This window comes from Leopardus geoffroyi, chromosome B4 (assembly GCF_018350155.1).
Source record: "Leopardus geoffroyi isolate Oge1 chromosome B4, O.geoffroyi_Oge1_pat1.0, whole genome shotgun sequence".
In the NCBI taxonomy this organism is placed as follows: Eukaryota; Metazoa; Chordata; class Mammalia; order Carnivora; family Felidae; genus Leopardus; species Leopardus geoffroyi.
Window position 1 is genome coordinate 24,854,144 of NC_059341.1, and position 116,382 is coordinate 24,970,525.

Below are 116,382 nucleotides of genomic sequence, written 5' to 3' on the forward strand. Positions count from 1 at the left end.
TCCCTGAGCTACAGGTCAGGCTCTGTGCAGGCAGTGTAGAGCCTGCTTGGGATTCTTTCTCTCCTTCTCTCTATGCCCCTCCCCTGCTCTCTCTCTCTTTCAAAATAAATAAATAAACCTTAAAAAATTCTTAAAAACAAACGGCTGCCCGCAGCCACCCAGTGCACCCTTAATCAGCCATCTTAAATACACACAGTTGGTCTTTGGTGGAATATGATGAAAAGATTTTGCATTGTGACTTGTACAGATAGTGATAAAAGTGATGTTAGCTATTTGTATCATTTAAGAGATCAGTGTTCTGCATGTCATAGAAAGTTCACTGCAGTGACTTGACCAAGTAAGTTTTGGGGTCTTTTTTTTCATTTTCAAGAAGTCCAGAGGTAGGGAGTCTAGGGCTGGTGAGTTGCTTCCAGAATGCAGTTAGGGACACAGGTTCCTTCTTTCTGTTCCACCCCCTTTGATATGTGGCTTTGGTCGTTATGCTTGCCAGATGGCTGCTGCACATCTAGGTCTAAATGTCTATTTTACAGGCAGACAATGATCTTATCTGATCAGGAAACACTAACTTTCTTGGAACTCTCACACAGGACACTCCCTCTCCCTATTATTGGCTATAGCTGGTTTCCCAGAGTTACATCTTTGTCTATAAAAATATTAAATAGGCAGCTTTTTCTGCACATAGGTCCTGTCTCTGTGCTTTAATAAAACCACCTTTTTGCACCCCTGAAAAATACATATATTATCTAAAGAATAAAATTATTCCAGTTTATATAGATATAATTTTACAAATTCAATTTTGCCCACATATAGTAGGAAAGACCATGTCCTTGGCGCTTAAATGCCTCCTTCTTAAGTTCTCTTTCTTCTCTATTTGTTTTTCTTTTCTGCTTCTCAACCCTTGTCTTCTCACTGATCTTCTCTCCATTAATCCTTTTTGTAAAAGTTTTACTTATTTAATCTCTACACCCAATGTGGGGCTTGACCTCATGACCTCCGCGATCAAGAGTCACATGCTCCTCCAACTGAGCCAGCCCTTATTAATCCTCTTTTGAAATGGTACCACATCTTATAAACTAGAAAGTGATAAATGCTCTTTTCCTTTTAAAAAAACAATTAAAAGAGAACTTTTAAATACATCCGTAATACAGGCAGTAGCCATTGTTTTCTTATTCTACCTACCATCCTTTCCTCCTCATAACAGCACTGCTCTCCTCTGTCCCTGCCCCCTTTGGAGAGCTCCTCCTCTTCCACTTTCCTCAAGTGATTCTGGGGAGGCTGCTGAATGGAACACCCAGCCGTGTAAGCCCTGCCCCTCCCCAAGCCACGGTAGTGGGCCTGTGGCTCTAACCCGGCCAGTGTATATACCATTCTGCTGACCGCGGTGACAGTCTCAGGGATGGGCATATGACCATAAGTAGGGCAAGCGGTGTTATTCTCTGGATTTATTTCAGGAAACCAGGAGAGCATTTTGCTTTTTGCAGATTATTACATAGTTGGGGTCATGCAGTATGTAGTTTTGTCAGATTGGTTTCTTTCACTTAGCAAGATGCATTTGAGGTTCCTTCAGGTAATTTTGTAGCTTCATACCTAATTTCTTTTTATAATTTTATAAATTTTATGTTTCTATAGAGCCTTATAAAACAGGCAGGGGACCAGATTTGGCTCATAGGTTGTAGTTTGCTGACTTCTGATTTAAATAGCTTATTTCTTTTTAGCAGTGGATCATATTTGATTGTATGGATGTACAATAGTTTATTTATCTCGCCACCTATTAAGTGACACCTTGGTTGCTTCTGAATTTTAGTAGTTATGAATACAACTGATAGAAACATCTGTGTGCAGGTTTTATGTGGTCATAACTCATTTGCGTAACTACCAAGGAGCATGATTACTGAATCACATGGTAAAGGTATATTTGGTTTTATTAGAAACTGCCAAAATGTCTTCCAGAGTGGCTGCACCATTTTGTATTCCCACCAGTAATGAACGAGAGTTCTTGTTTCACATCTTTGCCAGCATTTGATGGATGTGTGGTGGTTTATCATGGTGTTTGCATTCTCTTTCTCTTTGAATTATAGCCTGTAAGATGAGTCCTCTAGAGATTCTGGGCCATCTCTCCTGAGACGTGGAGGAGGCTGACATAATAAAGCCAACATGTAGCCCTAAGAACTTAGACCCAAGTCAGAAACAGTGAATTCAAGTTAACTCTGAAAACACTACCCTACCCCCACATTTATACAGTTTGTTTACATGGATTTATAAATTTCCTTTTTCCTTAAGGTAGTTTAAGTTAGGTTTCTGACAATTGCAGCCAGAGTCCTGACTAGCATAGGTACCTCTTGATTCTCAGGACTGATGGGGAGTGCAGAGTCTGGAGCCAGACAGTCTAGGACAGAATTGTGAGCAGTTATGGGAAAGTCACTTAAAACTTGCATTTCAGTTTCCTCATCTATAAAATTAGGATAATAATATCATAGGGTTAATAAATGTTAGTTTACATAGAACAGTGCTCAGGATACAGTAAGTACTTAGTAAATTGATAGCTATTGTGATGTCAATATCACTTTATTTCACCAACAGTCCTTTTACAGAAGTAGGACAAGAAGACATAAAATCCAAATCCCTTTCAAAGCTTTTGAAAGTGCTATAAAAAAGATACACACTGGGGCATCTGGGTGGCTTGGTCAGTTAAACATCTGACTGTTGATTTCGGCTCAGATCATACATGATCTCACAGTTCATGAGTCAGCCCTGTGTCAGGCTCTGGGCCCACAGTGCAGAGCCGGCTTGGGATTCTCTCTCTCCCTACCTCTTTCTCTCAAAAAAACCAAACCAAAACAAAACAAAAAACATACACTGGAATTGTCAGTGCAAAGGTACAGATTTAAAAAAAATTTTTTTTTTTTTAACGAGCTAATATCTTCCACTTATCCTCTGGATATTATCCCTTTCCTCAAAGATTTTCCCATATTGTTCTTTTCCAGAAGCAACTATTTAACATCACTTTGGGTTGGTTTTTTGGTACTTACCTCCAAGGTGGTTGTTTTTTTTTTTTTAATTAAAAAAAGTTTTTGAGGGTGGCTCAGTTGGTTAACTGTCTGACTTTGGCTCAGGTCATGATCTCACAGTTCATGGGTTAGAGCCCTGTGTCAGGCTTTGGGCTGATGGCTCAGAACCTGAAGCCTACTTCAGATTCTGTGTCTCCCTCTCTCTCTGCCCCTGCCCTGTTTGTGCTCTCTCTCCCTCAAAAATAAATAAAAACATTTAAAAATAAATTAACATTAAAAATAATTAACATTAAAAAAATTTTAAAGGGGCACCTGGGTAGCTCAGTCAGTTAAGGGTCTTACTTTCGCTTAGGTCATGATCTCATGGTTTGTGAGTTCAAGCACTGCATCAGGTTCTGTGCTGACAGCTCAAAGCCTGGAGCCTGCTTCAGATTCTGTATGTCCCCTTGTCACTGCCCCTCCCCCACTCACGCACGTGTGCTTGTGCTCGCTCTCTCAAAAATAAGCATTAAAATTTCTTTTAATTAAAAAAACATTAAATTTTTTTTTCTATTACCTCTTGATTTTATTTATTTATTTTTTCTTTTTCAATATAATTATTGTCAAGATAGCTAACATACATTGTATAGACTGTGCTCTTGGTTTCAGGGGTAGATTCCCGTGATTCATCACTTACTACAACATCCAGTGCTCACCCCAACAAGTGCCCTCTTCAATGCCCATCACCCATTTTCCCCTCTCCCCCACCTCCCACATCAACCATCAGTTTGTTCTCTGTATTTAAGTCTCTAATGGGTTTGCCTCCCTCTCTGTTTGAAACTAGTTTCACCCTTTTGTTCCCCCATGATCTTGTTAAATTTCTCAAGTTCCACATATGAGTGAAACCATATGTTAGATGTCTTTTTCTGACTAACTTATTTCACTTAGCATAACACCCTCCTGTTCCATCCACATTGTTGCAAATGGCAGGATTTCATTCTTTTTCATTGCCCAGTAGTATTCCATTATATATATATAAACCACATCTTCATCCATTCAGCAGTTGATGGACATTTGGGCTCTTTCCTTGATTTGGCTATTGTTGATAGTGCTGCTATAAACATCAGGGTACATATTCCCCTATGAATCAGTACTCCTGTATCCTATGGATAAATTCTTAGCAGTACAATTGCTGGGTCATAGCATAATTCTATTTTTAATTTTTTAAGGAACCTCCACACTGTTTCCACAGTGGCTGCACCAGTTTGTATTCCCACTAACAGTGCAAGAGGGTTCCTGTTTCTCCACATCCTCACCAACATCTGTCGTTTTCTGAGTTGTTTATTTTAGCCACTCTGACCAGTGTGAGGTGGTATCTCAATGTGGTTTTGATTTGTAGTTCCCTGATGATGAGCGATGTTGAGCATCTTTTCATGTGTCTGTTGGCCATTTGGATGTCTTCTTTGGAAAACTGTCTATTCATGTCTTCTGCCCATTTCTTCACTGGATTATTTGTTTTTTTGATGTTGAGTTCTTTATAGATTTTTTTTTAGATTTATACAGATTTATTTAGACTAAATTATGGACTTTGGAATTTAATCTGTTAAAATCTGATAGTTTAAAATTTTTTTAAAGTATTTATTTTTAATTTTATTTTTTAATTTTTAAAATTTACATCCAAATTACCATATAGTGAAACAATGATTTCAGGAGTAGATTCCTTAATGCCCCTTACCCATTTAGTCCATCCCCCTTCCCACAACTCCTTCCGTAACCCTCAGTTTGTTCTCCATATTTATGAGTCTCTTCTGTTTTGTCCCCCTCCCTGTTTTTATATTATTTTTGTTTCCCTTCCCTTATGTTCATGTTTTGTCTCTTAAAGTCCTCATATGAGTGAAGTCATATGATTTTTGTCTTTCCCTGACTAACTTCACTTAGCATAATACCCTCTAGTTCCATCCACGTAGTTGCAAATGGCAAGATTTCATTCTTTTTGATTGCTGAGTAATACTCCATTGTATATGTATGCCACTTCTTCTTTATCCATTCATCCATCAATGGACATTTGGGCTCTTTCCATACTTTGGCTATTGTTGATAGTACTGCTATAGACATGGGGGTGCATGTTTACCTTCAAAACAGCACACCTGTATCCCATGGATAAATGCCTAGTAGTGCAATTGCTGGGTCGTAGGGTAGTTCTATTTTTAGTTTTTTGAGGAACCTCCATACTGTTTTCCAGAGTGGCTGCAACAGCTTGCATTGCCACCAGCAATGCAAAAGAGATCCTCTTTCTCCACATCCTCGTTAACATCTGTTGTTGCCTGAGATGGTAATGTTAGCCATTCTGACAGGTGTAAGGTGGTATCTCATTGTGGTTTTGATTTGTATTTCCCTGATGATGAGTGATGTGGAGCATTTTTTCATGTGTTGGTTGGCTGTCTGAATGTCTTCTTTGGAGAAGTGTCTATTCATGTCTTTTGCCCATTTCTTCACTGGATTATTTGTTTTCTGGGTGTTGAGTTTGATAAGTTGTTTGTAGATTTTGGATACTAACCCTTTATCTGACATGTCATTTGCAAATATCTTCTCCCATTCTGTCGATTCCCTTTTAGTTTTGCTGATTGTTTCCTTCTCTGTGCAGAAGCTTTTTATTTTGATGAAATAGTTCATTTTTGCTTCTGTTTCCCTTGCCTTCAGAGACGTGTTGAGTAAAAAGTTGATGCAGGCAAGATCAAGGAGGTTTTTGCCTGCTTTCTCCTCGAGGATTTTGATGGCTTCCTGTCTAACATTTATGTCTTTCATCTATGTTCAGTTTATTTTTGTGTATGGTGTAAGAAAGTGGTCCAGGTTCATTCTTCTGCATGTTGCTGTCCAGTTTTCCTGGCACCACTTGCTGAAGAGACTGTCTTTATTCCTCTGGATATTCTTTCCTGCTTTGTCAAAGATTAGTTGGCCATATGTTTGTGGGTCCATTTCTGGGTTCTCTATGCTGTTCCATTGATCTGAGTGTCTGTTCTTGTGCTAGTACCATATCGTCTTGATGATTACAGCTTTGTAGTATAGCTTGAAGTCTGGGATTGTGATGCCTCCTGCTTTGGTTTTCTTTTTCAAGATTGCTTTGGCTATTCGGGGTCTTTACTGGTTCCATACAGATTTTAGGATTATTTGTTCTAGCTCTGTGAAGAATGCTGGTGTTACTTTGATAGGGATTGCATTGAATATGTAGATTGCTTTGGGTAGTATCAACATTTTAACAATATTTGTTCTTCCTATCCAGGAGCATGGAATCTTTTTACATTTTTTTGTGTCTTCTTCAATTTCTTTCTTAAGCTTTCTATAGTTTGCAGTGTGTAGATTTTTCACCTCTTTGGTTAGATTTATTCCTAGGTATTTTATGGTTTTTTGTGCAACTGTAAGTGGGATTAATTCCTTGATTTCTCTTTCTATTGCTTCATTGTTGGTGTATAGGAATGCAACCGATTTCTGTGCATTGATTTTATATCCTGCCACTTTGCTGCATTCATGAATCAATTCTAGCAGTTTTTTGGTGGAATCTTTTGCGTTTTCCATATAGAGTATCATGTCATCTGTGAAGAGTGAAAGTTTGACCTCCTCCTGCCAATTTGGATGCCTTTTATTTCTTTGTGTTGTCTGATTGCAGAGGCTAAGACTTCCAATACTATGTTGAATAACAGTGGTGAGAGTGGACATCACTGTCTTGTTCCTGACCTTAGGGGAAAAGTTCTCCATTTTTCCCCATTGAGGATGATATTAGTGTTGGGTCGTTCATATATGGTTTTTATGATCTCGAGGTATGCTCCTTCTATCCCTACTTTCTTGAGGGTTTTTATCAAGAAAGGATGCTGTATTTTGTCAAATGTTTTCTCTGCATCTATTGAGAAGATCATATGGTTCTTGTCCTTTCTTTTATTGATGTGATGAATCACATTAGTTGTTTTACAGATATTGAACCAGCCCTGCATCCCAGGTATAAATCCCACTTGATCGTGGTGAATAATTTTTTTAATGTATTGTTGGATCCGGTTGGCTAATATCTTGTTGAGGATTTTTGCATCCATGTTCATCAGGGAAGTTGGTCTATAATTCTCCTTTTTAGTGGGGTCTCTGTCTGGTTTTGGAAACAAGGTAATGCTGGCTTCATAGAAAGAGTTTGGAAGTTTTCCTTCTATTTCTATTTTTTGGAACAGCTTCAAGAGAACAGGTGTTAACTCTTCCTTAAATGTCTGGTAGAATTCCCCTGGAAATCCATCTGGTCCTGGACTCCTGGTTTTTGGCAAATTTTTGATTACTAATTCTATTTCCTTACTGGTTATGGGTCTGTTCAAATTTTCTATTTCTTCCTGTCTCAGTTTTCGTAGTGTGTATGTTTCTAGGAATTTGTCAATTTCTTCCAGATTACCCATTTTATTGGCATATAATTGCTCATAATATTCCCCTCCTCTTTCATTCTTGACTTTATTCATTTGGGTCCTTTCCTTTTTCGTTTTGATCAAGCTGGCTAGTGGTTTATCAATTTTGTTAATTCTTTCAAAGCACCAGCTTCTGGTTTCATTGATCTGTTCTACTGTATTTTTTGGTTTTTATAGCATTAATTTCTGCTCTAAAGTTTATTATTTCCTGTCTTCTGCTGGTTTTGGGTTTTATTTGCTGTTGTTTTTTCCAGCTCCTTAAGGCGTAAGGTTAAGTTGTGTATCTGTGATCTTCCTTCCTTCTTTAGGAGGGCCTGGATTGCTATATACTTAACTCTTATGACCACCTTTGCTGCATCCCAGAGGATTTGGGTTGTGGTGTTTTCATTCTTCACCCATTCATTCTTTAGTAGGATGTTCTTCAGTCTCCAAGGATTTGTTACCTTTCCAATTTGTTTCTTGTGGTTGATTTCGAGTTTCATAGCGTTGTGGTCTGAAAGTATACAAGGTATGATCTCGATCTTTTTGTACTTACTTAGAGCTGATTTGTGTCCCAGTATATGGTATATTCTGGAGAATGTTCCATGTGCATGGAAAAGAATGTATATTCTGCTGCTTTAGGATGAAATGTTCCAAACATATCTGTTAAGTCCATCTTGTCCGGTGTGTCATTCAAAGCCATTGTTTCCTTGTTGATTTTTTGATTAGATGATGTGTCCATTGTTGTGAGTGGGGTGTTGAAGTCTCCTACTATTATGGTATTACTATCAGTGAGTTACTTTATGTTTGTGATTAATTGATTTATATATTTGGGTGCTACCACATTTAGCACATAAATGTTTACAATTGTTAGGTGTTCTTGGTGGATAGACCCCTTGATTATGATATAATGCCCTTCTGCATCTCTTGATACAGTCTTTATTTTAAAGTCTAGATTGTCTGATATAATTATGGCCACTCCAGCTTTCTTTTGTTGACCATTAGCATGATAGATGGTTCTCCATCCCCTTATTTTCCGTCTGAAGGTGTCTTTAGGTCTAAACTGGGTCTCTTGTAAACAGCATATAGATGGATCTTGTTTTCTTATCCATTCTGTTACCCTATGTCTTTTGATTGGGGCATTGAGTCCATTGACGTTTAGAGTGAGTACTGAAAGATATAAATTTATTGCCATTATGATGCTTGTAGAGTTGGAGTTTCTGGTGGTGTTCTCTGGTCCTTTCTAATCTTTGTTGCTTTTGGTATTTATTTTTATATATATTTTTTCATCTTTTCTCCCCTCAGAAAGTCCCCCTTAAAATTTCTTGCAGGACTGGGTTAGTGGTCACAAACTCCTTTAATTTTTGTTTGTCTGGGAAACTTTTTCTCTTTCCTTCTATTTTGAATGACAACCTTGCTGGATAAAGAATTCTTGGCTGCATATTTTTCTGGTTCAGCACACTGAATATATCCAGCCACTCCTTTCTGGCCTGCCAAGTTTCTGTGGATAGGTCTGATGCAAACCTGATCTGTCTTCCCTTGTAGGTTAAGGACTTTTTTCCCCTTGCTGCTTTCATGATTCTCTCCTTGCCTGAGTATTTTGTGAATTTGACTATGATATGCCTTGTTGAAGGTCGGTTTTTGTTGAATCTAATGGGGGTCCTCTGTGCTTCCTGGATTTTGATGTCAGTGTCTTTCCCCAGGTTAGGAAAGTTTTCCACTCTGATTTGCTCACATAACCCTTCTACCCTTATTTCTCTCTCTTCCGCTTCTGGGACCCCTATGATTCTGATGTTCCTTTTTAATGAGTCACTGATTTCTCTAATTCTTAAATCATGCTCTTTTGCCTTAATCTCCCTCTTTTTTTCTGCTTCATTATTCTCTAGAAGTTTGTCCTCTATATTGCTGATTCTCTGTTCTGCCTCGTCCATCCTTGCCGCTGCTGCATCCATCTGTGATTGTAGCTCAGTTATAGCATTTTTAATTTCATTCTGGCTATTTTTTACTTCTTTTATCTCTGCAGAATGGGATTCTAATCTATTTTTGACTCCAGCTAGCATTCTTATTATCGTGATTCTAAATTCTGGTCCAGACATCTTGCTTGTATCTGTGTTGGTTAAATCCCTGGCTGTCATTTCTTCATGCTCTTTCTTTTGGGGTGAATTCCTTCGTTTTGTCATTTTGAAGGGAGAAAAGGAATTAATGAGGTAGAAAAATTAAAAAATTAAAATTAAAGATTAATATATTAAAATTAAAAATTAAACACACACACAGACACATACACATCAAATAGATGATGCTAGATCCTAGGTGTATTTTGGTCTGGGTGTTGAAATTTGTTTGACAGATTAGAGAAAAAAGGAGGGGGGAAGGAAATTGAGAATTTGAAAAAATGAATACACTGAAATAGACTAAAATGAGATGATGGGGGTAAAATAGAATTTGAAAAAATAAACACAAAAGTAAAGAATATAGTAGAAAAAATTAAAGACAAATATTTTTTAAACAAATTAAAAATAAATATTAATTTTTCCTTTTCTGTATTTAAGAAAAAGAAATGAAAAAGAGAAAAAATTTTAAAAAAGAAAAGAAGAAATCGTTTGAAAATATGAAAAGGTGAATACACTAGTAGACTAAAATAAATTGATGGAAGTAAAATAGAATTTGAAAAAATTTACCTAAAAGCAAAAAATATAGTAATAAAAATTAAATGAAAATATTTTTAATAGAAATTGAGAGTACACGTGAAGTTTTTCTGCATTCAAGAAAAAGAAAATAAATGAAAAAGAGAAAAAAAAGAAAGAAAAAAAGGAAATTGAAAATTTGAAAAGGTGAAAACACTAAAGTAGACTAAAATAAAATGATGGAAGTAAAGTAGAATTCGAAAAAATTTACACAAAAGTAAAAGATATAGTAATAAAAATTAAAGGAAAATATTTTTAATAAAAATTGAAAATAAAAATGAATTTTGTCTCTGTATTTACGAAAAAGAAAAGAATTGTAAAAGAGAAAAAAAAAAGAAAGAAAATTGAATAGATGAACCTAACAGATTGAAGAAGGACTGAAATTGCTTCGTTTTCCCCTAGAAGTCAGTCTATGTAGCGCTTTATAGTCCATAAATTAAGCTGGCAGTAAGACTTGTGTTGTTGAAGAGCGAAGTTGGCCCAGGTGGGCAGGGCTCAATGTAACAGCTCTGCTCTCCACTAGATGGCACTGCTAGCCTACTGGGGTGGATTGTTGTGGTGCTCGTAGGTGCTTATGTGCACGTGAGGGAGCAGTGAAAATGGTGCCACCCAGCCACCCAGTCTGTTCTCCCAGATCAGCAATCGTGCACTCGTCCTCTGTCTTCAGCGCTCGTCCACTTCATGCTTTTTCACTCTCCCTGACCAGGCCCCAGGCAGTACCTCTCTCCTGAGTTTTGTCTCAGATGCGGCTGTTTTCCCTGGCCCCTTACTTCCGAAGGACTGCGGCTTTGACCCGTTCAGCCCCTCTGCGGGAGGGTCTCACTGAGCAATGGCCGAATGAGCAATGGCCGAATATCAGCTACACCCAGGAATGCACTCTGGACCCTGCTGCTGCCAGTGACCCGAGACTGCAGCCAGGTGCCAGCCCACCCCAGAAAAAGTTCATGAGACAATGTAGCAGCAGTGTTTCAGGGATTATGGAAAATCACAACACACATCTGGCACCAGGCTTCACCCTTAACGACCTTGCCCCAGCACCAGCAAATGTGGCCGCCTTCCAGGATCTGTTGGGACCAGATGGCTTCAACAGTCTCTACCAAATGTCCTTCCAGCAGTGGAACCGCATTGCCCCATGTGGCCCGAGAACCTCCCGGACCCCACTCTGTTCCTGGGAATTCGCCCTTCCCACCAGAGCACCGCCCGGTATTGAGCTGCAGAGTTGCAGCCTTTGCACTCCCCTTGTTTACATTCTTTTTTAAAAAAATTTTTTTAATGTTTATTTATTTCAGAGACAGAGCATGAGTGGGGGAGGGGCAGAGAGAGAAGGAGACACAGAATCAGAAGCAGGTTCCAGGCTCTGAGTTGTCCGCACAGAGCCCGACATGGGGCTCAAACTCACAAACCATGAGATCATGACCTGAGCCGAAGTCAGTCGCTCAACCGACTGAGCCACCCAGGCGCCCCCCTTATTTACATTCTCAATGGAATTTAAACCCTTTCCTTTCTCCCTTTTTAGTCCCTGCAGTGGTTCCCTACCTTTCACGGCTTCTTGGTCCCCAAGTTCACCTCTCTGCGCCACCTACCTGTTGAATTCTGTGGTTCAGGTTGTGCAGATTGTTGTGTTAACCCTCCAGTTTTCTAGGTGGGTAGGATGGTTTAATGTTGGTCTGGCTGTATTTCATGGACACAAGACACACAAAAAACTTCCATGCTGTTCTGCCATCTTGGCTCCTTCCTGCTTTTGTTGATTTTGATGGGAGTTCTCTGCCTCCTAGATCTAGATGTATGTTTCCTTCTCCAGATTAGGGAATTTTTCAAATATTATTCTTTGAAATAAAATTTATGCCCCTTTTCTCTCTTCTGGGGTTCCTATAATACAAATATTATTATGTTTGATGAAGTCACTGAGTTCCCTAAGTGTATTCTCATTTTGTGTAATTCTCCTTTCTCTTTTTCATTCAGCTTCATTGCTTTGTTACTTTGTCTTCTAGGTCATTAATTCTTTCCTTTGCTTCTTCTAGCCTTCTGTTCATTGTATCGTGTGTTTTTAATCTCATTTATTGCACTCATCATCTCTGATTTCTTTTTAACTCTTATCTCTGTGGTAAGGACCTCACTGATGTCTTTTATTCTTTTCTCAAGCCCAGTGAGTGTCCTTATGATTGTTGCTTTAAATTCTATCAGGCATTTTACTTTTGGCTATTTCATTTAGATCTCTGGCCTTATCATGTTCTTTCATTTGGGATAAATTCCTATCTTCTCATTTTGTCTAAGTCTCTGCCTTGTGTGTGTGTGTGTGTGTGTGTGTGTGTGTGTGTCAGAAAAGCCACTTATGTCTCCTCATGACAGTCATAGCCTTATAAACAAGTCCTATATTGCCCAGGGCTGGTACTTCAGGGAGTGCCTTTAATGTGTTGTATGTACTCTGCTGTTGTGTTCTGGCTGCTCTATCCTTCAGGGAAGTCGTCTGCAGAGGCTCTCCTTGCCTGCTGTGGACAGTGTCTGGTACCTGGCCTGAATGTGGCAAGTTTTAACTAGGTGTGCTTTGTTCTGCTTGTGAAATGAGTCCTGTCACTACCTCCACTGGAAAAGAGGCCCTGCAAAACTCCCTTGTTGGGACATATGGTGTGGGCAGGTGTTTGTTCTCATCTTCTTGGGGAGAGGCCTGCTGCACTGAGACTGAGGCAAATGTGACTGAAAAGGGCAGCTCCACTGGGACACAGGGGGATGGTTCTTGGTGTGAGCAAGTTAGTAGTTAGTATAGGCACAGCGCTACTTCCCATAGGTGGCTCTGTCTTTATGCTGATGGTTGGGGGAGGGAAATGGCACCAGCTGGTACCTTTATCCCCAGAGAGGTGTCTCTGTGAATGCTGTCAGGGACACACTCTGAGAAAAGTGAGTAATCTCCTGTGTCCCAGGCACTCTTCAGATCGCTGTTTCCCTGCTGTCTGTCCCTGGGTTTTTTGCCTGCCTTCTTTCTAGGAGCAGAGTAGTGCCCTCTGGGTTCTATCCTAGCCAACCCCACTGACCTTTAAAACTTCAGGATGTAAGCTCCCCTAGTTGCAAGAATTCATGAAATTCAGCCCCTCTTGTTTCCCAAGCCAATGGCTATTGGGAAACCTTCTCCTTGTGTGTTCCCCTGTGTGCTCCTCTCTTGCCCTCTGTGACCATAGCTCCCTGCCCTCTGCAGCAACCAGGATCCATTTTTCTCCTAAAGCATGTCACCGTACTTCCTACGTTCTTTGATGTAGCCTCTTCTCTCCCTTTAGTTGTGGAGTTTGTTCTGTCAGTCTTCAGGTCTATTTCTGGGGTATTCAGGATGATCTCATAGTTATCTAGTTGGCAGGAGGTGGGTGCAGGGTCCTCTGCCACCATCTTCTTTGACTACTCATCATTTACCACTGGGTAACAAACTATTATAGTGAAGTTGAATCTTAGTGTGTATATATACTTAACAGAAGGATGTTGACAGTATACTTGAAGTGTTATATTTATTAAGCAAAAATAAATTATTATTTATTTTTAGGGATCAGGTTGTTTCACATAACGTATGTTTTATTTATACAAATTCTTTTAAGTTGCAAACCTACACATTTTTCATTAAAATTGAACAAGCTGTTAAAATTGCTATAGCATATCACACCTAAGCCCTCCAGTACAATTTTAAGCAAATATGTATTGTTGAGAAAGTACCAGAAGCAGTCGAGGCAGCAAGACTGTATTCCTAGTAAGGTAAACAAAAACCTCTGCCCTTTTCATTCTTCATTCCCTAAAGGAGTTACACTACCAAGTGAAGGAATTTCTCAGCTACGGGTTTGAGGCCACAATTGCAACCTTAAATGATTGCTCTTGAGATTGCAGTTTTTGCAGGCAATCATGTCCAGCTAAATTACATTACAATAAAATTGTTATTTTAACACCAAACTGAATGAGGGACTGAAACCTACATGTGAAAGGAAAGCTAGGCTTGAGGCTTGCTCCTCTTTTAAAGGAGTAGTGTTATTCTAGTTTTACTGACACATTAGTTTTCATAAAGTGCAGACACAAAATAAATAAGGTGAAAAAGGTCTTGAAGCTCTATATACAACTATGAGATTAAGTAAGTTACTGGTTATGTTCTTGATAGCCTTTTAACTCTGTGGAAGCTGTAATATACATTAAAAGCTCATTGATCCAAGGAACATAATGATTCTTTTTCCCCTTAGATCAGTCTACTATGAAGGAATATATAATTATGCTAGTTTATTCTATAAAACAAGATTAGATTAAAGACAAAATTTATGTGCTATAGGCTAAATCCAGATACAGTCAGGTGCTGAGCATTATTCCTGGCTTCAAAATAGGATGTATCTGTTTCACCATCTGGTTGGGGTATGAAAGGCATAGTTTGATGCTGCAGATTTTCCCAGTCCACATCACTGAAGAGAGGATGACATTTTAGCTCTTAGGGAAAATATAAAACAAAACATAGTATTATGACACCATTGCCTAAGTAAGTACTGTTTTACAGGAATCAAGAGAAGGTCTCACATGTATCTTGCCCTTGTTTTGCTTCTCACGTATGTGTTTAATTTCTGTGCAACTACATACTTCACAGTGGCACATACTGTGTTATTTTGTATAACACCTGACATATGACAGGTGCTTGGCCTGTATTTGTCAAATAAGCGAATGAAAGATTTGCCTTAAAAGAAGCCTATCATTCTCATGCCTCCATCTTCTCACATAATCCCTGCCTTGATGAGATAAGAGCTTGGCCTACTTCCTGTTCTGGGATACAGTTTCCACACCACTGATCTTCAGGATTAATGCCCACTTCTCATTCCAAAACAATGCTGCCGGTTTCTATCTCTGCAGTCCGTAGCACCATCTTTTGTCCCATGTAACTTTGCTAAGAACCCCATCCTCCACTACCTTACTTTCTTCCATATGCTCCATCCTTATCCTTCATGGTAATTTTAACACATACATTGATGACACTTGTGAAACCTTCTCTTCTCTTCATGGTTCTTTGACTTTGATTTCATCGACTTGTATCTCCATTGTATGCTTCTTTAGCAGTATGGGTACATCCGGAATCTCTACTGACTGCTTCACTTACAAGATCTCAACTTTGTTCCTCTTTTGAACTACATTTCCAGTACCTGTCTTCTTTGCTAATTCCTTTTACCTACTGAAATGAAATTATGGTCTTTTGATCACACTTGTGATACTTAGTTGCTAGACACAACCTTCCCTCTCCTCAACCCTTCACTTTGTAAGACAACAATAAAGATGTTGGCAAAAAATTAAGTGACCGGGCACCCAAGCGGCTCAGTCAGTTAAGTGTCCGACTTTAGCTCAGGTCATGATCTCACAGTTTGTGGGTTCAAGCCCTGCATCAGGTTCTGTACCAACAGCTCAGATCCTGGAGCCTGCTTTGGATTCTGTGTCTCCCTGTCTTCCTGCCCCTCCCCAGCTTGTGCTCTCTCTCTCAAAAATGAATGAACATTAAAAAATATAAAAAAAAAAATCAAGTGATAATTAAGGCATTACTTCAAAAAAAAAAAAAAAACAGCAACCAATTTAAGGAAAATACTGTGAGAAGACCACACAGACAAGAAATAATTATGTGTCTATATTGGGAGTGATGAGTTGGGAAATCAGTATGTCTACAAGTTGGTTTTTCCCTAAACTAAAAGATTGGTAGGAAAACAATAAAATAGCAAAAATAATTCACATTTAGAGAATTTGTCTCTCAATTGTTCAAAATAAATGCCTGAGCATGGATTACTTTAGAGTTACTTAGCAGTAACTCTTAAACTGTATCTGGATGTGACAGGATGCTTTATGGCTCTCTCATCAACTGAACTCACTAAGGAATTCTAAGCCAGTTTAAGATGAACTCAACAAACAGTTACTGAAACAACTGTTTCTAATCAAAGACTACTCCTGTCATCTGCTTCACTATGTAAATTGTTCATTAAACAAATGAACAAAAATCTGAGGTCATTGGTGCTGAGGATGCTGTTCTTCTGTCTCCACTTATTTTCACTTACTTTGTCCTTTGGGAAGCAAAATTACCCCAGTTGAGAACTGTTCTAAAGTAATTTTCAGAACTGAGGTTTCAAATGTCTGCACCCTCAGTTTACATAGGATTTTTCTCAAATCTCACTCTTCACAGAAGTCTTTCTGACCACTCTATCTAGAAAATCTCTTGTCAACACTTTGTATCTACTCACTTGCTTTATTTTTCTTTCCAGGACTCACTGCTAGATGGCATTATGTCATGGCTATATCTGTTTACTTTTTGTCTTTCCACTAGAGAGTAAGTTCTACAAGCACATGAATTTTAGTCTGGTTCATCCCTGGGTGCAGCATTGCCTGGCACCTGAAAGTCACTCTATAGGATTTGTTAAATAAGTGAATAAACTGTTGATCTTATTTGAGGGAGCACCTAGAAGCTGTTGCAAATGACATATTACCAAAGCTCGTTTTTCTAAATACCTTACATCACATGGAAATGCATCTGAGGACATAACTGAAGACATAACAAACATATATACTTTGTTACAAAAAAGATTTTAAGGCAGGTGACATTAAATCTAATTTGAATCTCAAGTGAAGCCAATGGGTTTTTGGTTTCAAAATTGGAATTTAATAACCCCTGCACTGGAAAAAACCATTGAATGGGTCACAAATGTATCAATTTTTTTTATTGGAGACAACCTGGCACCTAATACATTTGCCAGTCAATAATGATATCAGAAATGAAGCAGTATGAAATTACAGAAGATAATTTTGATAAAAAAATATTTTCTGTATTTGTTGATAATTAACTTTATCAGGCTTTAAAAAAATCCTAAGACATTGACAAGATTGTTTTAAGATAATTGTTTGAGATTAATAAAATTCAGTGAGTGGACATCCTAACCTAATGCATTGAATTTTAATGTAGAACAAGGATCAATATATCAATGTATATCTAGCAGGCAAAAATAAACTGAAGACATTTTTTAAACCCAGTTAGCAGTCATATTATTTGTAGTGTTGTACTAGAACTTGATATCATTACTACCATTCACCTGAAACAAATCAAGGCTAAGAGTTTATTAACATAAGACCTTACCTTTCATTCCAGCTCTCTTTGTATTATCAATAGTTAGAAGTATTTCTACTGCATTTTGAGCATTATCAGATAACTTTTCTTCACCTTCAGGCCATGGGATATCTACAAATACAAACAGCTTGTTGATCATTGTTCAAATAATACAGAGAGATAAATGTGTCTACCTTAACAGAAACAGAATCACCTCTTTTCAGAATATTCTGGAATACTTGTTGTGGTGTTTCATCATTGAAAGGAGGAATTCCTGTTAGAAATTCAAACAAGCAAACTCCAAGTGCCCACCAGTCTACTGCAGGACCTGGAATTTAGGAGGGATTAGTTGAACTTGCAAGCATTTTGTACAAATGTTTCATCAACTAAAACATCAATACATGGATATTTGGAAGAAATCAAGGCATTCATTTCCCTAAGGCTTTCTTCTAGCTTCATAAGGTGCAAAAACTCAAATTACTTTCATTTCAGTAACATGGCAATTACTTTACTTCTCTGTTTTCCAGGAAGTTTAGATTAGCAATTAACACAGCTCATTAAAGAAAAGTTAAAGCTATCTTTTGTCACTTACTAATAACTTCTGATATTCTGAATACTTAACATGTTCTAAATCTAAAGATTACTCTCAAAAATAGAGTACTTGTCAATTTCAAATTGGGGGACAATAACATTTAGATGATTCTGTACTCCACTTACTTCACATGGGGGTGAGATGAAGTAGCAACATTTATACTAATTGGAGGACAGCCTGGTTAACAAGGGAAAGCCTTCGTGTTTTAATGTAACCTTACTCCTTTGAAGAACTTAGAGGAACAAATTAGTTTAACAAAAAGTATTCACTTAAACTATGGCTTGCAGTGGTAATTAGGAGATAAGGTTTAATAAATAGGTAAAGCTGATTTTTAAATGAGATCTTTACTGGAAGCATCATTCATATACAAAGATTTTTTTTTAATTTTATTTTTTATTTTTTAAAATTTACATCCAAATTAGTTATCATATAGTGCAACAATGATTTCAGGAGTAGATTCTTTAGTGCCCCTTACCCATTTAGCCTATCCCCCCTCCACAACCCCTCCAGCAACCCTCAGTTTGTTCTCCGTATTTATGAGTCTCTTCTGTTTTGTCCCCCTCCCTGTTTTTATATTATTTTATATACAAAAATGTTTTAAATGATTATTATAAATATGACCTTATAATCTGGTTTATACTTTTGTTTAGTCCTCTCTATGAAAAAGTGTTTCCTAAGCAAAGGTTCATTTCAGTCAAGAAATGACTATCTTCAATATAAATTTAAAATAGGAATTCTAATCTAGTACTAAATTTGCTTGGAAATTGCTCTTTAAATCCATTTCTCAAAATTCATTATTATGGTTAAGCAACTGCCACCATCCCATTTTCAAACAAGTAGGAAAGCACTGGGGAATCTGCCATTATTTATTATCTGGAAAATAATTACATGCATTTAGAGTGCCTTTTTATTGCAAGCCACATAATCCTGTCTTCCCTAAGGAAAAAGTGATGAGAACCATCTATAGGCTTCCATTTCTATAATAATCACTATAAAAACATACAAACCACCTCAGTTAGTAGCTCTTTTAAGCACTGCTGAAAAATAATTATTCCAACAGGTAGACAGTATAACCAAATAACAGAAAAGTAGGGGAGAAGTCAGGGGAAAAAACATATGTTTTCATTATTTTACTTAGGTTAGAAATTAGAACCCTTTTCCCAGCTCAGCCAAAATGTACTCATGTCAAAAACATACATGATTTCTCCATGGATATGTCACACATACCCATATATTTGAGTCAAAGTCTAATAAGATCACATATTATGATAGATATAGCAATTATAATATATACTGCTAGCCAGAGAAATAGAACAAACTTGTTTTACGCTATTGGTTTTCTAATTCGAAACCCACATCTGTAATTTGTACATTTGATATGGTTATACCTTTTTGTTTTCTAATAATAATGGAATTAAATAGTTAAGAAAATTCATGCCCTTTTGGAGGTGCTAATTTTCATATTTTTTATGAAGCCTATTTCCTGGGTGCAATAAGAAAGTCTGCATCTTCACACTCTGCTACTTTACAAGTTACTTTAAAAATGCATCATGCCTATATTTGCTTTCACAGAGAAGAGCAGTCTCTCTGGATGTCTTACTGCTCAGAAGACAGAATGCAGTTTATTTTTATATTTACTAAGTGAGGTGAAAGGAAAAAAAAATTTTCTCTGCAGTGTGATCTAGTTATACTTTGACTGTTCAGTTTAATTTGCTTTGCCATATTACTTTACAGAGAAGTTCACTCACCAGAAGTCTGAAATCCTGCACCAAAGAAAAGAGTAATTAGGTACACTGTATTAAAACTGAGTTCATTCTCACATCATTCATTGGACTAGATATAAGTATTGTGCCAGATACAAGGGACACAAAGATGAATAAGAAAGATAACTTTTCCCAAGAAAACCTACTCTGGGGAGAGACGAAAATAGATACATTTGACACGATGTTAAGAGACGTGAAACAAAAATATGCACAAGAAGCTATGGGAAACTCAGCCAGGAGTTCCAAAGTCCTTGGTGGAAGGAGAAGACCATGGAGGACATCAGAGGAGTCTCAGCTGTCCTCAGCACAATGTTTAGAAACAGAGAGGTCAATATAAGAAACAGAATTGCTGTAGTGACTGCTCTTGGGGCCTGCGATTTGGGAAAGAGATATAGTCATTTTTTTTTAAAATTATAAATTGCTTTGTATTATTTGCTATTTTAAAAACTGTGGACCAAATTACCTTTATAGGAAATGAAAATCTTAAAATCACTAGATAGCTGAGGTAACTAGATCCTCCCACTAAAGCAGTGGCAGGATCCTATAAAGCAAACCTTTAAATTTGAAGCTTACCTTCATACCGGATCCTAGACAGAGAAAATGCAGATTACAGGAAATGAGCTGGCAAACCTGTGACTTAGCAATACGGGCACTGTACAAAGTCAGTTAAATGCCCAGAGGAACTTAGTTGCTCTGGCCAGTAATGGGGAATACGGAAGGTCTCTCCTTTCAACATCACAGAGATTGTTAACAGTGTTAGTTGAGTGCTAACCCAGGAATCCTTCTGAAGTGCTATGTAGAAGGAAAACACAGACTCAAGTGTTAAGAAATTTTCATAAGCTTTTGCAGTGGAGACAAATATAATAACATAGGTAAACTGACATAAGCTGACATTAAACAGTGTATAAAAAAGTGATATAAAAGTGAACAGCTACTTCCCCATAATTGACCAAGGATGCTTTGTGGAAGAGGTAACATTTGAACAGATGATGAGATGAGACGAAATTTGATGGGAAGATGATGGGGTTCTGGCTTTTCTCAACTAAGGGAAAATACTTGTGCAAGATAAGGAAAAGCTGAAGAAAGATGAGTCTAAGAAGCAGAATGAGAACATAAGGCTTATAATGAGATTCTTTTGAATCTGCTGGCACCTCGATCTTGAACTTCCCACACTCTGGAACTGTGTGTGAGGAATACATTTTTGTTGTTTATAGAAGAAAAAGAAACAGAGAGAGATTCTTTGAGAGATGAGGCTACTACAAGAGCTGAGAGCCTCCAATGCCATGATCAATAATCTGGATTTTACTTTGCAGGTGGGAAGGAGCCACCATGGTTTTTGAAGGAGAGAAGTAGTCTGACCATTTTATGTCTTAAGAGGGAAAATCTGGTGGCAGTGATTATAGACAACAGAATGAAGTTGATGGTCCAGGAAGAGAGCTAGTAAATTAAGGAAAAGGGAAAGAGGAGTTTCTTACAGAGGATAGTGACAGAGATGGAAAAGTGAGAAGAAATTCTGCAGGGACAGTATTGGCTGAATTTACCTGCCTGAATGTAGGGGCAAGGTCTGTGCTATCACGAAGGTGGTGGAATTGAGAGAGGGAACAGAGGAAGAGCAAGCTGGACAAGTCCCATTCTCACATACAGCATGGCCAGTGGAAAGCTGAGTAGGTACTTTGTCCATGTGTCTGCTGCCTAAAGAAAGTCGGGATTAGAGCTGGATATTTAGGAAGCATCAGCAAGGACATGAGCACTGAAGTCATGGGAGATAGGAGATTAACAGGAAGTAGGTGTAGGGAAAAAAGGGTAAGTAAAGGGCAGGATTGTGAAGAAGAATCTCCATGTTTGGAAGAGCTGAAGAGCAGAGGAGTAGCAACAAAGTAGTGAGAATGAGAAGAAGCTGGTATATCTGACAAGAACAACATCACTGAGGACTGTTAACAACAAAGTGTCAGTGACAGGCGCCTGACTGGATCAGTCCATAGAGTATGCAACTCTTGACCTCGAGGTTGTAAGTTCAAGCCCCACGTTGGGTGCACAGTTTATTTAAAAATTAAAATCTTAAAAAAAAAAAAGAAACAGTGTCAGTTAAATGGAGGGATAACAGTCAGATTGCCAGAGCAAAAAAATATCAGGCAAAGAAAAGAGGCAACCTTTGAGAAGGGAGATGGTGAGGGGAACAAGGATGGAAATTATTTTCATGCTAAGGAGAAAGGCAACACAGGAATAAAAATAGAAGGGGTGGAGGGGGTGTGAGGAAGATGAGACAGTTGATCACCAAAGGAACCCAAAGAAAAGGGAAGAAACTGATAATATCAAGAAGGTGCTCACATTATGGACTGAATTATTTCACTCCGAGAAAAGACATGTTGAAGTCTTAGTCCTGAGGTCCTTGGAACGTGCCATTTGGAAATATGGTACTGGCACTTATAATTAGGTAGGTTAAGATGAGCTCATACTGGAGTAGGGTGGGCGCCTAAGCCAATGTGACTAGTGTCCTTATAAAAACACAGCCATGTGACCATGGAGAAACAGGGAGAGCAGCATATGAAGAGGGATGGTTTCAGTGTAGCACCTGCAAGCCAAGGACTGCAGGCAAACCCCCGGAAGATAGAAGGGGTGGGATAGTTCCTTCACACCTCTCGGAGGGCGCATGGTCCTGCCCACACCTTGATTTCACACTTCCAGCTTCCAGAACTGTCAGACAAGAAGTTCCTGTCATTTTGAACCATCAGTTTGTGGCACTTTGTTACAATGGTCCTAGGAAACCAATATAGTTGGTTCCAGAATGCAGGAAGGGAACGTTCTTCAGAGAGCAAAGGGGAAAAAGAGAGGCTAAGTAAATATGCCATCCTGTCTTCCTAGGCTGCATCCAGAAGACAGCTCATTTCTGGCTTGACCCTTGTGGTAAGGGGGGAATAAGTGAAGGTAAGCTCTAATCAGGCTGCCGACTGAAGTTTAGGCCCGACTTTGTATTCCTGAGCCAAAACTGGAACAGACCTTAAGAAGACATTTAGAGCAAAGATAATAGAGCAGGTGGAAGGTAGGGTTTCTCTGGATCACTGAGACTGAAACGGAAGGCAAAGAACAAATGGCTGCATGTCTTCTTTTACCATAATAAATAAATGCCATATTTATGAGAAAAGAGCATCACATGAGTTCATTTTCTTTTAACTCTCGGCAATCCAAGTACCAAAGAAATTTAAAACAATTTTTCCTCAAAAGAAAACGTAAAGATAGAGAACACTTCAAAAACTCAAGATATGGAAGCCTTACCATGGGCCCTGCCCAGTAACAGCTCAGGTGCAAGGTAGTCTGGGGTTCCAAGAATTCGTCCATCATCCACTGGGGCTGCCCCTCGCCTCACACTCTTTGGAGTTCGGTATGGAGTTCCTGATTTGATCTGATTTGGGGTATGCTAATTTAAAAAGAGTTTAATAGACAATAAATATCTCCATTCCTTTTACAGCGAACAGAATTGCTAAAACAAAAGCAAAGCTAGGCTGTTTGGCATAAGAGATATACTCAAATTCTTGATCAGTTTTGAACAGTCCTGAAAGCTGGTGAAATTCAATAGTTTAGATAACACCAATTATTTCAGTAAGATCAGGATATGCAAGACAGAATGAAAAAATCCACAAGAAAAAAAATTTTTTAATATATATTTATTTTTGAGAGAGACAGACAGTGTGAGCAGGGAAGGGGCACAGAGAGAGGGAGACACAGAATCTGAAACAGGCTCCAGGATCTGAGCTGTCAGCACAGAGCCCGATGCGGGGCTTGAACTTACAAGCCATGAGATCATGACCTGACCTGAAGTCGGATGCCCAAATGACTGAGCCACCCAGGGGCCCCAAGAAAAATTTCTTGATAGCATGGATTAATACAAACTTAAGAACAGTCACTGAGGGACAGTGCAACAAATAGGTCATGATCTCACAGTTTGTGGGTTTGAGCCCCATGTCGGGTTCTGTGCTGACAGTTTGGAGGCTGACAGCCTACTTCTGGTTCTGTGAGTCGTCTTCTCTCTCTGCCCCTCCCCTGCTCACACACTCTCTCTCTGTCTCAAAAATAAATCAAAAATTAAAAAAGAAAAAAAGATATTGTTATCTCACAAGGACTCTGTGAGACCAGCGGGACAGGTTATCAGCGTATTCTACAGACAGATAAACACACTCTGAGGGAAAGGGATTGCTAAGTCACTAAGTTCTGAATAGGCAACCTGAGTCTTGTGACCCTAATTCAGGGTTTGCACTTTCTATTTTATGATCTCTCTCCAAAGGAAGAAAAAAAAATGAAACTTTGGGTTTAAGATAAAAGTTTAGAAAACACAAACAACATAAGATTGGTAATATATATTTTCAAATTGTTTCTATAAAGAAAAGAGATCGTCTATGAAGATCCTTAGAAGGCAGCAAGGTGGAGTGGACTCTATATTGTACCTCAGAGTTGCTGTCATCAGGTGAAAATATGTGACTGTAAATATGTAAACATGTGATTGGAAATATGTGAAAGTATAGAGAGCAGATGGAGGAGCTGTATTTAAGAATAATAAAATTACTACCAGCTTTACCTTTATGCATCAAAACCTCCAACCATCAATCCATAGATTCCCAACAAGCAGAACAGAATTCTATGGTAAATCTCATACAATCCAGGTGAGAGGCAAGTATCTGGCTTTAATAGTTTGTTATAAAGTCTAAACACAAAGTGTTAAAAAGTTATAACATACCTGATATGGCATATAGGATGTTCCTTTTTGAGTAGGGGTTATAGCCATGGGATATGAATCACTATAAACACAGGAAATATCCATTGTGTCTAAAGAGGTAATGCTCATTTTGGATGGTTCTGAGTTACTGGATGCATTAATAGGACTGTTAAAACTTCGAAAAGCTACAGCATTTCTTTTAGATACGGTTAATGTTTTCAACACTTCCGAAGATGGAGCTAACATTTTTTGGCTACTGCCTTGGACAGCAGGATTCTCATCACTTTTTGGCAAGGTACTTTCTTGCCAGCTGGGTGATACCGTAAGTAGACCTTCAATGTTTGATTCTTCAAAAGAGGATTCTTTGATGCTTTTATCTGGATCTAAGGACTGCCTTTCTAACGAACTTTCCATTATAGAAATTCCTGGAAAAGATGAATCGGAGTCCATACAAATACTTTTAGAAGCTCTCTCATCATCAGAACATAGAAAACTAGAATTTAAGTGGTCCTTCTTACTATTCTTGTCACAATCTTCATCTAGTTCACACATAAGGTTTTTTGCTATCATTGGGATAGGTGATTTTTCTGGTGTTTGTTGTTTATCAATGAAAGAATTGACCACGTTCTCCTTATTAGCACAGTCATTTTGCTGACCTCCACGTACTGATAGCTTAAGGTCTTGGACTTCAGTTGTTAAGCCTGTCCTTTGATTTATACAACCATCACTCATTTCATTACTCCCCTTAAGCTCTATACAATTTTTTTTATTCTGTATAATATTCTGACAAGGACTAGAGTCAACTAACTCAAAATTTCTTTTAAAACCTCTCTTCCCAAGGTGCTCTTCAGTCATATCACCAGAATCCACAGCCCATGGATCTGACTGATGAAAAGCAGGCTGTGTTTTGTCAGTGGCCATGTTAATGTTATTTATATCCAGTTCTCTTGCTTCCCAAGAAACTTCCCCAGGGAAGCATTTTTTAGCAGGGTTTACACAAGAGTTTCCAGTCGCAGGGATGGTACCACTGTTATGAATGGGAGAAAGGGCTAACTCAAGATCCTTTTTATTGAAACCTTTGGTCTCGATGGCATTGGTAGATTTTGTACACAAAGGCTTTTCTATTATATTCCAACTCATCATTGTAGAGCCCAGTGCATCATCACTTTCCTGAGAGGGAGGAAAAAACACCGTTTTAGTTGTATAAAACTGAGATTCTTGAACCTTTTAAACCTGTTGACTTAGGTGGAGTAAATGACCCCATAAACTATTATGCTACCTATTCCCACTTTCCAATGGAACCAAAAAACAATGATAAAAGAAAATTAGAAAATATAAACAATTATAGCATGTATTTATATATATTTTGAGTAAAACACTAGTCTAAAATTCAAATTAACTACAGTGTGTATTTATATAATTTAACATGTATTTGTATATTATTCTGGTCTTCTGTAACACATATTTGATACAAATTATTTAAGTAGGACAAATTAATAGGCAACATTTTCAGGCAAAATTAAGGGAAATTTGAGGCAAAACTGAGGGTAAGATTACATTATGTATATATCTGCTTGGCAACAGCGGATATATAGATGATTCTGTTTTGAATTATAAAATGCACAGGACTTAAGACATAGTTAATGGAAAATCATAGGCAAAGATTTTGTTAATGTAAACATATATCATTTTGTACAAGTATAATAAAACCAAGCTGACAAAGATGAAGCTAAACTAATAATTTCTAATTAAAACCCCAAAATAACAGGAATTAGAATTCACTGTCAACAAGATGAAATGATCTTTCATTAATAACAAAATACTTTTCGTAAAATCTGTTTGAATTCCAACTATCTGCAAGTGCTCTTGTATGATCAGAGCTTTGTACAAAATATTATAAACTGGTACATTGTATTCAGGAGTTTTACAAGATTACTCAATTACAGTGTATCTTTAGTAAAAAGTACTGCCTGCTTTTGGTATGTGAAAATCAAACTTTATTAACTTACTTAGTAATAATGAGTGCATGATCATGAACAAAAATAACAAAAATCCCTAAATTACAACTCATAGATCTGCAAGATCATCCAAAGATTAGCACAGGGTTTATCAGGATTCCCTTGTGGTCCATGGTCACTCTTCTGTTTATAACTTTTTTTTTTTTTTTTTTTTTTTGAGAGATCAATCAAGGCTGGTGGGGGCAGAGTAAGAAGCAGAAAGGGAATCCCAAGCATGCTCCATGCCCAGTGCAAAGCCTGATGCAGGGATAGATCTCATGACTGGTGAGATCACAACCTAAGCCAAAATCAAGAGTCAGATGCTTAACCAACTGAGCCACTCAGATACCCCTCTCTGTTCATAACTTGAGAAAGACTGCTATAATCTAATCACTGCATTCCCCAAGTATGCAGAAGTGGGAGGAAGAAAGTAAACCTGTGTATAGTTTGAAATATTATACAATATACTTTTTTGAATAGGAAGAGGTGAATTAACAGTATTAGGAATGGAAATCTGTTTATCCTGTAGCATATATTACCTATAGAGCAGCCTATAAGAGGAGATTGAGAAAAATAATTTGACCTTACTTCTAGAATACAAATATCCAATAATGAAGAAAACTATATTACTGAGAATAAGGGACAAATACAATCTAAATTATTTACTCAAATTGAAGGTTTATTCTTTGTTTATTATCATTATTCTAATCTAACATTACTTCATCTGTACTCTATGAAGGATACTTTATTATAATTTAAAACTTTAGGATCTCTCAGCTTTAATACTTATTGGCTTTAATGGCTTAAAAAAGGCAAGAACCGAAATATATACATGAAGTAAAATAATTTTAAGTGACTCCATTCACTTAGCAAGCAATTTCCTTAGAATAAAAACTTTTTTTTTTTTTTTTTTTTTTTTGAGAGAGAGAGCACGAGCAGGGGAGAGGGGCAGAGGGAGACAGAGAATTCTAAGCAGGTTCCACGCTCAGTATGGAGCTAGATATGGGGCTTGATCCCACGACCCTGGGATCATGATCTGAGCTGAAATCAAGAGTGAGATGCTCAGCAGACTGAGCCAACCAGGTGCCCCTAAAATAAATACTCTTTTTTTTTTTTCAATATATGAAATTTATTGTCAAGTTGGTTTCCACACAACACCCAGTGCTCATCCCAAAAGGTGCCCTCCTCAATACCCAAATAAATACTCTTAAAGGCACACCTGCATTACCTTTGTGGTCTAAAAGTTATTTCTGATCCAGAAGAGTTACCATTCCACTAAATGAGAAACTGGCAGAAAACAGTGTAGAAGGAAGTAATATAAGTTTCAAAATAAGACTTAAAAAAAAAAAAGTGCAACAAGCTAGTCATGGTAGGGAATTAGAAAAAGAAGCCCATCTAGATGCCTATGAGCCAAACATTTACTATCAATTGTCTACAAGTTTGTTATATATTATTAATCATGAATAATTCCATACTTGAATGAGAAGTGAAATATTTAAAAATAATTTGACAGAATATACAGGAAAATGAAGACTACTTTGACTGCTGTTCATGTAACAGTTTCATTTCCTTACAGAATTTACATGAAAAAGTGTAAGGTGTCTCTATCATCAATGGGACGTACAAAACTGGCTTGGGTTCAGATAAATGGCACTCTCACCTGGCAATCCTTTTCCCATGTGGGACTGCTGTGGCACTCAGACTCCACACTGGACGCAAAGGTGTGAGACTGGCTGCTGGCACTTGACGTAGCCAGCCTTCTCCTGGATTGCAGGAGATTGGAAGTTAGGCACTTCACAGGCATCCCAGGATTGGCAGCAACTATTTCAAGACCTATAGGGAAGAGAAAATATTGAATCTTATGTCACAGCTTTCTGAGTTCCTCACTGAACTTGAAACTTTGCAGAAAATTAGGCAGAGTATTAAGTACGGCACACCAGAACTCTTTTTGTATAAACATTATCCAAACCACAAGGATGGCTCAGGTGTTTTTGGCACACAAGTACCAATCAATGTTTAGGGGGAAAAAACCCCTCAATATTCACAAGTGAAAATCAGGACAAAAGAATTAAGTTGTAATTAGGAGGAAATCCATTTTGAATATCCATTATCCAATTTGAAACTCTTCTTAATAAAGGAGCATTACTGATGTTCTATATCCAGGTATGATTTAAGATTGGAATGTGACTAAATTTACTCAGTTCAATTTGTATTTAATTAAATGAGGTTTATGTGCGTACAAGTATGAATTACACACATCCATAAGGGATTTTCTTTTAATACTACTGGGTACAACAAGTAACAGTGAACTAGCTGACAGCAAACCAGTACAAGAAAGCAGCATCCTCTACATGACACGTGCTCCTTATTTATATAATGATGCTAAATTTGTGGTTCCTTAATTTATAATGAGACATGATAAGCAATTATGCTTTTATTATATGTGCATACACAGATTTTCTATGTATATAAAAAGATATATATTATATATACATGTGTACATACACACACACACACACACATATATCTTGTTTTCTCTTTCCCAAAGAGGGTGAACATGACAAGTAAATTCTTACAGTTTTTTGATTTAACAAATCTTGGCACCTTAAAACTAGAAGTTGAATTTCAATGTCCATCTAAAACAACGGTATTTTTGGTACAATAAACCCTCTCAATGAAACTCCTGAAACTCCTTGGACCCTGACCTTGATATTTGACTAAACTGCTCAGCTGCCTTTCCTCAGTAATGTGGGAATTTGTGTCTACCCCAATGCCAAGTGCATACTGTGTATTTGCTAATGAGTTCTTTCTGGATCACTGATATGATCAGACCATTCCTTTCTTTGGAACTCTTGATGACTCCCTGTTTCTACAGCTTAAATTCTAGGTCCCCTGTAATGATACTTGATCCTTCCCATCTATCTGCTAAGTTTCCTTTCCCATTGCACGTGCTTCTGCATTCTCACATAGCGCATTTAGTCCCCATTATCTGAAGATGGAATACTTCCAAGTGTCCGTGCCTTTGCTCATGCCTCTATCTGAAATGCCCTTTTCCAATATACTTGGAGCTATTGCTATATCTTTATTGAAAACCCATTCCTGATTTTTCCGGTTAGCACTTAACACTTTCTGTGTTGCATCACAGTATCCTTCTTACGGATTTTATTTTATAGGATTGCTATTGTTATCCCTTTGTATCTATAATCAACCAAACTTACAAGTTCTTTTGAGGCAAGGAATTCTCTTACTCATCTTGATATCCACTCAGTGACCAGCACAGTGCCTTGCCCCGATCTACTTCTGACTAGAGTAAGAAACCACTAAGGGAGAAGCAATTATTTTCACTTCAAAATAAGGCTATAATGGGGCGCCTGGGTGGCGCAGTCGGTTAAGCGTCCGACTTCAGCCAGGTCACGATCTCGCGGTCCGTTGAGTTCGAGCCCCGCGTCGGGCTCTGGGCTGATGGCTCAGAGCCTGGAGCCTGTTTCCGATTCTGTGTCTCCCTCTCTCTCTGCCCCTCCCCCGTTCATGCTCTGTCTCTCTCTGTCCCAAAAATAAATAAACGTTGGAAAAAAAAAAAAAAAATAAGGCTATAGTAACATTGGCATATTCTGTATTTTAGTAGTTTTGCGCTTATCAAAGCTATAAATATATATTTTCAGCCATTTTGATTTCCACAGAAGTGATTTTGACAGAAGAAACAAGATTCCATGAATTTGGAAGAAAGGGTCAGTGGACAGAAAATTGTATTTGCAATCAGGACTTGGCTAACCCACTTACTAGTATGTAATTAAACATTTTCAAACAGCTTTCTCATTTGTAAGTGAGATATCCTAGATATGTAAAGATTTGAGGACCAAATTCAAAATGAGGCAACATCCATGAAAACATGTATTCCGAAGATGAAGAACATGAGTGCAGAGAACTAAAACATCCAGTGTTGCTAAGTTATAGAAGGTAAAGTTAAGTGCAACAAAATGCCCCATTCTCTTCCTCTACTACTTTTGTTTTTTATTGTGTGCTAATGAAAAAATTTTATCTTTGCTTCAACTATTTTATTTCAAAATCTTTTGAAAATCATTTTATAAAGACACACAATATTACAGGTACTACATCTTGTTTATATAAGATTTCCAATGACCCAGTACAGTGAAATTTACCTGATAATCATTCTAATACTATGCTAATTGATGAATATCTCGTTAGCTAGATAATTTATCCTGTTGACTTAAAGATCTGCAATAGGGGCGCCTGGCTGGCTCAGTCAGTAGAGCATGTGACTCTTGATCTCAGTGTTAAGTTCCAGCCCTATGTTGGGTGTAGAGATTACTTAAAATATTCTTTAAAAAAAAAAATATATATATATATATACATATATATAAATATATATGTGTATATATATATATATATATATGCATATGACAATCTGTGTCAGAAATGGCATGAACATGAGGAAATATAGGAATGCCCCAGCCTGTTCAAGAATTTGCATTTCAAACTCATATTGGAAATTAAAAAATTTAAAAACATGTTTTTCCTCAAAAGACACACTTAATGGAATAAACTACCTTTTATACTCACATGAGTTTAGTAGTTTGCTACAATAAGGAGTAGTATCCTTGTGATCTACAGACATAGGACAAATTAGTCCTTGAGAAAGCTGTGATGTTTCAGATACATGGGTTGAAAGAATATTTGCAGAGTCTTTGTTGTTTTCTGCAACTGGTGTGTACTATTAAAGAGAGAAAAACAAAAACAAATGCTAAGATTTATCTCCACAAAAACACCACCTAAATACATAGACTGTTATACCACCTAAGTAGATAATGTGAAAGTAACTCAATATGCTTAATATTTAAATTTATTTTGATCAGGGGCACCTGGGTGGCTCAGTTGGTACAGCATCTGACTTCGGCTCAGGTCATGATCTCATAGCACATGAGTTCCAGCCCCACGTCTGTCTGTGTGCCAACAGCTCAGGGCCTGGAGCCTGCTTCGGATTCTGTGTCTCCCTCTCTGCCCCTCTCCCACTCATGCTCTGTCTCCCTCTCTCTCAGAAATCAATAATAAACATTAAAAAAATAAAAGAAATAAATTTATTTTGATCATTTATTAAAAAAAAAAAAGATTTAAAACTTTAAATGGGCATGTTATGTGAGTTTTTTCTAATTAAGTACTTACAAATCCCAAAGAGCTGATGAGAGATAACACCTGTCCTGGGGTTCTTGAATAATCTTGTCTAGGTTTAGCCATTGATGGTGTTGTAAGGATATCCATCATATTGATATCTATGTATGGAAAAAAAAGTATATGAAATTCTTTAAAAACTTCAAGGTCACTGACTTACTAGTCAATAATCATCTCTTCTGAACTTTGTTGCCCTTTCCACATTAACGTTATCTATAAAATTAGCTTGAGTAAGATGAACATATCCAGTGAAGCCACCATGCCGTAAACATATACAACCAAGCAGACAGAAAAAGACTAATACTGTATGATCTCTCTTATATATGGAATCTTAAGAAAACAAAACAAAACCAAGCTCACAGATACAGAGAACAGATTGGTGGATGCCACAGGCAGGGGCAGGGGGTAGAAGAAATGGATGAAGGGGGTCAAATACAAAATTTTAAGAGATAAATATTTATTTAAAAAAAAAAAAAAGTGGGGCACCTGGGTGGCTCAGTTGGTTAAGCAACTGACTTTTGATTTCAGCTCAGGTCATGATCTCACTATTTTTGAGATCGAGCCCTATGGTCAGGCTCCATGACACTGCAGAGCCTGCTTGGGATTCTCTCTCCTTCTCTCTGCCCCTCTCCCCGCTCACTTTCTTTCTCTCAAAAATATAACACTAAAAAAAAAAAAAAAAAAAAAAAAAGCAAGTGCTTGAAATCATTACAATTTGATAGAACAGAGTCTTGTGCCGAAATGAATAGAACACCCAAATTAGGAGTCACCGAGGTGCCTGGGTGGCTCAGTCAGTTAAACATCCTATTATGGCTCAGGTCTTGATCTCACAGCTTGGGGTGAGTTTGAGCCCTGCATTGGGCTCTCTGCTGTCAGCACAGAGCCTGCTTCAGATCCTCTGTCCCCCTCACTCTCTGCCCCTCCCTTCATTCTCATTCTCTCTCTCAAAAACAAACATAAAAAAAAAAGGAGTACTCAGTCACTAAACAAGAGTATTATCTAACTGGCAACAGGCACTCTTCTATGAGACTTTTTTCTTTTTTTTGAGAGAGAGAGAGAGAGAGAGAGAGAGAGAGAGAGAGAGAGAGAGAGAGAATCTCAAGCAGGCTCCATGCTTAGCACGGAGTCTGATGCGGGGGTTGATCCATGATGCTGGTATCATGACATGAGTTGAAATCAAGAGTCAGATGCCCAGCTGACTAACCCACCCAGGCGCCCCTGTGATATCAGACTTTTAAAGGTAAACTGAAAGTTTGAACCTAACAAATTTTATTGATTCTACACACTGATGAAGCAATAAGGACTAACAGGTAACAACAAACATCTTGAAGAATATTTTATAAATTAAATGTTAAAAATGTTATGGCAGTGATTTATTGGATATAACTCCAAAAGCACAGGCAAAAAGCAAAAATAGACAAATGGGGCTATATCAAACTTAAACACTTTCGCACATCAAAGGAAATAGTCAAAAGAATGAAAAGAACCTACAGAATGGGAGAAAACATCTTCAAACCAGTTATCTGGTAAGGGGTTAATGTACAGAATATATAAAGAAGTATAACTCAACAACAATAAAAAAATTCAACACTTATATAATTAAAAAGTGGATAAAGAACTTGGACAGACATTTCTCCAAAGAAGATATACAAATTGCCAACATGATTATGAAAAGAGGCTCAACATTAGTAATCAACGGAAAATGCAAATCAAAACTATAATGAAATATTACCTCATACCCATTAGGATGGTTAGTATCAAAAACAGAAAATAAGTAGTGTTGGCAAAGATGTGGAGAAATTGAAACCCTTGTACATTGCTGGTAGGTATGATAAATAGTGCAGCCACTATGAAAAACAAATGGAGTTGCCACAAAAAATTAAAAATAGAATTACTATGTGACACAGGCATTCCACTACTAGGTAAGTACACAAAAGAATTGAGAGCAGGGGATCTACAATATTTACATCCTCATGTCCATTGCATTATTCACAATAGCCAGGAGGTAGAAGCAACCTAAATGTCTACTGACACATGAATGGATTAAAAAAAATAGCATATATATGTATAATGGAATGTTATTCAGTCTTTAAAAAGAAGGAAATTCTGCTACATTCTGCAACAAGTATGAACCTTGAGGACATTATGCTAAGTGATATGGCAGTCACCAAATGACAAATGCTCTGTGATTCTACTTATGAGGCATCTAAAGTAATCAAACTCACAGATACAGAAAATACAATTGTGGTTGCTAGGGCTGAGGGGATAGGAAAACGGGGTATAATGCTTCAGTTTTATAAGATAAAAAATTTCTAGAGATCTGGTGCAGAGCAATGTGAACATGGTTAACACTACCCAACTGTACACTTCAAAATGGTTTTATATTATGTTTTTTACCACTATCAAAAAAAAAAAAAAAAAAAAACCACCACCAACAACAACCAAATTCAGAATCTGTATACTTAAAGGATGTTTGTTGTATTACTATTTATGCTAATACAAATGTAGGATTACTTGGGATCCATTTTATTTTATTTTATCTTTATAACTTTTATTTTTTATGTAAGCTCTACACTCAATGTGGGGATTGAACTCATGACACTGAGATCAAGAGTTCAATGCTTTATAAACTGAGCCAGCCAGGTGCCCTATGGGAGCCAAATTTTAAATAAATCATGAGATATGAAAAAAATAAAAAATATTAAAAGGCTATAGTACTTAACACAACATTTTTATAATTTGTGACTTTTCTCAATATCTTATCTGAAACCCAGGGAACTAGATTTGCCTCACAATTAAAAAATGTTTAGATTTTAGGTAATATGATAGGGGTGCCTGGGTGGCTCTATCAGTTGAGTCTCTGACTCTTGGTTTTAGCTCAGGTCATGATCCCAGGGTTGTGGGTTTGAGCCCCACATTGGGCTCTGTGCTGAGTGTGGAGCCTGCTTAAGATCCCCCTTAAGATTCTTGCTGTCTCTCTCTCTCAAAAAATAAGAAGAAAAAAAAAAGGAAGAAGAAAATGGGAAAAAAAAAAAAAAAGAAAGGTAATGTGATAAATTACAGTGGTTTTTTTGCTTTTTTTTAATTGAAGTATGACACACAATGTTACATTAGTTTCAGGTGTACAACATAGTGATTCAACAACTCTACACATTATGATATACTCACCACAAGTGTAGCTATCATCTGTCACCACACAGTGCTATTACGATACCACTGACTATATTCCTTATGCTATACTTTCCATCCCCATGACTTATTCATTCCGTAATTGGAAACATGTACCTTCCACCTCTCTTTCACCCATTTTGCCCTTTTGCCCCTCCCCACCAAGAAACCATCAGTTTGTTCTCTGTATTAATGGGTCTGACTCCACTTTTTTTGGTTTGGTTTGTTTTTTAGATTCTGTGTATAAGTGAATCTACTGGTCTTTCTGTTTGACTTATCTCACTTAGCATAACACCCTCTAGTTTCATCCATGTTGTCACAAAAGGTAAGATCTCATTCTTTTTTATGGCTAAGTTAATACTCCATTGTGTGTGTGTGTGTCTGTATGTGAGTGTGTGTGTGTGTGCACACGCCACATCTTCTTTATCCATTCATCTTTCGATGTACACGTGGGTTGCTTCCATATCTTGGCTATTGTAAATACTGCTGAAATCAACATAAGGATGCACATTATCTTTTCAAATTAGTATTTTTGTTTCTTTGGGTAAACATCCAGTATACTGTATAGTTAGGAACATCCTTAGTGGCATCTCATCTAGCAGCCTGGTACTCAAATATTATTATTACTGTTATAAAGAGTATGAGTAGTTATGTGAAATTGGATTAATAAAAACTATAAATAGCCCACATCAGTTCAGATCAAATTTTATTATCAGCTGAAAAACGTTTAGGTATTCAAAACTTTTTGAAATTTTACTCCTAAAGAATTATAGATTTATATTTAATTTCAAATAATTATAATCTCATGCTTTATAATTTATAAGCCCAATTTTCTAATGTTCATTTATTTCTACCTGCTACCAATTTAATAGATGATACCATATGCTACAAAGTCAATAAACTCTCAAGTATCCATACTTTTTTTTTTAGACTTTTTAATTAATTAATTTTTTGATTTACATCCAAGTTAGTTAACATATAGTGCAACAATGATTTCAGGAGTAGATTACTTAATGCCCCTTACCCACTTAGCCCATCTCCCTGTCCACAACCCCTTCCAGCAACTCTGTTTGTTCTCTATATAAAAAGAGTCTCTTATGTTTTGTCCCCCTTCCTGTTTTTATATTCTTTTTGCTTCCCTTTGCTTATGTTCATTTAACGCTTTTTCCAGTTTCTCTCTTTTAGAAACAATGCTGCTACAAAGTTATGTTCATATTATTTTGTTTTCTAGAACCATTTCCTCAGAATAAATTCCAAGATGGGGCACCTGGGTAGCTGAGCATCTGACTCTTAATTTTGGCTCAGGTAATGATCTCAGAGTTGTGAGGTTGAGACCTGCATTGGGCTCTGCGCTGACTGCGTGGAGTCTGCTTGGGATTCTCGGTCTCCCTCTCTCTCTGCCCTTCTCCTGCCCATGTGTACACTCTCAAAATAAATAAACATTAAAAAAAATAAATAAATTCCAAGACATAATCAGTCACTAGGTCAGAAAGAATGAAAACTTCTGTTTCTTAAAACACATTGTTAGACATACGTTGGAAAGCACTGTGCTAATTACAATGTGTAACTGTGCTTTTACAGTCTCATTAATTCTGGATCTTCAGTTCACCTCTCTCTCTCTCTCTTTTTTTTTTTTTTGCCTAGCTTACTAGTGTGAAATGATTCATTTGTTATTTTTTAAGTTAGCATTTCTTTCATTACTAGTAGTGAAATTAACATACTCCCATAAAAATGTGTGAGTTTGTGTGTGTGAATCTTGTGTGTAGTTTCTTTGCCCCTAGTTTATCAAGGTGGTCCTGTCCGTGTGAGTAAGTTCTGTAGGTATTACTTCATTCTAATCACTCAACTGATGTTTAATTGGTCAAACTAGTTTCAGTAGAGACAAAAAGTCAGAAGAACAGAAATGGTGAGTTCTTCTTTGAAGATCCAAAGATCTTTGAGGGCCCTTAAGGATTTAGGAATAATTATTACCATTTTTCATCTTTAATAGAAAGGAAATACCAATATACCTTTCTAGTCTTTTTTGAAACAAATAATCAAATTTTAGTCATTATAAGCTAACAAAACAGTGTAAGTTAATAACATGTAGTGCGTAAAATTTGTTGGATTTTTAAAAAGGTACTTACCTCCTATTTTTCTTACCTCTATTCAAAGTAACTTTGGAAAGGCCAAAATCTGTTAGCTTAATATGACCTTCATTAGAAATAAGCATATTGTCTGGTTTCAAATCCCTGCATACACAAAAGACAAGTATCAGATAACTAAAAAAGAGCTAGTGTTGATGTTAGAATTAGCAGGGGAAAAAGCCAGAAAGTTACAGAGAAGATTCAAACCCCATATATTTTTTCTCTAAAATAAGGCACTTATTGCTGGCTTTGAAAATGTGGGAAACAACTCTCAAAAGTAAATGATCTTTTGTATATTTGAACCTATGAGAAAGTTAACTGATGTAATGCTTTATTAGCTTTGGCATTATTCATTAGATTTTTCCATTAAAACAATTAAACTTCATTAGACAAAATAAACTTCAGGCCAAGTCAAAATCATATTTACCTCTCTCAAGGAGGGTAAGATTAAGCCTTAATAGAGGAGAGCCACTTAGAACATGACAATTTAGAACATGACCGTGCATAGAGCAAAACACTGTAAGTCAGCTGGAATTATAAGATATAGCACTTTTGTGTGACAATAAAGGAGTAGAAAAAAGATTCAATATTCTTCACAGCAAAATGGCATACTGATGCTCAAAGCAACAGATTAAAAAAACAAAGGGAGGGGAGATGAAAGAAGAGTTGATGGAGCTTCTAAACATACACAATATGTTTACCTGGGTTAGCTACCAAACTTTAGATAACCCAGATACATAGGCAAATGATTATGCAAATATTTCAGACTCAAATATTTAATACATAATTTGATTACTTGTGCTTTTAAGTAATAGTTTGTACAACAGTCTCTACCTGTGGATGATTCCATGTCTGTGAAGATAGTCTAGAGCCAAGGCTACTTCAGAAATATATTTGACAGCCATCTCTTCATCAAAATAACCATATATATGTAAGAGAGACTTGACATCTCCACCAATAAGATATTCCATTACCTATCAAAAAGGAATATAAATATTATAAAATACAAACAAGATGATTAACTTTAAAAATGTTATTTGAGTGTTACAGTTATATATTTTTAGCATGGTTCTATAACAGACACATTTAAAAAATTTTTTTTTAACATTTTTATTCACTTTTAGAGAGACAAAGAAACACAGCATGAGCGGAAGGGCCAGAGAGAGAGAGGGAAACACAAAATCTAAAGCAGGCTCCGGGCTCTGAGGTGTCAGCGCAGAGCCTGACGTGGGGCTTGAACTCACGCACCAAGAGATCATGACCTGAGCTGAAGTGGGCCGCTTAACCAACTGAGCCACCCAAGAGCCCCCAGACACATTTTCTTAAAATTTATTTTGAAAGAGAGGGGGGAGGGAGAGTGCAAGCAGGGGAAAAGCAGAGAGAGGGAGAAAGAATCCCAAGCAGGCTCTGCACTGACAGAGCCTCAGCCTCAGCCCCAGTGGGGGGCTTGAACTCATGAACCATGAGATCATGACCTGAGCCGAAATCAAGAGTCAGATGCTTAACTGACTGAGCCACTCAGGCACCCCAGCACAGACACATTTTCTTGATATCACTCAGTATACATTAAAACCAAGTTTGCTCATGTTGCCATATATTTTTTTTAATTTAAATTAAAATGTTTAATCTAAATAAAAATTCAGACTTATACAAAAGGTATAAGGACAGTCCCATATACTCTTTACCTAGATTTACCTATTGTGAGCATTTTGCCACATTTGCTTTCTTCCTCTCCCCATATACGAATATAAAATAAACCTTTGTTAATAATTAACAAACATGTTATTATTATGTTACATAATAAAATAATAGGATTATTAACATTATTGATACAAATATCTTTTTTTTTTTTAATGTTTATTCATCTTAGAGAGACAGAGCATGAGCAGGGAAGGGGCAGAGAGAGGGAGACACAGAATCTGAAGCAGGCTCCAGGCTCTGAGCGGTCAGCACAGAGCCCAATGCAGGACACGAACTCATGAATTGTGAGATCATGACCTGAGCTTCAGATGCTCAACTGACTCAGCCGCCCAGGCGCCCTGACACAAATATCTTAAATGCATGTATTTCTATTCAGACTAAAGAAATTAATTTAAAAATATGGTGATGTGCCTGGGTGGCTCAGTTAAGTGTCTGACTCTTGCTTTCAGCTCAGGTCATGATCTCATGGTTTGTGAATTCGAGCCCCACATCAGGCTCTGCACTGGCAGCATGGAGCCTGCTTGGGATTCTTCCTCCCTCTCTCTCTGCACCTGCACTGCTCACACTCTCTGTCTCTCAAAATAAATAAATAAAGATTAAAACTTTTTTAAAAACATGGCAACATTAACAACTGATATTTATAGCTTTAAAGCTTTTGCTAAATAATTGGAGAATACAGTTGAAGAGGTCACGATACAAAATTCTTCATCATGTATCTAACAAGGATATTCTTACATAACTACAGCATAATAAAATTCAAGGAGCTTAACACTACTATAATGTATTATCTAATCTATAGCCCATATTCAAATTTCTCTGAGTATCTAAATAAACATCCCAGATAGCACTTCCCCTCATCCCCTTGCCCATGCATGGGATTTAGTTGTCATGTCTCTTTAGTCTCCTTTAATCGGGGACAGTCCTGGGGTGCCTGGGTGGCTCAGTCGGTTAAGCGTCCGACTTCGGCTCAAGTCACCATCTGCGGTCCGTGAGTTTGAGCCCCGCATCAGGCTCTGGGCTGATGGCTCAGAGCCTGGAGCCTGCTTCCGATTCTGTGTCTCCCTCTCTCTCTGCCCCTCCCCCGTTCATGCTCTGTCTCTCTCTGTCCCAAAAATAAACAAACGTTAAAAAAAAAAATTAAATCTGGGACAGTCCTTTGCCTTTTTTGAGGGGGGTAGTCTTTCCTGACATCTGATTATTTCCTCACGATTTAATTCAGGCTATGTATTTTTGGCAGGAATACTAAATAAGTCAACTAAATAAGATGTTGACTCTTTCCTAGAGACTCTCACCAGATGGGACACCTAATGTCAGCATGTTCCATTACTGGTGATGTTGACTTTGATCACTTAGTTAAGGTGGTAACTTCCAGATTTCTCCATTGAAGAAGCACTTTTTTTTATCCCTTGCTCATTAATAAGTAATGGGGGAAATACTTTGAGAGTATGTAAATAACCTGTTTCCCAACAAATTTTCAAGCACTGATTTTAGCATCATGTGACTATAGGTGATTCTTGTCTGAATCCACTATTGCTATGTGGTTGCAATACTATTCCTTCCACATGCACTAGTCATTACTCTCAAAAATTTGTATCGTTTTAAGGTAAAAGATACTGCCTACTAAGAACTTAATAAAACAAAGTCCTTTCTTTCCCTTTTAGGCCAGTAATTTCCCTGGTAGAGACTAGTCAATGTTTGTTGGTGATATCAATCATTAAAACATTTACTAAGCACAAAATCTGTGTTATACACTGTGCTAGCACTGGGAATATAAGCATGAATAAAATGTCTCTGCCAGTGAAAGTTTAAAGTAGTTTACAGTAGTAGAAAAATAAGTAAATAGATCCTGTATTTGAGTTCATGAGAGTGTTTATTTTCTTACATTCTCATCGATTGTTATTGATCCTTTTTATCTTTGTCAATCTAAAAAAAATGGACTTGTTTAAACATTCACTTTATTTACCGTTAGGGAGATATAGGACCTTTACACAATTTTTGGTCTTTTATGTATCTTCTGTGAATCACTTCTGTGCCCATTTTTCTTTTGGGTATTATTTCTTATTGATGTGTAAAACCTGTTACACAGTAGTAAAATTAGCCCTTTGTGTGTCTTTTGAACAATATTTTCTCCAAACTTGTTATTCGACTATGTAAATGGTATTTTGTATAAAAATGTTTTACTTTGTACTTAGTAAGACCTACACCAACTTATGATTATAAAAGTTTTCTTCTAGTACTTTTATGGATTCACTTTTTAAAGTAGAAATCTATGATATGAAAGGGGAACAAGTGACTCTAGCACTAAGTCATGTTTCATAACTGTTCAGAAAATTATTTCAAGTAACTTCAAAAAACAGAATTTTATTTTTATCATTATTATTTTTTACAACTGCAGGAAATTATAATTTTTTTTATGTTTATTTTTATTTTTGAGAGACAGAGCGCCAGCAGGGGTGGGATAGAGAGAGAGGGAGACACGGAATCTGAAGCAGGCTCCAGGCTCTGAGATGTCAGCACAGGGCCCGATGCAGGGCTTGAACTCACGACAGTGAGATCATGACCTGAGCTGAAGTTGGACGCTTAACCAACTGAGTCACCCAGATGCCCCCAAAAAACAGAATTTAAAAAAAGTTTATTGGGGTGCCTGGGTGGCTCAGTCACTTAGGCTTCTGACTTTGGCTCAGGTCATGAATCACAGTTTGTGAGTCTGAGCTCCGAGTTGGGCTCTGTGCTGATAGCTCGGAGCCCAGAGCCTGGCTCAGATTCTGTGTCTTCCTCTCTCTCTGCCCCTCCCCTGCTCGTGCTCTCTTTCAAAAAAAAAAAAAAAAAAAAAAAATTTTTTTTTTAAGTTTATTTATGTATTTGAGAGAGAGAGAGACAGAGACAGAGACAGAGAGAGGGGGTGGGGAGAGGGGCAGAGAGAGCGAGGAAAGAATCATAAGCCGGCTCTGCAATGTCAGTGCAGAGCCCAATGTGGGGCTCCATCTCACCAACCATGAGATCATGACCTGAGTCAAAATCAAGAGTCGGATGGACACCTAACCAACTGAGCCACCCCCAGAATTATGATAGTATATCCCAAGGGGAAAAAGAACTGCAAAAAAAATCCTAAATTGAATCCAGTTGTTTTAGTGTTAGTAAAACAATATTGGTATTGTTGTTTTGAAAATACCAGATATACATAATGTTGTAAGTTAAAGCAAACGAATAATTACGTTAATGTTGTTAGGAACCTGCACGGTCAGGGTAAAAGAATACATATTTTTTTCAAAGTATTTTTGCATGTCATATATTTTTCAAAGATGTTGAGTAAAAATTCTATAATTTTCCATTGAATTGGAAATGGAAGCATGAACTCGTGATATATTTTTCTCTTTCTACAAAAATGTTTTAAAATGCATAAGTCATGGGGATGAAAGTACAGCACAGGAAATATACTCAATAACATTGCAATTAAATTTGGTGACCAATGGTAACTAGACTCATTGTGAGGATCATTTTGTAATGTATGAAAATATGGACTCGCTATGATTTACACCTGAAACTAATAGGATATTGTTTTTAATCTTTTAATTTTTCCTGATGCTCTGTAAGGTCTTACCACATACTGTTTCATAAGCAGTGTCTGATTAAACAGTTAGTCCCCTATTGTCTTTGTGAATGGAATACATCAGTGTTTCCTTCTTTTTCTGTAAAGAGCCAGATAGTAAGTATTTTAGGCTTTGTGAGCCATGTGTGGTTCTATGTGGCAACTACCTCACTCTTCTGTTGTTGCAAAAGAGCAGCCATAGATAATAAGTAAACAAAAGGATGTAGTTGTATTCCAATAAAATGTATTTATTCGTCAAAATTCAAATTTCATATAATTTTCATATATCACAAAATATTATTCTTCCTTTGATTTTTTTCAACATTCTAAAAATGCAAAAACTATTCTCAGCTCACAGGCTGTATAGAAACAGTGGACCAGATTTGGCTCACCACAGACGTAAAAGATGTAAAGTCAATTACTCTTTTTTTTTCTTTTTTAAATTTAATGCTTATTTTTGTGAGACAGAGCGAGAGAGAGAGACAGAGACAGACAGAGTGTGAGTGGTGGAAGGACAGACAGAGAGGGAGACACAGTATCCAAAGCAGGCTCCAGGCTCTGAGCTGTCAGCACAGAGCCCAATGTGGGGCTCGAACTGACAGACTGAGAGATCATGACCTGAGCTGAAGTCGGAGGCCTAACTGACTGAGCCACCCAGGTGCCCCAAAAGTCAATTATTCTTACAGTATTTTTCACCTTCTTACTGATACTCTATATATTTTTTGACTCAGTGAATTATCCTATATATTAGACCCATATCTCTGGCTTTCTCAGAGCAAAGGTGTCTCCAGAGGGGCTGTCTTTAATACTGATTTAGGGTGAACTCCAATACAGATTTATATCTTTTCTCCAAAATCCAACTTCACAGCTTCTCACAGAGAAGGTCATTACAACAGGAACTGCAATTCATGCTAAGGTATTCACTGGAGTGTTTTTTAGAACAGTAAAAAAACCCAAAGCAACTCATCAATAGGATATTTGTTATAAAAATTATGTAATTCCTAAATAAATCTATGGAATTCTGTGTAGCCATTAAAAAGGATGAGGTCTGGTGCACCTAGGGGGCTCAGTTGGTTGAGCATCCAACTCTTAGTTTCAGCTAAGGTTATGATCTCACGGTCTGGTTGTGGGATTGAGCCCGCAGGTCCGTGGAGCTGGCTTAAGATTCTCTATCACTTCTCGGCCTTTTGGCTAAGATCAAGTGAAGATTCTCTCTCTCTGTCCCTCCTCCACTTGCACGAGTGTACTTTCTCTCTCCCTCAAAAAAAAAAATAAATAAAACCTACTTAAAAAAAAAAAAGGATGAGGTCACCAGTAAGTGGAAAAAAAATAAGAACAGTACTTACAATATGATCACATTTCATGTACTTATTTAAACTGTACAAAAAACATTTATTTATTTATTTATGTTTATTTATTTTTGAGAGAGACAGTGCAAGTGGGGGAGGGGCAGAGAGAGAGACAGACAGACACACACACACACACACACACACACACACACACACACAGAATCTGAAGCAGGCTCCAGGCTCTAAGCTGTCAGCACAGAGCCCAACACGGGGCTCGAACCCATGAATCAGGAGATCATGACCTGAGCCAAAGTTGGACGCTTAACCGACTGAGCCACGCAGGCACACCTAAAAATCTTTTACCCATCCTGAATTAGTCCCAATGCAGAAAAGGTGCTCACCACTGTCCTAGAAAAACTTTTTACTTTCCAAAATTTTCTGGCCTTCCCATTAAATCTGTGTAACCACATTAAAAAAAAAAAAGAGAGAGAGAAAAAGTGTGAGCAGGCAGAAAGGGAGAGAATCCCAAGCAGGTTCTGCGCCCTCAGGGCAAAGGATATTTCCACCGTCTAGATTTTCTCTTGCATTTATATATCTAACCATTAAGGATGGTTTACTGAGTGTGTAATACAAGGAACAAGACAAAAGCATGAGATCATGAACCATGAGATCACAACCTGAGGTGAAATCAAGAGTCAGATGCTTAACAGACTGAGCCACTGAGGCGTCCCTGTAACCACATTTAATGTCAGTCTAAATATACTCACAGATTTACTGAAAGACTAGAAATGGATTTAAAACCGTCAGGTACCAAAAGAGTTTTAGATTTGACTATGTTTATAACCTTTCCTGAACATTCAGTTCTACAACTTGAAGTTGAATATCATGTTCTTCCACACGAGAGTTCTGTTCAGACTCAAACTTTTATAATTTTTTTTAAGTTTATTTATTTTGAGAGAGGGAATGTGTGTGTACTCACACACGTGCAAGCAGGGGAGGGGCAGAGAGAGAGGGAGAGACAGAATCCCAAGTAGGTTCCGTGCTGTCAGATCTCACGATCAGTGAGATCATGACCTGAGCCAAGATCTTAATCTTAACTGACTGAGCCACCCAGGCACCCTTCAAGTTTTTGACATAGAAAAAAGTTGAAGTGTGGCACAATTAAGTTCCACAGAGGGCTTCAGCATATCGAGGATAAAGGGTTTCCACTACTGAAGGCAATCAAATTATGAAAGAAATCAGCATTCCATTGGTAAACTATGAATCTGGCGTCTAAAATCTACATCCTAAGACCCATTCATTCATAGAAAACCATTTGTGCATACCAAACAGAAGCTATTGGAGTCACCAAACATTTAATCCATAGATCATCTCAGAAATCAAAAGAATCTCTAAAATATGTAGTCAAGGTATCCTCACCAATTCCTGCCCCCTCAAATTCTTCCTTAGAAATGAAAAGCAAGCAATTGTCGAAGTCCACACACCCAATATCCACCATCTCCCCAAATCTTTCTTTATTACATACCAAACTTTGTATAGTATTCCCATTTTATGTCCTTTACTTGCCAAATATTTTTAGCACCATGTGCCAGACACTGTTCTACATGCTTTATATTAACCTATTAAAATTTCACAATAACCTCTGAAGTAAGTACTATTATTATCTCCATTTTGCAGGTGAGGAAACTGAGGTGTGAAAGTTAATTTTATGTGTCATTTTGGCTAAGCCATGGTACTCAGAGATTTGGTGAAACATGAACCTAAATGTTGCTATGAAGGTGTGTTAGATGATATAAACATCTAGGTAGACTTTGAGTTAAAGCTGATGACCCTCCATATTCTCGGTGGGACCAATCCAGTCAGTTGAAGGCCTTAAAAGAAAAAAGACTGTCCTCCATGCCTCCCACCTCTACCCTACTCACCCCAAGAAAAAGGAATTATGCTTCTACACTGCTTTTTGGATCTGAGTTGTAACACCAACTCTTCAGGTCTGCAGCCTGCTGGCCTACCCAGCAGTTTTCAAACTTGAAAGCCCCAACAATCACAAAGAACAATTCCTTAAATCCCCACCCTCTACACACACCACATACACCCTATTCTTTTTCTCTGGTGAATCCTGGTTCAAACAACAGGTAAGGGTACTTGGTCAAAGTCATAAAGCTAGAAAGTGCAAAAGTTGGAATTCAAACGCAAGTGCTCTAAACTCAGAGACTGTATTCTTCTTGAGTCACTGAATTCAGTGATTGCTAAATGAATAAAAAAATGGAAAATTACTCACCAAGTAGACATTATTTGCTGACTGTAGTGAATAGTACAAATGGACAATGAAAGGACTTTTGCTTAGTGCTAGTGCGTCCCTCTCGGCTTGCACCTGATGTGTCATATTTTTGTTGATCATATCTGCTTTTTTGACAACCTATGGTAGACAACATGATAACACATTCATTTTATTTTTTATTACAAAGTGTTCTCAAGTTTCAGAGTTGCCTTTTGTGAAAACAACCAGATGAAAGAAAAAGATGAAGAGAAAACACAGATGTCATTTGTACTCCACATTGCCATCAGGAAACTGTCAGAAAAACAGCAAATATGGTGAAAACAAATCAAACCTTTTTTCAAGAGAACTGCTTATTTTGGCGTCAAGTGGCAAAAGTATCACATCCTTTTTGAGAAGGAAAAAGAAGTAAACAAATGTTCCCTTAGTGCCCTGCATATTGGTAGAAAAAAAGTTCCATTCTACTGTTCTTTTAACAAAGTCAAAGGATAGTGATCTCCCTCCTAATAAGCCCCCATAATCAGGAACCTACGCACAGAGAATTAGCAGCTAGTAAATTTTTTTAACTTCTGATTCTTTGATGGATGGGAATTAGAAAGAGGAAGAACATAAGAAGTTTGTTTGCCTAGGAAAAAAAAAATCTTAAGAATGGTTAGAACTACTCAAAGTTAATAGTCTCAAATGTTGTCTTACAGAAAATAACTCTTTTCAAGTTTCTTACAGAAAATTACTCTTTTCAAGTTTCAAGGTAATTGGTGTGGAAGCAAAACTATGATATAATCTACATTAAAATTGGAGCACTAACCTGAATAGTCAGCAACACTGAGATCAATTCTCAGGATGATTAAAAGTCATATTTCTTCCAAAGATTCATTAGAATATTTAACAAAATTATTAATACACTATAAATTCCAGCCTTATAACCTTTCCATAAGAAAACAAGGAAATTGGCAAAGCCAGTCCGTAACATGATTTCACCTATGACTCCACTACATTGGAAGCTCTGTGAGGGCATGTTTGTTTTGTTCACCATTGTACCCTAGATCCTACACACAAAGGGGACACTCAACAAATATCGAAAACATGAATTGATGTTTTCATTTAAAATTTTTTTTTTCAAATTTTTTTAAATTTTTTTTTCAACGTTTATTTATTTTTGGGACAGAGAGAGACAGAACATGAACGGGGGAGGGGCAGAGAGAGAGAGGGAGACACAGAATCGGAAACAGGCTCCAGGCTCTGAGCCATCAGCCCTGAGCCCGACGCGGGGCTCGAACTCACGGACCGCGAGATCGTGACCTGGCTGAAGTCGGACGCTTAACCGACTGCGCCACCCAGGCGCCCCAATGTTTTCATTTTAATAAGTGATAATGACTGATCAGCAAGTACAGCAGAAGGAAAAGCAACCTATGAAGCAAGGAAGAATTAAATTCAATGGGGTGTGTCTGAGAGGTCAGGGAAGGTTTGAAGAGGGGCTAAGATGAACCTTAATACATAAATAACACAGGTGGAGATGAGCAGAGAAGGGTGGAAGAAAAGCACTTAAGGAGGAACCAGCACAAACGTAAGTTCAGAAGCACAGCACTACACAGCATTCACGGACTAGTCAATTGTCTGGAGTGGCTAGAACATAGGATTTGTGGAAGTTACAGTCGATGTTTAGGGCCAGGACTTGGACCATGATTGCTTTTCTAAGGAGTTTGTTAGGTTGCATGTCACAGCCTAAGGAATGGATGAAAAAATAGCGATTCCAGTTAGGAGCCTATTCCTGGAAATGAAGGCCTGATGAATCTCAAAAACACTGTCAGGTAAAAAAAACAAAACAAAAAACACACAAAAAACAAAACAGATGCAAAAGACCATGCATTGTATGATTCCATTTACATGCAATGTGGAGAAAGGGCAAACCTGCAGAGACAGAAAATAGATTGGTGGTTACCTGGGGCTAAGGGTGTTAAGGGGGAGGTACTGCAGATGGGCAGGAAGTCTTTTTGGGGTGATGGAAATGTTCTAAAATTGGATTGTGGTAACAGTTACCCAATTTTTAATCTACTAAAAACTGACTTGTACTTTATTTATTTTTTTCAACGTTTATTTATTTTTGGGACAGAGAGAGACAGAGCATGAACGGGGGAGGGTCAGAGAGAGAGGGAGACACAGAATCGGAAACAGGCTCCAGGCTCTGAGCCATCAGCCCAGAGCCCGACGCGGGGCTCGAACTCACGGACCGCGAGATCGTGACCTGGCTGAAGTCGGAGGCTTAACCGACTGCGCCACCCAGGCGCCCCACTGACTTGTACTTTAAAAAGGAAGGAAGGGAGACAGGGAGGGAGGAAGAAAAGACAAAAGAAAAAGAAAAAGTGAAGTCCGGTGCTTGGGCAGACTTGGGAACGTAATAGAATGGAAGAGATAATAAGAAGGAATACCAGACGGGGTGCCTGGGTGGCTCAGTCGGTTGAGCTTCTGACTCTTGGTTTTATCTCAAGTCAAGGCTCTCACATTCCGTGAGTCCGAGCCCCTCATCAGGCTCACACTGGCAGTACGAAGCCTGCTTGGGATTCTCTCTCTGTCCCTCCCCGCTCACTCTCTCTTGAAACGAATATATAAACTTTAAACATTTTTTAAAAAGAGAAGGAATATGAGACAAAATTGACAGGACTAGTTGAGACGTATGTTATACAGATGGAGTAGAGGGAAATTAAAATGACTCACGTTTCTAGCCTGAATGACAGGGACGAAGGTGGTTTTATTAAGCGGAGAGAGGGAGTACAGAAAGTTCAGTGTTTAAGCAGTTAGGTGGAGAGGATTGTTCAAAGTCAGGAAAGTACAATTTCAAGGCACTTGGTAGATATTCACATAGCAACGTCCAACACGAAGTTGAAACTGCATTAGCGGTAAAACTGGTTTCTTTACCATGTTCATTCAGTGCTTAAATACGAGTAATCCGAAATTATGGGAGTGGGGAGTGAGGACCAAGAGTGGCCAGGAAAGCTTCAAATACATTGAAAGCTCTTGAATGCTTTTGGAATGATATGTACTGCTGCAAGGATAAAGGAGTGGTATGTTCTAACATGTTTCAGTTTAGTCTTTAAATAGTTGTTTCACATTTAATGTTTCAAACGTAATTCTGGTAAAGGTCAAGGCGGTAAAAAGGACTCAGAAATCCTGATGTCTCCTAAGCATTGTTGGTGTGAAAAGGGCGTGGCAGAGGCGAGCCACTCGGCCTGACTGCGCTCAGGTCATACCAAGTAAGAAGTCATAGGGCTGTGGAGGCCCCTACCGCCCTGGAGCCTGCCCAGTTCAGGGGGGAGGGCCGGCTCTCCCCTGAAAAGAGGGCCGAAGGTCCGAACTCTTTCCCTCTCTTTACTCCCCGCCTTCTTACCTTCACCGCATACAACTTGCCGCCTTTCTGCCCGAGATACACCTTCCCGAAGGCGCCACGGCTAATAGGTTTCACTATGGTGAATTCCTCAATGGAAGGAGGTCTTGGCACCGGGATCCTATTCACGCACTCCACTGTCACTGCGTCTCCTCCACTCTCCTTCTCGCTCCCCGCAGTGCGCTCCATAGCAGGCCAGCCCAGAAGGAAGCCTGTAGCATCAGCTAAGGCCCCTTCCCAAGCCACAACTCCCGCCAACTAGGTTCAAAGTAAGGCCCCGCCCACGCAATGCGCAGGCAGTGACGTCACCGCGTTGCCGTGCTCGCGCCGAGCCCAGCGCAGCCCCGCCCCTGTCACCTCTTGCTCGTAAGCGCGGAAGTACCCAATGGAGCTGAGGGCTGGGACGCTGGGAAATTCTCCAGCCAACCACACACTCTTCGAGGGCGGTGACCGCGGCCCAATTACCTCATTTAGTAATAACTGGGGAGGCACTGACTGTCTTTTGCTTACAAGAAATCTCGGGATTGACTAGGTTTCTCCTGACCTCCAAACGAGGTTGATGGGACCCGCCCTCACCCTACTTTTGCTTGGTTTTGTTTGTTTTTTACCCCTCGCGACCTCGCACCCCTGGGCGAAATGTAAGCCAGTTTGGTTTGGCTCCCCGAAATCATACAATGTGGAGAAACTGGATGAGCAGGAAGCAGGTGGCTGGCCCTGTCATCTGACAATGTTAACAGGATGTAACTTGCCTGACTGAAGCAGATGAGGACCAATAGGAACAATTTTCGATTTATTGTGGGGAAGATAAAAAGCACTAAACTGTAGCGAAAGAGTTTATCATAACTCAAGGCCCAGTCGGAAAAGGAGGCTATGTTGGAAGATTTCGTAAGGAAGATGCAAAAAGATTTAACAGGGTCAATGCCATCCCCTCTTAAGGGGGAAATATATACATATATACATATATATACATGTATATATATGTATATATGTGTGTGTGTGTGTGTGTATCGGCGCCAGAGAGCTTGGGGATCCAGCACCTGTATTATTCCCGTGAACATCAAGCCTGGGGGCCAGGGTTGCTCAGCTACTTACTATCTGACGTAGTAGATACAAACGTCAGACCCAGAAAGGTGGAGCTCTAGCGCTGGCGTTCACCCGCGGGTGATGCAGCCCACCTGTCCCGGAAGTAGTGTTGCGTTGGATGCTTGCCTTCCGGGGCAGATTGTATGTCGTTGCAGCAGCTGTAACAAGGGGAGGCCATTTTCTGTTTCTAGGAAGAGTGAGGGCTAAGGGAGAGGGAAAAAGAAAGGGAAAAAAGGGCTCAGCGCCTCCCCGCCGAGCCGTGGACAGAGGGGCACTTTCGGCAGGCGGGTGAGGTCGCTGAGGGCCCAGAGGAGATGTTTTCCCTCTCGAGTACGGTGCAGCCCCAGGTGAGTCTGGCATCCGGTCCTTTTTTTTCTCTCCTGCCCGCGGCTCTTTGCCGTTTGCGTTTCGTGGAAGCGATTTCGCGTTTGGGATCGTAGGAGGGGGGCGATCAGCGCAAATCAAGTCCTAGTCTTGAGAAGGGATCAGCGATCACGCTGAGAGTAAAAGGCTGACGTTGAAGCAGAGGCATGAGATGATGAGGACTTTGGTTTATCGAGTTGATAGCGTGGAATTTTTACTAGAGAATCCATTAGGCATTGTTCAGTGCCGGACATTCTGGGGTGGGGGAAGCAGAGTGAGGCTGGGGGAAACGCCTTTGCCTTAGATATGATGAAAGCAAATAATGTTTCTTTCCATCTGATCACCTCTCCAGTGATTTTACTGTTCACAACCCTGATACCCAACTCTTTCTTTCCTTTTTAAATGGAATTTAACCCAAACATGTTATAATTATTTGAATACTACGAATGCTTTCTTTTTTGGCCAGAAATGACTAATAAACACGTATTTTAAAGCTATTGACTGCTTGCAGTTACTATTTTTATTCATATTCTCCCATTTTTTCATCAAGCAAAAGGGCAGAGAAGAGTCGTTCCTAGGGTTTTTAATTGTCTTCTTTTGGGAGTAACCACTTGTGACAGTGTCTTGTCCTTGTTTCATATAAAAATCTTTTTTGATGGCAACATTCTGATAATTTCTTGCTGGGGCGGGGGTGGGGTGACTTCTCAGTTTTGCTAATAGTTTTTGAACACATTCAGATTTAAAAATAATTTTTTAACACTCTTTAGTTTCAGCATATAATTACGTTCCTTTTGTAACCCCCACTCTTGGTTTTTTGTTTTTTGTTTTTGTTTTGCTAGTACTGGCTGGATAATCGAAAATGAAGTGATTAGTTATTTATTGGACATCAGTAATGGGCCAGGTGGACAAAGCAAATGTGGAATCTTTATAGTGATATGAAGAAAAGTTGAATAGGAGTTAATCAAGTGAAGAGTTAATAGAAGTGAACCAGTATCCCAGGTATATGCAAGGATATCTGGAGGTCCTGAGATTGGGAAGAGTTTAGCTGATTGGAGGAACAAAAATAATGTCAGTGTGGCTACAATGTAGTGATTAAAGGGCATAATAACAGAATTAAGGTTAGGGTGAAGCCTTGAGGCAGATCATACAGGAAATTATAAGGGACTTTGGATTTCATTTGAAGTGTAAGCATAGGATAACCTGATCAGAAGTGTTTTCAGTTAAGGATGCTATTGCAGTAACCCAGGAGAGGGATAATGCACCACTAATGTGGTGGCAGTGGTTATGGAAAGAAGAGGATGAGTTTGTTTGTTTTGAACAAAGAGTAGAATTTAATGAGGGATGATGGAAAGAAGTGTTTCTGTTTTGGTCAGCTGGATGGGTGAAAATGTTATTTTCGGAGTTGTGTGATCAAACTCAAGGGGTTCACCACTTGAGATACATCAGATTGGACACAACCCAAGAAAATGTTGAAAACAAAGAACTTTATTACTTGTTACAAGTAAGGAAACAGATGACTCTCAAAGCCCTGTCTCTCTGTGGGGTTAGTACAGGAAGGTTTTATTCAGTGTATTAGGGGGCAGGGCAGGGAGCTCGCATAAGCACTTCAGTTCAGTTACTCATTCCTAGCATGTCAACATGCTAGTGCATACGTTGTATTTAAAAAAAAAAAAAAAAATGGTGAGGGGAGCCTGGGTGGCCCAGTTGGTTGAGCGTCTGGCTTCGGCTCAGGTCACGATCTCACGGTTTGTAAGTTCGAGCCCCGTGTCGGGCTCTGTGCTGACAGCTCAGAGCCTGGAGCCTGTTTCGGATTCTGTGTCTCCCGTTCTCTGCTCCTCCCCCACTCGTGCTCTGTCTCTCTCTCTCAAAAATAAATAAACATTAAAAAAAGTTGTTTTTTTTTTTTTTTAAAAAGCCAGCTCATACTGGCTCACATAGGGTGGCTGTCAGGTGAGACACACCCAGCAAGGGGCTCTCACGTGAAACAGCTAGTCTCCTTGGCTGAAGTGTGGGTTCTACGAAACAAAACCTATTCCTTGCTTGCTTTTGTCCCTCCCCTTCCTCTCTTCTGCTGATCGCTTTCAGCCCTGGAGGGGTCCTACCAGTTGTTTGAAAAACAAGTCTGACTTGGCCTGTTGTATTAAACCTTTTAAAGCTGAAGTTCAAGAAGTTTATATCAAGAAGACCAAATTTTAGGAGAGTTTGTCATCATCTGGATGGAGAGTTAGTGGTACGTGATGTTGGTAGAGATGGTGAAGGCATTTTGTGTACTGCCGGCAGGCTTAATTGGGATCATATATGTGTTTTATGCTCTTATGTGTTTTATGCTCTGAAGAAGGATAGTACACATATTTCTAATTCCTGGTTGCTTAATCATTGAATACACTTGAATATAAACTGTGAAGCCAGGAAAGATATGGAAGGTGAACTTTTTCATTGAGATCAAACCATTTTTTAGCAATTTAAATCCTTTTTTGAATAAGAGATATAACTAATTAGAATGAAGCCTTTCAGGGGTGTCTGGGTGGCTCGTTCCGTTGAGCATCTGACTTTTAATTTCATCTCAGGTCATGATAGCAGGGTTTTGGGATCGAGCCCTGTGTCTGGCTCTGCACTGAGCGTGGGGCCTGCTTGGGATTCTCTCTCTCTCTCTCTCTCTCTCTCTCTCTTTCTCTCTTTCTCTTTCTCTCTCTCCCCCCCTCGCCTTCCTCCCTTCCCCTTCCTCCCCCTCTGCTCCTGTCCCCTGCTTACGCTCTCTTTCTCTAAAATAAAAATATAAAAAATTGATTCCTGTAGTTTTTTTTAAATGTTTATCTATTTTTGAGAGAGGCACAGAGCATGAGTGGGGGAGGGGCAGAGAGAGAGAGAGAGAGAGGGAGACACAGACTCTGAAACAGGCTCCAGGCTCTGAGCTGTCAGCTCAGACGTGGGGCTCGAACCCGAACCGGTGAACCATGAGATCGTGACCTGAGCTGAAGTTGTATGCTTAACCGACTGAGCCACCTAGGCGCCCCATGATTCCTGTAGCTTTAAAAGAGCTTATTGTTTCTACTCTGAAAAGAACACGTGCTCATTGCCAAAAATGCCAAAAAGAAAAATACAAATAAGAAAATGAGGGGCGCCTGGGTGGCGCAGTCGGTTAAGCGTCCGACTTCAGCCAGGTCACGATCTTGCGGTCCGTGAGTTCGAGCCCCGCGTCAGGCTCTGGGCTGATGGCTCAGAGCCTGGAGCCTGTTTCCGATTCTGTGTCTCCCTCTCTCTCTGCCCCTCACCGGTTCATGCTCTGTCTCTCTCTGTCCCAAAAATAAATAAAAACGTTGAAAAAAAAAATTAAAAAATAAAAAAGAAAATGAAAAACCTTCATAATCTCATTGTGCAAAGACATATTTTAGAATACATTCTTTCGTACTTTTTACCTCTACACAAATACATGTGTATGCATGCTTTTTAAAAAGTACGTTGTAGTTTTTTAATTTTTTAACTTTTTTTTACTTTAGAGAGAGTGTATGAGCAAGAAACAGGGGCTGAGGGAGAGAGAGAGAGAGAGAGAGAGAGAGAGAGAGAGAGAGAGAGAATCTTAAACAGGTTCCACGCTCAGCACAGAGTCTGACAAGGGCTGAGTGGCATGACCCTGGGATCATGACCTGAGCCAAGATCAAGAGTTGGATGCTCAACCGACTGAGCCACCGAGGCATCCCAAGATGTAGTTTTACATTTAACAATTTTTTTCATTTAACATATTATTAATTCATTTCTGTATCAGTAACTATGGGATAAAGAGTCTAACAAGAATCTAGAGTCAAATTATCTTGGTTAGAGTATTTGCTCATATACTTGCTGAGTGACTTGAACATGCCACTGAACCTATCTAAATTCTGGATGTCTTTATCAGTTAAATAGGAAGTATAATAATAGTGTTTATATCTGTTAAAGGATTAAATGAGATTGAACATACTGAGGGTTTGGTTCAATACTATCACAGTAAAGGGAGTACCACAATAACACAAGTCAAATGAATTTTTGGGTTTCCCAGTGCATGTAAAAGTTATTTTTTTTTTTAATTTAAATTTTTTAAAATTTACATCCAAATTAGTTAGCATATAGTGCAACAGTGATTTCAGGAATAGATTCTTTAGTGCCCCTTACCCATTTAGCCCATCCCCCCCCCCACACTCCCTCCAATAACCCTCTGTTTGTTCTCCATATTTATGAGTTTCTTATGTTTTGTCCCCCTCCCTGTTTTTATATTATTTTTGTCTCCCTTCCCTTATGTTCATCTGTTTTGTCTCTTGAAATCCTCATGTGAGTGAAGTCATATGATATTTGTCTTTCTCAGACTAATTTCACTTAGCATAATACCTTCCAGTTCCATCCATGTAGTTGCAAATGGCAAGATTTCATAAAAGTTATGTTTACACTATAACCTGTTAGTTGTGCAATAATAGTATTATGTCTAAAAGCAGTGTAATACCTTAATTAAAAATACTTTATTGTTAAAAAATGCTAACCATCATCTGTGCTTTCGATGAGTCATAATCGTTTTGCTGGCTGGAGGGTCTTGCTTCACTGTTGATTGCTGCTGACTAATCACAGTAGTGGCTGCTGAAGGTGGAGATGGCTGTGGCAAATCTTAAAATGAGACACAAGGAGTGTTTGCTATATCGATGGACTCTTTCATGAATGATTTTTCTGTAACATGATACTATTTGATAGCATTTGACCCACTTAGAACTTCTTTCAGTATTGGACTGAATCCTCTCAAACCCTGCTGCTGCTTTATCAACTGAGTGTATCTTCATAGCATCTTCACCAGGTGTAGATTTCCATCTCAAGAAACCACTTTCTTTGGTCATGCATAAGAAGCAGCTCATTTATGTCAGTTTGATCGTGAGATTGCAGCCCTTCACTGCCATCTTCAGGGTCCACTTCTAGTTCTCTTGTTATTTCCACCACATCTACACTTCCTCCGGTGAAGTCTTAAACGCCTCAAAGTCAGCCATGAAGCTTGGAATCAATTTCTTCCAAACTCCGGTTAATGTTGATATTTTGACCTCTTCCTATGAAAATGTTCTGAGTGGCATCTAAAATGGTGAAGGTTTTCAGTTTACTTTGCCCAGGTCTGTAAGAGGAGTCGTGATCTATAAGCTATATAGTCTTCACAAAATGCATTTCTTAAATAATAAGACTTGAAAGTCCCAAATTGTTCCTGACCCATGGGCCACAGAATGGATGTTATATTAGCAGACATGAAAGCAGCATTAATCTAAATGGTATACTTCCAGCAGAGCTCTTGGGTCACCAAGTACATTACCTGAGCAGTAATATTTTTAAAGGAATCATGTTTTATGAACAGTAGGTCTCTTAACAGGGGGCTTAGAGTATTCAGTAAACCCTACTGTAAATAGATGTACTGTCAAACAGGCTTCCTTCCATTCATAGAGCCCAGGCAGCATGAGTTTAGCACTATTCTTAAGGGCCTAGGATTTTCAGAATGGTAAGTAAGCACAGGCTTCAACTTAAAGTCCGCTACGTTAGTTCCTAACAAGAGAGTCAGCCTGTCCTTCAAAGCTTTGAACCCAGGTGTTGACTTCCCCCCCAGCTGTGAAAGTCCTAAATGGCATCTTAGAATAGAAGGCTGTTTCCTGTATGTTTAAAATCTATTTAGTGTAGCCACCTTCATTAGTTATCTGTCTTATTTAGATTTTCTGGATAATTTGCTGCAGCTTTTACTCAGTGTTTGCTGCTTCACCCTGCACTTTCGTGTTAACAAAAATGGCTTCTTAAACCTCATGAACCAACCTCTGCTAGCTTCAGACTTTTCTTCTGCAGCTTCCTCACCTGTTTCAGCCTTCATACAAATAAGTACATTTAGGGCCTTACTCTGGATTAGGCTTTGGCTGAAGGGGGAGTGTTGTGGTTGGTTTGATTTTATATCTAGACCACTGAAACTTTCAGCAATGGGCTGTTTGGGTTTTTTATCATTTGTGTGTTCACTTGAATAGCACTCAACTTTATTTTGCTTGCACAACTTGGCAAACTGATGCAAAAGGCTTATCTTTTAGGCTATCTTGGCTTTCAACATGCTTTCCTTACCAAGCTTAATCATGTCTAGATTTTGATTGAAAGTGAAAGGTATGTGACTTTTCCTTTCACTTGAACACTAAGATGCCATTATAGGGTTATTAATTGTCCTAATTTCAATATTGTTGTGTCTCAGGGAATGGGGAAGCCCAAGGAGAGAGAAATGGGAAGGTCCCATTGGTGGAGTAATCAGAACACACACAACAGTTATTGATTAAGCTCAGTGTCTTATGTAAGTAGGATTTGTGATATCCCAAAACCATTACGGCATTAACATCAAAGATTACTAATCATAGATCACCATAACAAATATAATGAAAAAGTTTGAAGTATTGTGAGAATTACCAAAATGTGACACAGACATGAAACAAGCAAATGCTGTTGGAAAAATGGCACCAAAAGACTTGCTTGATGCAGTGCTGTCACAAACCTTAATTTATAAAAAATACAATGTTTGCGAAGTATGTTAAGTTAAAGCACAATAAAATGAGATATGCCTATATGGCATATGACATCAGCTGGGTGTCCAAGAATTCAATTCTGAAACTACTTACCCAGTGTTAGTGCAGACCCCCAAAGTTAAAGGCTCAGCCCCACAAGACTGGTCCCATTTCAGATACCAGTCACAAGTCCCAGGCCATTCATACTTCTGATCTCCCAGCTATAAATCAGGGTTTCCCAACCCCCTCCTCAGGTTTGATAATCTGCTAAAATAGCTCACAGAACTAAGAAACATACTTCACGTTTACTGGTCCATTATGAAAGAGAAATGAACAGCCAGTTGATTAAGTACACAAGGGTACAGCCAGAAGGGTCCCAAGCAAAAGATGTGGAGTGGATTACTCTTCTTCAGGGTGAATCTCTGCACTCCTTCTCACTGTTCAAGAGCTTTTATAGAGATCAATCCCCAGCCCTCCCCTCCCAGAAGCTAGGGGGGTGGGGCTAAGAGTTCCCACCTTCTACTAATTACTAGGTCTTTCAAGTGGCCAGCCCAGCCCTGAAGCTATTTAAAGACCCTAGCCTAAATCACCTCATTAGCATAAATCCAGGAGTGATCCAAAGGGTTACCTTATGAATAGTAAGACACTATACCACACATGAAATTCCAAGGGTTTTAGGAGCTCCAGGCCAAGAAATGGGAACAAAGGCCACTGCAAACTAAAATGTAAGTTCAAAGTGGCAAGCGATTTTTTCCTCTATTTTATTCTTTGACTTTTCTCTATTTTACTTTATTTATATAATTATTTAATGTAAAATTGTAAACAGAAGGAATTAGGGGTCCCTGGAAAAAGACAGACAAAGCTTTCTTCACGTAAGGCTTCCTGGCCATCTTGTGAAAGAATTTAAGAATAGCCACTATCAGGCCAGGAGATAGCCTAATCATATCAGGGACGATAAGTCGGTGTCAAAACTCCCAGTGTTCGTTCAAAAGTGAAGGCTGACCTGACTTATTTTTGAGGATCTCAACTCCTTTGAGCACTCAGATACTGGACCAACTGGAGCGAGAGAATTGATGATGCTGATCCCTTGCTGGCCCTTGTAACTCTGACCTGGACTCAGTCACCTCAAGATGACTACTGCCCCAGTTCCATGATGTATTCCCCACTGCACAAGCCTTGTCATGAATATGTATGAAACCCCAGCATAAAACTGCCCCGATTTTGTTATTCAGGGAGACACTGCTTTGGGAAGGATCCCTGGTGTGCTCCTTTGCTTGTTCCAAGTAAAACCTTTCCTTTTCCTATTCTTTGGCATGGCTGTGTATTTTGGCTTGACATTACCAAGAGGCAAACCCAGTTCTGGCTAACAAAATGTTTACACAGTACTTAGTATACATACTTTATATTTTTTCTCTATTTTATTCATATTGTATCCCAGTGCAACAATAATGCACACAGATGCCAAATAAAGATTTCTTGAGTGAATGAATAAATTAAATGGGTTCTTACCATATTGTCAGAATTGGTTGGAGAGAAACAGAGGAATAACATACAGATAAGTAAGTAGATTGTGTGTAAAGTGTGTTAGATACTAAAAGTGTCAAGAAGAGAAAATGGAGCAGTGAAAGAGAATAAGGAATATTTTTTAGGGCAGGGTTCTTGAAATTTTAAGTAGGTTGGCTGTGGAAAAGACTCAAGAAAAGATGACTTTTGGGTTAAGAACTGAAGGAAGTCAGAGAGCAAGGTAGACAGAATAAAAGCAATGCAAAGTCCTTGAAGTGAGGGCTTTGCTAGGTGTGTTCCAGAAACAGCAAGGAGGCCAGTATGTCTTGAGTAGAGAAGACGAAGGAGAACACTGTGGTAGATAAATTTCGAGAGGTAATAAAGAACAACAGAGGCTTTCTACATCCTAGTGCTTAGGACTTCTACTTGTATTGTAAGTGAGAAGAGAAGCCATTGGAGGGTTTGAGCAGAGGAGTGATGAGATCTAACTTTGTTTTTAATAGAGCAGATTCAGGGAGAGTAGGAGGGCTTTTGAAAAATCCACATATAGATGATGGTGACTTAGAACAGGATGAGAACGGGATGGTGCAGTGAGGAAGTTAAGAATAAAATTCTGCTATAGGTTTACTTTTTTCTAAGTCTGAAACATTTCATTATTTCATTTAATGGTGGTGTCATTTATTTAGCCCATTCCCTTAATGCTGGACAATTCTACCTTTCCACTGCTTTTTAAACATTTTGATGAAAATTGTCATCTGTGCACAAACAAGCACTTTTCACATTATTTCCTTAGAATAAATTATTAGAAATTAGATTGATGGGAAATTATATGTGTTTGTTTTTTAAATATTTTTGATTCATATAGCCAGAATGCTGTCTTGGAAGAATTACCAGTTTTCTTTCCACCAGCAATAAATCTGAGTATTTACATCTTTTAATATATTGTTCTGATCTACAGTGTATATTTAACTTTTTACAAATCCCAGATCCTGACAATAAGGAGAATTTTTCTTGTTTCATTTTAAAAAGCACACTACTCAATTTCAACTTTTATCTTCTCTTAGGTTACAGTTCCTCTGAGTCATCTCATCAATGCCTTCCATTCACCAAAAAACACACCTATTTCTGTCAGTGCATCAGCTTCACAAAACCAGCATCGAGATGTAGTTCCTGAGCATGAGTCTCCTGGCAATGAGGTAATAGTTTTACCCTGATTGTATGAGAAACAGCTTTTTTGATTTAGTATGTTGTAAACATGCCTGAAATGTCTACGTTTAGGCATTTGTAACAAGGTGATTTCTGTCTTCAGCTTAATCTCCTTTATGAATAAAGATGTCTAATTCTGGTTTTATTGTACATATGGAAAAGTTATGTTGTCCTATTCTTTACCATTTAATTTATTAAAAATTTCATGTGGCAGGGGTACCTACCTTGCTTAGTTGGAAGAGCATGTGATTCTTAATCTTAGGGTTGTAAGTTCGAGTCCCGCGTTGGCCATGGAGCCTACTTTAAAAAAACCAAAATCATGGGGCACCTGGGTGGCTCCGTCAGTTAAGGGTCCAACTTCAGCTCAGGTCATGATCTCAGGGTTCGTGGGTTTGGGCCCCACATTGGACTCTGTGCTGACAGCTGAGCCTGGAGCCTGCTTTGAAATCTCTCTCTCTCTTTCTCTTTCTCTCTCTCTTTCTCTCTCTCTTTCTCTCTCTCTTTCTCTCTCTCTCTCTCTCTCTCTGTCTTTCAAAAATAAAATAAAACATTAAAAAAAAATTCATGTGGAAGTGTATTTGGTATTCACTTCCTAGATTGCTAATTGTGTGATACCATTTAGATATTTTGTGTTGCTCCAGCAGTAGTAGTGAACCCACAATTAACTGACTGTAATTGCCTCCCAAGTCTCAACGAAGGTAGAATAGTAAGAAGTTACCATCTGCTGCCTTACAGGAGATTTCAGTGTAATTGAACGGTTAGAATACAGGGACCTGAAAGTGCAATGTATAAGCTACGAAACTACTTTCAGTGTTCAGAGAATTATAAAATCAGTGTTTCCTAGGATACAGGGAATTCCCAGCCGAGAAACCTTTGTGTTTACAAGGTTTATTAATTAGGTAGGTGCATGTAGTTCTGAATACATTTTTCACAGAAAACATTATACTCTGTAGTTAAATTTCCTAAAAACCTTTTTAATCCGTAAATAACTTATGTTCTTAGTCCTGATATCAGAGGCTTTGGCAAAGGGCAGATAAAATGTTCACTCTTGGAAGGGGCGGGGGGGGGGGGGGAATCAGTCTTAAGATAAAATTCTAATTAGATGAAAAATTTGTCTTCAACATCTTTATGCTTTCCTTTTATAATATTTACCTAATTCCTATTGCTTCTTCTAGGGAGTCCATTGTCTTTTCTACTGTGGTGATACCCTTCTCCTAAATTACAGTCCCAGAGAGCCTGCCTGATGAAAATACCACATGTATCAAAATTGCTGCATATAGCAATATTATGTTCATTTTAGAAATTTTGGAAAATACTGTGTAGGTAGAAGAAATAAAATTCACCTATGATCCTGTTCCCCAGAGATAATGCTGTTAACATTTTGTATTTATATCTCATGTCTCTTCTCTTGTACTTTTTTATTTTATAATTGGATCATACTGCATATGCTGATTTAGATACTGCTTTGTTAATAGTCATTATGAACTTGTTATGCCATACATTTTTTGTATTTTTAAATGACTTCAGAACATTAATTGTATGATATCCCATTATTGGATATTGTTCCCAATTTTTTGTTGCTATAAACATTACAACTTTTACTGTTTGTGTTGCTAAATCTTTGACGATTTCATTAAGTGAAATTGCTAGGTCAGGGGCTTAAAAAGTAGCTAAATTCTGGAAGCCAAGTTGAGGTTATGAGTAATGGTCTCAGATATAGAATTGGCTTCTTAATCTCTGATACGCCCTCATTAATCCTATTGTTCATCTTTAGTGAGCTTTATTACTGTATAGAACCCGTTTTCTTTCTCCTTAAGCATCCTACCTCATCTCTAATTTCATCTCTACCTTTGCTGTGCAATTGGCTTTGCTTTCATCAAGTCTTGCTCATCCAAATATACACTCTACAATACAGGTATTAGAACCTTCCTTTCAACTTCCTTCAAGCTACTGACTTACTTTCCCTTTGCTTTCAGACCTCTTGAAATAGCAGTCTGAACATGTAACTACTTGCTAAACTTCTATTCACACTGTATCTCATCATAGTTTGGCTACTACTTGTACCATTTTACAGACTTTGCTAAAGTCAGTTGATTTCCTTTGTGCTAAATGTAGGCCTCTAAAAAAAATCTGTATCTTATTCAACTTTTCCTGAGCATTTGATCTTACTGAACACTTACTGCTTTCAAAATACTCCTGGGGCGCCTGGGTGGCTCAGTCAGTTAAGTCTCCCGACTGTTGATTTCCACTCAGGTCATGATCTCAGGATTCATGAGATTGAGTCATCAGAGGCTGGTTGGGATTCTCCTTCCCTCAAAGATTCGAAATACTCCCTTGAATTGAGTGATGTTGCATTGATGATGGTGTTTTCGCTTTCTGTTTTGCTGGCTTGTCTTTTTTTGCCAGCCCCTTAAATATTTGGCGTGCATTTATCCTTGATCTAATTTTTGTTATGCACGTTCTTCTAAGTTATGTTACCCATTTTCATATCTTCACCTAACATCTAGATCTATATACTTATATATATGCTGATGACTCCCAAATATATCTCCAACCCCAAATTCTCTTTAAATCTTTGAAGTAATTTATTTAGTGCTTTGTTAAAATAACCTCCCCTCCCCCCCCCCCCCCGGAGAATTTCAGGGATCTCAAAATTAAGATGTCCAGAGCTCAGCTACTCTCAAATTCTAGTTTATTTGAGATTACAGTGGATTTAGTGCCTTTTTGTCAGGGATTCCAACCAGGAAAGAGAAACCACATAGTCAATTGAGCAGTAAAAGTTTAATGTAAAAAATTAGTGTAATTTTGTAGTTTAATATTTTTAAAACCCTATTTTTATATGGGATGGGAGTAACTAGGGGTTGGCTAATAATAAGTAAACTCTAAAATATACAGGACAAGCAGATTTAAGGTGTGGCTAATACTCCTAGGACTGAGATAGAGCATCATGGGAAGAGTTCTCCACCCACAGGCTGCTGTCCTGACCTTGTTGGAAGAGGGCATGGCCTTGGCTCACTGAATGGCAGAGGAAGTCACTGGTGTCATGCTAGCTGCACTTGATGGAAGTTGCCATCTAGGCAGGGAAAGCTGTTCATGGGGATGTCTCTTACTGAAAAAGCTGCAAGGTACTGTACTGCTGGCCACTGTTTACTGTAGGAGCCAAGTTTTGGAGAAGCTATACAAGTGGCCGCCAGATCCTAGAGAAACAATGGGTGTTACAGACAGGAGCCTGCTGAATGAGCACACTGGATCCAGGGACAAAAACACTCCTACAGTGTCTCCAGTGGTCTCCACTGACAAAGCTTCACATTGTCCCAGATGGCAAAGAAAAAATATTTAAAGAGCCCAGGTCATTGTTCATGGAGCCGAAAAAGGATGAAGAGGAGTTAGGAGACAGTAAAATGATAACTAGCACATCCATCCAGAACCCTTCTCCCTCTCAATCATTATACTTCATTGGTTTCTCCAAGTATCTATTATTTATGATTGTTATTTCCATCTTTAGTTAGAGCTTGGTTCAGGCACATACCATTTTTCTCTTGTTCCATCAGCCTTTCTTCAATTCTTTTCTCCATCAGCCTTTTCTTACCCAGTTTATTATCTTTATCTTCTATTTTCTTGGTATAAAACAAAATTAATCATATTAGCTATAGAATTAAATTCAGACAAGGCTCTTTACAACTTGACCATAACCTGTCTGTCTTCCTTCCTTCCTTCCTCTCTTTCTTTCTCTTTCTCTTTTTTCTTTTTCTTTTTCTTTTTTTTTTTTTTTTCTTAAAAAGATTTTAAGTACAGCCCTGAGATCAACAGTTACATGCTCCACCAACTGAGCCAGCCAGGTGCCCCATAGCCCATCTTTCTAGTTCATTCTTCCATCACTGATCTTTGGACTACACCTCAAACATCCAGGCCCTTTTATGGTAGTTTGTTTGCCCTTTACCCCAAGACTCACCATCATTTTGCAAATTAGGTGTTAACCTCAGTGAAGCTTATGTGACTTAGGAAATTGGTACTCTGTGTTTTCTTACTACTTTTTGTTTTAAAAGTCTCTGTAAAGCAGTTACTATGTTGTATGATAATTGCTATGTTTATATGCATCTTATTTCTCTTTACATTCCAGGGACCTGACAGCCAATAAGTAAGGGAAATAATTTTAAGTTAAGAATCTCCACTTCCCTTTTGAAGTTTTTGTATTGTAAATAGACTTTTTGGCTTCCCGTTTTTTAAAAGGTGACTTTTGAAAAGTAGCTTTTGAGTATTGTAGTCCTTTTGTTTTCATTGTAATAATATCCTTTATGTTGTATAGCTTTTAGTAGTTTAAAGAGCACTTTTTTTTAAGTTAATTTTTGAGAGAGCAAGCGTGGGCATGTGAGCAGGGAAGGGGCAGAGAGAGAGAATTGCAAGCAGACTGCATGCTGTCAGTGCAAAGCCTGATGCAGGGCTCGATCTCATGAACTATGAGATCATGACCTGAGCTGAAATCAAGAGTTGGATGCTTAACAGATGGAGAACAGACACATAAGAAAATGCTCAACATCACTCATCATCAGGGAAATACAAATCAAAACCACAATGAGATACCACCTTACACCTGTCAGAATGGCTAACATTAACAACTCAGGCAACAACAGATGTTGGCAAGGGTGTGGCGAAAAAGGATCTCTTTTGCCCTGCTGGTGGGAATGCAAACTGTTGCAGCCACTCTGGAAAACAGTATGGAGGTTCCTCAAAAAATTAAAAATAGAACTACTCTACGACCCAGAAATTGCACTACTAGGTATTTAACCAAGAGATACAGGTGTGCTGTTTCAAAGGGGCACACACACCCTAATGTTTATAGCTGTGCTGTTGACAATAGCCAAACTATGGAAAGAGCTCAAATGTTCATTAACGGATGAATGGATAAAGAAGATGAAGAAGATGTGGTATATGGTATACACACACTGGAGTATTGGCAATCAAAAAGAATGAAATCTTGCCATTTGCAACTATGTGGATAGAACTGGAGGGTTATTATGCTAAGCAAAATTAGAGACAAATATATGACTTCACCCATATGAGGAATTTAAGATACTAAAGAGATGAACATAAGGGAAGGGAAGCAAAAAGAATATAAAAACAGGGAGGGGGACAAAACCTAAGAGACTCTTAAATATAGAGAGCAAACAGAGGGTTGCTGGCTGGCTTGTGGGAGGGGGGATGAGCTAAATGGGTAAGGGGCACTAAGGAATCTACTCCTGAAATCGTTGTTGCCCTGTATGCTAACTAACTTGGATGTAAATTAAACAATTAAAAAAAAAAAAGAGTTGGATGCTGAACTGGCTGAGCCACCCAGGGGCCCCAGTAGTTTAAAGAGCACGTTTAAATATTTTCCTTCATCATGCCTTTGACTATCTTCCTATGTATGTTAGGATATGTCAGATGACCAAGGCATGATCTTTTTCTGTTCATCCATACCATCTTGTGAAGTAGGCATATTTCGTCGTCATTTTACTAATGAGGAAATGGATTCTAAGAATATGAATGACTTGTCAGGGCGCCTGGGTGGCTCAGTTGGTTAAGCATCCAACCTTGGCTCAGGTCATGATCTTTCAGTTCGTGAGTTCAAGCCCCGACTTGGGCTCTGTGACAGCTCAGAGCCTGAAGCCTGCTTCAGATTCTGTGTCTTCCTCTCTCTTTGCCGCTCCCCTGCTCGTGTGCTGTATGTCTCTCTCTCAAAAATATGAAAAAAAGGGGCGCCTGGGTGGTGCAGTCGGTTAAGCGTCCGACTTCAGCCAGGTCACGATCTCGCGGTCCGTGAGTTTGAGCCCCACGTCAGGCTCTGGGTTGATGGCTCAGAGCCTGGAGCCTGTTTCCGATTCTGTGTCTCCCTCTCTCTCTGACCCTCCCCTGTTCATGCTCTGTCTCTCTCTGTCCCAAAAATAAATAAACATTGAAAAAAAAATTAAAAAAAAATATGAAAAAAATTAAAAAGGAATATGAATGACTTGTTACACAGCTAGTAAGTGACAAACCCCTGGACATCAATCCAGAGCTATATAATCCATCGGTCTAACTTTATTTTTTGTGCATGCAACTTTATGTATCTAACTTCACCTCAGTCATCAGAAGCTGATACTTGGGCTATTTATTTTTGCTTTCCTTGCTTGAACTTTCAGGTGTCTGAGGCTTGTAATTGTTACTTGTCTTTAATGTCTGCTTGACAGTTTCCATGGACAAGAAAATAACTCCTATCCAATCTGTAGTTAGTTTAGAACTGTTGTAATGTGACTTTATTTTCTTGCCTGGTTTTCATACATTTTTCACTTTGTTCATTGTCCCTCCTTATTAGAAGTTAGATATGGGTAACTATAGAACTTCTCAGTTCGAAGAAGGATCTCGGCAATGAGGCCAGAGGAGTGAGATGTCCTCTGGTAACGGCATACTCTTTTTTTTTTTTTTTTTTTAAATCAAATGGGCTTTTGTTTATTAGAGACTGGAGGAGGCTTTAAATGTCCATAACTTCACAATACTATTGGAAATGTGATATTTTTAACCTTTGTCAAACTTCATGTGACTGACCTCCATAAAGCTAGAACTATAAAAATATTTGTACCAATATAGTTTTTAAATATGAGAAAAGAGGAATCAATATATTTGTTACATTTAAAAAATTCATATTATTTCAACTGATAAGAACTCTTTGGTTAAATATCTTGATGATAATGCAGTCTTGGTTGACTCAATCCTTTACAGCCTGTACTGAATTTAAGAGACCTTGGATTATCTGAATTAAAAATTGGACAGATTGATCAACTGGTAGACAATCTACTTCCTGGATTTTGTAAAGGCAAGAGCGTTTCTTCCCATTGGCATACATCTCATGTCTCTGCACAGTCCTTCTTTGAAAATAAATATGGTAAGTTAGTCTGTTTCTTGTTCCAATTTAAGTAAGTGGTCGTAGTTATTAATAATTTAACAGGTAGCATGTATTCATTTTTAAAGTTGTTTGTTTATTTATTTATTTTGAGAGAGAGTGTGAACAGGGGAGGGGCGGGGGAGAGAATACCAAGCAGACTCCACGCTGTTAGTGCAGAGTCCTATGCAGGGCTCCAACCCACGAAACCGTGAGATCATGACCTGAGCAGAAACCGAGAGTAGGACACTTAACTGACTAAGCCACCCAAGCGCCCAACAGATAGCATTTGTTAATGTTTACTGTGTGTCAAGTTCTTTCCTGAGTTCATTTGTTCTTTCTTTTATAACTTTTCATACTGGAATAATTTTAGATTTATAGAAAATCTGCAAAACAGTACTGAGTTTCTATGTATCCTTCAACTGCCTTCCCCTAATGTTAACTGCTTACTTAACCATGGTGCATTTGTCAAAACTGAGAAATGAACATTGGTACGGTACTTTTAACTATAGACTGTATTTAGACTTTACCAAATAAAGTTTAATTTTACTAAATGACTGGTTTTTCCATTAGGGTTCTTTATTTGTCCCAAGATGTAATATAGCATACAAAACAGATTTTAGAATAGTGGAGTATTGTTTTAATATTAGGTGACAAACCTTTACTGGATTCCAGGTACTGTACTAATTTCTGAAAATACATTGAAGAAATAGTCCTGGTCCCCTTGTTTTATAGAATGTCTGTATATTTTCTTATTTAAATCTTGTAACAATCTGTTATTATAATGAGTGGGTAGTTTGTTAAAAGGATTTCCACTTCATAAATTTCTTTTTGGTTGATACTTGAACAGTGAATGTTAGACCTTATCAAAATACTTGTTTTAGGGTCACCTGGATGGCTCAATTGGTTAAGCATCTGACTCTTGACTTCAGCTCAGGTCATGATCTCAGTGTTCATGAGATTGAGCCCCATGTCGGGCTCTGTGCTGACAACGTGGAGCCTACTTGGTATTCATAGTCTCCTTCTCTCTCTCTCTCTCTCTCTCTCTCTCTCTCTCTCTCCCTCCTTCCCTCCCTCCCTCCCCACCCGCCCCTCTCTGCCCGTCCCTTCTCTGTTCCCTCTTTCTATCAAAATAAATTTTAAAAACTTGAAAAAAATACTTGTTTTATATTGATGAAAGAACATATTTTTAAAAATCAGTACAAATTATAACACAAAAGAGCAGGTTTAAATAGTTTTGTGATAAAGGATTGATTTGAAGCTGTACATTGTATACACTTAATTCATTTACTAATTTTTCATTGTTTTGCCTTTATTTCATATAAGAGTTGTGAGAAAAAGGTGACGTTTTGGAGCCTGGGGGCTTGGACTAACAATCTATCCTACCTCCTTCCTGAGAGAAGTCTTGAAGCTTAGTGGTTAAGGGTGAGGAGTAGACCAGGATCAAACTCAGTCCTGAGACTGAGGAGCTGTGGCATTTCCCTTATTCCTCTAAATTGCTGTTTTCTCATGTGAAGCCTGGGGAAAAACTCCTTATCTCACTGTGTAGGATCAAATGAAATAATGAAAGTAGTTTACTTAGCCCAAACTACTTTATTCCTTGGCCCATAGTAAGTGTCCAGTAGAGTTAAATTTTTGTTACTATCATTGATGTATAGTAGTAGTATTATTACTATTGCTCTTTTGGCCTGTGTATTTACATTTCCTTTTAAAGTTGTGCCTCTTCCTGCCAGCTGTTTCTTGGCTTAGGCAGACAGAGGTATTAAGAAGGAGTTTGTTGATGTGACTATAGGATTCCTAGAAAAATCCCTGAACTCTTAATTGGGATATTGGGATAGATAAGAATCTGTTTCAATCGATGCTGTTTACTTTTTCCCTAGGCTCATGGATGTTAAGTAGGATGGGGCCCATTAGTCAACAGTAGGAGTTCCAAGGATCGCCAGAGTTTATGGCTTCCAGCTGTGGAAGGAACTGTCTTTGTACCCAGTGACCTGAAGCTTTGAGAGAGAAAGAGTACCGTGCTTCTGGTTTACAGTGTTTACTCATCACATTATTCATCTGAGTGTTTGAAATTGTCTCTAGGAAATAGCAGTTCTTTTCTCTACGTGCTTTTGACTAACAGTAACTTTAGCTAAACATACATACCTTTTCCCTTTTGGTTTGAGTTTAATTTTATTGGCAGCCAGGGTCATCTACCAGATAAAAAAGATAACCTAAGGGACAAGTGATAGACAGGATAGTGATGAAGAACTGTAATTAGATTAGTAGTGCTCTTAGAAACTCATACAAGCAGAGCCATATGAACAAATAAAAGGCTAAACTCATATTTTTATATTTCTAATATTTGGTAAAATTACTATAGTTCATGACTTCTTTTAGCTTGGTAACTAGAAAATTTGCTTTTTTCAATTTTCCTCCAGGTTACTTAGATATGTTTAGTACTTTACGTTCCTCTTGCCTGTATAGACAACATTCAAGAACTCTTAAAAGTATTTGTTCAGATCTTCAGTACTGGCCAGGTATGAAGCACCTGTATTTATTTTGAAAAACATAGTAGATTTATTCAATGGATTCTGATTTGTCTTTCTTAATCATATTAATGTTTATAAGCATTCATTTGTAGCTCACAATAAACTGATAGAGTATTTGGAATCAGTTAATTTGGGTATGTCCAGTATTTTTAATCTGGAAAATACATAATAGCTGAATTTTTAATGTGAGTGATAAGTGCCACAATAAATCAACCTCTAGGGAACTTATCTACAGCTTTAAAATAATTAATAAGCACATTTGTTTACTTCCATATTTTTAAAATTTCATTTTCAAAATTGTTTCAATCCATTACAATGACAAAAAACAAATTTAATGAGGAAAAAGGGCAGCAGCAGAGGGGTTTCGTCCGTGGACCAGAAATTTGAGGACTTTCCATAGGGTATAAAATAGATGACCTCACATTGATAGCAAAATCAAATATGCATGTATTTATATTGATTTAATACCAGACACTAGTGGTTAAGTGTCAGGTGACAGTGATAATTATAAATGAAAACAACATATGTTACCTACCTTCATGGAACTTAGAATAGAGTGACACGAAATAGGTGTGTGCTGTTATTTCTAGTAGAATTTAGGAAAAACCCCAATTTCCAAGTCAATAATTGTGGGCTCTGGGATGATTCATAAACAGTTGAATCGAAAGATTCCCCAAAATGGGCCAGTCCCAGAAAGGGCTTGCAACTTTTAGGCTATAATTGGCAAAAGACACTTTTGTAATAAAGGGTGTGTGTGTGTGTGTGTGTGTGTGTGTGTGTGTGTGTGTGTGTAGAGAAGTCTGTCTCTGAAGATTGTGTTTGAGCATTGATGCCAAGGAGAGAAATAATGGACTTGAGTCATGCACTAAGGGTATCCTGCTCATTCATTAAAAGTCCATGTTTCATAGTATAAAGGCATTTACTACCTTGGTAGTTTTAAGAAAACCTCTATTTACAATCAGTACCAATCACTGTATTCCCTTTACAATTACAAATGGATCAGCAAGAATCTCCACATGTTTGAGGAAAACTTATAGCATGAAAGAGATACCAAGTAGGGCACAGAGACCAGTAATCCTCTGAAGAAATGGTTAATGCAAAAGACAGAAGAATACTTAAGAAGGATGATACATTTTTAAATATTCATGGAAGACTTCTAAAAACTGAGCATGTATTAAAGTATGAAAAAATATCTTAATAAATTTTCAAAAAGTTAGTAACTCACAGGTCAGGTTCTCTGATCATATGATAAAATGGAAATCATATAACAGGATACCTTAAAAGTTCCTAAAACAAAATTTCCTAACTATGGAAATTTAAAAATACTTTTCTAAATGTCTTGTGGCTAAAGGGAAAGAAAAACAAATTATAGACAATTAGTAATGAACCACAAGAAAAATCAACATATCAAAATCTTTGAAGACCTGTTGATGCTGAGTGCATCGTATAATTTATTAGGAAATAAGAAAGATGGAAGCTAAATTGATGAAACAATCATTCTGAGAATTTCTTTAAACGAATGTGAGAAATTGAAAAGTATAAAACATGAAATGAATACAACATCCAGGGGGTTTTAATTAAATGAAGAACAAATTTGAGAAAAAAAAAAAGAATGGTCTGATTAAAAACAATGAGAAAATAATGTTAGAAGTGAAAAGTGGTAACAGCCACAGATAATGAAGATTTTAAACTTTTAAGAGTGTGTATAAATAAAAATATGTTGAAAAAATATCCAAGTTATAAATTAGCAGTATTGACCCAAGAAAAAAGATAAGACAATAACTATAAAATTTGAAAGAGTATTTTTCAAATATAATCCCACTGCCCCAGAGGAGGTAGGCTCAGATGGTTTTATGGTTGTGTTCTGTTTTCCAGGATCACCAGTTTCCTATTCTTTATAACTTTCTTAATAAAGAAAAAGGTAGAATAGGCTTCCCTGTTTATTCCACAAGATTGCAGATACTAAAATGTTAGCATAAAAAAGAATCCAATAGATCGATTTCACTTAATAATGTAAATACAGAAATCCTAAATAAAATCTGAAAAAGCAAGTACAGAAATTGCTATCAATATGATTGAGGAATACAAAAGTGATTCAATATTAGGAAGTATGTTAATTTATCATGTTAATTGATTAGAGAAGAAAAACTATTATTTTAGTGTATGAAAAAGACATGTAATATATTTTAATTGTTACACTTCTAGAATGTTGTAGAAAGCTAGAATAGAAAGTAAGTTTAAGGGAAGGGCAAAATTTGATTGTTTTTGCTTACCAGGTAAGATGCTTGCTTACTAGGAAACTTAAGAAAATCACCTGAAAAGCTACTCTGGTATCATATGAGATAAATGTCTCAAAATCAAGATCTTATATTCTAGCAGTAGGTTTTATTTATAGTTTTCTTCAAACCCAGTAAATCTTTTATCCTGACAGAAATATTCAACATAATGTACACATGCATATGTATATACGTTGCCTGTGAAACTTTACTGAAGGAATCAAAGAGCTGAGTAAAATAAAATGAAAGAATGCCACAATCCTCTTTGAAAGGATTTTGTACTGTGACAGTTTTAATGTATGCCCAAATTTATTAATTCAGTGCAACCCCAATCAAAACCCTAAACACTTGCTATGAAAACCGAGAAGTTGATTTTAAACTTGGGCTTAGTAAAATGGGGTGCCTGGCTGGCTCAATCAGTAGAACATCCAACTCTTGATCTTGGGGTCATGAGTTCAAGAGATCACTTATAAATAAATAAAATAAACAAATGTGGGCCTAAACAAAAGGGGAATCGGATCCCCCCCTGCTTTTTTTTAAAATAAGTTCCAAATAGGCAAAGGTCTGAACAAAAGAATTTAAAAGTCAGTAGATTCCTTTTAAAATCATAGTTCAGGGATGAGGCTCTCCAATCAAAACACAGTAACACAGTGCAGAAAACAAAAAATTAAAAGATAAGACTACATTAACTTTATAAAGTGTTACATCAAAAGACAAAGACATTAAAATAAATATTTCAAATATACATGACCTCAAGTTACTAAATATAACATGCATTCTTTTACAAATGAAAATGGGAAGGGTCATGAGTGATCAATTTGCTAAAGAAATAAAATATTCAATGAAAGAAAAAAATTGTTTCTAAGTTTCCCCCATAATCTTAAATGCAGATTGAAACAAGACCCTACTTTTTGCTTATCACACTTGTACAAATTAAAAACATTTATATTAACCTGGGTTGCACAGGATGTGGAGAAAAGGATACTCCTATTCATTGGTGGGTATATAAATCCATAACAGCCTTCTAGAGAGCAATTTCTTAGTGTTAAATAATTCACACCTCACAGCTTCACATTAAGAATTTAGCCTACATTTGCTGAAAGATGATATGTACAAGAATTATAACTGCACCATTTTTAGCAATAAGAAAACAGGAAACAACTGTCCATAGTAGAAAAGTAGTAGAATATTCAAATTGCTATACACTGAAAATTAGAAGAATGTTAACAGCCATTAAATTGAATGCATTGTCTGACCTGTTCTGAAAAATGTCCATGATACAGTGTTAAGTGAAAGAAGACAAAAAATTATACACTATTTTTATAGAAAGAGCATGTGTTAAAATACATACAAGCGTAGTCATGAAATTGTTGAGTGGTTACTTCTGGGAAGTGGGATTGGGGTTTGAGGAATTAGACATTGACTTGTGTTTGATACTCATCAGTGGGTTTGTTTTTTTTTTTTTTAACATTTTAAAACTCTCAAGAAATTGTAAACTTAACTTACAGATTAAACCCATTTTGATGACCTTAATTACTAGTATAGTGAAGCGTCAGGCAAAGAACTATGTTAAAAAATGAGATAGTAAACTAAGATATATAGGCTTGGTGTTAGTTTCAAATCTTAGGCATTTTCCTTATAAAAATTTACAATGAGATACTATTTAAAAATTTAAATGTAGTACTATTCTGTTCAGTTTTCTTACAGTCTCGGGGTTTTAAAACTTTGAAATCAAGAACACGGCGTCTACAGTCCACCTCTGAAAGATTGGCAGAAACACAGCATATAGCGCCATCATTTGTAAAGGTAATTAGAACTCTTTTTGTTGTTTGAAAAAGCAATACATTTCAAATTATTAAAATGAGAACCTTCATTATCTGATTTCTTTTATTGGCCAACTGATTTTCTAAAGGATTAATAACCTGTGTTAAGTCATTATACTTACATCTTTTCTCAGGGCCAGTCATGTCTCTCCATTGGCCTGTTAGACATCTCCCTTTGTCCTTTTTCCTACCAACCTACACCTGCTTGTGTGTTCTCTGTGTTCATGAATAGCATCCACCCAAGCTAGAAACCTGATGATCAACTTTGATTTATTCATCTCTCTCCTCTCACGCCCATTAATCACTAAAGTCCAATTGATCCAGCCTCTTAAATACTTCTTAGGTCTGTTTCTTTTCATCCCCAATTCCACTGCATAGATAGACTTTAACAATTTTTGCCCAAGTGACTCAAATATACATGTATTTAATCGCCTTGTCTTTAGTTTTGCTACCTTCAGTTTAGACTCCAGACTGCCACCCTCCCACCAATCTGTCTAAAATGTATTAATATAATAATTGTATTCCTCTGCTTTATTGTCAGATTCTTGCCATAGTACACAGGGCATTTCATCTTTTGGCCCCTGCCTACTACTTTTCTGTTCTCATCTTTCATTATGGCATCCCCTCTGAACCTCTATCCTGCTCCTCTCATGCATTTTTAAGTCCTGTTACACAAGGTTGCATGTAGTTCTTGAGCACTGAAGGCTGTTATTTAATGACTCTGTCAACTTATTTATGCTTTGTGTTGCCTGTGGTTTAGAAATCCCTTTGTAGGGGTGCTGGGTGGCTTAGTTGGTCAAGCACCCAACTTTGGCTTGGGTCATGATCTCTTGGTTCGTGAGCTTGAGCCCTGCATCGGGCTCATTGCCCTCAGGGCAGAGCCCACTTCAGATCCTCTGTTCCTCTTTCTCTGTACTCCCCACCCCCAGTTTCTCAAAAGTAAAAATAAAATGTTAAAAATTTAGAAATCCTGTTCTCTGTAATGCCTTTCCTGACTTCCTGAGGTAACATTTATTTTACCAGACCTAGAACTTCTAACATAATAACAGAATGATTTAAAAAATTGATTATTTGTGTATCTCTCCTCACTAGTCTGAGAACATTCAGATCATTCGTTATTTATCTTTACATTTTCAGAACTTCTATAAGGCCAAGTATATAAAAGATGCTCAGTAAACATTTAATAAATTGATGAGGTTTTTCCTCTACTAGAGATAAAGGAGTGTGAACATCAAACCATTAGAACCCTAAGTCCACCTGTGACCTGTTTGTTGTTTTCACTATAGTGTCCTTTTTTGTTTGTTTGTTTGTTCGTTTGTTTTTGGGAGTGAAGAGAGTGTGAGCAGGGGCAGAGAGAAAAGGAGACACAGAATCCGAAGCAGGCTCCAGGCTCCAAGCTGTCAGCACCAAGCCTGATGCTGGGTTTGAACCCACAAACCGTGAGATCATGACCTGGGCCAAAGTTGAACGTTTAACTGACTGAGCCACCCAGGTGCCCCTCAGTATAGTGTTCTTACAGAGAGTTTCTTGACCTGAATTGATTGATGCAAGTGTAAGGTCCAAAGTTAGTTTTCTAGCCATTGATGAAGTAATTTATTGTTGAGTATTACTGTAATTCTTCACACAGACAGTAAAAATTAGAATTTCTAGACTCTTTGAATATTTTTGTGAGTTGTGATTATATTTTGGGAGTGTGTTATCTATATAGTCAATCAATACTGATGTGTTGTTTGTGTACTTAGGGGTTCCTTTTGCGGGACAGAGGATCAGATGTTGAGAGTTTGGACAAACTCATGAAGACCAAAAATATACCCGAAGCTCACCAAGATGCGTTTAAAACTGGTTTTGCAGAGGGTTTTCTGAAAGCGCAAGCACTAACACAAAAAACCAATGGTAAGTTGATTTGACCCCATTCATATTTGGGTAGATACCTAAAAGGAAGTCATAGTCCTGTATTTAAGTGATTATAAATCTTTTTTCTAACAATTACCACTTTTTCACTGCTTATATTCTGTTATATTTGTAATGTAAGCTGTGTCAAAATGGAAATATCTGTGGACTCTTTGCCTTGTTTTGAGAACCTATGTCAAGGACAGAAGCCTGAGTGGCTTCGTGAGGTTTTGCTGACAGGGTGCTGAAAGGAAATCATGGCAGTTATACAAAAGCATGCCACGTTCCAAAACCTTATGTGATGAAATATGGTTTCCATCAGTAACCTAATATTTGCCTTTTGTCAAGCTGTCCTTTCTCATTGATGTCATTTAAGGCTTTTTTTTTTTTTCTCCTTGCAGATTCTCTAAGACGAACTCGTCTGATTCTCTTCGTTCTGTTGCTGTTTGGCATTTATGGACTCTTAAAAAACCCATTTTTATCTGGTAATGGCTCTTTGAATTTTTCTGACTTTTTTTTAATCTTTTAAATACTTGATTTTTTTTTTTTTTTTTTTTTTGTAGTTAATATGCCTAAGACTTAGGAGTGAGAAAACATGTATAGTTCTAGTGTCTAGGCCCCTCGTTCCTACGAGTCAACACTTTACAGATTGGGTCAATTTGAGATTGTTTCTTTTGTGTTGAAGTAGAAAAGTTTTAATCTGTTATGATTATATGCCATTTGCATTGTCAGAGGGCCTACCATATTTACATTGCTTTGTGGATTACAGGAAAAGTTCCTTCAGACACTGTACAAATTTCAACTTTGACTTGTTTTGGGTAAAGAACATTTTGTTAAAATTTTAAGGTTTATGTTATATCAAAAATGTTAGATTAACTTCTATTAGTGGTTAGTTTTCCACATTTTTAGAAAATTATACCTGTCCAATTATAAAATTTAAAAAACATGTATTAGAATTTTATAATCACAATACAAATGAAATAGTTCTTTATTTCAAAGACAATAAATTTATGAAAAATTACATATTACTAAACATCAGTTTAAATGAGTGCCATATTTTCTGGGGTTGCCAAGTCTAAAATGAAATGTCAGTTGTAGGTGCTTCCGCTTGCTTTTTCAACTATTCAGTTTTTACCCTGTGTTCTCTGTGTTCTTTATGTTTGATTACCTTGAGAGAAAAAAACTGATGTACAGTTAAGAATATTAGTTGACCTGGATCAGGAATTCATCCCAGGACTTGCATGTAACCCCAGATATTTTAAGTTTTTTGTGGCATCAAACCTGAGATGAGATTTTAAGATCCAGGAATATTCTTTTTATATCTAGAGTCACCTTCTCTTATCTCCTTATTTTCAAAACAGAACCATTACAGGGACACTAGGTGATAACGGAAGAGTAGGAAAAGGTCTGATTATTCCTTTATGTTTCTTAATTTCTTTTTTTCCCTTAATTTCTTATGTTAAATAAAACATATATTAAAATATGAAGTGCATTGCCGTTGAGTAATTAATTTCTTATAAGGTTCAAGTGGGTTCAACTACAAATTTATTTGCCTTATTTATTAAGTCCATCTATATAGATTCTTTTTTTAAAAAACTGTATTTACTTAGAGAGCATGCATGCACGGGCGTGCGGATGTGGGGGAGAGGCAGAGAGAGTGAAAGAGAATCCCAAGCAGGTCCTGTGCTGTCAGCACAGAGCCAGACCCAGTGCTCGAACCAGTGAACCTTGAGATTATGACCTAAGTTGAAACCAGGAGTTGGATGCTGAAGTGACTGGGCCACCCAGACACCCCATAGATTTTTTATTTCAATGTTTATGTTTTAATTTTAGAGAGAGAGAGAGTGTGAGTGAGTGGGGGAGGGGCAGAGAGAGAGGGAGAGAGAATCCGAAGCAGGCTCCTTAGTGTCATCACAGAGCCCAACGTGGGGCTTGAACTCAGAAACTGTGAGATCATGGCCTGAGGCAAAGTCAGACGCTTAACCAACTGAGCCACCCAGGCGCCCCGGACCCCACAGATTCTTAAATAAACAATTTAGTGGCTAAAACTATTAGTGTCCATTCTAGAATTTCTATATTATATTTACTCTCCCGACTCGTATATTCTTGATATGTTAAGTGTTTTCTCGTTAACTGTATTTTTACCTACTGACTTTTTTGCATCTAAATTTGTCTTTTTTAAATTTTTTTTTTTTAATGTTTATTTATTTTTGAGACAGAGAGAGACAGAGCATGAACAGGGGAGGGTCAGAGAGAGGGAGACACAGAATCTGAAACAGGCTCCAGGCTCCGAGCTGTCAGCACAGAGCCCGACACGGGGCTCGAACTCGCGGACCGCAAGATCACAACCTGAGCCGAAGTCGGACGCTTAACCGACTGAGCCACCCACGCGCCCTTAAATTTCTGTCTTAAAGACAATATTTTTGTCTTCTTCTGAGGAAATTAGAAATTACCTTTTACTCATTTATATGTTTAGTATGAAAGCTTAACCAAGGGGGAGAGGTTTAAGAAAGCTTTGTAATAAATAGTTCCTTATAGTTGATCTTACGTATTTTACTGTTCTTCCAAACTTTCACTGTTTTTTTAAAATTATTAGTAGTATTTTTAAAGTTTATTTCAAGAGAGAGAGAGAATCAGCAGAGAAGGGTTGGGGGAGGGTTGGACAGAGGATCCGAAGCTCTGCACTGACAGCAGAGAGCCTGAAGTGGGGCTCAAACCCATGAACTGTGAGATCATGACCTGGGCAAAAGTCCGACGCTTAACTGACTGAGCCGCCCAGGCACACCTCACTGTGTTTCTTATACTTGATGATGTCATTAATGATCTATCATCCGAGGGCAAGTAACAGTTGCCAGAGGAAGGAGGCTACATCAAAAGTGAAATAATCTCTTTTAAGGTTCGCCTTCTTAAAAAAAATGCTAGTGCCAGTTTTTAATGCTAGGTTTAAGGCAGTGTATTCATGGTGTACATCTCTGACCAGTTGTAGCAGGATAATTTAATGTTAAAAATGCAAACTCTTGGGCCTTTTACTAAATCTGCAAATCAGAAGTTCTGGGCCATGGTCTGGGAACTTGCATTAACACCTTTCTCAAGTGACTTTTATGCACAGTAGAGTTTGAAAATGATTGGTTTAAATCTCTGTTATGAGATATTATAGGAGAAGAGGGAAATACTATTTCATTTTAATTGGAAGGTACAAAGATAGTTTAATGAGGGTCATTGATTCCTTGAACACGGCCTAGAAATCCAGTAGACCTAGTTTCTGTACTTCACTGTGAATTAATGAATGTGAATTTAGATGTAATTTTTCTGGGCTTTCTTAAATCTGAAAAACAAGGTGGTTGGAATTTTATAAATCTATCAGAGATATAAGCATTTCTTTTCTTCTCTTTAGTCCGCTTCCGGACAACAACAGGGCTTGATTCTGCAGTAGATCCTGTCCAGATGAAAAATGTCACCTTTGAACACGTTAAAGGAGTAAGTTAAGAAGTTTACTTTGCTTTCTTCGAATATTATCTAATTATGTAGGGCCAAATTTTGAGTTTAAAGGTGTAAAATAGAAAATACATATACATTGGTCTCTACCTCCAGTTCCAAGCACTAAAACTGTTGCAATTTCCGACGTGACAAGAGTACTAGGTGCATTTTGGGTTCTACAGTTTGATCTTTGACCCCGATTTCTGACACAGGGCTTCTCAATCCCTAGGAATTTCTTGGGTGATAGCACTGTTTTTTTGTACTGAGGCAACTCTGGGTGGGCTCCTGGGTGGGGACTGGCTATTAGAAAAGACCAAGCCATGATTAGAACTTAGATATTGGGATAAAAGAAATAAAACAGATCTTTCCCTTTATGGATTTTAATTCTAACAGAAATTGGACAATGATATGGCATATAAGGAAATTATAATAGAGTATGTTCAAAAGTGAAGTGTTGGGGCGCCTGGGTGGCGCAGTCGGTTAAGCGTCCGACTTCAGCCAGGTCACGATCTCGCGGTCCGTGAGTTCGAGCCCCGCGTCGGGCTCTGGGCTGATGGCTCAGAGCCTGGAGCCTGTTTCCGATTCTGTGTCTCCCTCTCTCTCTGCCCCTCCCCCGTTCATGCTCTGTCTCTCTCTGTCCCAAAAATAAATAAACGTTAAAAAAAAAAAAAAAAAAAAAAAAAAAAAAAAGTGAAGTGTTATGGGAAAATATAGAGCAGGGTAAAGGAGATCGGGAGTTCTGAGAGAAAAGTTACAATTTTAAATGGTGATATTCAGTGTATGAGAAGTTGACACTTGAGTGAACATTTAAGGAAGATAAAGTAAACCATGGATTTTTTTTTTTTTTTTAAGATATTAAGTAATCTTTACACCCAATGTGGGGCTTGAACTAAGAACCCTGAGATCAGGAGTCTCATCCTCAGGGGCTCCTGAGTGGCTCAGTTGGTTGAGCATCTGACTCTTGAGTTTGGCTCAGGTCATGATGTCACAGGCTCATGGGATTGAGTCCTGTGTCAGGCTCCGTACTGAGCGTGGAGCCTGCTTATGATTCTCTCCCTCTGCCCGTCTTGTGTTCTCTCTCTGTTTCCAAAATAAAATAAAAATAAAAATACAACATAAATTCATTAAGCCCCTCTAGTGATATTTGGAATATTCTTTATTAACAACATAACAAAAAAGAGTCGCATGCTCTACCAACTGAGCCACCCAGGTGGCTCTAAACCATGCATATATTTGGGCAAAGAACGTTTCTAGCCAGAGGAACATAGAGAGCAAGGACCCTGAAGAGCTAATGTGCCTGGCTTGGTTGTTGACCAATGAAAAAGCCACTTGTAATATGCAATAGAATAAGAGCTCTTCCCCTTTCCATACTCTGTTCCCCATTTAAGCATAAATATTTTTCACCTACTCAAATATTAGGGAATAAAGTATCAGAAGTCACTATGCTGCCTTTATACCAAGTAGTCCTTCCCTTCCCTTTGCAATTTAAACAGCTGTGAACTCTGCTGGAATTGTGGAAAGGGAATAATTGAGGAGGAGGCTGGGGCAGTGAGTATTTGAAAACTTGACTCCTTAGTGCAGAGGGCCCTTCTCATTTTGTTTAAGGTGTGCAGAGAGCTGAAAGCCTGCATGACATTGAACCTATGTTGAGGTTATGGTCAGCAAGGCATTTAGTATATGAATAACTTTGAATATTTAAAAATTTTATTTTAATAAAGAACCAAATCTCTTTTTATACATATACCAAATCTTTTTATACATACTTCATTACTTAATATACCACACTTCTTTTGAATAACTTTGAATATTTTAAAATTTTATTTTAATAAAGAACCAAATCTCTTTTTATACATATACCAAATCTCTTTTTATACATACTTCGTTACTTAATATACCACACTTCTTTTGGAATGAGTCCATTTCTGATTACAAAGCTAAAGAAGACATGCTGATAGTATTAGAAATGGAACATCACAAGGGGCTCCTGAGAGGCTCAGTCCGTTGAGCATCCAACTGTGATGTCAGCTGAGGTCATGATCTCACGGGTTCATGGGCTCAAGCCCCACACTGGGCCCTGTGCTGACAGTGTGAAGCCTTCTTGAGACACTCTCTGTCTCTCTGTCTCTCTCTCTCTCTCTCTCTCTCTCTCTGTCTCTCTCTCTCTGCCTCTCCCCCTGCTCTTATGCTCACACTTTCTCCCAAAATAAATAACATTAAAAAAAAAAATGGCGACATCATAGAGTTTTCAGATTGTCACAGAGTTTTCCGTGGTAATATTAACAAATACTGTAATTATTGCTATAATGTTATATTGCTATCATTGCTATCAAATCTAAATTTATATGTAGATATATAAATGTTTAAAGATATCTATAAATGTTATATATATACATTATATATTATTGCTATTGTTATATATTACATATATGTTATTGCTATGATGTTATATTGCTGTTATTGCTATCAAATCTAAATTTATATGTAGATACATATAACTGTTTATAGATATCTATAAATGTTGTGTGTGTGTGTGTATATATATATATATGTTATAATTTATACCATTTACCGTAATAGGTATACCATTAGGTGGTACCTGTGGTCAGTTTTACAAAGTCTTTTAGTTTTGTTTTTTACATTGATTTACGTATTTATTTCGAGAGAGAGAAAGAGAGGGTGAGTGTGCGAGCTGGGGAGGAGCAGAGAGAGAGAGAATCCCTAGCAGGCTCCACACTGCCAGCACATTGCCCAAGATGAGGGTCTCAAACCCACGAACCGTGAGATCATGACCTGAGCTGAAACAAGAGTTGGACGCTTAACTGACTGAGCCACCTAGGTGCCCCAGTTTTACCAAGTCTTAAAGACCTAGTATAGGAATATCATTTCCTTGCTTAGATTTGTTTGTGTAGGAATAATATTATATATAGCTGCCATAAAAATACTAATAACAGCTTTTATAACTTCATTCATTGTCTTGATCCCCCTAAACTCTATTTTCCCATATAGATTTTATATATCTCAGTTGAGAATTCTCTTGCCACAGAGTCTGGGGAGAGAAATTTTAATTTGAGTAGTAGGTGACATCTAATCTGTTTTCTTTTTTCCTACAATTCAAAGTTATCCATTACCTTGACCAAATGTATTTTGGTCTTGTTTTAGTATATGAATAACTTTGAATATTTAAAAATTTTATTTTAGTAAAGAACCAAATCTCTTTTTAAACATAAATTTTATTGAAGCTTAGCATTCACACAGACCTACACAAATCATAAATCTATACCTTAATAAATTCCCATACAGTGAACTCATAATTATCAGCACCCAGCTCAAGAAATAGAATATCAGGGGCGCCTGGGTGCCTCAGTAGGTTAGAGCGTCTGACTTCAGCTCAGGTCACGATCTCGCGGTCCGTGAGTTCGAGCCCCGCTTCGGGCTCTGGGCTGATGGCTCGGAGCCTGGAGCCTGCTTCCGATTCTGTGTCTCCCTCTCTCTCTGCCCCTCCCCGCTCATGCTCTGTCTCTCTCTGTCTCAAAAATAAATAAAATGTTTAAAAAAAAAAAAAAAAAGAAATAGAATATTAGCAGAAAGTTCCTAGTGTTCCTTTCTTACCACTCCAAGGATAATCATTGCTCTGTTTAATAACATATATTAGTTTCCCCTGCTTTTGAATTTCATATGGACATGTATAATACATGTAGTGTATATGGCTTTTTTCACCCACCATGATGTTTATGAGATCCATCCATGTTTTTTTGTTTTTTTTTTTTTAATTTTTTTTTTTTTCAACGTTTATTCATTTTTGGGACAGAGAGAGACAGAGCATGAACGGGGGAGGGGCAGAGAGAGAGGGAGACACAGAATCGGAAACAGGCTCCAGGCTCTGAGCCATCAGCCCAGAGCCCGACGCAGGGCTCGAACTCACGGACCGCGAGATCGTGACCTGGCCGAAGTCAGATGCCTAACCAACTGCGCCACCCAGGCGCCCCTCCATCCATGTTTTTAAATGGAGTTGTAGTTCATTTCATCCCCATTGCATAGTATCCTGTGAATATCACAGTACTGTTTATTTATTCAACATTAGGTGGACATTGAGTTGTGCCTAGTTTTCACCTAAATAGTGCCATTGTGAATATTCTCTGCATGTTTCTTGGTGAGCATATATAACACATGTTTCCTGGGCTTAGGAGTGGACAGAGCTTTGCTTTTAACCGTTAACTTTATAAACAGTACATTTTCATAATTTAATTGAAATAACTTTTAAAGACCATTTTTAGCCTAAAAAAAAAAAAACAAACCTCTTTGCTCTTTATTTCTTCCTAGAAACAGTCCTAGGAAAGTGTGTAGAAATCTAAGATAATCACGAGTTTAATTCTAGATTTTCATAATGCCCTTTGGCCCAGAGATATTTCATGTTTTAGTACACTTTTTTTCAGGTAGTTTCTTTTATTTTATTTATTTATTTTTTTTATTGTTCCTTTGCTGGTTTTTTTTTTAATATATGAAATTTTTTGTCAAATTGGTTTCCATACAACACCCAGTGCTCATCCCAAAAGGTGCCCTCCTCAATGCCCATCACCCATTCTCCCCTCCCTCCCACCACCCATCAACCCTCAGTTTGTTCTCAGTTCATAAGAGTCTCTTATGCTTTGGTTCCCTCCCACTCTCACCTCTCTCTCTCTTTTTTTTTTTCTTCCCCTCCCCCATGGGTTTCTGTCAAGTTTCTCAGGATCCACATAAGAGTGAAAACATATGGTATCTGTCTTTCTCTGTATGGCTTATTTCACTTAGCATCACACTTTCCAGTTCCATCCACGTTGCTACAGAGGGCCATATTTCATTCTTTCTCATTGCCACGTAGTACTCCATTGGGTATATAAACCACAATTTCTCCATTCATCAGTTTGATGGACATTTAGGCTTTTTCCACAATTTGGCTATTGTTGAGAGTGCTGCTATAAACATTGGGGTACAAATGCCCCTATGCATCAGCACTCCTGTATCCCTTGGGTAAATTCCTAGCAGTGCTACTGCTGGCTCATAGGGTAGGTCTATTTTTAATTTTTTGAGGAACCTCCACACTGTTTTCCAGAGTGGCTGCACCAGTTTGCATTCCCACCAACAGTGCAAGAGGGTTCTTGTTTCTCCACATCCTCCCCAGCATCTATAGTCTCCTGATTTGTTCATTTTAGCCACTCTGACTGGCATGAGGTGATATCTGAGTGTGGTTTTGATTTGTATTTCCCTGAAGAGGAGCGATGTTGAGCATCTTTTCATGTGTCTGTTGGCCAGGTAGTTTCTTTTAAACCCTAATGTACTTGAGTTTTTTCTTCTCATTGAGAGCTATTATTTAAAGTTGTCTAACGTAGGGTTGCAAATTGGCTGTGAATATATTATTTGGACAGTGTAATTTAAAATAAATATGGGGGGGTGGCACCTGGGTGGCTCAGTCAGTTAAGTGTCTGACTTTGGCTCAGATCATGATCTCATGATTCGTGAGTTCCGGCCCCATGTTGAGCTCTGTGCTCATGGCTCAGAGCCTGGAGCCTGCTTCAGATTCTGTCTCCCTCTCTCACTGCCCTTCCCCTGCTTGCTCTCTGTGTCTGTCTCTCTCAAAAATAAACAAACATTAAAAAATAAAATAAAATATAATAAATATAGGGGCGCCTGGGTGGCTCATTTGGTTAAGCATCCAACTTTTGATTTTGGGTCGGGTCATGACCTCACAATTCGTGAGATCGAGCCCTCCCCCGGTTCTTGTGCTGACAGTGTGGAGTCTGCTTGGGATTCTCTCTCTCCCTCTTGCTCTGCCCTTCTCCCACTTGCACTTTCTTTCTCAAAATAAATAAACATTAAAAAATTTATAAAAATTAAAAAAATAAAATAAAATACCTAAAAGAGTACATATACAATTGCATTTTTTTAAATTGTTTTTTTGTGGGTTTTTTTCGTTTGTTTTTGTTTTTTTAAGAGAGAGAGGTTGCACAGGCGGTGTGGAGTACGGGGGAGAGGGGGAGAGAGAGAATCTCAAGCAGGCTCCAAGCTCCGGGTGGAGCCCTGATATAGGGGCTTGACTTCATAACCCTGAGATCCTGACCTGAGCCAAAATCAATGACTTGTACGCTTAACTGGTTGAGCCACCCTGCTGCCCCACAAATACATTTTTTCATTTAAATGGATATTTAATATCTTTAATGATGTCTTTTTTATTTTTCCTTGAAAAATTAAAGTCTGGAGCATGAGTTCTGTACTCCTTTGTAGAACCAAGTTGTGATTATTTGCCCTCTGTAAGGGTCTGTTGCTTTCCAGACACTTTTTCAGTATACTGCTTTTTCAGTATATTGCCACCACTGTTGTTTTCATTTGGTCTTCTGTGCTCATCTTTAATATTATTCTGGCTTATAGGTATTTGCATTTGTTAACTCATAGTTGTATGCTACCTGATTTCTGATAGGCAGCTTCCTTATATCAGTTTTTTTAAAGTTGAGCTAATATTCTACTTGAACATATTTGTTGACCAGATTGGGCTTTATGCCTGCTAGGAATCTCAATTCTTACATAATTTTTCATATTTTGAGGATGAAATACTCTAAATTTTTTTGGCCACAACCATTTACAAAACAATATCCATATACTATAGCTTAATTTTAGTCACTGTCCTTTGGCGTTTGTTGGGAACTAAATCATTTATAATCTGGTAGTAACTCCTTATAATGAAAATAATCTCATAATGAATCCTAAATCATTGTTATAACTTAAACACAGGCTTCCTTGTCTTTGATGTACATTAAGTTACATAGTTTGCCCTGGAAACTTGTAATCAGTTCCAAAGTTCTGGATTTGAAACTTGCTAGGGGAACCTTTCTATTTACAACAAATGCCACTGACACATTTAACTAGAATTTTGAATATATGTGCTTGTTAACTGGAGGGAGCACTATTTCTTGAAAAGGTAGGAAGTTGAGAATGCTTTTGTTGGGATTTGTAAAGAAATGCATAATGGGGGGTGCCTGGGTGGCTCCGTTGGGTAAGCATCTGACTCTTGACTTTGGCTCAGGGCATGATCTCTCCGTTCTTGGCATTGAGCCCTACGTTGGGCTCTGTGCTGACAGTGCTGAGCCTGCTTGGGATTCTCTCTCTCCTCTCTGCCCTTCCCCGCTCACACATACGCTGTCTCTCAGATATACAAACTTACAAAGGAGACGGCATAATTGGCAAAAAGAGTCAGGGGAAAACCCCTTTTTGTTTGCATTTATAAGGGGGCCTTCTTGTGTGCTTCTTTCCCTGAAACAAAGAGAAAGCCAAGTTAACTTCCAGTTACATTTACTACTTTCAAAGAGGCAGCCTTGATAATCCATTATTTAGAATTGTTTGGTAAATTGTGTCACTTTAGGTGGAAGAAGCTAAACAAGAATTACAGGAGGTTGTTGAATTCTTGAAAAATCCACAAAAATTTACTGTGCTTGGAGGTAAACTTCCAAAAGGTAAGATATCTTCCCTTTACCATGACTTGACATCAAAAATACTGTCATCCATTGCTAATTTAATTTTTATCAGATTTAAATGCCTAAAGTTTAATTCTTAATTGCTGTTTTAGAAATAAGTCTTCATTCTAAACATAACATTGTATAACGTTTTTTGGGAGGAAGCGGATTTTGAGTTTTGTTATAATTTCAAACTTTAAGTTGTAAGAACAGTACAGAGAACTCCCTGTACTCTTAACCAGACTCAACAGTTTTTTAGCACTTTGTCCCATTTGCTCATTCACTTTCTTCACATAAGTGTATTTTTTTAATTATTTGAGAGTAAGTTATAGATATCATGCTCCTTTAACCCCAAATACCTATTACATATTTATTTAAAATAAGGATATTCTATTATATAACTCCAATATAGTTCTTAAAATCAGGAAATTTAACTTGGTTCCAAAACTATTATGAAATTCACAGTTATATTCAAATTTCAGCATTTCTCTTACTAATATCCTTCGTAGTAAGGTCCTCCCATCACCCTCACCGACCCAAGTTAGGACCTGATCCAGGTTTACACATAACATTTAGATTTTTCTTTAATCTGAAAAAATTCTTCAGCCTTTTATTGTAGGAGTGGGTATGGATCTTTTATGACCTTACAAATAGTACACACTACTTTGTAGAATGTTCCTCTCTGATGTTTTCCCACAGTTAATATGATTTAATGACTGTTGTGATTTTTAATAAGAAATACATATTTAGTCTTAATCCCATTTCTTACAATTTCCTAGTGTTGAGAGCAACACCGTGAGGTGACTTTTAGAACCCACCTAAGGTTAGGAGCTGGTTGCCAATAGAATCAACCATGTGATTACACAGCTGAAACCTCACTCTCACCCTCCTGACTGCTTGGGAGGGGAGAGTGGCTGGAGGTTGAATCAGTCATGCATGTCTAATGAGGCCTCCATAAAAACCCAAAAGGATAGGGTTCAGAGAGCTTCCAGGTTGATAAATGTGGAGATGTGGGAAGAGTGGCATATCTAGAGAGGGCATAGAAGCTCAACAATCCCTTTCCTTTTCCTTGCCCTATGCATCTCTTCCATCTGACTGACTGTTCCTGAGTTGTATCCTTTTATAAGAAACCAGTAATCTAGTAAGTACAGTGTTGTTTCTCTGAGTTCTGTGAGCCATCTTCGCAAATTAATCAAATCCAAGGAAGAGATCATTGGAACCTCCTATCTAGAGCCTGTTGGTCAGAAGCCTAGGTAACAGCCTGGTCTTGCAGTTGATATAGGAAGGGATAGAGGTAGAGGCAGTCTTTTGGGACCAAGGCCTTAACTTGCAGTATTTGATGCTATGTCCAGGTAGTTCGTGTCAGAATAGAGTTGAATTGTAGGACACCCAGGTGGTGTTGGAGAATTGCTTGTTTGTGTGAGGGAAAAACCATAGGCTAAAATTGGGTACAAAATTGTAATGACTTAATGGTGTCCTTATATTATACAGTTGTACTATAATCATTTATATTGAACTTTTAAATGGTTCTGGTGTTTTGCTGTTAAAATGAGCACATTGGGGGCTGGGCAAAGTCAGTGAAGGGGAAGGGAGAGAGCTTCCAGTTGTAGAATAAATAAGTCAGAGGAATAAAAGGCCCAGCATAGGAAATATAGTCAACGATACTGTAATAATAGTATTGCATGGTGACAGAAGGTAACTACACTTGTGGTGAGCATAGCATAATGTGTAAACTTATCAAATCACCATATTGTATACCTGAAACGAATGTAACTGTGTGTCAGCTCTACTCACATAAAGATTTTTAATTATGATAATAAAATCAGTGCTGTGGTGATCATCTTAAGGTCTCAAGGCTTTGCCCACATGCTTAATTAACTCCTTAGAATACATTGGAGATTTACTCATGTGTTATTTATTCATTATGCTAGATTCCAATTCTAGAAATGGAATTGGTGAATTAAAGGAGACACTGCTATTTACATTTGGTTTTGTGCTACACACTGTCTCTACTGAGAATGTTCAGAAGTATCTAAAACTGTTTCCATGAGTCTGCTAATTTAGGATTCATTTATTAAGTCAATATTATAACATCATAAAGAGCATGTTTAAAACCATAAAATAGTCACACTTTTCTTATACAATATCAAAGGATATTGTATAAAATTGTGGGAAAATTCTCGGGTACCAAAATATATTCTATAAGAAATTGATACAGTGAGGAGTTAAACCAGTTAGGAATAACATGGCAACACAAGGGGACAGTCTGAAGGGTATTTTTCAGCTTTCCTTTAAAAGGGTGTTTTATGGGATGCCTGGGTGGCTCAGTCGGTTGAGCGTCCAACTTCGGCTCAGGTCATGATATCGCGGTCTGTGGGTTCGAGCCCTGCGACGGGCTCTGAGCTGACAGCCCGGAGCCTAGAGCCTACTTTGCATTCTGTGTCTCCCTCTTTCTCTGCCCCTCCCCTGCTCATTTCTGTCTCTCTCTCTCTGTCAAAAATAAACAAACATTAAAAAAAAATTTTTTTAAAGAGTGTTTTATGTTAAAATATAGCATTAATATAATTTTGTTGCCTGTTTAAATATATTCTGAAAAGTGAAAAGTTGTGGAAACTAAAGAATTCTGTTATTTCAACTTAGAAGAACTTACTGCTGTTATGAAAATTTCCAAACATATGAAAAAGTTACAAAGCTGTAGAGATGAACTACTTTACATCTAAAGCCTTTGGTATGCATCACCTAAGACCAAGCACATTATCCTAAATAAAGAGAGTAATTTATCCTACCAAGTAAAACTAAATACTGTTTCCTTGATATCTGGTACTCCAGGTTTTTTTAAATTTTCCTCAAATGTCTCTAGAATTTCTTAAGTATGTTTTTTATGGAAGATCATCAAGTCAAGGGTTCATGTATTACATTTCATTGTTTAATCTCTTAATCTGTTTTGATGTGACTTTTGTTTAGTGATAAATAAGTTTATATTCCTTTCTCTCAAGATTCTGACTTGTTGAGGACCGATAGATAAGCAGTATTTAAATGATAGAGGGAAATTAGTTTTGGAGAAGATCCTGAAGTTGAATCATTAAAGACATGTTTTGCTTTGTTTCAAAATACTGGTCATGTGTCTTCAACCTCCAAACTATATACATTAATTATTAACTATTTGTTTTATAGGTTCACATCAGGGTTTTGTTTTTGGTTTTGTTTTTTTAAATTTGAATCATTCTCACTTATTTTTTCTTTTAGGAATTCTTTTAGTTGGACCCCCAGGGACAGGAAAGACACTTCTTGCTCGAGCTGTGGCTGGAGAAGCTGATGTTCCTTTTTATTATGCTTCTGGATCAGAATTTGATGAGATGTTTGTGGGTGTGGGAGCCAGCCGTATAAGAAATCTATTTAGTACGTTTTAACGTATCTTTCATACAATACCAAATTTTCTTAATTTTAGGGGAAGAGGGCTTCTTAACCCTTTCTTGGCTATGTGATTATGATTGATAGCTGACCTAGCCATTGTGGGGGTCAGGTTTTAGGTACTTTAATGTGTGAGCTAAAACAGAACTGTACTTTTCCTCCAAAGAGAAGAGCCAGGAGAGGTGTTTGACGAGGTTGGGGGCTGTTGTAAAGCTGGGTTTTTTGTTGTTGTCCTATTCATTTTATTTGTTAATCTGATAGTATGTAATTAAAGAATAATTAGCCTCAAATCTGATTGTATATGGTTTATGCAGTTGGAAGAGTGAATACTCAGTTGTTTGTGTTGTATATTATTGTATATGATACAGTTTTTTTGAGGCTACTGTTCTTAAATCAGTTTTGAAAGAAAGAAAGAGACCTCCTTTTGTGTTGTGTCTCCCAAATGAATGTCTTTTGTTGGCTTTTGACAACCTTACAGGTTTTTCATTTTTATATGACTTTGTTCAAAAAGTATTGATTTCGTTAAACTTATTGGAATCTCTTTTGTTTTCCTAGGGGAAGCAAAAGCAAATGCTCCCTGTGTTATATTTATTGATGAATTAGATTCTGTTGGTGGGAAGCGAATCGAGTCGCCAATGCATCCATATTCAAGGCAGACTATAAATCAGCTTCTTGCTGAAATGGATGGGTAATTGAATCTTCCTCTGTCTTTGGAATATGGTGATATATTTGATAACTTTCGAGAAATTGGAAAAAATATAGACAACACAGTAGTCCCTAGTGCAAGAAGGCCAGACAAGCTTCATTCTCTGTATTGTGTTGTGTCCATAACTAATTGATGTATCAACTGTTCTTAATTGATGACCTCTACACCTTTTTCATTAATTGTGGTGTGACAGGAAAGTACTGACAATAGTAGTCTCTTTGGAGATGTAAAGGGATTGTAGACTGGTTTCTACACAATTTGTGACTAGCTTCTAATGTTGTTGCAGATTAAAAGTTTGTATCAATTTTTATAATCTAAAAAGCAAGAGGTGGGGTTGCTTTGAAAGAAGTAAAAACGTCTTAAAACCATATAAGGCAGTTTGGAACCCAATAGGAAGTCTAGGAGCAAATCATTTGAATTGGTAAACTTGAGAATAATTTTTCACAAATAAGTCAGGTACACAAATAAGCCTTTGTGAAGATCTGTAATCGTAGGTGACTTTGTGATTTATTGTTAGCAGTTTTATTGAAGTATTCTGGCCCAATAACATTTGTTGTTTTCAAAAATTATTTAAGAGAGATGTCTTATCCCCTGGGTATAAACAAGATCACTCCCTTTTCTTTGCTGTTACTAAAATTAATGATAAACAGTTTTGTGTAGAGCATTTCTATATGTGTACTCTTTTAATTTTCAGTGAAAAGGTACTTTTGTTTCTTTTTTGATAGTTTTAAGCCCAATGAAGGAGTTATCATCATAGGAGCCACAAATTTCCCAGAGGCATTAGATAAGTAAGTGTGAAAAGACTTCTTTGGTAACTAATGATCATACTAGAACATGGATGAACTTTAAAAGAGAGGGAAGCGCATCACAAAACATCACATATGTTTTCATTTGTATGAAATGTCTCAAATAGACAAATCCGTAGCAACAGAAAGGAAATTAGTGGTTGCCAGAGTGTGGGAAGAATGGGGAGTGACTGTTGGTGACTGTGGGGTTTCTTTTGGGGTAGGGGAATAAAAATATTTATTATTTACTAATTTATTATTTAATAACTCAAATGAGTGTTGATAGCTGCACAACTCTGAATATATGAAAAACCATGGGATTATCTACTTTAAATTCTGTGATATGCTAATTATATCTCAGTGGAGCTGTTTAAAGAATCTTTTGACAAACTTTATATCACAAAATTTTAGGCTGGTGCAGAAAATTGTAAAATGAAACTTAGAGTTTTAAATTTTTGTTGTACTTATCATAGAAGTTACTCTTGTTTTCTTTCTTAATATGTTGATTTTTGAGAGAGAGAGAGAGAGAGAGAGAGCGAGTGAGCGCAGGGGAGGGGCAGAGAGAGAGGGAGAGAGAGAATTCCAAGCAGGCTCAGCACTGTCAGCTCAGAGCCCAACGTGGGGCTTGAACTCAAGAACAGTGAGGTCATTACTTGAGCCAAAATCAATAGTAGGACGCTCAGTGGACTGAGACACCCAGGTGCCCCTGAGTTACTCATATTTTTCTTAAGTTTACTGATTTTTGAGAAGCAGAGGTGGGGGAGAATTGGCAGAGGGGCAGAGAGAGAAAGGGAGACACACAATCTAAAGCAGGCTCCAGGCTCGAAACTGTCAGTGCAGAGCCCAACACGGGCCTCAAACCCATAAACCAGGAGATCATGACCTGATTCCTTGGTTGACTGACTTGCATGTTTTTGTTTGAGGGTTGTGTGCTATCTATCTGTATCAAACTTTGTTCTGCCTTCTGGTTATTGAAACTGTTTGGGAGGCATGTTTTTAAATTTTTTTTGTTTATTTAGTTTTGAGAGAGAGAGATAGAGTACAAGTAGGGAAAGGACAGAGAGATACACACACACACAGAATCTGAAGCAGGCTCCAGGCTCTGAGCTGTCGGCATAGAGCCTGACCTGGGGCCTGAACCTGAGAACTGGGAGATCACAACTTGAGCCGAAGTTGGGCGCTCAATTGACTGAGCTGCCCAGGCACCCCTAATGTTTTATTTATTTATTTATTTATTTATTTATTTATTTACTTATTTGTTTATTTACTTATTTGTTTATTTATTTAGTTAAAAATTTTTTAATGTTTATTTGAGAGAGAGAAGGGGAGAGGAGAGAGTGAGAGAGAGGGTTGGGGAAGGGTAGAGAGAGAGGGAGACACAGAATCTGAAGCAGGCTCCAGGCTCTGAGCTGTCAGCACAGAGCCTGACGTGGGACCTGAACCCACAAACTGGGAGATCATGACTTGAACCAAAGTTGAACACTCAACTGACTGAGCTGCACAAGCGCCCCTAATATTTTATTTATTTGTTTATTAAAAATTTTTTTAATGTTTATTTTAGTGAGAGAGGGAGAGAGATACACAGAGTGTGAGTGGAGGAGGGGCAGAGAGAGAGGGAGACACAGAATCTGAAGCAGGCTCCAGGTTCTAAGCTGTCAGCACAGCTCCCAACGGAGTGCTCAAACTCGTGAACCACAAGATCATGACCTGAGCCAAAGTCAGACGCTTAACCGACTGAGCCACCCAGGTGTCCCTTGATCTGTGTTTTAAAAGGAGTTGTATGCATATTTATGCTCAAAACTCCAATCTAAGGTGAAATAGGTGATGGGGATTAAAGAGTACATTTGTCATGATGAACACTGTGTAATAAGGAATTGTCCAATCACTATACTGTACACCTGAAACTAATATAACACTGCATATTAAGTATGGTGGAATTAAAATCAAAAACCTCAAATCTCCAGTCTAACTTCAGTTGCCATTATCTTTCCATCTTGTCTTTAGAGTGTCAGTCATATTTAATTGGACCTTCATTATAGTCAGATTATTAATTTATATTTTCTTTTTATATTCTCCTTTTAGTGCCTTAATACGTCCTGGTCGTTTTGACATGCAAGTTACAGTTCCAAGACCAGATGTAAAAGGTCGAACAGAAATTTTGAAATGGTATCTCAATAAAATAAAGTTTGATCAGTGTAAGTCTAATTCCATTAACACCAACTTTATTATTATCTCTATAAAAAATGGTAATATTTCAATCCACCCTGTTTGTGGTCCTTACTTCATAGATCTCTCCAAAGACCAGTTTGTTTTACATGTCCTTTTTCCTCTCCATTTATAGGTCCTTTTTAAAGTTTATTTATTAATTGTATATACAGGAGATTCTATCATTTGAATCCTGATTCTAAAGGAAGTTTTCTTCCAAGTGTTCAGATACATAATACTTGAAGATAAATGTATGTGTAAATGCTTTGGGGATGAATGTAAAATATGAAATACTAGGAAGCATATATAATCACTTTGGGGCTAAAAGAGGCAAACTGTAAAACAAAACACATGAAAATATTATGGACTCAAATAATAAACACAGCTGTCACGCTGTACTATTTTCAAAGATAGGTGAATAAATTTGTTAAACCAAATATGTTTCCTATAATAAGGAGAGCTTTTATAAATGTACATATAATACTATATACGTATAAAGTATTTAAAGATGAAATTCAGAAAATAAAAACAATATTTTATCTTTGAGTATACTTTATCAGTTTGTGGTTAGGCTAGTAACAATTTAGGTCATAATTTGAAGGTTTATAAATCATGTCTGGCAACTCTGCATTTCTTTGTTTTTCACAAAGTTATTTAAATTTAAGAACTTTTGTGATTTGTCCCGTTGGCAATATTAATAGTATATTTAGTGGCAGTTTGGGCTTTTTTCCTCTAGAATTTAATAAAGTGAATTTATTTGGTAATTGCAGTGAGATAAATATTTTAAGTTCTAGTTGAGGATAGCTTTTTTCTTTTGGAATATGAGTTGTTTGTGAAGAGCTCTTTTGGAATTTCAATGTTGTCTTCTATTTTCATAGCTGTTGATCCAGAAATCATAGCTCGAGGTACTGTTGGCTTTTCTGGAGCAGAGTTGGAGAATCTTGTGAACCAGGCTGCATTAAAGGCAGCTGTTGATGGAAAAGAAATGGTTACCATGAAGGAGCTAGAGTTTTCCAAAGATAAAATTCTAATGGGTAGGTTTTCTCTGTCTCTCTCTCCCTCTCTCTTTTTCTTTTCCTGTCTCACCCTGTTCATTATGTTAGAGAATAAATTCTTCTTTTTGAGAAAAAGGTTATAAAAAAGAAAGGTACAGGAGCAAGAAAATATATACTCAAAAATAGCCGTACAATTGGGCCTCTTAAGAACAAATACAGTTTATATGATTATACTGTTTGGGGGCATGGGTGTCATGTGTTTTCTCTTATCTGATAGTGCTGCTAAAAGAGTAACTTAACTGGGGCGCCTTCCTGGCTCAGTCAGTTAGGTGTCTAACTCCTGATTTTGGCTCCAGTCATGATCTCACGGTTTGTGAAATGAAACCCCACATTGGGCTCTGCCCTGAGAGCACAGAGCCTGCTTGGGATTCTCTCTCTCCCTCTCTGCCCCTACCCTGCTCACACAGACCTGATCTTTCTCTCTCTCAAAGTAAATAACCTTTAAATAAATACTAATGTTACTAATTTTCAGTATTTGATTTTATTTATTTATTTTTTTTTTTTTAATTTTTTTTTTTCAACGTTTATTTATTTTTGGGACAGAGGGAGACAGAGCATGAACGGGGGAGGGGCAGAGAGAGAGGGAGACACAGAATCGGAAACAGGCTCCAGGCTCTGAGCCATCAGCCCAGAGCCTGACGCGGGGCTCGAACTCACGGACCGCGAGATCGTGACCTGGCTGAAGTCGGACGCTTAACCGACTGCGCCACCCAGGCGCCCCCAGTATTTGATTTTAAATCTTGATTGAGTTCAAAACAGGTTAGTTAGGACATTCCTGTTAAAATTTACATTTATTTTCTAGAATTAAACTTCCCTTGTTGATAGTAAGGATTAAGATGATAGCTCTTACAATTTTGTTTGTCACTTGGAAAGTTGTTGTTTAAAATATTCATTAATTATAGTAAGTCATGTTACACTAAGAATTACTTAAAGGCAAATGGGTTTTAGTTGTCTAATTATACCTTCCTAATGGAGTGAATGAATTAAAATTTTATCCTTAGGGCCTGAACGTAGGAGTGTGGAAATTGATAACAAAAACAAAACCATCACAGCATATCATGAATCTGGTCATGCTATTATTGCATATTACACTAAAGATGCAATGCCAATAAACAAAGCTACAATCATGCCACGAGGCCCAACGCTTGGACACGTAAGTATCTTGTGGCGTTTATTTGTTTGTTTTCCTTTCAAATAGCACTCTCCAAAAGCTGATGAAGGGAATTGTTGATGAAAATAATTTAAAAGAAAATTCAACTAATTCCCAAGTTTGTGGATCACTTTCTTCTGAAACATTCTGACAACAAAGGAGTGACAACAAAGGATCATTCTTAAATATGTCTTTGTGCTCTTCCCTCCACAGAGAAACTGTGGTGGCGGTTCAAGAGTTTTTCTAAGGTTTTTCTCATTGAGTACACGTTTCATTCTCATCTCTTTCTAATGATAGACATTTTAAGCACTTATGTGTACCCGGGGATAAGTTTGTCCTATTGCAGAGTTATCTATCTATTACATATATAAAATGAATTTTTGCTCTCTAATAATTTTTCTGATTTTTTGTACTGCCAGTTTTGTCATCAGTCACCCAATGACCGTCTCTACTGATTGTCTCAGAGCTGTCAGCATCATGATTTTAAGTACAATAGTGAGAGCCAAATGGTAATTCTGATTATTAATATAAATATTGCAAGCGGTATCTAAAGTTTTTCTTTGTTTCCGATTGTCTAGGTGTCCCTGTTGCCTGAGAATGACAGATGGAATGAAACTAGAGCCCAGCTGCTTGCACAGATGGATGTTAGTATGGGTGGAAGAGTGGCTGAGGAGCTGATATTTGGAACTGACCATATTACAACAGGTTGGCTGTAACAAATGGCTTTAGTTCAAATTGTGCTTGCTGATTTAAAGATTTTTTTTAAAAACTGAGTTCTTGGTATATTTTTAAATTTAGGTGCTTCCAGTGATTTTGACAATGCAACTAAAATAGCAAAGCGGATGGTTACCAAATTTGGAATGAGTGAAAAGGTAATAGCCACTTAAAATTTTTTTTTTAATGTTTATTTATTTTTGAGAGAGAGACAGAGTGTGAGCGGGGGAGGGGCAGAGAGAGAGGGTAGACACAGAATCTGAAGCAGCCTCCAGGGTCTGAGCCGTCAGCACAGATCCTGACACAGGGCTTGAACTCACGTACTGTGAGATCATGACCTGAGCTGAAGTCTGATGCTTAACCGACTGAGCCACCCAGGCACCCCTATAATACTTCATTTTCTTCCTTCCTCATGGATCAAATGATAATTTGCCAAGTGCCTCTTTGTGAGAGAGGGTTCTCATTATAAATTGATAACATTTACTTTCCCCGTCTCAGCTTATTCTAAACTGAATGTCGTTGTCTGAGTGATAAAGTTTAGTATTCTCCTTCCATTCTAGCTACCTGGATAGTAGTAGGTAGTATTTCATGAGCTAAGCAGATGTTGAGATCTTCTATTTCTCTTCGTATGACATAAAACACCTACTTGCTCAGCTTTCTTACTTTACCGTTTCGCATATTTCACTTTCCTACATTATCACTGTGGCTTCATGAAGCGCTGCTAATACACTGCATTGTGGATGTCTAGATTAGGAATAGCTGTGAAGGTTTTCTAACAGGGTACTCAGAATCATATGTATAATTTTAATTTTTTTCTCTTCCTCATACTTTTAATTTAGTCCTAAACTTTCAGAAGAATAAAGAAATTTCTTTGCCTTCAAGGTGTGTTTATATTGAATTTCTTCCTTTTCCCTATAATGTTTCCTTAAGTATAGGATAATACTTCCTCTGTTACATTTATTAGTGGTTTAGGGTTTTTCTGTTCAATTTCTTTCTTCTTATTTGTTTTAGCTTGGAGTTATGACCTACAGTGATACAGGGAAACTGAGTCCAGAAACTCAATCTGCTATTGAACAAGAAATTAGAATCCTTCTAAGGGTAATAGTCATATTTTTCTATGCTTATGTATCTATCTAGTCATAAATAGTAAGGTACTTCCAAGGGATATTGGTTGTTCTCTATTCTTCAGAAATGTCACTATATATATATATGTACGTGTATATATATATAAAATAAAGATAAGTGCACCATTGCAACTATGATTTTAATATGTCATTTGGGATCCTCTGGTCATAGAGCGGAACTTTGTTTTATTCTGACCATAGGCTAAGAATGGTTTATATCAATAATTATAAATATTCTACATTAGCTGTGAAACCATAGCGCTGTGAGAATAGGGGATATTATTTGAGTCTTTATTGGTGTATCATTCTGATGTATATTTTATTCAACAAATATCATTTGTTTTGTGTTAGCTGTGTGCCTGTGCTGAGAATGAAGAACAAAGGTCTTTGAAAACAAGTCTTTTTTATTTAAATGCCCAGTAGCTGTATAGTTGTATGTGCTGTTTACTGAGAAAACGCAGATGATGGCCTAAGGTGGGGGAAGTTTGTAGATCACAAGCTCAATTTCATATATGTTGAACGTGAAATGTCTTTTCACATTCAATGTCATTTCATTGTTCATGTGAAAATTTCAAGTTGGGCAGGATACATGGGTCTGGTGCTTAGTGTAGAGGTTGGATATGTGCATGCCATTTGGATATGCATGATGGCACGTTTTGGAATGGACAAGACTGAGTTAATGTCAGGTGTCTAGTGAATGAGAACTATAATTAGGGTAGGAGATAGCAAAACGAAGGATATTGGATAGGGCTATATAGTCAGATGGTGTAAACTTCAAAGGAATCTTGCTTTATGTAATGGTCTGGCAATGGTGAGGGGAACAAAGAACTTAGCTCTTTACCCTGAAATGTCTGGCATAAGAGTGAACTAATAACTGTCACTTGAGGGTTTAGAAGTCTCCCCAGCAGGGCCAGGGTTTATTTAAAAAAAAATTTTTTTTAATATTTATTTTTGAGACAGAGAGAGACAGAACATGAGCAGGGGAGGGGCAGAAGGAGACGGAGACACAGAATCTGAAGCAGGATCTAGGCTCTGAGCTGTCAGCACAGAGCCTGATGTGGGGCTCAGGCTCACAAACTGCAAGATTATGACCTGAGCCAAAGTCAGGCGCTTAACCAACTGAGCCACCCAGGCACTTCTAGGATGGCCGGGTTTTGATTAACTCAAGAAGGTAGAAGAAATGCTTTAAGGAAGTTTAGTATATGAAAAGTTTATATAATGGAAAAGTTTAGAAGGTGTTTCAGAACAGGAAGTTCCTCTGCCTTCCCAGAAACTTCATTCTCCTTCTTTTATTATTTATGTTATTTTGAGTAAATTATACTCTAGTATTCCTAGAGCATTGGAAATACTCCTTTTTTGCTCTAATACATTTGTGAAAACTTAAAAACCATAATAAAAGTTAGATTCTTTTTCTGAAATGGTAAGATTAGGAAGGCAAGAAGGTACTCTTTCCACTAAATGGCACACTTATGTCGTTATTAATGGAAGTGATTACTAGTTTGTAACATTTTAGGTTCAAATAATATGAAACTTAAAAGTATAAAAACCTAATAGTTGTCTTACATGTTACCATGTAAGAGTTTCATTCCAGCAGAATTTTTAAAGTTACTACTAATTCATCCCTGATTATTAGTTATAATATTCCATGATAATTTGTACTACTTTATACTTTCCTTGATTTTGATTATTTCACTTGAACATAAAAGTTTTATTCAGAATGTCTAATGATGTCTATTTGTAATAATTGTGTTACGTTTCTTTGACCTACCTATGCTTTTTGGTGTTGGTCAATTGATGTTGTCACAGACTGACAGTGAGTTGTTACCAAGGAAAAGAACAGAAAAGTAGATCTTTTCTGGCCATTTCAATTGTATAAATGGGTGAAATCTCACAAGGTAAAAGGAACAAAACCTCCCTTTCCTTTTTACACATGTATATTGAATAGAGAAGTAGATTTCTTTGTTCACAGACCTTATTTTAAAAGTAAGTACAATGTGTACTTTTATATCTTTAAGTAGCTCCTTGTCTAAGTAGTCCTCAGTTATCCATGTGATAGATTTTCAGGTTAAGAATAGAATGTTTGTTTCTTATTTATGGTTTTTGCTTATCCTTTCTGCCTCTTAGATACCTGCTTTTTCCATTTCAGGACTCATACGAGCGAGCAAAACACATCTTGAAGACTCATGCAAAAGAGCATAAGAATCTAGCAGAAGCTTTACTAACCTATGAGACCCTGGATGCCAAAGAAATTCAAATTGTTCTTGAGGGAAAGAAATTGGAAGTGAGATGATAACTCTTAAAATGGATGCATTGCTGGTTTTACTGCAAGAATATATAAGTAGCATTTCAGTAGTCTCCTTTTGCAATGCTTTTCTCCCATTCTTGACTTAGTATCATCACGTAAGGGTCTGAAACTCTATGTTAGTCTTTTGTCACATTTAATCTAATTTTGGTTATTCTCATGATGATACCTATTGCAAATTATCAGCCCATAGCAAATATGTTAAAGAAAATAAAGAACTATTAGGATTGAAAACAGCTGGTTTGAGCAATGTCAATCAGTTACTAAGTTGAAAATAAGTAATGATTTTATGGGTGGTTCCTTTACCAGATGTGAATTAAAATTGTGCCTTGGGCTCTTGGGAAGTATTTTGTACTTGGCAGAGTAAAATTGTTGAAGGATTGTCTTTGTGTTTAGCTGGTCCCACTTACCTTTGATAAAGAAATGATACCATTTGGCTGTTGGTGAACCATATTTCTATATAGGTCAGTGGAAACTTCATTAGGAAGCACTTAATTATGCTCCAGATTGTCCATATAGAAAATAGTTCTGTTTTTGTTTTTGTCTGTCAAAGAGTAGAGAATTGTAAACATATAGCTGTCATCAGAATTTAAATGATTATAATCTTTTAGAAATGCAGCTTGCATTTTCATTGTCTTTTTTTTTTTAACATCATTATCACTCTTACTAATGAAATTTATTTCAAAGCAGCAAGTATCTTGTTAAATAAAAAGTAACTCACTTCAGATTCTGAATAACTATATAATTGTGCTTGGTATTGAAAGAAAAATTAACCCCAAATCTCAGTACCTTCTAAGTGAACTTTGGATTACCCTGTGTTAGAAATGGAAAGTTGTGTTTGCTTTTCATTCAGATTTTGTGAATATGAACATGTTGTTACAGGATTTACAGATGACTTTATTTAACTCATAGAAAAATTATTTTAGAGCTCATTGTATTGGTTTTACAACCAAATTATATTCTTGAAGTGATTTTATTAAAATTATCTACAGTTTTCTAATAACTTTTAAGCTGTATATGGTCTTCATTGAAGAAGTTGATAGAGGGAGTTTGCTATACAATATCCTTTTCTCTTTTTTTTAATGTAATTTTAAATTTTGATCTAATTTCAAATTTATAGAAATGTTACCAAAATAATAAAAGGGACTCCTATATACCCTTGATCCAGATACACCATCCCATTTGTTAATTGCCCACCTCCCTTTCTCCCTTTCTTTTCTCCTTTCTTCTTCCCTCTCCCCCTGTCTGGTATATATGTATGTATGTACACGTGTCTTTGTGTGGATGCATGTTTTTATTTTTCTTGGATAGACTTCTAATATTGAAATTGCTAGGTCATGTAGTAAATTTCTGTTTACCTTTTTGAGAACCTGATGAACTGCATCTACATCATTCTGTACATCTTCTACAGTACTTATAGTCTCTCTTTTTGATAAAGCCATTCTAGTGTGAATGAAATATTAGCTCATGGATCTAATTTACATTTATCTACACTAGTGATATTGAGCATCCTCTCCTTTTTTATTGGCCATTTGTGTATTTTCTTTGGAGAAATGTCCGTTCAGACCACCCCATTACTTTTGGGTTGTTTGTCTTATTACATGTTGTAAGAGATATATATTCTAAATACAGTTTCCTTATCTTGCTTTTTTGATCCAGTCTGACAATCTCTGTTATTTGCATGGAGTGTTTAGTTCATTCAAATTTAGTATTGATATAAATTGTCTTTACATCTCCCATTGTGCTTTTTGTTTCCTGTTTCTCATATCAGAAGAGATCCTTGTGTTCTTCCTTTTTTGAGTTACATATCAGTGGTTGACCTAGGGATGACTGTGTGCATCTTACCAGTCTGCGTTAATTCTGGTAAAATGGAGGAACTTTATTTCAGTAGATCTCATTTTCTTCTCTGTGCCCTTATTTTCATATGTTATATCTGTGCATGTTACAGCAACTCAACAATACAGTGATGTAACTAGTGCTTTATATAATTTTATTTCTTCAGTCTTTGCTGAGAATGTTTTTTATTTTGCCTTTGTTTTTTGAGGGGGGATAGTTTTGCTGGCTATAGAATACGTGGTTGACTTTTTTTTCTTTTTTTTTTTTTTTTTTTTTTTTTTTTTTTTTTTTTAATTCACTCGTTTTGAATATGTTATCCCACAGACTGCTGGCCTCTATTATTTTTTGTTAAGAAGTCATATGTTAATTGTAATTCTGGCCTCCTTTTGTGATAGGTTTTTTTCTCTTGCTGATCTCAAGGTTTTGTTTTGTTTTGTTTTCTCTTTGTCTTTTACCAGTTTGACTATGATGATGTGTTTAGGTATGGATCTCCTTATGTTTTTCCTAGTTGGGATTTATTGAGCTTCACGTGTAGATTAATATTTTTCATCAAATTTAAGCAATTTTTGGCAATTATTTCTTCAAATACATGTATCTGTCCTTTTCTATCTATTCCTTCTGGGATTCTCCTTACATGTGTTGTTGGTACATTTAATGTTAATCTGGTCTCTGAGGCTTTGTTTTCTTCATTGTTTTTTCTCCCTGTCCTTTTGAGATTGAATGATTTCTGTTGATTCTTAAATTCACTCATTCTTCTGCCATCTCAAATCAATTGAATTTTCCATTTCAGGTACTATATTTTTCTGCTCTAAGTTTCCATTCAATTCTTTCATTTACTTTGTATCTTTTTATTGAGATTCTTCTTGCATTGCATCATTTTCATCATGGTTTTCATTAATTCTTTAAACATGGCTCCCGTTAGTTCTTTGAACATGTTCATAGAGCTGCTTTTAAATCTTTGCTAAATCTACCATCTGGAAATACTCAGGCAGTTATATGTAATGCTTTTCTTCCTTAGTGAGGGTCATACTTTCTTGTTTCTTTGCTTTGTAATCTTGTTGAATTACAGATAATGTAGCAATTATGGATTCTGATTTAGTAACAGTAACTTGCCTCCAGTTAATTTATGAAGTTCCTCTCTACTACAGTGTGCAGCCATTGATGTCTCTTGTTCAGTTTTAAAATTTTTAAAATCTTGCTTCCTGAGGGTTGCTGCTGTGCCTGCCTAGCTTAGCATTTAGGCAAAGATTGGACAGAAGTTGTGTTCAAACCGCATCTTTCAGGCTTTCCACTCTGCTGATGGATCTGTGTGGGCTTGCAAGTCCATTCAACATTTGGGTCATTTTCAAGACTGCTCTGGTTTTTGCTTTCTAACAGGCTTTTTGCTTCTCCTTTTTTGTGTATGTGCACGCCCTGGCAACCATGGATATGTGGGTGGTTTGAACCAGCTCCAGTTTCTACTCTGCATGCCTCTGGTAAATCTGGAGTATATGGAGTGCTTATCAACTCCAGATGGCTGTCTTACCTCCCATAACTTCCAGTGAAATACCTTGCTACTCTTACCTTGTTTGCCCCAGACAGGACTGCACCCTCAGTCTAGATAACTCTGTGTGCTTAGCGTGGAGATCACCACTTTGACTCACTCTGCATCAGGTCAAGCAAGTCCCTTCTGACAGTGGCAGCAAGTTCTGACATGGGAAGTGAGAGCACAGCACCACAGACTCACACAGCTCTTACCAAATTTCAGTGATTTTCATGAATAAACACTTCTTAGTTTATTACAGGTCTTTAGTTAGTTCCAGAGTGCTGTAATGGTTTTTATTCCACTTCATAGTTTGTTTTGTTTTTTTTTTTAAGTGGGAATGATTTGTCAACCTCCTCACCTCATCATACTGAATCTCCCTCACTTATTTTGAATCATACTCCAACCAAAGCTGTTTAATAAGAATGGACTTAGGGAGGACTGGTAAACTTTGCAGAGCTATCCATTCAAAGCTGCCAGAATGCCACCGTTTGACATGTAACCTCTATCTATTAAGTTGAGTACTTTTGGTAATGGATACATGTTTTATTTTAGATATTTGTATTTGTTTATATTCATTTTAAAGTAAATACTGAGTTACTTCAATCCAGCTGGTTATATTTCTTACTGTAAGTATGCAGTATTTTAATAAAATATGTTGGTGGAATGTAGACTTGATCTTTGGACTGAAAAAATAACACCTAGTAGTGGTCATAAGAATTTGGAGAGTTGATACATTTGAACTGAGGATTTTATTTCTATGCAAATTTTCCTGCCCCTAGTTTTTCACAAGTAAATCCCAGTTCTTATAAGCAAGAATGTGGATCCCCCACCCCACTTAGACCACAGACTTCCTTTATAAAGTTCTATATAAATGCTATGTTGCTGTCAGTTGCATCATACAGTAATACAATGAGTAGGTAATCTGTTCTGAATTTGAGAATGCATTTAATAAGAAAGAAAACAGCTAATTTAAAGCTGCCAAAGGAGAAGGGTGAGAAGGTACTCATTTCTCATAAAACTTAATTGGGGGGGGGGGCACCTAGGTGGCTCAGTTGGTTAAACATCTGACTCTTGACTTTGACTCAGGTCATGATCTCACAGTTTGTGAGTTCGAGCTCCACGTCGGGGTCTACTCTGGCAGTGCAGAGCCCGCTTGGGATTCTCTCTCTCTCTCTCTCTCTCTCTCTCTCCCTCTCTTTCTCTGTCCCTCTCTTGCTTGCTCTCACTCTCTTTCTCAAAATAAGTAAATAAACTGAAAAATTAAAAAAAAAACTAATTTGAAGGGCTTGATGTGAGTCTCTTGCAGTTCTGGAAATATAAGTTTTTTTAAACATTTTTTTTTTTTTTTTTTTTTTTTTTTCGTTTTATTTATTTTTGGGACAGAGAGAGACAGAGCATGAACGGGGGAGGGGCAGAGAGAGAGGGAGACACAGAATCGGAAACAGGCTCCAGGCTCCGAGCCATCAGCCCAGAGAGCCCGACGCGGGGCTCGAACTCACGGACCGCGAGATCGTGACCTGGCTGAAGTCGGACGCTCAACCGACTGCGCCACCCAGGCGCCCCTGGAAATATAAGTTTTTGACTTATACTCAGGAAAGCTGAGAGGGTGGATAAGGTGCTTTGCCTAATGAAGGGAGAAGAATCCTAATGTGTTGAGACCATCCCGCACTCTCAGCATTTGGTTTGACAAAAACTGCTTGAGTGCTTATGAAGGACCAGATATCTGTCAAGAATGAAGGAGAGTGAACCATTGTGGGGGATCCATTTATCATACAAAAGGGTTGCTTAGAGGTGCAAAGAGGCCTCAGAAGAGGACAGTCCAAAGTGGATCTTTGGGTTCCTTGAAAGCTAAGAAGAAAGAAAACCCACAAGAATGGATTGCATTAACTCTGGTCAGGGGAGTTGCAGGTGAAGACAGCTATGAGTACAGGAATACCCCTGAGAGAAAGTCAACTTTAAAATAATTGCGGGGCGGGGGATGCCTGGGTGACTCAGTCGGTTAAGTGTCCACCTTTGGCTCAGGTCATGATCTCACAGCTTGCGAATTCAAGCTCCGTGTCTGGCTCTGTGCTGACAGCTCAGAGCCTGGAGCCTGGTTTGGATTCTGTGTCTCCCTCCCTCTCTCTGCCCTTCCCCTGCATATGCTCTGTCTGTCTGTCTGTCTCTCTCTGTCAAAAATAAGTAAACATTAAAAAAATTTTTTTTAAATAATTGCTTGGGTGCCTGGCTGGCTTATCAGGTAGAATATGTGACTCCCTCTCTCTTTTTTTTTAATGTTCATTTATTTTGAGAGACAGAGAGTGTGTGCATATGTGTGAGTGAGGGAGGGGCAGAGAGAGCTGGAGAGAGAATCCCAAGCAGGGATTATCCGTGCTGTCAGCAGAGAGCCCTACTCAGGGTTCAATCCCATGGACCATGAAATCATGACCTAAGCAAAATCAAGAGTCAGACACTCAGTCAACTGAGCCACCCAGGTGCTCCTAGAGCATGTGACTTTGATTTCAGGGGTCATGAGTTCGGGCCCCACATTGGATATGGAGTTACTAAAAACAAACAAAACACACACACACCAAAACCGTAAAATAAATGAATGAATGAATGAATGAATGCCCAATCCAGCATGCTCAAAACCATCTTACGAAGTGACAGCCAGATAACCACCCCTTGCAGTTGACCCTGCAAGGTCAGACCATAGATAACCAGCTGAGAGAGGAGGGATGGAATTAGGCAGCAAAGAAGAAAAGGACCATGCCAGCCTTCTACCCCTACTGTAGGTGGTTAGCCTGTAGCCTGGCCTGGCTGATTAACTTTGACTTGCGGTGATTTTCTAATTTTACAGGGCTGGCTGGACATTCTGTTTCAGGGCTTTGTGAGTTAAAACAACTCCATGGACGTTTCATTACTTGAAAGATTTTCAACCTGGATTGGGAGAAAAATACCTGAATATTTGCTAGTGGGACGTGATGTTGCCATCTGATTATATCCCATGAGTCCAAAGTGGTGGTTACATATAATAAGATTTTGGGGGCGCTTGCATGGCTCAGTCGGAAGAGTGTGTGACTCTTGATCTCAGGGTTGTGAGTTCCAAGCCCCACATTAGGTATAGAAATTACTAAAAAAAATTCTAAAGATAAAAGATTTTTGTTTAAACGCTTTTTTTTTTTTTTGTGGCTACAATTCCATTCATGTGATTTCTCAAAATCTGAAATAGTTCTATCACAATTGTGTGTAGAATATGTATGTGAATATGTCATTTTTAACTTTTTTAATGTTTTTGTTTATTTTTGAGACAGAGACAGAGCATGAGCAGGGGAGGGGCAGAGAGGGAGACACAGAATCTGAAGCAGGCTCCAGGCTCTAAGCTGTCAGCACAGAGCCCAACGCGGGGCTCGAACTCACAGACTGAGATCATGACCTGAGCTGAAGTCGGACGCTTAACCGACTGAGCCACCCAGGCGCCCCCGGTCACCTTTAACTTTTTAAACAAAACTTGTATTATCTTGGTATTTATATATGATTTTTCTATTGTACTTTTTATAGCTTACTATTTTTTTCCCTTAAAATTCCTAATTTAGAATTCCCCTAATTTGGTTGTTATTTCCCCCTATTTGTTATCAAAATTCTATCGTTTTGGGGTGCCTGGGTGGCTCAGTTGGTTTGATGTCCGACTTTGGCTCAGGTCATGATCTCACACTTTATGAGTTCAAACCCCACATTGGGAGCCTACTTGAAATTCTCTCTCTCTCTCTCTCTCTCTCTCTTTCCCTCTCTTTCTCTGCCTCTTTCCCATGTGCTCAGTCTCTCTCTAAATAAATAAACTTAAAAAATAAACCTTAAAAAATTAATACTGGGTTTGTTTATTTTTGAGAGAAAACATGAGTGAGTAGGGGAGAGGCACAGAGAAGATAGAGTATCTGAAGTGGGCTCTGCACTAACAGCAATGAGCCTCATGTGGGGCTTGAACTCACGAACTGTGAGATCATGACCTAAGCCAAAGTTGGACGCCCAACCGACTGAGACACCCAGGTGCCCCAAAATGAGTACTTTCGATATTGAAAGAGCTAATCCAAGGATTTACCAGAATTATTTACTTATTTTATTGCTAAATTAATAAGGCAAGAAAAGTCCTTTCTGATGACTACTTTTAGTTGGTCACAGCTCTTATTTCCCCCTTTACTCTGTTGGCTAACATCCTATGATTATGTTAAAATTCAGGAATTACCTTATGGTGCCCTTCTTTGCTCTCCCTTTCATACTGGTAAACTCTAAGGTTATTTCCTTGGTCCTCTTATCTTCTGTCCATATTCTTCTGTCTGTATGCTGGTGATTTCATAGTCTTTCTTTCTCTCCAGCCCTTCTATTAAGGTTTATGTCCAGCTGTTTTCGCGGTTTCTCCAGAGCATTACATGTGTACTTTGGCAACAAGCTATTCTCTAATTGTTTCTCAGTTGACATCCTGCCACCTGATGGTGAGTTCTAGGAAGCAATCTTGAACATGTTATCTCTAGGACTAATAGAAGTTCTTTTTAGGTAGTCAGCTAATAAGTTTTCAGTGAATGAAAGAATAATAGGCATTCATAGGTTTATTATCCTGATTATCTCACCATTGGGCAGAGCACTGGAATAGATGGATTAAACTCTCCCTAGAAGGTTAAATAATGCTATAGAGACTATTAGGTGATTTTCATTTCTGAAAATATCCTAGTGAGTACAACAGTAAAGGAGATACCTTTTAAGTGACTGGAATGTATTATAGAGGAATATCTGATTTCTTCTTAGAAGATAAAGAATGCAAGGTAGGATTGTGTGCCAGGCTTATAAAGTGTCTGACACACAGAAGGACCCATCAAATGAAAAGATTAAGACCTCTAGCATGAAATTCTTTAAGGTGTTCTGGATTGGTTTCATAGAAGATGTGCTTTATCTTTGATCAACTAATTGCTACCATTCATGTTCTAAATTAAATGTCTTACATACATTTGTTACTATTAATGAAAGTCTCTTAAAATTCAACCTCAGGAGACAATTTTGTGAATTTTTCATATATCTATTTGTAGTGCTGGGAGATTCCAGACTTAATTTTAAAATTAGAGATGGACTTAATAGAGAATGGGGCAGATGGAGAGGCAGGTGGATCAGACTTTAAATATTTAAAATTAAATGTTTAAATTAAGTATTAACATTAAATATTTAAAAGCCTTTAACTATTTAAAGACTTCCTGTAGTCATTAATCAGATCCATGCCAAATTCTCTACTCCCCAAACTTGCACAAGTAAAAGCCACAGTTTCCATTAATTATGTGTTAGGAAGGACCATGTAAAGTGGGTGACTGTGTTTTCCCTTAGGAAGAATGTATTCAAGCTGTGTTTTGTGGGGCTTCTGGGTGGCTCAGTCGGTTAAGCATCTGACTTAGGCTGTGGTCATGATCTCACAGTTCGTGGGTTTGAGCCCTGCGTCGGGCTTCATGCTGACAGCTTAGAGCCTGGAGCCTGCTTCAGATTCTGTGTCTCCCTCTCTGCCCCTCCTCTGCTCGTGTTCTGTCTCTCTCAAAAATAAATAAACATTAAAAAAAAAAAAAAACAAAAAAAAACCCTGTGTCTTGTTTACTGCACACCTCTAATGGAGTTTCTAAGTTGAATTTTACCGTTAGTAATCAGATGCAGTCTTTTATTGGAGTTAAAAATAATGAAATAGATTATTTGATGTTGCAAAAAAGTGAAAAATCTCTTTCCCATTTTCCAGATCCCTTGTTTCTCTTCTTATATTGTCTTGTGAACTTACCAAGTGATCAGATCAAATCAGGATGTTTTTGTGAAAAGATGGGCATCTCCTGAGTAGGTCCTGGATTTAAATAGCAGCAGTTACAATTCAAAGAAAGAATATATCACCTGGACTCTGAAGGAAACAGATGTATAGTGCTAGTCTCTCTGTAGCTGCCATCTTACTATGTTTAAGTGGATACATTTCACTTAAATGTGCTTATCATTCACCTTTCATCTTTTCTGCAGAGCAGAAAGGATTTAAGGCCCTCCCCTTAAGTTTTGCTACTCTTCATAGTCCTGAAAGCATGTTAAAGACCAGCTGTTCTTAAGCCCGAGATGTTAGTTATGTCTGTGTAACTCCTAGAAATTATGAACTAGGTGATGACAAAGACAGAGTTGGAAGAAGATGGAAGAAAATGAGACAAACTATAAAGGCAACTGGAGAAGTTGGTTGCTAAAGGCTTTTCAGGAAGAACAAAAAGTCTTCTTTTTATGTTATTTTGAAATAATCTTGGTTATCTGCAAGAAGCTGTCACGGTTGTAAGTCAAAACTATGAAATGACAGTGATAAGAAATTTGTAATTGTAGCAAGGTGAAGCCTGGTATAAAATTTTCACGGATCGGGAGAGCACAGCACCCACCAGGTAGAATGGCAAGTTGCCAGTATTAGCTCTGCTATGACAAAGGTTCAATTTTGAAAATTTTTAATTTCGGGGGTGGCTGAGTGGCTCAGTGGGTTAAGCGTCTGACTTCAGCTCAGGTCATGATCTTGTGGTGAGTTCAAGCCCCACATCGGGCTCTGTGCTGACAGCTCAGAGCCTGGGGCCTGCTTCAAATCCCAAGTCTCCCTGTCTCTCTCTGCCCCTCCCCCACTTGTGCTCTTGCTCTTTCTCTCTCAAAGATAAACATTAAAAAAATTAAAATTCTTAATTTTGATGAAAAATCATGTTTCATACTGTTATAGCAGAAAAAGACTTCAGAATTTATACAGATTCCATAGGGGAGAAGTGTGGGGAAAAAAAACAGAAGACCAAGCTGAAAATTTTAATTGCATTCCTAATCTGAGATTTTTTTTTTTTAAGATTTTTAAAGTTTATTTTATTTATTTTGAGAGAGAGAGAGCACAGGGGAGCGGCGGAGAGAGAGGGAGAGAGGGAATTCCAAGCAGTCTCTGTGCTGTCAGCGCAGAGCCCAGCATGCGACTTGAACTCATAAACTATGAGATCGTGACCTAAACCGAAATCAAGAGTCAGGCACTTAACAGACTGAAAACCAGGTGCCCCCCGCTAATCTGAGTTTCAATCTTTGAAAGTTACAAAGAAAAGATACGGGGGCACCTGGGTGGCTCAGTTGGTTGAGCATCTGACTTCAGCTCAGGTCATGATCTTGTGTTTTGTGAGTTCAAGCCCCACATTGGGCTCCGTGCTGTTAGCACAGAGCCTGTTTCGGATCCTCTGTCTCCCTTTGTCTCTGTCCCTCCCCTGCTTATGCTCTCTCAAAAAATAAATTAAAAAAAGAAGAAGAAGAAGAGTTACAAATATCCCCTTCTGCCTAAGGAATCTCAGTCACAGATGGTGTCTGCTCTGGATAGGTGGGGAATATGGCTGGAGGGGGTACAAAGATGGTGAAAAAATTCTCTAGTCATAAACTGCTTTCGTAAGCAGAAATTTTCCTAGAAGGGATTAAAGAGATGTGCGGTATGTTGCGTACACCCTGGGACAAAGACTTGGCCTTAGCACTGACAGCCCTGTGGCCCAAGAATCCCCCAGTCCTAAGCACACTGGAGAACCCACTTGAGTTCTGGAGGTCAGAGGTCTGAAAATCCCACTAAAGCCAAGCTGTTGGCAAGGCCGCATTCCTTTCTGAAGGTTCTAGAGAAGAATCCATGTTCTTGTCTTTTCCAACTTCTAGAGGATTCCTAGGCTCATGGCCCCCTTCCATCTTCAGAGCCAGTAATGGCCTGTCGAGTCTTTCTCACACCATTCTGACACTTCCATCTCCCTCTTCCTCATTTAAAGGACCCTTGTGATTACATTGGACCTGCCTGGATAATCCAGCGTAATCATTTTAGCAACTTATTAGCAACTTAATTCCATCTGCAACCTTAATAGCCTTGCTTGCCATGGTATCAACATTCACAGGCTCCAATAATTAGGATGTGGACATCTTTGGCAACCATTACTCTACTTATAACCACACTCCCCTTTTTCCTTCATAGAGATTTCCCTAGTAAATCTCTTTCACATCTAGTCCTGCCTAAGCATCTGCTTATTTGAGGACTCCACGAACACAAGTGGTGCTGGGAGTGGTCTGAGGAAACAGGTTTTGAGACTGCCTTACAGCCAAAACGATACCATTATAAGTGGCACATGGGGCATGAGTATTCCCTAGCACAAAGCAGTTGTGACCTTGAAAAAAATTCCGGGTACATGAACTTTGAAAGATATGGACGGAACATATCTATAAAATGGTAGACCCACTTCTCTAAGTATATATATACCAAGAGAAATGAAAACATGCATCCACACAAATGTTCACAGCTACGTTGTTCGTAATAGCAAAAAAAGTGGAAACAGCTTAAATGTTCAAGTGAAAAATGGATAAACAAAATGTGGCATATCCATAAAATAGAATGTGATCTGGCCATAAAAGGAACCAAGTACTAATAAATGCTGCAACATGGATATAGTGGGTTGAAAGGTGTCCCTCCAAAAGATATGTCCATGTCCTCACTCCTGGAAGCTGTGAATGTGACCTTTGGAAAAAAGGTCTTTGTAGATGTACTTATGGATTTTGAGATAGATCATCCTGGATTATCTGGTTGGCTATAAATTCAGTGACATATCCTTACAAAAGACACAGAAGAAAGACAGGGAAAACAGGAGAAAACCATGTGAAGACAGGTAGAGGTTACACTGACGCCCCACATCAGAAACTGGAAGAGACAAGGAAGGATTCTATACTAGACGTTTTGGACAAAGTATGGCCTTGCAGACACCATGATTTCAGAATACTGGCTTCTAGAACTGTGAGAATAAATTTCTGTTCTTTTAAGCCACCAAGTTTGTGTTATTTATGATAATTAGTTGCAGCAGCTCTAGGAAACTAATATAACAGATATAACTGAAAACATTTTGCTAAGTGAAAAAAGCCAGTCATAAAAGACAACATATTCATTTTTTAATTTTTATTTTCTTATACTTTTTTAAGACTTTTTTTTTTTTTTTGAGAAAGAGAGAGAGCAAGCAGGGCAGCGACAGAGCGGGGGTGGGGGGACAGAGGATCAGAAGCGGGCTCCATGCAGACAGCAGAGAGCCCGATGAGGGGCTCGAACTCACAAACCATGAGATCGTGACCCAAGCCAAAGTTGGACACTTCACTGACTGAACAATCCAGGCCCCTCTTTAATTCCATGTATATGAAATGTCCAAAAGAGGAAAATCTATCAAGACAAAAAATAGGTTAGTGGTTACCCAGGGCCAAAGGGTTGGAAGGAAATGGAGAGTGACTGCTAGTGGGTATAGGGTTCCTTTCTGGGGTAATGAAAATGTCAAAATTGATCGTGCTGATAGTCGCACAATTCTGTGAATTTCTAAACAATTGAATTGTCCACTTTAAACAGGCAAATTATATATGAATTGTATTTCAATAAAGCTGTTTTAAAAAGCTATCTGGGTACTGCAAAGTTGTGTCTTTATCCTGGATTGGGATAATGAGAAAGTGGCAGAGGTTAACAAGCAGCAAAGGTTAAGTGCTACAGGACCTCTTTGGAAGTTCACACAGAGGCCCTAACCTGCAATGGAAGAGCAAAAACTGAAAGAATAAATTGAAGATCTGATAGAGTTGCAGAGTGCCAGGGATGTTTAAGTGCTCAGCCAAGGCAAGTATACTATCCCAAGTTCAGGGCCACTGAGAATATCTAGACACTAAGATAAGATAGGGACATCAGGTTGTATACCCATGAGGATGTCAATTCTGCAGACCCCACTAAATCCTCATGGGTGTAGCTCTCTAGGCCCAACCTTCCCTCGTAAGTACTAGCACGTACCCCATGCTGGAAGACTTTGCAGAGGCTTCTCCCAGGCAAGGCAATAGGTGTCCCCTCAGGAGCTGCACCCACATCCTCTCTTAGCTGCCTGGCTAATAATTTGGGTTAAATCCCACCATAACCAGGCGGGGGATGTGCTGGGCTTCATAAAGGACGAAGAGATTAAGTACCAAACAAGCTGTAAGAAGTAGTATGTACAGGGGCGCCTGGGTGGCGCAGTCGGTTGAGCGTCCGACTTCAGCTAGGTCACGATCTCGCGGTCCGTGAGTTCGAGCCCCGCGTCGGGCTCTGGGCTGATGGCTCAGAGCCTGGAGCCTGCTTCTGATTCTGTGTCTCCCTCTCTCTCTGCCCCTCCCCCGTTCATGCTCTGTCTCTCTCTGTCTCAAAAATAAACGTTAAAAAAAAAAAAAAGTAGTATGTACAGGCACAAGCTAGGGTGAGTAGCCTTGGGACTGGATCTTAAGCGGCTTGATCAAGTGAGATGTTGTGTAAGAGCGGATAAGCAATAACTCATTGATGTGGGGGGCATTTGGAGGGAAACAGGACTTAACAAGCAAGAGCCTTAGGGGATAGAGGCAATTTGCTGTTAGGTTGTATATCAGAACTCAGGAGAAAGCAATAGCCAATGCTGAGTGAAGCAGAAATGCCTGAGCTACATAAAACTGTAACACTAACTGTCCTACAATTCAATTTAATACAGTAAGTAACTTACCAAAGTTAGATAGACCCCACAGGTTAAGGGTCTCAGTCTCACATCACTACCCCCACTTCAGATACCAGCCACAGCGCCCAAATTCCCAGGCTACCTACACTTCTGTACAACTTGGGGATTCCCATGATCCTCTTTCAGGTTTGATATTTCACTAGAAAGCTTCAGGAAAGTGCTATATGTATGATCACTGGTTTATTATAAATGATAGACATGAACAACCAGATGAAGATGTACATAGGGCAGCAAGATCTGGGGAGGTCAGCCCAAGGTTTCCATGCCCTCTTGAAGCATGCCACCCTCTCAGCACATTGATATCTTCACCAACCAGGAAGCTCCCTGAACCTCATTTCAGAGTTTTTGTGTGGGGGTCTCATCATGTGAGCATGATTGGTTAAATCATTGGCTGTGTGATTGAATTCAGTCTCCAGTCTCCCCTCCTTGGAGGTTGTGGGGGACAAAGGAGGCAGGGCTGAAAGTTCCAACCTTCTAATCATGTGATTGTTTCCTCTGGAGATGAATCCCCTTCCTAAAGCTCTCTAGGCCCTCTTCCTGCAATGAGTCACCTCATTAGCATAAACTCAGTTGTGATTAACAGGGTTCATGAAAACAGACATTCCTATCTCTCAGGAAATTCTAAGGGTTTTAGGCGTTCTGTGCCAGGAACTGGCACAAATACAAAGTACATTTTTCATACCACACCCTAACAGGTGACAGATGAAGGAAAAAGGAGACCAAGGGAAGTTCGCATTCTGGGCTGGATGTTTTATGCGAGGCCAGAAGACCCAACAGAGGATTACATTTCATGGGAGGGCCGAGAGAACACATCAAGACCAACACAAGCATAGCAAGGTTAAGTGGTTACAAGCAGAGATGGTTAAAAGAGCATTGTGTCCTTTGGAGAAAATTTGTCAGGTGAACAACAAGGGTGCTGCTTAAGATCTACAACCAGAAAAAGGCAAGAATAAAGGAGTTGGGGGATGGGAGCAATTGCCCCAGTCAAAACTCGTAATCCCTTGATAATTTCTAGGTCTGGAGCCAACTGACTAAAGATGTGGAATGCCATGGAAAATATATCTACAATATTTCCCCATCTTTCTCCAATGGATCTAATGCCATTTCTTGAATGGGGAAAATGGAATTCCTGTGTATTATTCAAGGACTTTTAGACATAGAGTCTGAGTTGACACTGATACCTGGAGCCCCAAAACATCATCATAGCTAGCATTACAGTAGGAGTTTAGAGGACCAGGTAATAAGTTTAATGTCTGGCTCACAGGTGTGCACACTTAGCAGTGGTCATTTCCCAAGTCTCAGAGTGTATGATTTGAATTACACTTTCCTTTTCAGTACATTTTTAAAGTTTATTTATTTACTTTGAGAGAGACAGAGAGCACAAACTAGGGAGGGACAAAGAGAGGGCGAGAGAGAGAATCCCAAGCAGGCTCCACACTCAGCATGGAGCCCGATGTGGGGCTTGATCTCACAAACCATGAGATCATGACCTGAGCTGAAATCAAGAGTTGGATGCTTCACCAACTGAGCCAACTAGGTGCCCCATGATTGGAATTAATAACATGGCAGTAGGAATAACCCCCACATTACATACTTGGCATAAGGGATAAGAGCTATCATAGTATAAAAGTCCAAGCAGAAACTCCGAAACTGTCTCCAATCCCTCATTGAAGAGAGTAAACCAAAACCAATATTGTATCCTAGGAGAGATGCAGAGGGATAGTGCTACCACTCAGGATCTAAATGATGCAGGGATAGTGAACTCTATCGTATTTCTGTTTGATTCACTCACTTGGCCCCTTCAGAAACTAGATGGATTGTAGTTGGACTCCATCTACAGTTGGAATCCATCCAATCTGTAGATGGATTGTAGATGGAAAATGTAGACTACTGTAAACTCACTCATATAGTAGCCCCAACCACAGTTGTTATTGTGGACCTCGTATTCCTTTCAGAACAGATTAATAAGACCTCAGGTACATGGTATGTCACCACTGACTTGGCAAATGCATTCCTTTCGACTCCAGTTGTGAAAGTGGATCAGAAGCAGTTTGTACTGTATTTATATATGGACAAAGCATTCATTTTGTTTTGCCTCAGGATTATATTAATTCTCCCACTCTCTGTCATATATTCTGAAAAGATCTGGTCCACTTGAACACCCCCAGAATATCTCATTGATGACATCATGCTAATTGGACATGATGGTGGCTGAAACGCTTTAGGCCTCGGTAAGACCACACGAATTGCCATCTCAGTGACGTTTTCGGGGAATCTAGTGGTCAGGGGCATGTGAAGATATTAGATCAGGAGTGAGAGACAAATTGCTGCATTTTGAATACCTTTTCACAAAGAAGAAAACACAGAAACTGGTAGGCCTCTTTGCGGTCTGGACGCAGCATAGTTTACACCACTGATTTCTCAATGAGTGTGGGGTGGGGGTGGGGTGGGAAAAGAATTCTGCTCCTCAGGGGATATTTGGCAATGTCTGGGGACATTTTTTTTTGACATGTCAAAAGCTGTGCATATGTAATATATAGAATTCAATGAGTTAGGGGATAAGTATATACCTGTGAAACCATCACCATAGACCATAGACATACCCATCACCTCCCAAAGTTTCCTCCTCTTTCGTTATTACTTATTTTTTTTTTATTTTTTTTTCAACGTTTATTTATTTTTGGGACAGAGAGAGACAGAGCATGAATGGGGGAGGGGCAGAGAGAGAGGGAGACACAGAATCGGAAACAGGCTCCAGGCTCTGAGCCATCAGCCCAGAGCCTGACGCGGGGCTCGAACTCACGGACCGCGAGATCGTGACCTGGCTGAAGTCGGACGCTCAACCGACTGCGCCACCCAGGCGCCCCTATTACTTATTTTTTTGTAAGAACACTTAACACAAGATCTACCCTCTAAGCAAATTTTTAAGGATACAATGTAGTATCATTAGCTATAGACACTATGCTAATAATAGATTCATCTGGAGACATTTTCGATTGTCACAACTAAGGATGCTCCTGGCATCTAGTTGGCAGCCTTCGGGAATGCTA

At 38.0% G+C, this 116,382-nt stretch overlaps 2 protein-coding genes across 4 annotated transcripts; one reads left to right on the forward strand and one right to left on the reverse strand.

Annotated features, from left to right (window-relative positions):
- Positions 1 to 13,557: 13,557 nt before the first annotated feature.
- On the reverse strand, positions 13,558 to 49,237 carry MASTL (microtubule associated serine/threonine kinase like). 3 transcript variants are annotated; one of them, XM_045466659.1, is made up of 12 exons: positions 48,939 to 49,236; positions 45,560 to 45,697; positions 37,537 to 37,676; positions 36,719 to 36,807; positions 31,403 to 31,509; positions 30,803 to 30,953; positions 27,882 to 28,054; positions 24,246 to 25,394; positions 22,790 to 22,931; positions 17,376 to 17,489; positions 17,192 to 17,293; positions 13,558 to 14,526 (listed from the first exon to the last, which is right to left on the reverse strand). In XM_045466659.1, exons 1-12 carry the CDS (start codon positions 49,122 to 49,124, stop codon positions 14,369 to 14,371), a joined length of 2,649 nt encoding a protein of 882 aa, XP_045322615.1. In that variant the 5' UTR covers positions 49,125 to 49,236; the 3' UTR covers positions 13,558 to 14,368. The 3 variants fall into 3 exon arrangements, with proteins under 3 accessions (XP_045322615.1, XP_045322616.1, XP_045322617.1); XM_045466660.1 differs by lacking the exon at positions 17,376 to 17,489 and having other exon boundaries at positions 48,939 to 49,237; XM_045466661.1 differs by lacking the exon at positions 45,560 to 45,697.
- Positions 49,238 to 50,125: 888 nt separating this feature from the next.
- YME1L1 (YME1 like 1 ATPase) lies at positions 50,126 to 100,589 on the forward strand. Its single transcript, XM_045466167.1, has 19 exons — positions 50,126 to 50,365; positions 59,470 to 59,601; positions 66,347 to 66,509; positions 68,927 to 69,025; positions 73,010 to 73,119; positions 74,879 to 75,029; positions 75,428 to 75,511; positions 78,421 to 78,503; positions 85,894 to 85,984; positions 89,231 to 89,383; positions 89,951 to 90,083; positions 90,827 to 90,889; positions 92,969 to 93,081; positions 93,970 to 94,125; positions 95,148 to 95,299; positions 95,875 to 96,001; positions 96,095 to 96,168; positions 97,022 to 97,108; positions 99,281 to 100,589. The coding sequence occupies exons 1-19, from the start codon at positions 50,333 to 50,335 to the stop codon at positions 99,422 to 99,424; spliced, it is 2,148 nt and encodes a 715-aa protein (XP_045322123.1). The 5' UTR covers positions 50,126 to 50,332; the 3' UTR covers positions 99,425 to 100,589.
- Positions 100,590 to 116,382: the final 15,793 nt, after the last annotated feature.

Excerpts from the sequence above, each read along its gene's own strand:
- MASTL (XM_045466659.1), bottom strand. The coding sequence starts at position 49,124 with ATGGAGCGCACTGCGGGGAGCGAGAAGGAGAGTGGAGGAGACGCAGTG. Across the intron at positions 25,395-27,881 it reads CATGGGAAAAGGATTGCCAG|GAAAGTGATGATGCACTGGG; the intron begins GTGAGAGTGCCA and ends CCTCCCTCTCAG. Across the intron at positions 22,932-24,245 it reads CATCCTATATGCCATATCAG|CATACCCCAAATCAGATCAA; the intron begins GTATGTTATAAC and ends TTTTTAAATTAG.
- YME1L1 (XM_045466167.1), top strand. The coding sequence starts at position 50,333 with ATGTTTTCCCTCTCGAGTACGGTGCAGCCCCAG. Across the intron at positions 90,084-90,826 it reads CTTCTTGCTGAAATGGATGG|TTTTAAGCCCAATGAAGGAG; the intron begins GTAATTGAATCT and ends CTTTTTTGATAG. Across the intron at positions 93,082-93,969 it reads TAAAATAAAGTTTGATCAGT|CTGTTGATCCAGAAATCATA; the intron begins GTAAGTCTAATT and ends CTATTTTCATAG.